Source organism: Callorhinus ursinus, unplaced genomic scaffold (genome assembly GCF_003265705.2).
Source record: "Callorhinus ursinus isolate GAN/ISIS: 27379988/994484 unplaced genomic scaffold, GSC_fseal_2.0 scaffold81, whole genome shotgun sequence".
Classification (NCBI taxonomy): domain Eukaryota; kingdom Metazoa; phylum Chordata; class Mammalia; order Carnivora; family Otariidae; genus Callorhinus; species Callorhinus ursinus.
Window position 1 is genome coordinate 3,165,344 of NW_027397143.1, and position 107,423 is coordinate 3,272,766.

Sequence of the window (107,423 nt, forward strand, 5' to 3'; positions counted from 1 at the left end):
GAAAGTAAAGGAGTAAAGGCCCTATGAGCCCCTAATACAAAGAAAATGGGGGTGTCCACAGCTAAAGTTTCCACAGAGGAATAGGGAGTGGGTGAATTGAGCTGCAGCAGTATCTCCTGGGGTCCCCAAGGCCACCCACCCCAGAGGGAGTTCGGTTGCCTAGGCCAGAAGCTGCCTTCTGCAACCCTGGTCTCCAGGGACAAAGTCAGCCCCGTGATGATGGCTGCCAGCCAGCAAGCCCTACCCCCCCCCCCCAATATCCTGGTTGCTTCTTCCCCTATATGTGAATGGAAGAACGAGAGCCACCTGACACTCGAGGAAAGCCAATATCCTGACAGGGAGAGATGGAGAGGCAGAAGCCTGCATGGATTCCTGGAGACACAGGGACAATTCTGGGAATGGGGGAGGGAACAGAAAGGAAAAATCTAGAATCCTGAGTAGTAACATTCAATAATGCATACTCTATCTTCACCTAAAAGATTGCTGCAACTTGCTTTTTCCTCTCAGCATAGTTTTTGAGATTTTTTTCATCATAAACAAATCAAGGAGTTACATTTTTCAAAGTTCCTTTGTATGCCTATCCTCCAATTTACTGAATGACACTTAGGTTGATTCTGTTCTGCTCTGTTTTGGTTTTTCAGTTACCACTAATGCCTAATTGCCCTGTGCCTTTGGAAAGTTACTCTGACCCTCTCTGGGCTTCAGTTTACAGATACTTTCTCGGTTTACAGATAGTTATCTATAAAGCGGGGAACAGTAGAACCTACCACATAGACTTGTGATGACAATTCAATGCATTCATAAAGGTGAACCAGCAGGGGATCTCAATCAAGGGCAATTTTGTTCCCCGGGGACATTTGGCCATGTCTGGAGACATTTTTGGTCATCGTAACTTGGGTAAGGAGGCCACGGTTATTACTGGCATCTGGTGGGTAGAGCCCAGGGGTGTTGCTAAACTTATCCTACACTGCTTCCCACACAAAGAATTAGCCTGGCCCAAAATATCAGTCGTGCCAAACTTGAAAAACCCTGGAATACTGCATGGCACAAAATAAGCACTAAGTAAATATTAGTTTTTTTTTTTAAAGAGTTGCAATGAAAATTCTTTTTCTTATCTTCTATAGACAAGTGTAAGAATCTCTCATAGAATGATAACTGCCTTCAAATACTCATGGAACATTTACCACACTTGTTTTATGCAGCCATAAAGAACACCTCAGGAAAATTCTAAAATGTAGAAATTATACAGAGAATTTTCTTACCATGAAGCAATAGCTGAGAAATTAACTACAAAAGGAGAGCTTTTTCTGCCTCACCCCTACCCCTCACACCTACCAGAATTCCGGAGCCATCCAGATTTTTTAAAATTTCATAAGTAACTGTTTTTTAAAGAAGAAACATAAAGTAAAATATTAATTTATAAAGTATTATCAATGGCAATATCGTATTTTAAGAGCCATCGCCTATGGCCCAAAGGAGAACTTATAGAAAAAAAGCATAGTCTTGGGTAACTTTATAAAATAAAAAAAAAAAGAAAGAAATGAGCTAAGCATTCACTTCTAGAAAGAATATAAATAATAAAACAAAATACCAACAGAGTAGGAGGAGGACATCAGTAAACTTAAAAAAGAAATTAATGAAATAAGAAAATAAGAGTAGCCTCAATATTTTCCGAATACCAATAAAATGGGCAAAACTCTGACAAGTATGTCTTCAAGAGGGAAAAACAAAAGCTAGAAACAGAAATAGGCAATATTAGGAATGAGCAAAAAGATAGCAAACATAGATATGTAGGAGATTAAACAGTGTAAGAAAGACTTGCATCTAGGATAGGGTGCTGACTACACCTGTCCGAGCTGCTCATTCCCACAAAACCCCACGAATGTTACAGTGACAGGCTGAGGACAGGTAAATAAGCCCACAGCACAAAAATGGGGAGGAGAAGGGCGCCTGGGTAGCTTGGTCGGTTAAGTGTCTGCCTTCGGCTCAGGTCATGATCCCAGGGTCCTGGGATCGAGTCCCACATCGGGCTCCTTGCTCAGCAGGGAGTCTACTTCTCCCTCGCCCTCTGCCCCTGCTCGCGTGCGCTCTTTCGCTCACTCTATTTCTCAAATAAATAAACAAAAATCTTTAAAACAACACCACCACCAAAAAAAAAAAAAAAAAAATGGGGCGGACAGAGAGAAGTAGCAATACAAATTTGGCCAGTAGAAAGCAGATATTGGAGTAGTAACTGACCTTGACTCCAGACAACAAAAACGAATCTAGCAGTGGGGAAAGCAGAAAAACTAGATTAAAACCTCAAAATCTAGCCTCTGCATTAACCACTCCCACTCTCACTCCAAACCAGGGCGCAGGCAACGGTGCCATCCACCTGAGGCTGCGAGGGCAGCACAAAGCCTCGGGGAGTTCTGGACCCCATCCCACAACCAGGGACTGGGGTGTCCCGTGCAATGGCACAGCAGAGAAGCTTTGTCTCCCCACCCAGCAGCATTAGGAGACATCAGGTCCAGTGGCTTCTGTTCACCCCCATGCCCTGCAAACAAGTCACCCAGAAACACCGGTCAAACCCAAGAAGTGCCTCCTGCCCTCGGAAAGCCTAGCTGGAACTGACTGAGCAGGGGCCCAGGAGCACCAGAAGAACAAAGCCAACCAGAATGGCACAGAAAGGGCTCAGAAAATGAAAACTGTCGTCAGAGCTAAAGCCTGCAAAAGTAGATACAACCTGCATACTAAGTTGGGTGACTGCCTGCTGACACAGAAGATTTAAGTGTGATTAAGAGTCCCTCACACGGGGCACCCAGGTGGCTCAGTTGGTTAAGCCTCTGCCTTAGGCTCAGGTCATGATCCCAGGGTCCTGGGTTGAGCCCCACGTTGGGCTCCCTGCTCAGCAGGAAGCCTGCTTCTCCCCTCTCCTCCCTGCTTGTGCTCTCTCTCACTATCTCTGTCACGATCTGTCTCTCTCTCAAATAAATAAATAAAATCTTAAAAAAAAAAGAGTCCCCTCACACAATAACCAAAATAAGAAGGGTACTGTAGAAAATCACCTGTCATTCCCAGAACAAGGAAAATCACAACCCATATGAGAGAAGACAATCGATGCAAGCCAATACTGAGATAAATCAGATTTATATACAATATCCAAAATAAAAACTCACTGGATGCACTTAGTAGAAGAGTGGAAATGAAAGCAGATAGAATCAGGGGCTCCTGGGTGGCTCAGTCAGTTAAGCAGCTGCCTTCGGCTCAGGTTGTGATCCCGGGGTCCTGGGATCGAGCCCCACATCAGGCGCCCTGCTCAGCGGGGACTCTGCTTCTCCCTTTCCCACTCCCCCTATTTGTGCTTTCTCTCACGCTGTGTCTCTCTCTGTCAGGTAAATAAATAAAATCTTTTAAAAAAAGAAAGCAGATAGAATCAGGGAGCTTGAACGCCAAAAGAGCTTACTCAGTCTAAGCAACAGAGACAAAAATAGATTGAAAAAAATAATGAACAGACCCTCAGGGACCTGTGGGTATAATAAAGGATTCAAGTCACAAAACTCCCAGAGGATAGGGAGAAAGTGTGTGCAACTGAAAAGGTGTTCATAGAAATAATGGCTGTGGTTTTTTCCAAAATTGGAGAAAGACATAGCCTACAGATTCAAGAACTGAAAAGAACCCCAAATATGAAAACCCAAAGAACTCCACATCAAGACACATCATAATTAAATTTTTGAAAACCAAAAACAGAGGAAAAAAATATTTTTAAAAGATTTTACTTATTTATTTGAGAGAGAGAGAGAGCACGAGTGGGGTGAGGGGCAGAGGAAGAAGCAGACTCCCCACCAAGCAGGGAGCCCAAGGCGGGGCTCGATCCCAAGAGTCCAGGATCATGACCCGAGCCGAAGGCAGACGCTGAACCTACTGAGCCACCGAGGCGCCCCCGGAGAAAAAAATCTTAAAAACAGCTGAAGAGAAATGATGCACTGCCCCATGAAGGAAAAGATATTCAACAAACAGTGGATTTCTCATATGAAAGAAAAACTGTCAACTCAGAAGGGTTACATCTGGTAAAATTGTCCCTCCGAAATGAAGGGGAAATAGAGACATTCTCAGATGAAGAAGAACTAAGAGAATCTGTTGCTAGCAGACCTACCCTTGAAGAATGGCTACGGGTGCCTGGCTGGCTCAGTCCGGATGAGTTCGAGCCCCACACTGGGTGTAGAGATTACTTAAAAAAAAAAAAAAAAAAAAAAAAAACTTAGAAAAAAAGAAAAGAAAAAGAATGGCTAGAGGAAGCTCCCCAGAAAAAAAAAAAAATGATGTCAGGGGTACCTGGGTGGCTCAGTCAGTTAAGTGTCTGCCTTCGGCTCAGGGTCCTGGGATTGAGACCCGCATCGGGCTCCCTGCTCAGCGGGAAGTCTGCTTCTCCTTCTCCCTCTGCCCCCCTGCCTCCCCCTGCCTGTGCTCTCTTTCTCTCTCTGTCAAATAAATAAATAAAATGTTTTTTAAAAAATTATGACAGAGGAAACCAGGGCCCTCAGAAAGGGGTGGAAAACAGTGGAATGAGTAAACAGAATAGAATGTTCCTCACCTCGTGAGTTTTCTTCATCATATCTTATGGTTGAGACAAAAGTTATAGCATAATCTGATGTGGTGCTCAATGGATATAGAGAAAATACTTCAGAATATTATATTTTATAAATTGGAAAGATCAAGGAACCTGAGTGGAGGTAAATTTTCTACATTTTGCTCAAAATGATAAAATGTTGACACTAGCAGGCTATGGTTAACTTACGTGTGTAAACACATATGATAACCCCTAGAGCAATTGACTGAGAAAATTATTCAGTGATACACTCAAAAACTTTATCAAGAAATCAAAATGAAACTCTAAAAGAATGTTCAGGGCACTGAAAGGAAGGCAAGAAAAAAGAAAACAGAGGACAGAGAAAGAGAGGGTGAATGTGCAGAAAACAACAAAGTGGCAGGTTTAAGCCCTAATGTATCAACAATTGCTTTAAATGTAAATAGTTTAAACATACCAAAGAAAAGATTTAAAGAGCGGCTTAAGAATAATAACCCACCTGTATATTGTGTATAAGAAATTCACTTCAGACATAATGACATAGGCAGGAGCAAAGTAAAAGAATGGGAAAAATAGTATCTCTAAGCCAGATAGTTTCACTGGAGTATTTTAACAGACATTCAAACAATTAACAACAATCTTATGCAATCTATTTCAGAAAACAGGAGGGAGGATACTTCAGAACTCATTTTCTGGGCCAGTATTACTCTAATAGAAAAACCAGACAAACATAACACACAGCAAGAAAACTACAGACCTATATCCCATGTGAACTTAGATGCAAAAATCCTCAAGAAAATTTTAGTGAATTAAATCCAAGAACTCATAAAAAGATTAATACACTACGACCAAGTAGGATTTATTTCAGATATGTGAGGTTGGTTCAATATTTGAAAATCATGAAAGAAAGACTGTATTTACACAGGATAAAGCATTTTCTTGAATTCAACCACCAAATTATGATAAAAATTCTCAGTACACCAAATAAAGAAGGATTTCCTTAACCTCGTAAAGAGCATCTACAAAGCCCATTGCTAACATCAAACTTAATGGTGAGGACTGCATGCTCTCCTTCTAGGATTGAGAACAAGGCAAGGATGTCTCTCCCCAGTCTTATTTGACATAGTATTAGAAGTTCTAATCACTGTGACAAGGCAAGAAAAAACAAAACCCAAAAGGCATACACATTGGAAGAAATGAAAATGTCTCTACTTGCAGCAACATGATTGTCTACGTAGAAAATTGCAAAGAATATACAAAAAAATCACCGGGAATTAATAGGTGAGTTCAGTAAGATGGCCCACTTGCACAAGAGTACAAAATTGCCATGCAAAAATCAATTACATTTCTATATACTGACTCTAAAAAAGTAGAAATCAAAATCAAAAATACCATTTAAAATTGCTTAAAGCAAAAAAAATAAAAATAAAAAAAATAAAATTGCTTAAAGCAACAAAATGCTTAGGTATAAATCTAGCAAAACATACACAAGATCTGTAGGATAAAATATAAAATGCTGATGAAGGAAATCGAGAGATTGGAGAGACATACCATGTTTAAGATCTGAAAGAGTCAGTACAGTAAAGATGTCAATTTTCCTGACTTGATCTATAGATTTACCTCAGTTCCTATCAAAATTTCAGCAAGGCTAATTTTATAGGTATAAAAAGGCTTATTATTTATAATAAGCTATTATATATATATTGGGGCTATTATGCATGAGGCTACTAGAACATTCACGTACAAGTGTCCGTGTGAAAATAAGGGAAAGCCTCTACAATGGCCCAAACTATTTTTTTAAGATTTTATTTATTTATTTGAGAGAGAGAGAGAGAGCACACGCACACAAGTGAGCGGAGGGACAGAGGGAAAGTGAGAAACCTACTCCCCGCTGAGCAGGGAGCCTGATGCGGGGCTCCATCCCAGGACCCTGAGATCATGACCCCTAGCTGGAGGTAGCCGCTTAACCAACTGAGCCACCCAGGCGCCCCTGGCCCAAACTATTTTTAAAAAGAAACATAAAGGGAGAGTAATAATTCTTCCGGATGTTAAGGCTTTACTGTTAGCTATAGTAATCAAAACAATGGTATCAGCAGAGGGATGGTCACATAGATCAATAGAACACATAGAGAATAAAAAAAAAATAGACCCACATAAAGATGCTCAATTAGTTTTTGACAAAGGAGCAAAAGCAATTCAATGAGAGAGGGACAAGCTCTTCAGTAAATAGTGCTGGAACAATTGGGCATCCATAGCCAAAACAAACAAAAAAATAAAACCCTTGAACTGAGCCTCCCATTTTATACAAATTTTAACTCAAAATGGATCGTGGACTTAAATGTAAGACTTTGTAAAGCTATAAAAGTTCTAGAAAAAAATAAGAGAAAATATTCTGTATTCTCTATTTCATATTCTGGCAAAATATCCTGGCGAAGAGTTCTTACATTTGATACCAAGAGCATGATCCATAAAAGGAATAATTCATTAATTGGACCTCATCAAACTTTAAAACTTTTGCTCAGCAGTAGACCCTGTTAAGAGTATGAAAACAAAAATTACAGACTGGGAGAAAATATTTGCAAGTCACATATTTGACAAGGGAGTTGTACCTAGAATATATCTAAAGAACCCTAAAAACCTGACATTAAAAAGACAAACAATCCAATTAGAAAATGGGCAAAAGACACACAGAAGCATTTTATCAAAGAAGACATATGGATGGCAGATAAGCAAATGGAAAGAGGTTCAACATCATTCACTGGTAGAAAAATGCCAATTAAATCCACAATGACACATACCTGTCAGGATGATCAAACTAAAAATGAGTAATAACACAAATGCTAATAAAGATGGGGAGAAACTAGATCACCCATACCTCGCTGGTGAGAATGTGACATAATATAGTGTAATATAATTTTTTAAAATGCAGTCTGGCTGGGGTGCCTGGGTCGCTCAGTCGTTAAGCGTCTGCCTTCAGCTCAGGTCATGATCCCAGGGTCCTGGGATCGAGCCCCGTATCGGGCTCCCTGCTCAGCGGGAAGCCTGCTTCTCCCTTTTCCACTCCCCCTGCTTGTGTTTCTTCTCTTGCTGTCTCTTTCTCCGTCAAATAAATAAATAAAATCTTTAAAAATAAATAAAATAAAATAAAATAAAATAAAATAAAATAAAATACTGTCTGGACAAAAAATGCTGGTTTGAGGCTAGTCAGTTCTGCGGCATCCAATTAGACCCACATCCCAGCCACCTCTTTTTTTTTTCCCCAGCCACCTCTTTATTGGGCTGTCCGTCTCCTGCCCACTATACACCTGCCCTCATCACCCCAGGGCCAGGTATCCGGCAACCAAGGACAGCCCCTATGCCCCAGAGCCCATTGAAATGATTCAAATCAGCCAGTCCAAAACTTGGTTACCCTGCCAAGCCCATTTTTTCCTGCAGAAATCACAACAAAGGTGCTTGCCCACAGTCGCCCCCTCTCTCTGCCTCCTGATCAATTCTGGTACTTCCCCATGTGGCCCGACATGGGGTGTTACATTCTCCCCACTGAACTTTGAGCAACAACACTATAAAATTCTTTGTTTTTTCTCTCTTGACCTGTGTCTGGCCTCCCCATACCTCACCCCAGGTAATATGGTTAAAACATACAGTCATTCTGGAAAATAGTTCGGCAGGTCCTTTTAAAACTAAAAATGTAGTTATCAGGTGCACCAGTTATGCCACTCTTGAGCCTTTATCATGGATAGTGAAAACTTATTTTTACACAGAAACTTGTATGTGAATGTTCTAGTAGCCTCATGCATGATAGCCCCAAACTAGAAATGACCTTAATGTCTTTCAACTGATGAATGGTTAAATAAACTATGGTATGTCCTTACCATGGAATACTACTCAGGGACAACAATGACAAAACTATTGCTACAAGAACTCAAATGAACCATGAGGAAGTTATGTGAAGCCATCTCCAAAGGATACATACTGCATAATTCCATCTATATAGCATTTGTGAAAGAACATAATTAGAGAGATGAGGGTAGCGGTTGATGCCCGCTAGGGATGGGTGGGGGAGGGGAGGATGCAGCTGCAAAAGGGCAGCACAGAGAGTCTTGAGGTGATGGTACAGTTAAGTATCTTGATTGTGGTGGTGGTTCCATGAAGCTACACATGTGACAAAATTACATAGAGCTACACACACACACACACACACACACACACACACACACACACACCTGCACATGCAAATGCATATAAACTGGTGAAATCTGAATATCAAACACAATGGTTTGTGCCTAGTGTCGGCTTTCTGGTTTTGATATTGTACCATAGCTATATGCAAGACATGAGCATCAGGGGAGGTTGGGTGAAGGGTGAATGGACCCCTTGGCACATTTCCTTGCAATCTCATGTGATTCTGTAATTAACTCAAAATGAAAAGTGGTTTTTTGTTTGTTTGTTTTTTAAGCGGGAAAGGAACTCCTATAAAGGAAAATAAGCAAAGCCAAACTTCAAAATCCTCAAAAGTCTCAGAAATTGGCATCAGCTACATCTTCAACTGAAAAAAAATATGCCTTTTTTTAAATTGTAAGGGAGGCTAAAACCAAGAACAGAAGAAAGCACTCAGAAGAAATTAGACCCCAGGTCCCCTGCCCCACTCTGCTCAGCCAGGTGTCTGCCCCTCTTCTACTCTGGGGTTTTTCTTCTCTGATGAGAGTAAAGCAGAGGATGTCTCAATATTTATTCCTACTCAGCTGTAAGGATGCTGGCAAGTGAAGGGATGTTGGAAAGTTGCATCTTTATTCCTGAAGAAGAATTATCCTGTGGTCCCAGGACAACATACCATTTTGGTCTCTGGAAAAAACTTTAAAAAGAGGAAAGTGGGAGGATGGTGGCTACTCACTGGTTCTTGCCCATCTGGTTTTCTAGGAACACTTCTCTGGAGGCAGAGTAAATTATTGGCCCACCCACCTGGCAGTCCTTTGCCCACTGGCCTCTACAGCTTTATCCCTACTGTCTGGAAGGTCTATTTTCTTTCGTGATCACATTTGACTTGGGAATTAGAGCGCCTGCTTCCTACTGGTGCAGGTTTGAGAAACTGGGTGTTGCTTTCAGGGTTAAATAATGATGGAGTTGTGGGCCATACTGGGGGTTCCTTTGGCAATATACTCCCCTCCAAAACCTACTAGGCTTCCAGTCTATTCACACTTTATTAATTCCATATGAAAGTACTCATAGCCAAAGATCTTGCCTGGACACGGTTTTAAAAATCTTAAGACTTGAGTCATTTCCTTGTTTGCTTTTGTGGTCTGCTCATCACCAAATGTCACAACCTAATGAAATTGGGGCTATTTTTTAAATAATCAACTTAGGGGCGCCTGGGTGGCTCAGTCGGTTAAGCGTCTGCCTTCAGCTCAGGTCATGATCCCGGGGTCCTGGGATCGAGCCCCGCGTCGGGCTCCTTGCTCAGCGGGGAGCCTGCCTCTCCCTCTCCCACTCCCCCTGCTTGTGTTCCCTCTCTCTCTGTGTCTCTCTCTGTCAAATAAATAAATAAAATCTTTAAAAAAAATAAATAATCAACTTAGTTTGAAAGGCAACACTCTCAATCTACTTTTCTGCCAGCAAGCTTTTGGTTTCTACATGACAGGGCATCAATCTTATCTCCTGCCAAATACATAGCTCGATTCTGGAGGAATTCAGCCTAGAGCTGGTATGGTGCCTCTCCTCCACAAAATGCTCAGAAACCAAGCTTCTTCCAGCTTCCATTTTTATTCTGACATCGTGGGCTCATTCCCATGGTCTAAGACGGCCGCTTCAAGTTCCAGGTAGCAGAACAGCAGAAGGGCTAAGGGAAGGAGGCAGCAGTAGATGGGGCCTTCCTTGGGGACAGGAAGAGGAGGTACCCTTTTTTGGAAGAGGTGTGCATGTGGATATCTGGTACACAGAGGGGTGACCGTGGCTGAGATGGTCGTTCAAGAAAATTCATGCTGTTCCTTCCTTTGCTAGATTCGTTGCTGAGAAGCAGTTGCTCAGACAGAATCAAGTAAGTTCTTTCTAAGCTTGTGAAATCTTTCCCAAGTCTTTTTTGCATTTGGTGGGATACGTGACTAGTTCTCGCCAGTGGAGTATGGGAAGGAGTGCTATGGGTGGCTTCAAGCTGAGCTCCATCTCTGCCATTTACCGGGTGGATAAAGAGGGCTCCAAAGCCTAGGGCAGGGATTCTTGACAAATTTTATGCCACGAGCCCTCTTGGTAGTCTGGTAAAGTCTACGGACCCCTGTACAGAACAATGTTTTTTTTTAAAAAGCATAAAATAAAATACAAAGGATTACAAAGGAAATCAGTTATACTGAAATACAGTTACCAAAATATTCTAAGTATTATGACATAATATTTATGCATTTGAATAGCATATCAAATAACAAGATCTACTGGAGGCTCTAATAGCTACCACATTTTCAGAGTAGTAGATGAATGAAAATGAATGACCATCTCAGCCACGGTCACCCCTCTGTGTACCAGATATCCACACGCACACCTCTTCCAACATTTTCTGTTAGGATATGACAATGTTTTCCAACTAGAGAGGGTTGCTCAACATTGTGAATGTACTCAATACCATTGAATTGTACACTTTAAAATGATTAATTTGAGGTGCCTGAGTGCCTCCGTGGGTTAAATATCTGCCTTCAGGTCAGGTCATGATCCCACGGTCCTGGGATCGAACCCGGCATCAGGCTTCCAGCTCTGCGGGGAGTCTGCTTCTCTCTCTCCCTCTACTTGACGCTCCCCCTGCTTGTGCTCTCTCACTGTCTCTCAAATAAAATTTTAAAAGAAAAAGGTTAATTTAAGTTATGTGAATTTGACCCTAGTCAAAAAAGAAAAAATTAATTGGGTCGTCTCCCCAATGACTATGATAGGATATTAAACTGTCAGGCTGGGGTTTCCACTGGTGATAGTTACAGGTACCATTCTCCTAGGATTGTTACCTAGATGCAAAATGGCAGGAAATGTGAAAATTGTCTCATCTGGGTTCACAGCATCCCACCTTGAAGTCTATACACAGATCCCATAGGAGTACATGCACACCCCCCCCATAAGAACTTTTGTCCTAGGGGATGACAAAGCCACAAGAGGAAGAAGCCCAGGTCCCCAGGCCTTTCTACATGGAAGAAAGTCATCTGCTGAAAGGGTTGTTACACAAGGAAGATATTTTGTATCTGTTTATTAAAGCAGCTAGCATTACCCCGAGGCAGTAAGTTCCTATTTCTGCTTGAATTATGAGTCAGGTTTCTATTCTAGAAACTGAATATATCCCAAATCCTAATAAATTCAGAAAGTGACCCACAAATCAAATTATACATAAAGAAACTTGAGACTCTGTCACCTCAGCCCCTCCCGAAGGAGCCCCAGGGCTCCAGCCATCTCTGGAGGGACCCACATTCAGTCTCCTGCCATCACTCCAACACTCCACATATCCCATACTAAGTAGCAAAGGAACAAAATATTTTTTGTCCAAGGTAGTATCAGTGATTAACCTGCCCACAGGCTTTAAATCAAATAACCCTAATGGCTGCCCTACATTTGGACTTTCAGTCTCAGAGTCACTAAGTACCTCAACCAGTAAGCATATTTGAAGGTGTTTGGGTGTGTTTGTTTGTTTTGTTTTGTTATTTAAGGCCAAAGCACTGTAATCAATTCAAATCTCTAGGGACTGTGGCTGGAGTAGGGCCAGAGATGAGACATCTAATTTCTTCTTCATCCCTTTCTGCTGTTTGGTTTTAATCATTTTTTTTAAAGATTTATTTATTATTTATTTTGAGAGAGTGAGAATGAGAGAGAGAGAGAGAGTACATGAGAGCGGGGAGGGTCAGAGGGAGAAGCAGACTCCCTGCTGAGCAGGGAGCCCGATGCGGGACTCGATCCCGGGACTCCAGGATCATGACCTGAGCTGAAGGCAGTTGCCTAACCAACTGAGCCACCCAGGCGCCCTGGTTTTAATCATTTTTTAAACGATGACCACAAATTACTTTTACAACAAGGATAAAGGGGGGTTGATCTTAGAAAAAAATAGTCATACACTTAAAAACAGAAATGGATTTGCAGCTTTTTCCTGTTCCCATTAATTCGCTACTGTGTCTTCAGGGAGAGCATCCAAGCTCTGAAACAGAAGAGCTGCACCCTGCCTCCCACATTCTGAGGCATGGAAGAACCTTCTCAGTCCGTACCGCGAGTGAGACCAGGACTAGAGGGGTTCCTGGAGGAGCACAGGCAGGGGGTCTGAGCGGGTGCAGCTGGAGCCCTGACACAGAGACCTTAGACCTCTGCTTCTTTCTGCCTTTCTGCACCATTCCTCTTTCTTCTGGCAAGAGCATCCTCAGTTTTTTTTGGAGGGGACCCCCCAATTCTTTCCACATGTGCTTTGAGTGAACTTGAAGACAATCCAGATCCAGAGTGGGCGTGTGACTTCTTCCTGGCTAGGGTAGGACATTGCCCTGAACATGGCATTTGGTTCAGGGATGAGAGTCAGACCCAGGATGTCTATTCATCTGTTGAGGGAAGCTCTCTCCCCCACTGGGCTTGAACCTGGTAGGAGCTGGCCTCCATTCCACTTCAGTGTGGCCCCTGATGATAAAATCAACGTGGAGGTGAGCAGAACTGAGAGTGGCATTAACCCCCAGATCAAGCCACACCTAAAGCTGGTGTATATTTCCTGGCCTTTTAAAGCTATTTGGGCCAGTGAACTCCTTTCTTATCTTAAGCTGTTTGAGTTGGGTTTTCAAACAATTGCAGGTTAACACAATGGACAAAGGACCTAGCTGAAGAAAAGCATGGCGTGGAGGCCTGGAGGCCTGGAGGCCAGAGAAGAAGAGACCGATGGCCAGGGTAGATTCATGTCTTTGGCACTGGGTGGGGATAAGGGATCTTGGTCATCAGTTCCGGTCCCTAGCCAACAAGTCTCCACCCCGAGAGAAGGCATAGACTGTCAAAGCTGAGTGGCCAGGGTCCATATTTCAGGCTCACCAAGCAAACTCTAGTATAACTTTGTGCTTCCTTATGGGCTGAAGAGGTGTGGATCTTCCAATGCAAACATTCTGGTCACACAGTGGTTGGCCTTGTCTTGCTTATAAACCTTGGAACCGACTTCATTTGACAGTCTCCTGTGAATTTTACTGTAGTCAGTCTGACCAACCCTGCCCATCTCTTGACAACTCTAGTTGCTGGACCCATAAACTTATTGTCCACATCCTACATTGACCCTGAGTTTGAATTCCAGTGCTCCAGCCATGTGTGAGAAATAGACACCAGAACAACATCTGTGATCATGGCCAGCATTCAGTTGTCTGTCTTTATTATTTATCCACTCACCCATTATCTAGTATATTTAGTGAGCATCAAATTAGAAGTATTTTGATCACAAGTGGCAGAAGCCCAACTCTTAAGCAAAAATCTGTCAGTCATGTACTTGGGATAGGTCACAGGCTAAAAGGAAACACTACCGAAACCCAGTACCAAGGCTTTTTGGCAACAAGACATTCTCTCTTCATCATCTGTCATCTCTCCACGTGGTGGGGAAGATGCACTGGTTGCCACCAATTCATACTGTCCTCCCTTAGCATCCCAGTGGAGCCAGGATTCTCTTCCTATGTCCATTAATCAATCCCAGATGGGTCCTGCTTGGGTCCCATGCCTACCTCTGCACCTGAGTGGCAAGGTTCTCATAATAGAGGAAGAAACTGGGAAAGCCTGCAGGTTGGAAAGCCTCAAAAGCAACCCCAGTTGGTGGCATGGAGGCAACAACATGAGTCAGACTTACATGTGTAGCACACAGCCAGGCAGGGGAGGTAAGAACATCAGCTGCTAGGTGCCCCCATGGAGGGAAAGACGGTGGGGAACCTGAGGAGACAGTGACCAACTCTTCCAGAGAAACCTTACCAGAGGGGTGAGGTGGAATCTGCTCCCATTCTCTGGCTGTCCTCAACTCTTCCTGAGGAACCCCTTCCCCACTCTCAATACATCTGGTTCACGTGGGGCTGACCTCACGCCTCCCTGCAGGGGTAGAGATGGGGCTTAGGCCAGGCCAATGAGAGCCTGTCCTGGGCTTTTTGCTGGAACAATGAGGAAAGAGGTACACCCTCTATCCACGTGGAGAAACTGGTAGACTCTGGTAGAAGCAGATGCTAGAGGCCATCTTCCCTGCCTGGTCACAAAGCATGTGTGAGGACGCTAGTGTGGACGAGCAGAGCAAAGCGTGGGGGAATGAGATCGATTCTTGATGACATCTTGAGATGCCTGAACTTTTCAGTTACAGGACACCTGAATTCATAAATGACCTCCTTCTGCATAAAGCCTATTTGAGGTGGGGTTTTATAACTTGCAGTGGGAGGTCCTGCCTAACACGAGGGGCTCTTTGATGTGGATCTGGAAAGGTGAGGCATTTGGTGGTTTCTCTTCAGAAAGAACAGGATGTGCTCAGGCAGGGCCACCACTGTGGTACCTAGCCTACCGAGATGGCCCCAAATAAGTCCATCCTCCCTGTATGTGCATGCAGCTCCTGCCTTGCTTATGTCTTCTCTTCCTGAATCCGGACTGGGCTTGTGCTTGCTTTGACCAGTGGAATACAGAGAACGTGATATTCCTCAGAAGGTCTGTCAGCTCCCTCGTGGAACCCTGGGTTGCCAGGTAGGACATCCAGGATAACCCACTGCGGGGAGAGGCCATAGAAAAGGAGGATGAGACATTACACAGAGATAGATGTCTCCTTGGGGGGCCCTAAGGTGGCAGACACTCAATCCCTAGCCACCATCTCCAGTATAGGCATGAGACACCCCCCCCCCCCCCCCGTGAGACGAGTAGAACTGTCTAGCTGGGCACCAGAATCATGAGATACAAAAAAGTTGTTGTTTTATGCACTAAGTTTTATGTTACGAACTCCCCTCTTGCGTACACACTATGCCAATTATAAAAAGTAGCTTCCTCTGGGCAGATGAGTTACAAAAAGGCACCTCTCTGTCCAGGCTAGAGCACAGGTTGCCAGGGCACAGTACTCAAGTGGAGGTAGAGACCCAGATGGATGTCAGCCCCTCAGCCAGGTGATACTGAATAGCAGGGGCTGCACAATGCCAGTACTAGGTGGTCTGGGGTTGGAGGATGTGGAGGGATGCCGAGAGGTCAGTCTGCACTTGTTTCATCAATCCCTCACCCCTGCCGGGCTTTGGTGCCCTGCCCTGTCCAGTGTCCTCAGGCACTTGAACACTGGGTTGTCACTTGATTTCTTGGAAGAATACAAGGACCACCCCCAGGCCATGCTGGAGAGAGGCAAGCACAGAACTCCAACAGCTTTGGTTCTTCCATCTTTTCCTTGCTCTTCCAGCTCTCCACTGCCCCAGCAGCAAGCAGCCACCCATTTCCCATATCCTTGTAGCCCAAGTCGGCCTTCAGGGAGGGGGTGTCTCACTTTGTTGCTGCTGTTCATTTCTGGAACGAATTTCACACCCACTTCTTCAGGGTGGATTTTTCAGGAAGGACCGCCGTGGCCCCTCCTGGTTTGCCCTGTAGGTGGGCAGGTGGCTATCCCTTTCCTTGGCATGAGTCTCTCTCTTCCCTAGACCATGAGCTTACTCAGGGCAGGGCGGGGCCTGATTCATCTCCACATTCTAGCTCCAGCACAGGGCCTCAACCACCAGTCAGCTAACACGCACCGAGGCACGCACCATCACCATCGATCTCTGCTCACCTCCAATCACCACCTGAACAGAACAGCTTGATTCCTGAAGGCAGCCGCGGACAATTACTCCGGCTAGGATCCCACCAGCATTACTGTCCCTTAACTTACTAGACTGAATGACCATTAATGGACCGAAACGGGCCACTAATTAACATTTTTTTCCTGCATATTAGAGGCAGGAAGCATCATGCGACTGTTCACGACTGAGAGTCTCATCTTTAGGCAGATGAAGACACTGGCTCAAGTCAAGTCTGAGAGCCGGTCCGCGTTTCCACGTGATTGACAGGGGAACGAAGGCGAAGGAGATCGAGGAAAAGGAGCGAAAACAGGAGACAAAAGTGAACAGCCTGAGACAAAAAAAAAAGGGGGGGATCGGGATAGGTGGGAAAAAGGAGGAGGGAGAAGAAGCTAAGGGACGGAGCAGGCAAGGAGCGGCGGAGAGCGCGAAGGCTGGCCCAGGAGCGCGCCGGGCCGGCCCACAGCCGCCGAGCGCGGGGGGTGCGCGAGGGGGCGGGGCTTGGGGAAAGGCCCACCCCGCCGGACACCGAATGGTCGCGCCCGGCGACGGCGGCCAATGGGCGGCCGGGATGTTGGAGCGGCGGCGGCGGTCGAGGTGCTCGCTGGCTGGGGGACGGCGGCCGCCGCCATGATGCTTGTTTGCTTTCAATGAAAACGAGGGGGGCGCGAAGGAGGAGGCGGCGGCGTCGGTGGCGGCGGCGTCGGCGGCGCGGAGGCGAAGGCGGCAGTGGGCGCAGCGAGGAGGGCGAGGCCGGGGGCCGAGAGGGCGGGAGGGCGTAGCGGCGGCCCGTCGGGGCGGCTGAGGCGGGCGGCTGACGCGGTGGCGCTCGGAGGGGTAACAAAGAGCGGCGGCTGAGGCGGCGGAGGAGCGGCGGCGGCGGCGCTGCAGCAGCGGGCGGGACTGGTATGGTGGTTCCACAGGTCAGACCCCGCTGCACTCACAGGGAGGAGGCGGCGGCAGCGGCGGAGGAAGGCGGCGCACCCCGAGAGGTGAGCGAGACGGGCCCGAGGCCCGGCCGGGCGCTGCTCCCCGCACTGGCCACGCACGGGCCCTCCGCTCCGTCGTGCCCCCCGGGACCGAGGCACGCGCTGGGCCATGGCGCGGGCAATTTGAGTTTTGTGGGTGGCGGAGCTGGCGGTTGTTGGGGGGCTTCTGGACGCGCCGCTGTGGCGATCCGGCCGGGTCCCAGGCCGCGCCCCCCGCGCCCAGCCCGGGGGCGGGGGGGCGTCGATTGAGGCGGGGGCGGGGGTGGGGCGCCCTGGCCCCGGGACCCCGGCTGCGGCCTCCCGGAGGCGGCGAGTGGGTGTCCGGGACTCTTGGCCAGGATGGGTCGCAACTTTGGCGGAGTGTCTGTGTGGGATTGCGTCGTGGAGTGTGGAACTTCGCAGTTACCGCAACGCGGGAAACCAACTGTTGACCCCCCCCACCCTAAAAGTATTTAAAATTCAATTTAACGCAGATTTCGGGGGAGGGGATGGGAGTGACAATGACCTGGTTAAAGAGGCACTTGGCACCAGATGAAGAGATTTCTAGTATTGCTCAGAACTCGGAGGTAGTCCTAATTACTTGAAGCAGTTTTTTCCCGTAACCCCAACCACATCTCTCCCTTCTTATTTCTAAACGCCAATCGTTGTTTTCTTTAGAAACTTTTTTTTCCTTGGACTTTTTCCTCCCTCCCCTTCCCCAGAGAGCCTGCTAACGAACACCTGTAGCCTTTTCTTTAACTGTTACTGCAGATGACATTGTGAATAGTCAGTCCTCTTGCTTGACCTTGGATTTACTGTGTTAAACTGACGTGGTTTCAATAATGTGCTTGAATTTGAGTTCCCATACTTACCTTTTTCTAGGTGGATCGTCCCATTAGTGCTAGTGCGGAATTTCTTGCATTCTTGTGTCTGGACATTTAATCTTGGAGAGGAAGAGAGGGAATGTGAACAAGTGAAAAATAAAACGGCGGTAATAGCACTTGGTGTTTTTCACAGCCCTCTAGGGTTTACCATTCCAAAACAGTTTTGTAGGCGTTTGGGGTGATATGGTCATGGGTCAAAAGGTTTTGAAGACTTTCTTTGTAATTGCTGTCAGAGCAGTTGTCACAGTCTTTTAGAATGAAAATTGCTTAATATTCTTAGACCAGTGATCTCGTCCAGTCAGTGTGCTTGAAACAAAATATTGGAAAAGCTACCAGTGTGGAAACTGAGACCCAGAAAGGTTAAAGTGACTTGCCCAAGGTACTTGAAGAAGGCACATGAGACTATGAGATACTTGCTGGAGATTAGTTCTTTTGGGAGGGCAGGGGTGTTTTAATGGGTAGAAGTTATTTGTGGCGGTTGTGTCTCTTCAGTTTGCAGGTGAACAAGATACTAAATGAAGTAGTCAAAAATAAGGATGGGATAGAAGACATTTTCTTGTGAGACTGAGAAGATTCATTCTGAAAGTTGATTCTTGCATAGTTTTGAAAATGTCTTGATCAGTGGTAATGTTGATGAAGAAGCCCTTTAGAATGCCTGTTTGGTTTGTAGGTGTTTTCAGGTTTCTTAAATCTTGGTGGCACATTAAAACTACAATTATTGGGAAATTTCAGACTATTTTCTCTTGACTAGAAATGAAGTTGGTTATAGAACTTGGTCCTGACTGCAAATAAAAAAAAAAAGGAATTGAAGGCATTTGCCTACTGTACTTGTAGTTTATAAATACGCATTTTGGTCATTGCTTAGGCATCCCACTATACGCATATTAACCTTCTTATATTCTTGGAAGTATAAGCTTTTTTCATATTGTAGTGCAATGGAAAGGGATAATGTATGTAAGGCATACTGGAATAAGTGGTCAGTGCTGCTCGCAGCTGTAGCCCTTGGGCCCTGAGGGGTGAGGGACCAATATCTTCACACTTGTAACTTTCCTAGAGGCAGGGTACACTGGTTGGGAAGCTCTACTTTTAAAATGTTTATCACTTTGGAAGAGTCCAGATAGCTTCAGCTAAGGACATGTATTTTAATGCAGAAAAGACTTGGATTTGTGGGTATGCAGTACTATTTACATTTTTTTTTGTTGTGAATGGGACTTTATGTTATTGTCTAGAAAAAAGTTCCAATTTCAGTTTTCAAATCCTTAGCTTCCACTTTTGACGTACTTTTTTGTTTAACCTTGCCTGCTACTCACTTTACGAAGGTAGCCATTTTGCAACAAAGTGTGGTTAAGAAAACACTGTGAGATTAGGAAATACCAAATAAATTAAACTGTAAACTTACTGTACACAGAGCTTGGTGCATTAGAGTACAATGGAATGCACCATATTTTCATATTTGAATAATTAAAGAGGAGAAAGTTATTTGCGTCCAGAATGGGGACTCATATACACTGCCTTAACCTTACCCTCTTCTGGCCTTTACCTCTCCCTCATCCGTTTGTATTTTCTTCATAACTTCATTTATGTGTCAAGGAATAGTATATGCTGGACACAGCGTTGGACCCTGAGAAATCAAAAATGAATTCTCCGTTTTTGGCTGTGTAGTCGTTAGGTGTTGTAGGCATACAAGTGCTATGAGAGAACAGAAGAAAGGATGAATAAATTTGTGGAAGGTGTGGGACCAGTTTACAGAAAATAACACGGAATAGGTGTTTGTCAAACTGGGGTGACGCGGTCATTTCAAACAGAAGGGAATGGTGGGTGCATGAGGTGCCAGAAGTTGGGGTATGGCCAGTGGTGAGGTGATACTGGGACAGGGAGAGTGACTGGAGATGAGCCTGCAAAGCTGTGTCCTAGATTTTGAAGAGCCACGCCTTACTCATCTAAAACTGAAGTTTGAATCTTTATTCTAAAAGGAGGGAGCCAAAATATTTTTATTAGGGGAACAAGGTGATTTATAGACTACTTTGGCATCAGTGTGGAAGATTGAGTGGAGGCCCTATATATAAAAAAGTCACTTCTGAGATAGTATGGAGTTAGTGACTCTCAATCTTTTTAACTTGGATATGGTGTCTGTTGTGTTCTGTAGTTCCTTTTATAATGGACTTGAGGGTTTGGCCAGTTGTTCTATGAAACAGGGTAATTTAAAATCAAAGTGTCAGGATGTTTTAGAAGAAGTTAAAAGCAGTCAAAAAACAGTAAAACCCATAACATGGTACACTTGAAAATTCAGGCACTGAGAACTTGTTTTTTGAGTTAGGCTTAGGCGGACTGTAGAGCTGGAGAAAACCACCCTCTGCTTACCAGAAATGAGAGGCACCAAGTTTAAAGGTTGTGAGTATCCTAATAGTCCATTGGGACATGGGCTGTATGTATATGAAACTTGTGGGAGGGCAGAGTTTTCTCTCCAGTGACTTACTGCGGTTGGAATATTGAAATTTTCTTAAAATCTAAGAGCTCATCATACAGCTGATAGTTTATGTAGTCCATTCTGCTGTAAAGCAGCATATAGGTTCCTGAAAGTTACCATGGTATGCTAAATTGTGCACTAAAAACTACAGGCTTGCAGGGAAAAATGAGATCAAAACACAACTGAGTGACTTATTGTTAAAAACGAATCTGATGAAAATGGTAACAGTTTTACACATGTGAAGTGGCTAAGGAATATATAAATACTATAATAAATGTGGCACTTTACCTTGAGAAAGACCTGGTTTGCTTGTGGAAATGAGCATGGAAAGGTTTGCTGCTTGTGAGTTCCTGTGAAATGGTAGAAGGCGGGTTACCTGAAATCAAATGGAATGTTACAGTAACATCAGATGTGGGTGGGTGGGTGTGGCTCATATCACACAGGGAGAACTGAGGGGTGGGTAGTGTTTGAGGTGTGTGTGTTTTGTGTGTTTCTGCACAGCTTAGTTCAGCTGGGTGCAGTTTTCTGCCTTCATCTAGTGTGGTAGATGCAAATGAAAAATGGTATGCAAATGAGAATTTTGCATTGTGCTCACATTCCCTGATAGATCAATCATGTTGGAACAAATTCACATTTCAGAACAAGCAATATAGCAGAACTAATTATACTTGAATACAGCATTTTAAAATAGTGCTAAAACTCAGTTCCAAAAATACTCAGACAGCCATATGTCAGGCGCCATGTATAAACTTGCTATCCTTGTGGGGCTTATGGTCTTTTGTCCCAAGTGGATTTATAGTGGGGTATAAAGACGAATGAACCAGTAAAGCACTCATCAGGTTATACAGTAATGAGGAATATACAAAGCATTTGGGGCTTGCTAAGGAAAGAACAGCTAATTCTGCTTGGGAAACTTGAGAGAGTCATCTCAGAGGTCTTTGAGCTGAGTTTTGAAGGGTGAATAGGCACTTGTCAGGCCGAGTAGGACTTTTCATGGAGGAGAAGCATGTGCAAAGTCAGGTCACATACAACTTGGGCTGTGAAACATAGGAGGCCAGGATGTGAGGGCCAGGAGGAGTGGCCAGAAACAGTTTGTGAATAGTCTTAGGCTTTTTCTTGAAGGGTTGGGACTTTAATGGGGATCCATTGAGAGGTTTAGTGCATAGGGGTGGGGAAATTGTGACACACTTTTTCAGGAGACACATCGTAAAAATGTGGAGGTTGGATGAAAGGGGTCCAGAAACTGGGGCGAGAGAGTTCATTTAAGTCCTTGTGAGAGGTCAAGGACATAATAGGAGCTGGAAAAGAATAGGATAAATTTTGAAAGATACCAGAATTAGGGACGGATAAGCGATGAGTTACTGGAATTAGGGACAGATAAGCGATGAGTTATAAAAAAATAAAAATTCAGAAGTTTTTTATCTTGGGTAACTTGGTATGATTTAACTTGGAAAGTAGTCAGGAAGAAGAGCAGATTTGGGCAAGGAAAGTGGAATAGCTTGCTTTTGATTCTAGGTTTCACATGGCCTGTTGGATATTTAGGTGGATATGTCTAATAGGTATCTGGACCAGAGAGTGGTTGGGGATATTATAGATTTGGTAAGTATATAGTTAGTATTGGAAGTTAGAAGATCACTTGGGAAGAGTGTATGAACAAATGCTTTTCACCTTTTTGGGGGAGGTGGGGTCCCCATTTGAGAATCAGTTGAGAATTATGGCCCCTGCTGAGGAGAATGAAAGTATGCGTACACTTAAGTGTGAAACTTACTCATGGAGCTCAGTTTAATATAGAACGGGAAGAGGAGAGGACCAAGGGAATCCTTAGGAGCAGCCAACATTACGTTTTGGACAGGACTGCAGTAAAATGGTTAATGAGGTAGGAGAATAGGAGCAAGCAAAATTTATAGATGCCAAGAGAGGTAGGAGTGCTGAGCAAGAGGGAATTTTCAGTGGTGACAAGCGATGGCCAGGTTTAGGGTAGGATGAGCTCTGAGAATGGTTTAATAGGATTTGGCAGTTACGTGAATATAAGCAGAGCAAATTTTTCTGGGACCGGGGAGGTAGAAGTCAAGACTGTAGGTTAGGTTTTAAGCGAATGGGAGGTTAAGAAAAGGTTACAGACTGCTGTTTGAAAAGTTTAAAGTGGAAAAAGGGGTAATAGTTTAAAGAAGAGACAGGGTTGAAAGAAAGAAGACACCTATAGTGGTTGCCAGCCTTATGTTTTCTTTAAGTCCAAAACAGGAAATAAATTTCTAATATATATGTTTATATTTCAGACTTTCTCCTGATATATTGGCTTAAATGATTGACTTTTTATTTGGTCACATAAAGTTACTTTCTTTGGAATTTTATGGGGTTTCAAAAACAGGAAAATTTTCCTCATGGGAGGTGGATCTGATGTAAAATCATAATGTTAGAACTTTCAGTCTTAAGTTACTGGAAGACTAAAATTTTCATACACCTTGCTAGGTTTGTATTTGTCCTGTGCTCCACAGTCCACAAAGTTGAGTTAAATGTTTTTTTTTTTAAATTTATTTATTTTTTAAAGATTTTTATTTTATTTTATTTATTTGTGAGAGAGAATGAGATAGAGAGAGCATGAGAGGGGGAGGGTCAGAGGGAGAAGCAGACTCCCTGTTGAGCAGGGAGCCCGATGCGGGACTCGATCCTGGGACTCCAGGATCATGACCTGAGCCGAAGGCAGTCGCTTAACCAACTGAGCCACTCAGGCCCCCTGAGTTAAATGTTTGATGCGCTTTTATTTTATTATTATTATTATTATTATTATTTTTTTTTTAGAGAGAGACGGTGTGCAAGTGGGAGAGCAGGGAGAGGCAGAGGGAGAGGAAGAGAGAATCCCAAGCAGACTTCCCACTGAGCATGGAACCGGGGGCCCTGCAGGGCTTGATCCCATAATCCCGAGATCATGACCTGAGCTGGCATCAAGAGTTGGTCCCTTAACCAACTGAGCCACCCGGCGCCCCTAAGTGTAGAGTAGTAGCAAAGAAGGAGTCGTCAGGCGTAGTAATTGTCTTTCAGAGTTGTTTGCTATAAATGTATACCTCACAAAATAAGCCTGTGGCGGTCTAACAAAACAGAAAATAGGCTGTGATCTTCGTATCCCAAAAGAGCATTAGAGGTGGTTCTTTGGATACATCTGGGTGTTGTATATAGATTTTTTAACTAGGCCGATTTTGAGTGGGAGAGGGGTGGTGGGATAGACGGAAAAGGCTGTTAGAGGAGTCCCTGCTAATTGAGGACCAAACAGAGATGAAGATTTAGTCGCATTAGGTCAGACATGTTATTTGCACTCAGCTTTTTGGGGGGCAACTTTTTCTTTCATAAGATTGTATGTAGTTGTATGCAAACACCACAGCATCATAAAGCAGGATCTGATGAAGCCAACTGCCATGTTTTGTGGAAGAATAGCTCTTCATGTATTTTCATCTAAAATTGTTGAAAGTGAAAACTGTACTTTGGGCCATCTAAAGAATTACCACTTGGTTTCTAATTTTAGGGAAACTAGAGAAATTCAGACTTAGGGATTTGTAGTCACAAAAAAAAATAGCTTTGTTGAATGCTAATATAATAGGCATTGTGCTTTAATGCGTTCATTCTTGTAACAAAATTGTGAGGTAGATACTGTTTTATAAATGAGGAAGCTTTAGCTTTAAAGATGAACGTAAACACATCTTTCTTGACATAGGTCTGTTTGACTCTAGTTTGTGTTCTTAATTTCACTGTACCTCCCCCCACTTCCATCCTAACATGTACTTGATGATGTGGCTTGGAATGGACCTTTGATACAGTTTTGATAATGCGGAGAGACCCAGTTGCTGCCCCAAACGTATAACCGTTTACATTGGTGGCTAATCATGTTGATGGAATAGAGCTACCTGGCAGATTCTTAATATTTGTGATTCTGTTTTAGGTTATGGATCAAGAACCGTGAAAGTCCACATAAGAATACTATTCATGCTGGTCAAAAATCCAGTTTTAAAGCATTTCACTGTTTTAGGAAAAGGCGGTCACATATGCGGTCAAAAAGCAGTGTATAGCAGAACTCCCATTTGAACAGAGTTGCTTTAGATTTCTTTCCAAATCTTCTGAAACATCACTCAGTAGCTTAGAGCAATAATTCTAGTGTTATTAAAGGCTTCTTGATGATTTGTAAGGTCAGCGTCTCATGAATAATTTTCTTTTAGGGGAAAAAAAAGGACTAATGGGTTGAAACTGATTGCTAGTACATTAAAACCCCCCAAATGATTGTATATATGAATTAGCAGCTGGAATAAATGTTGAGTGCCTCAAGAGACCAAATCTTCACTAAATAGTGGTAGTTAGGCTATTATGAGTCACTGTAAGAGAGGGAGAAGCAAATAGATTATGGAAAATCTGACAGAAGATAAGAAAGAAATGAAAAGACTTCTACTGGCATCCATCATTTGGTGCTGAAGCTTAAACCAGATGGTTGTTAATTATCTCATGTTAAGGAGCACATTTAGGATTGATGGCCTCGCTTGCTTTACCTTTTAATCTTGGTGAGGTTTTACCCCACAAATCATGGTTTTGACTTACTACCCTGCTTATTAGTGGGCACTCAGCTTTTGGTGTTTAGATGGCAGATTGTATTTGTCTTAGTATGTTTTCTGTACTTTATGTTTGACTTCAGATATAGAGAATAAAATCTAACCTGACAAATAATTTGTATTTGAGTTGAAATTTGTGGATGACCTCTACTTGGGATATCTTTATAATTGTATTTTGAGTTAATTTATTGGGTTGAATGTAATTGCTAGTATTTGAACCATTTTTGGCCTTTAAAATTAGTGGTTTCCTATGGTTGTTGCATAGGAAACTTCTCTCTGTGCTTCTCTGACTATATTTTATATTCACTCGTGTTATTGGGCACATGCACATGGTTAGAATTGCGTTTTAACAGCAGTATAGTTACAGGCTGTCTGTCACAGGCTGGGCACTGTGGATGCAGATGGGCATGCCAATCTTTTCCTTTTAGAGCCTGGTATTGACTACTATATCCTGCTGTTCAGCTGTATGTTTTGGAGGAATATTTTACCATAATTTCAAGATCTCTGTTTTCAAAGAGGTCTTATTGATTGGAAATTTTAGTTAAACCAGTTTGTACTGCAACTTATTTTTGTACTACTTGAGAAAGGATTTGAGGAAATTGTGTACAAGATTTTGGGGGCAGGAGGAGTTGGCTATAGAAACCTTAAGTTCTTAGAGATATTACTAAGATGTTATTTGTCTTTTTCATTCTTACTGTCTTACGAGTATACAGTGGAGTTTTCCAGAAGCTAAAAAAATGTGTGATATCTGATCAGATTGACTTCAGAGCAGATGTGTGAATCCAGCTGTCTTTTAGTATGTCATACATTAATGAGATTTGCAAGGATGTAAGACAATGTCCTCGCGATATTTTATTTTGTTTTTGAAAATAGTTACTTTTCATGAAAATGTTTATTAACATGTAGGTTTGGGATGCCTGGGTGGCTTAGTTGGTTAAGCATCTGCCTTTGGCTCAGGTCATGATCCCAGGATCCTGGGATCGAGTTCCACATGGGGCTCTTTGCTCAGCAGGAAGCCTGCTTCTCCTTCTGCCTGCCACTCGTCTTGCGTGCGTGCGTGCTGTCTCTCTCTCTGTGTGTGTGTGTGACAAACAAATAAAATCTTAAATAAATTGGTAGGTTTTACATTTAATGAGTTAACACATATTTTAAATTTTCTTCTAATTTCTAGAGTGGCAAATGTTGACAGGTATAATCCACATAAATGAAAGCTCTTTGAGGTTGCTTGTGAATTTTTAAGAGTGTGTAAGGATCTTGAGGTGATAGGGTTTGAGATCTGCTGTCTTAGAGTATTAGGCAGAGTTTGGGAGTAGAGAAGGCAGGTGTGGAGTAGCTCAGAGAGACGTCTGAGAAGAAAACTGGAGGGCTCATGATCTCAGCAATACAATATTTGGAGAAGGAACATGAGATCTTGGCTTTATTAGTGGCAGAATTCTAGACTTGTGCGAGGAGCTTTGTGGCTGGATTGTCTGAGGTTCAAACCCCAGCTCTACTACTTACCAAGTGTATGTGACCTTGGGCAAATTATTTAAACCCTGTGTCTTCATCTAAAATAAAATGAGGATAGCATCTACCTCATGGGTTGCTTTGAGAATTAAATTGAGGATAATACAGGTAAATGACTGCATAGTGGGTTGAGAGCACAGACTTGTGGATCAAACTTGGGTTAAAATCTTAGTTGTGCCACTGGTATCTCTGTGACCTCATGCAAGTTACTCATTCTCTGGACCTTCCCTGTGTTTGTAAGGAGAATAATAGTATTTACTTACAGGAGCCCTGAGGGTTAAATGAAATAATATATGTGAAAGGGCCGGGTAGGCCTGTCACACGGTGCATGCTCAAATAATGTTGGTTGTTACTGCCTAGTGCCTTGTGGCAGACAGGCATGCAGAAGTTTTGCCATTACTCCCTTCTCTTCAAGGTTTGCCCTTATTTTGCTAGAGCGTTTCACTGAGGTTACGTTTATACAGTTTAACCTTTTAAGTCTGTCCCCTTGATTCTTATCCTAGGCTATCCTAGAACCAGTATTCTCAGTTTTTGGTCCTTTCTGTCTGGTTTTTCTAGATTTTGCCTTCAAGATTAGAAGCCTAGATATTAGTTTTTCTTGTTGCTGGTAAAATGGACACTGCTTCTGTTAGTTCACTTGTCTCTTACAAAATGTTTGCTCTTTTTTTTTTTTTTAAACTATCACAGCTCTCCTTGAATTCTTACAATTATTCACCAGTTATTTAACTATTTGCCAGGCTCTGAAGAGACTAAAAGAGATTTAAAATATAAAGCCAAGGAGTTATATTAGAGTAGGTGAGTGAGACATAAAAAAAAAAAATAAGGTGGAGTTAAAGATACTATTTTAGAAATATCTTCAAGGTTTGGAATAGCTCAAAGCAGGGAATGATAAGCTCCTGTGTTTGGGAGGGATAGGGAAGAAGGACCTTTTTGAAGTTGGATATCTGATTTGGCATTTGAAGATGACTAGAGTCCCTAAGGTATCTGGAGGGGAGGGAAGAATGGCACTTCAGGCAGAAGCAATAGCATATGCTAAGGCATGGACGGTTGTGAGAGGTAAGTGGGAATTGATTGGCTAAGACTGGAGGACGGTCAAAAAACTTTGTTTTGTAAATGAGCCTGGGTCTCCTGTTTAGTTCAACTCATCTTTGAGCCTCCTTTGTGTCAGGTGCAGTGTTAGTCCATGGGTGGATGAAGGAGATGTGGTTTTAGGACCTTCAGGTAAGCACTTGTATTTTTAGGAAGTCAGTCTGGATAGTGTCTAGGCTGCATTTGAGTTGGGGGACAGCAGAAGAACATGGATCTGAGACTGTTGGATTAGTTCATATCTCAGGGAAGAGCCCAGGAAATGGAGGCAGAGTGGGCGAGAGGAAGATTTAGGAAGTTAAAATGGGCTGGAACTGGGGACTGGATGTGAAGGCTGGGGTTGGGTGGGAAAGAATTAAGGATAGTACTGCTATTTCTGGCTTGGAAAATGGGTGGGGGTCATAGAGGAAGGGCAGGTTAGAAGACCAAGAAGACAGTTTCACTTTTCAGTAAGGTCTTTTTTTTTTTTTTTAAACTAGCTTTTTATTCTGTCTCTCCTGTGCAATTCAGATACCTTTTCTAAGAGATTATCATGAGTTGTAAGATACCTGCAGTAGTATCATTGGTTATTTATGAGAGTAGCCCTTGAACTCTACAGATCCACAGTTAGGATTTAAGTTTGCTTTTTAGATAAGGATAGTCATCCTTTGCAGAGGTTTTTTTTTTCTGCTTGATTTGCCTGCCACAGGGAACTAATTAGCGATAGACCTGGTGATAGTTTTGCCACTAAGGACAGCTCCTGTATGAGGTTTATCGTCTGTGTAAACTTTTAATTGGCCCATCAGTCATGGTGGAAACTTGGATAGAAAAAGAAAACAAATTGTGATCACATTGAAAATCGAGATGATTGGGGTTTAAAGTGAGATGTAGCAGTGCCTTAACTGACTTGAGGCTCTAAGGAAGACTTAAGAATGTAGCCCAAGGGGGCTAGCTGGTTTTATTTACAGAGAGTCACATGTTTTTCATGTGTAGAATTCAACTAATACACCTGGAAAAAACAACGTAAGTAATTTACAGTAATTTAGGCTTGCCATCTCAGCCATAATTACTATCAACTTAAAATCTCAGAGTATTTTCATTTTTTAAAGTATCAAATTATTATGTTAGTATGACATTTTAAATATCTTACATGTCTTGGTAGGAACAAAATCCAGGTTAAATTAGTATTTATTGTTATGTACAATTTTTTAATGTACCTGTGAATAAATTATTGTTTGGATTGTATTCAAAGAGGGAGGGGGGTTTTTTGTTTGTTTGCTTTTTAAGTGGCATTCATGTAGTGGCTTGGTGTTTTTGTAATAATGGGGAGTAGAAAGAAGATAGTGGAGCATATTTGAAGGATGGCAATTGTCTGCCAGTTGTATCAAAAGAAACAAAAGTATTGGAATAAAGTCTGGGAACGTAGACCATTTTGAATTCTAAACTGAGAAGTTTGAATGTTTTCTAAGCAGCAGTTGAGGCAGTGATGGCAGAGAGGATGCCATAGAATCATAGTTTTAAAGCTGATACAGGACCAGAAATCATTCTAGATGATTTTCCAGTTCTTTACAAAGAATGGTTCTTTTTCCTGAATTTTGCAGTGTAATGAGAACTCGACTTTAGGAAGAATAATTTGAGAGTGATACGTAGGTTAGGTGTAATCTTAAAAGCATAAATACCAATAATAAGAGTCCATTATATTAGTTGAAAAAATGCAAATAAAGTCCTAACTTGGAGTGATGTTTGTAAAAGTAAGAAAAGGTTGTAGTGTGATTACATGGTTGTGAAACTTTTGTTTGCTCCCCCGGTAGATAAAGCTCCGTGATCATGTATTTCTTATTTTTATTCCTAGCACCTGGCATAGTACTTGGCACATAGAAGGTGATGAGTAAGTATTTGTTGAATGAATGATTCCATAAAGAAAACTCCCCAAGGAAGCATGGTTCAGATGTACTGAGCTGCTTTTGGATTTCTCTTTTAGGAAAACCTGATGCTGGGTCATGAAAGAAAGAATGTTTAGTCCAGTTCATTAGTCTCATGTGCTGGAGCTTACACAAGACGCTGGGAGATGCATACTGTGTGGGGTGATAGATGCTGGAGTAAATGTTTGGTGTGCAGAGGAGAGAGTAGACACCGTGTGCTTTTGTTGGGAAGGGCTTACAAAGGCTCCACCATGTGGCTTGAGCTCACTTGTCAGGTTTGCTTGAAGTTCGAGTAGGAGTTGAGGGGGAAGCTTGTCTGGTGAAGGAATTAGCACATATTGAAAGACTACGCCTTAGAAGTAGGTTTGCTTCAATCGATTTAGGACTTTATAGGGTGGCATGTGTGTACGTGGGTGAAGAGGAGTGAGAAAATAGTTGGCTAGGTCTAGATTGTAAAGGACTTTGAAGTTTGGACTTTAGGTAGTTAGGCAGATGGGCCATCTTGGGTTTTTAAGCAGGAGAGTGATATGAGCAGGCATCTATCTGGAAGGTGGATGTAGAGGAGATTGTTTAATACTTGAAGCTGAGAAATGAGGGTCTAAATTAACTTCAGTAGCAGTGAAAATGGAGAAAACAGATTTAGAAATCCTGAAGAGGTAAAAATCAGTTGGATTTAGTGAAAAATTCATTTGGAAGAAATAAATTGGTGCCGAGGTTAGTGTCACTACCTTTTTGAATGTAATGGACTCTTGAACAGAGTTTGACCTGCATGGGTCCATTTATGTGTGGATTTTTTACAGTATACTTCTGTAACTGTATTTTCTCTTCCTAATGATATTCTTAACATTTTTTTTTCTCTAGCTTACTTTATTTTAAGAATGCAGTATATACTACATACAGCATACAGAATATGTTATTGGTAAGGCTTGAGGTCGACAGTAGGCTGCTGGTCGTTTTTGGGGAGTCTGAAGTTACATTTGGATTTTCAGCTGTGTTGTTCAGGGGTCAACTGTATATTTTAACTCATAGCTCTAAGAGGAGCCTGATCTTAAAAGGGGCTTTCTGCACATGAGTTTATTTCTTCCTGGTTCCCTCCCTTCCTTCCCTCTGTCCCTCTTCTTTTTTTCTCCTTCATGTTTGGGAAGGAAGTAAAAGACAAAGAATGGAGAAGAAAATGTAAAAAGGAAAAGAAGAGTTAAATTTAGCATTTTATTTTATCAGTTGAGAATGGCTGTAACTCCCATTTCCTTGAAAAAGATCTGGCCAATATAATTAAAATAAATTATTTAACTTCAGAGTGCCTATTAACAGACATTTTTGTATATGGCCCAAATAACATGATCTCATAATTATTCATTAATATTTTAAATACAAACTAGGTATTAAATGTTTCTCCGCTGTCCACAAAATGTCTTTCATTGCTGATTTATGGATCCTATATAGGGACCATTGATTGCATCTAATTATATCCCTTAATTCTTTTCAAATCTAAAATAGTCTTGACACCAGGTTGTTGAAGGCAGCAGACCAGTTAGTTATCCTGCAAGAAAGTCCTGCATTCTCATTTTGTCTGATTGCTTCTTTGTTTTCATCTGGCCAGTTCCTCTAATTCTTAATCAAGGTAAACATTGTTGATGTGTACTTCATGTTCCGTCCTATCGTCATATTGAGAGACAAAGTCAGTATCTGGTTCTCCACCCATTAGTGTTGTGAAGATTGATGAAGAAGGTAACCTTTTATTCTTCCCTTATGATCAGAAAACAATTTGGGTGATGGTGTTACCTTAGCATTACACCAGTGCCAATGATTCATCTAATGGTTTAAACACAATTTATAATCCTTGCCTAAAGAAGGAATTATAAAATGAAGTTGCTTTTTGTTTATTTGTTTCATTCTTCATTTATTAGCTGTCATTCTTTTGTAAAGTAGGACTATTCAATTGGGGCTGTTTGGTCGACTCTGAAATGCGGTACCTGCTGAAAATATAAACACTTAAATCTTTCTCTTTAGTTACGAGTTTTCTTAGTTTAAAAGCTGCATCAGATGGTGGCTGACGTGCACCTAATGCCTTTCCTTTCCTCACCTCTCCCTTCCTGCTTTCTTCATGCCCTGGTGACTGCAGTAGTTACTTTCTGCTGCTAATCCCCCTCTACAGCACTGCCCGCTGTGTTTTCTGCAGCACCGATGATGATCCTGTTATCCACAAATTTTTGATTCCATTTCATTCCATTATAATCATGATTCTTTTTGCTCCAATTGCCACAGCTTTGGCCAGTGAGGACCCCTTTTAGCTGGCTCCTGTGTTATGTTGACTTAGGTTTTTGGCCCTAAAGGATGTCTCAGGCTTTACACATTTTATACATTTCTTGCCCCAGACTTGTAGTTGGTCATTTTACAAAGAACTTTTCTTTCTCAAAACTGAGGATTAGGGGTGTTGTTATTCCAGAGATAACATTGTTTCCAGATCATTTTACTGTGTAATTAAAAACAAATTTGAAATTTTGAGTGTAGGGGCACCTGGGTGGCACAGTTGATTAAGCATCCAACTCTTGATTTGCTCTGGTCATGACCTCGGGGTCCTGAGATCAAAGCCCCCTTCTGAGCTCAGTGTGCTTGACCCTCTCCCTTGTGCGGGCTCTCTCTCAAATAAATAAATAAAATCTTAAAAAATAAGATTGTGTATTTATATTGATATTCTCAAGTCAACTTTGGTGTTGTTTTCACTTAATTTCTTTGATTTATAAACCTTTTCTTACCCTGAAAAGCTTGGTTGCTAATATCTTTAACCTAAGTACTTATTTGCTTAATCCTAAACTATGAAGTGCATAATCCAGTATAATACCAAGAGTTCACATCATTCTTTTCACAGCTGCATGGTTTTCCATAGTATATGGCTGCACAGTAACTCATTTAACCATACATTCTTATTAATGGTCACTTAAGTTGTACTTTTTGTCATAAACAATGCTGTAATGAGTAATTCAGAAAAGTACATGGTGGTATGTTTTGTTAGTAATTGCTTGTCTGAAAATGTCCTTTTGTTTGTCTTCACACTTGACCAAGGGGTTGAGTACAGAATGTTTTTTAGTTAAGGTAAAATTTATATAAAGTGAAATGTATAGACCTTAAGTGTACAGTTTGGGTTTTGATAAATATATATGCCAATATAAATCACTCTCATTTAAGATACTGAATACTTTCATCAATTCCCATAAGGGCAGCCACTGTTACCACTGCAAATTCATGTAAATGGAATCTTTTGGGTCTTTTCGTTCAGTGTAATGTTTGAGATTCATCTATATATGTATATGTATCAGTACTTCATTCTTTTTTTTATTGCTGAGTAGTATTTGTATGGATATATCACAATTTGATTATCCTTTCATTGTTGATGGACATTTCAATTGTCTTCAGTTTTTGGCAACTATGAATAAAACTATTTTGCACATTTATATAAATGTATTTTTGTGGAAATACATTTTTATTTTTATTTGGTAAATACCAAAGGGTAGGTTTACTGAGTTACAGCTTATGTGATTCCTCTCTTAGATACTATGTTACCATCTCTTTTGTTTTTCCACAAAAAAGTATGTTTAATTTTTGCCAATGTTTGCCTTTTGTTTTAGTAAGAAGTATGTTTATGGTACACTGTGACTTTCCTTTTTTGCCCCAATCTTGTTTTAGAGATTCTAATATTCAAATACTTCTTCCCCTGCTAGATCTGCACTCTTACCTTTTTATCTCAGTTTGTGTTGTTCCACAGTTGACTTCTTTACTTATAGTTTTTGTTTGTGTTGTTCTCTTTAATTTCTTTAAGCACAAGAAACAATTTTTTGTGGAATATTTTTCTGTTTCTGTAGTCTGTCTGTCTTCCTTCCTTCCTTCCTTCCTTCCTTCCTTCCTTCCTTCCTTCCTTCCCCAGTGATTTTATATAGTCATTGTGCTGTGTGTGTTACACTTAACTTGTGTTTGACCACTCTATGTTGACTTGCTTTTTATTCAGGTATGGCATGGGTGGGTTCTTAGGCACTTCTGTTGGCTTCCCCTCAGATTGATTTTGAAGGTTAGTTATAGATGGGGAAGAGGCAGGCTCTTGGCACAGCTTTTGTCTGTGGGATGTTATGGTTAGTGGATTTCAGCCCCCAATTGGTGGTTTTTATAATTACATATTTTTTCCCATGGGGAGCATTCAGATATTTGATTGTCCCTGATTTTGACTGAGTATAAGTTTGATTCCTGGCAGAAAAATAGACCAGAGGCTCCTATCCCTTCCTTTATGTCCCTGCCTCCAGCAGCTGTTTTCTTTCCACTCTTAGTCAGAGGATGGTTAAAATAGATTTAATATAAAGGCTGTAATTAGGGAACTATGAATCTATTTGGGGCTATGGGGTGAGGTATAACTTTTTGCAAGGACCTTTGTGAATATATTCATTCTAGTCTGCTTCTGTAGTTCTTGTTTCTTTTCTCTCTGCCTTAGATTCTGATAAATCCCTCCCTATGGGTTTTTATAAAAACTCTCCCAATGATTCCTGTCCCATCCCCCTCACTGTACCTACACACACACACACACACACACACACACACACACACACACACACACACACTCATGCGTAGCATTTCTGGAATTGTAGAGAATATGTGGATTTCTAAATTTTTTTCCCTATCTAGATGGCAGTTTTTCTAAGTTTATGGTATGCAGTTAGGTTACCTTAGTTTAAATGCTCCAGGATAGTCTTATTAGTTGTGTTATGGTTTGTAACTCTGCTTTGCAACACTAACTTTCCCACGATGGCTATAGTTCTGTAGTTTTAAGCCATTCCTTACAAAATTATGAAAGCATATCTTTCTGTGTTGGTAAATAATGTCCTGTGTTTAAGGTAAATAATTCTTCTAAGATAATGAAAACTGTTTCTCTGAGATCTAGAGTGGGGACGGGCTTTATGCTGCCAGGATCAGTAGTGACGCCTGGCCCTGGGTTGGAGGAATAGGGGATTGACTAGTCAGGTGCTACATACCTGCTGACTTTGGCGTAGCTGTTTTTAAAAGTCTTTTGTAATCCTTGGCAGTTTTCAAGTCTGTTTTGGAAACCTTTTAGTCTTCTTAGATAAAAATACGGTATGTCACTGCAGGTTATTTAGAGGAGAGATCTGCTTGTTGATTTCAAAGTCTTGGGAAACGTCCTAAATTGTATGCATTCTTACATCCTTTTCTCCTCCAACACTATGTTTTGCCAGACTCCCCCAAAAATAGGGGAAGGGCGTTGCTCAGTGGGCAGATGTGCTCCTCTTGCTGCTCCTGGAAAGTTTGTCTAGTTTGCTACCTTTTTTTTTTTAATTTGACTATAGTTGACACACAGTGTTACATTAGTTTCAGGTGTACACTGTAGTGATTGGACAATTTATGTGCTACCATTTCTTTTATTCTGTCGTACTCTTTTTTTTTTCCCCCCTACTTCCAAATCCTTACTCTCAGGGATTTGGAAATAAAGATGGTCTCCTTGCTGCTTTCGAGTTTAATGAGCTGTCTCTTAAAATATTTTTTTTAAGATTTTATTACTTACTTGACAGAGAGCAAGAGCGCAAGCAGGGGGAGCAGCAGAAGGAGAGAGAGAAGCAGGCTCCCCACTGAGTGGGGAGCCCGATGTGGGACTCGATCCCAGGACCCTGAGATCATGACCTGAGCTGAAGGCAGATGTTTAACCGACTGAGCCACCCAGGCGCCCCTGGTTTTCAGACTTCTTAGCTCAGTAACACTTTTATCCATTCTCTGAAGTGTGATCAAACTCTGGACCTTGATTCAAAGTAACTAAGCTCACATGAGGTTGATAAATCAGACTTCTCAACTTCCACTAAGAAGTCAAATGATTAATAATAGGACCAAAATACTAACCTCACCTGGACAAAGCCAGTTTCTCACCATTGTTAAATTTTATTGGGAAATTTTATTGGGAAAAGTCAATATAGATCAGGTGGTTGGTTTTTGTTTTTGTTTTTGAAGTAGAATCTGGTTAGAATAATGGCATTTGGGTGATGGGCTGTACTCATCAAGCTCTGGTAGCCTGACACAACATTTTATATTTTCTAGGTTGTTACTGGAATATTCATATCATTCAAAAAGGGCACTTGCTTTGCCAGGTAATCCTCTAGAATGGGAACAGTTTCTGACTCTGTAGCTCTCTGTTAGGTATTTTGTATCATCAGTCTAAAAACTTTAGTCATTGTATTCTAGTCTCAAGAAGTTAACATGTAAGAGAACAGTTTGTTTTATCAATAATATTTAACAAAACAAAAAATAGATGTGCTGTTTTTTGTGCAGATGATTAGTCTCACCATTTATATTTTTTCAAGCAGCTTTTTAAGGATTATTTACCTCCTTTTCTGTTTTGACTACCCAGTCAGAGCCCATTTCTGTTTCAAAAATAGCTCTACTTCCCATCACTAGGGAGGCAGCATAGCATAATGAAAGTTGCTTTGACTTTTTTCCAGTCTTTTTTTTATTGTGGCAAATACACATAAAATTTACCGTCTTAACCATTTTTAAGTGTAGCAGTCAGTAGTATTATATACATTCATAATGTTGTGCAACCATTACCATCATCCATCTCCATAATTCTTCTTTTGTAAACTGAAACTCTACACATTTTCAGTAACTTCCCTTCCCCAGCCCTGACAACTACCATTCTACTTTCCGTCTCTCTTGAGTTTGACTACATTAGTACCTCAAGTAAATGAAATCATACAATTATTTGTCTTCTTGTGATTGGCTTATTTCACTTAGAAAGTAGCTTTAACTTTTTTTTTTTAAAGATTTTATTTGAGAGAGAGAGCACACGAGAGGGGGGAGGGTCAGAGGGCGAAGCCGACTCCCCACTGAGCAGGGAGCCGGATGATGCGGGACTTGATCCGGGGACCCCAGCATCATGACCTGAGCCGAAGGCAGTCGCTTAACCAACTGAGCCACCCAGGCGCCCGTGCCCGTAACTTTAACTTTGAATCAGACACAAAGCCTGACTCTGCTACTTCTCAGCCTTATAATACTGGTTAAATTGCTTAAACCGTTTTGGGCTTCGGGTTTCTGTTGGTAAAATGGAGTTAATTCTGACTGCAGGAAGAACTAGCAAAAGACTAAGTCTATTGAGATAAGAAGAAAACCAAGATAAAAGATACCTTGGAAGCCAAATAAATAAGTGTGTCTACAAGGGAGTGATCCTTTACATCAAATACTGATCATAGAACAAGCAAAAGGAGGTCTAAGAAACGACCATTGGCTATAACAATGTGAGGTCACTGGTTTTCTTCTTGGCAGTTTTTGGTGGAATGTTAAAAGCACATACTGACTTGAATGACTAACTGGGAAAGGAGGACTAGGAGACAGCACGTACGACTCCGGGGGATAATGTATTTTGTGAAGAGAATGAGAAAAAAGTAATGAGGGAGAAATGGGGTCAGGACTTTATTATATTTAAATAGAGGAAATAATACCATGTACGTGTATTTTGAAGGTAAAGATCTAGTATAGAGGCAAAAAGTGATGTATGAGAGAATTGCCAAGTAATGTCCTTGAATAGGCAAGATGATGGGGTGGGATTGAGTGTTCAGAGGGCAAGCAGTTTGTCCTACTAAAAGAGTGTAGATGGGTGGAGGTGCGAGTTCATAGAAAGGGCTCTTGTGTTTTCTGTTTCAGTGAGAAAATAGAAGTAAGAAAGGGAAGATGGAGGAGTAAATGTTAGAGGTTTGAAGGGAGAAGTCATGTAGAAGGGACTAGGAGAATTAACAGTATAATTTCCTGGTAGCACAAATAGTCCATTAGAGGTAAATGATTGCTGCTGACTGGCTCACTTTAAGTTCACATGGTGGTAGGTTCTTCTCCAGCTATATTTAGCCGAGTAGGTATCCAGAGAAGGTGGAGAGTTGGCTGAAGTGGGTTTGACCTCATCTAAGTGAATAAGGTGAAGTGAGACTCAGTCAAGGAGTTTGGAGGAATATGCAAAGGGCGTGAAACTTCATTTCACCTAAATATTTCGAAATGTATTGATAACAGAGGGTTAAGGAAATAACCACAAGCGAAATGAACAATAGTCCTTCAGTATCAATTTATATTTAGTACTTCAAATTGTCTGATTCTCAGAAATGGTTTTTACACTTGGTTTTTCCAAATATAGGTGTATATAGTATATTTAGTGCATTTGATTGCTGTGCCTTGTAAATTGTTTAATCCATGTCAATTTCTTCTTGTCTTATTTTCATGTCATTTGTTGAAGAAATTAGGTCTTTCTCATGTAGAACTCTGCATATTCTGCATCTGGCTAGCTGTATTTTTGTGAAGTTATTTAAGATTTTTAAAAATTTTTTAATTGTGGTTAAAATATAACAAAATTTATGCCTTAGCCATTTTTAAGTATATGGTTCAGTAGTGTTCAGTGTGTTCACGTTGTTGTGTCTTGTGTTATTTTTAACATAGTCCTCTATCTCCTTTATTTTGTTCAACTGGTGCCAGAAGTTAGAAGGGCTTGATAGGATTCACATTCAGTTGTTTTTTTTTTTTTTAAAGATTTTATTTATTTATTTGACAGAGACACAGCAAGAGAGGGAATACAAGCAGAGGGAGAGGGAGAGGGAGAGGGAGAAGCAGGCTTCCCGCTGAGCAGGGAGCCCGATGTGGGGCTCGATCCCAGGACCCTGGGATCATGACCTGAGCCAAAGGCAGACACTTAACCGCTGAGCCACCCAGGCGCCCCTCACCTAATGCTTTTATTAATCTTTGGTAATCATTGCCTAGATTCATTTTTTTTTCATTAGGGGTTGTGAAATAGTGATTTTGTAATTATGTGACTCTTTTGCATTTATTAGCTGGAATTCTGTTAAGAACATTCCCTTATCTAGTTTCAGCCAGAAATGCAGGATAAATGCTTGATTCTTTCCCTTTCCCACTTTTTAGGTGACTGAGATATATATATATTTTTAATTAAAGCTTTGAATTCATGCAGTATATAATGACTCAGAGCCATTCTTTTGATGTCCATGTCTTACCTGTGGCCACTGGTTGCTTCTCCAGGCTGTCTGCTGTGTCTTCCACAGCCACAGCATCTTTGTTAGCATCCAGCCCTGTTTTTTATTTTTCTGATCCTGGACCTGAAATCCTCCATTTCTCCAAGAAGCACCTAGTTCTTTTTCTTGGGAAATGGTATTTAGAGATCATAATATGGGTGTTTATTTTTAAAAAGACATCGTTGTTTTCAGTTATTTGGTTCTTCAGAATACTGATTGGATTTTTTTAATTCAACAGGCATGCCCAAAGAAAAATACGAGCCCCCTGATCCTAGGAGGATGTACACAATTATGTCCTCTGAGGAAGCAGCAAATGGAAAGAAATCACACTGGGCAGAGCTTGAAATAAGTGGTAAGACCTGCATACATAAATTTATGGTATGGAATCAAGATATGGTAGAAAATTAAGTTTTCTAATGACAGTACACAAAAGAGCCAATGCTGTATTTTGCCAGTGCTAAATTATCTTAGAGGTGGGTAGGTTCAGTGGAAGGAACGTGGTTTCAAAGTTCAAAACCCAGTCATTGCTTATTCTCTTAAGTATCAGTGTCCTTTTATGAAATGGGGGTAATAACAAGGATGAAATGAGAGTAACACATGTGAAATGCCTAGTGCGCAGAGGTTTGTTCTGATAACATAATTCTCTGATAAAGTAGGCTCGAGCTTTTATATTATCAAATAACAGATTTCCATTGGGGTGGGAAATACCTATCCTAGTATAGGTTATGTGATAGATTTCTTTCTCCTTATTTTCTTCATTTGTTTTTCAGTCTGAGTCTCCTTATTCAGAAACACAAAATCTTAAAGGACGGCCTTATTCAGAAACACAAAATCTTAAAAGAATTTAAAGCAGATCTCAAAGTTCCCTTCTACCTTAATGCAGTCTAGACATAGAGAAATAGATGAGCCTCCAGAGATAGATAGCCCCATAATCCCTGCCAGTGGGCATGCAGCCTTTTTTTTTTTTTAAGATTTTTTTTTTTTTTATTTACTTATTTGACAGAGAGAGACACAGTGAGAGAGGGAACACAAGCAGGGGGAGTGGGAGAGGGAGAAGCAGCCTTCCCGCTGAGCGAGGAGCCCGATGTGGGGGCCCGATCCCAGGACCCTGGGACCATGACCTGAGCCGAAGGCAGACGCTTAACGACTGAGCCACCTAGGCGACCCAGTGCAGCCTCTTTTTTAATACTTCAGAGGTGGTAAGGGGACATTGTTACCTCTCAAGGCAACTAGTGCTAAAGAAGTTTTGTGTTAATGTTGGCCTGATAGGCCTCCCCATACTTTTCTCCCAATCTGTCTTGATTTTTGCCTTCTGAAATAATGAAGAACAAGTTTTCTCTTCTTTTTCCTGACTGCCCTGGATTTTCTTTTTTTTTAATTTAATGCAGCAAACATAGTGAGTATATGCTATGTGTAAAACATTTTTGCTAGGTGCTGTAGCAGGAATAAGAAAGATAGACAGATGGAAAAAAAAAGTCTCTGTCATCCTGGAGCTTATGCATATTAGGAAGTGAGAAGAACAGAGTATACCAGTATAAGTAACTAATAGACAAAGTATAACTGCCAGTCTAGATAGAAAAGTATTTACAGGAAGCAAAAAAGTAGGTAATAATAGTAATATTCTTCCCTTGTCAGCTCAGAATTTCTGGTTAACCTATTCAGTACCTAAACATTCTCCCTGGGTACCCACATTAGTCTCTCCAGGTTTCCCTCTCTCGAGGTTTTTAGAGTGCTGGTGGTGGTAATTAAATTGAGTTCAGTTTCATAGAGTAGGTGTGGTAGAGTAAAAATTTTCTTTTTTCCCCTCTCTTTGTCAGATTTGACTTTCTGGGTCAGGGTAGCCCAAAGGGAAATATGCTCTCTGATTTACCAGTTACCTTCAAAGCTTAGGCAGTCACCCATTCCTGCTTTCCCCTTTGAATTTCTTCAGGATTGGTATTTGATTGTATTTTTCTCTTTTTTCAGCCTGTATTAGCAGTTTTTGAATTGTATGTCCTTGGCTTATAGGAAGTTTCCTTTTTCTTACAATGTCAGGATAAGCTTAGAAAGTACTCAGTGAGATTTTATCTCTGAGGTTAAGGGGATTTTTCTTTACTCTTTCCTCCCTCTACCTCATGTTGGGAACTCCTTGCAAATGAGCTTTGGGAAGAAATCTGTATACAAGATAGGAAGGAAGTATGTTAGTATCATTTAGAATAAACTATTAGTTGAAATAGGTCTATGGAACAGGGTCTAGTAATAAAGCCACAATCAGGAAGGTCACTTTATTGTCTTAGCCAGTCTTTAATACATAAGCTCCTATGTGTAGAAATTGTCAAGACTGACTTCAGTTCACGCGAAGGCAGTTCATATATATGCTTTAGCACCAGTTCCTTAAGATTCTGTGTTGCAAAGTTCTAGGGATCTGAGGTCATTGAATCCTAGACCCACAGTTGTCTCATGTACTCCTCTGGTTCCAGGGGAATGGGTGGGTGGTGAGTTCCTTTTGCCATTTGGAGGTAACCAGATAGTCAGATGACTACTGATCATTTACTTTTTAAAGAAAGCTTTTTTTTTTTTTTACTGTAAAATGAAACACATAAAACCACACAAAAAAATATATTAATGAATTATTATAAGGCCAAAAGCCTTGTAAAACCACTATCCAGGTCAAGAATTAGAACTTTTTCATCTACCCCGGCGTCCCTTCCATTTAGCTTTAATACCAACTTATGTATATCTAAGCATTATAGTTTAGTCCCCTACCCCCAGTTTTTATTTAGTATGTCTTAATTTACAGGTTCCCCCCTCTGTGTTGAACTTGGGTGGTTTGACTTGTTTCCCACAGTCTCTGTTTTGCTTACTGAGACTCATACAGTTCAACATGTTTTTCATCCTCTTCAAAGGGGCATCTGGATGCAGAGGCTCGGTCAGGCTCCTATTTATCCCCTGGGCAGGGCTCAAGGTAGTGCTGTGCTTTTTCTTCAGACCACACATAAAGTCTGAAGGTCTTCTTTTCTACTGATGTTCAGTGCCTAGAGCCATTAATTCCTTTGGGTGCAAAATAGTGATATTCTAATTCTGTAATTTTTTTTTTCCCATTAAGTGAGCTGCATCTATAAAGAGATGCTTTTCCTTACTTACAGATTGATTACCCAGTGTACAGTTTATATAGGAAAGGCAGAAAAGAAAGTTTCTTTCCTTTTATTTACTAGTTTTCAATATAAACTATCATCCTTTGAGGGTGACTAATTAGGTTTTTTAAAGTGTCATTATTACTATGTCTAAACATTTGGGTTTCAGATGTACGTCATGAATTGTAATTATTACTTTTATTGTGATGCTTAAATTGTCCTGTTGTTGACTAATGGGAGAGCTTCTTAAATGGTTTCTGAGTTTTTGATACAACCCTGATTGTCTTTGGTAGTTTCCTTGCTGTCTGGTATAGCAAGATTTTCTTGACTCATCTTGTGTATTTATGCCTCCAACCTGGAATGGATAATTTTTTCCAAGAAATCTGGTTTTTTGTTTTTTTTTTTGTTTTTTTTTTAGTTAGAAATGATATTTCAAGACCAAAATATCCATTGCTAGGGATGCTTGTTGCTATTGGGTTCGTCATTGTTTCTAGGTCTTTCCACTGGATGGAGCTAGGAAATAGGACTATACATATCATATCTTTTTGTCATATATATATATAGAGAGAGAAAGAGAGTCACACATATTTACAATGGAAAGATAGATGATAATATTTACATGCTTCATATAAAATATTTTTAAATATATAAAATACATTTGTATATTTACAGTTAAGATACCTTGTTAAACTATACTGATACTTTTGATTCAGATTTAGAATAACAGGGATTTTTAGTTAACCTTTTGTATAATTACCTGTGTGTCTCCTTTAATACTGAGTGTCCTAGTTCTCAGGGACATGGGATGATGGAATTTGAATATCCTGTAATTACTTATTTGGTTTATCCCATATTACATTGCAGTCTCAGAATAACGGTATGAAAAATACTACCACCAATATGAGACCTGAAAGCAGGTAGAACTGACAGGAATATCATTCCCATTCCCCACCCTACTCCCATTAAATAGTTGTACTCTATATTGTGAGAGTATGTTTTCATTACATACTGTGAGGCTTCCCATTTAACCTGCATACAGTCTCCATTTGGACTTTGTTTTCTAAGTAAGTATATATTCAGTGCCTCCCACTAGTTCATTTATCTCTAATCATTTTGGTTTTCTGGAATCTTATTCTCTAGATGTTTCCTTAGGAAGGGCTCATGGGAGCAATATTCCCTGAGTTTTTGCATGTTGATAACAGTTTGTGTCCTTTATATTTGAATGTCAGTTTGGCTGAATGTAAAATCAGTGGCTCATGTTCTTTCCTGAAATACCTTGAATATGTTGCTTCAGTTTTGCAGTAGACTTTGATGACAGTCTAATTTTCTTTCACCTACTAATTAGTTGCTCTTTTTGCCTAGATGCCCAAGTGATTTTTTTTTGTAAATCAGTAATTTTACTGGAATATATCTTGGTGTTGGTTTTGTTCTAAGTTGATATTCATAGGTACAGTGTATTAAGAAAAATGTGTACATGTGTAATATGAATTTTTTTTCTTTTAATTTCAGGACAGTTTGGATAAGAACTTTCAGTATTCTGATTCCTTTGTGTTTTTTCAGAGATTTATTCTCTGAATTTGCATATTTGTCTCTTGAATCATTTTTAAAACTTAAAAAAATTAAGGTATAATTTACAGGAAAATAAAAATAAAATGCAGTAAAACTCACCCTTTATTGTTGTATAGTTCTTTTATAAGTACAAACAGTTGTATAACTACCACCACAGATACAGTGTGAGTTTCATCACCCCCAAAAGACTTCCTCATGCACCTTTTTTTAAGATTTTATTTATACGAGAGAGAAAGAGCATGAGCGGGGTGGGGAAAAGCAGAGGGAGTGGGAAAAGGACATTCCCTTCTGAGCATGGAGCCTGTTGCGGGGCTCCATCCCAGGACCCTGAGATTATGACCTCTTGAACTGAGGTCAAGAATGGGACGCTTAACTGACTGAGCCACCCAGGAGTCCCTAAGATAGACTTTATTTTTTAGAGCCATTTTAGGTTCACAGCAAATGTGACACAGTATTGTGCATGATTCCCCCCCATCAGCATCCTCTACCAAATGGTGTATTTGTTACAGTTGATGAACCTACACTGACTGACACATTATCATCCAAAGTCCATACTTTACATTATAGGGTTCACTCTTCAGTGTTGTACATTTTACGGGTCTGGACAAATACATAATGACATATATCCACCATTATAAATCATAGTATTTTCACTGCCCTAAAAGTCTTCTGTGCTCTGCCATTTCATCCTCCTTCCCCCTCCCTGAACCCCTGGCAACCAGTGATCTTTTTACTGCCTCCATGGTTTTGCCTTTTCCAGAATGTCACATATATGTATGTAGCCTTATAGATTGACTTCTTTCACTTAGTAATGTGCATTTAAGTTCCTCCATGTCTTTTCATGGCTTGATAGTTCATTTCTTTTTAGTGCTAAATAATATTCCATTGTATGGATGTACTGCAGTCTATTTATCCATTCATCTACTGAAGGATGTCTTTGTTGCTTCCGTGTTTTGGCAGTTAAGAGTAGAACTGCTATAAACATCCATGTGCACATTTTTGTGTGGATGTAAGTTTTCAGTTCCTTTGGGTAAATGCTAGGGAGTGCGATTGCTAGATCATATGGTAAGAATATGTTTAGTTTTGTAAGAAACTGCTAAACTCTTCCAAAATGTCTCTTATTATTTTGCATTTCCACTAGCAGTGAATGCGACTTCTTGTTGCTCCACATCCTTTCCAGCATTTGATGTTGTCGCTGTTTGGGATTTTGACCATTCTAAATAGTATATGTAGTGGTATCTCATTGTTTTTTTAATTTTCATTTCCCTGATGACATATGATTAAGAGCATCTCTTCATATGCTTATTATATACTTATCTGCATATTTACTTTGGTGTGGTATCACATCTTTTGCCCATTTTTAGATTGGATTATTTTCTTATTGTTAAGTTTTAAGAGTTCTTTGTATATTTTGGATGACAGTCCTTCACCAGATAGGTCTTTGCAAATGTTTTCTCCCAGTCTGTGGCCTGTCGTCTTGATTCTCTTGACAGTATCTTTCACAGAGCAGAAGTTATTCATTCTGAAGTCCAGCTTATTATTTCTTTCATGGGTTGTGCTTTTGTTATATCTAAAAAGTCATTGCAAACCTAAATCATAGTAGATTTTTTCTTCTGTGTTATCTTCTAGGATTTTTATGGTTTTGTGTTTTACATTTAGGTCTGTGACCCATTTTGAGTTAATTTTTATGAAGAGTGTAAGGTATCGATATTCTTTTTTTTTTTTGCTTGTGGGTGTCCAGTTATTCTAGGACCATCTGTTGGAAAAGTGTTTCTCCGTTGTATTGCCTTTGCTCTTTTGTCGAAGATCAGTTGACTGCCCAAAGATCTGGGCTCTCTGTTCTGTTGATCTGTTTGTCTATTCTTTTGCCAGTACTACACTGTCTCGATTACTGTAGCTTTATAGTAAGTCTTGGAGGCAGCTAACATCAGTTCTCCAGCTTTCTTCTTCTTCAGTTTTGTGTTGGCTATTCTGTGGTCTTTTGCCTCTGCATATAAACTTTAAAATTAGTTTTGTCAATATCCATAAAATAACTTCCTGGACGTTTAGTTGAGATTGCATTGAATCTATAGGTCAAGTTGGGAAGAGCTGACATCTTGATAATATTGAGTCTTCCTATCCATGAACATGGAATATATGTCCATTTATTTAGTTCTTTGATTTCTTTCATCAGAGTTTTAGTTTTCCTCATACAGATCATGTGTATATTTTGTTAGATATTTAATTCATTTTTGGGGTGCTAGTGGTTTTGTTTTTAATGTCAAATTCCATTTGTTCATTGCTGGTATATAAGAAAAGAATTGATTTTGAATCTGTAGTTCTTCATTTATTTGTGATTTTTAAAAATATCTTCCTTTTCTAAAAGCATTCTCTTTTTGTGGTTATTCATTATTAAGTTCTTGGTAGTTTAGTTTTCCTTTGTTGAGTTTTTCTAATTCTTATTTACGTTCTTTTATTGCTTTTATCATTTTCTTAACACCAAACTTTTAGCTCAGTTTGAAAGTGTAAGTAATAGTTTTTGGGGCGTGTTCATGGTATGCTTTCCTTGTCTATAGGAAATTATTCTGGTAACTTTTTTTTAAGATTTATTTATTTATTTTTAGAGAGAGAGAAAGAGAAAGCACACACACATGCGTTCGAGAGCACACAAGCGTGGGGGGAGGCAGGAGCAGAGAGGGAATCTCAAGCAGACTCCCCACTGAGTATAGAGCCCAGCTTGGGACTCCATCTCATGACCCTGAGGTCAAGGCCTGAGCCGAACACTTAACTGACTGAGCCACCCAGGTGCCCTATTTTGGTAACTTTTAAAAATACTTAATAACTTAATGAGATTTGAGCATATAAACTTTTCATTTTTATTTAAACGTAGTTTTTATGAAGTTCCCGGAGGTGTGATTCAGGATTGTTTTTTTTACTTCAGAGCTCCCTCTTCTGGTTTTTGCAGTGAAACTTTCTGATTCTGTTCCCTTCTCTCATTTTTATCTGGACCTCTTTCCCCCCCTTTATCTTTTTTATGCCTCTCTCACTAAATTTTAATTCTATTTTTGGAGGTTTTTTTCCTAAGGGGCCCTGGCTGGTCAGTTTGTGGAGTTCCTGGGGTCCAGACTGTTTTCAGACTTACTGTGGACGGTTTGCACTCATAATTGAATTACACTAAACTCCTGCCAGTTGCAATGATGTTCTCAGATGGGTGCTTCTAGTGGATACTAGTTGGTTTCTCTCTTTTTAGTTCTGGTAGTTGGGTTTAAATATATTGTCATGTGATTTATCTTCTCTTTTCCTGTTTTTTGTTGCCTTTTCTTTCCTTTTGAATTAACTAGGTAGTTTTGGTAAAATTGCATTTTATCTCCTTTGTTGACTAATAAGCTATCATTCTTTAAAAATGGTTGCTTTAGGGTTTATAATGTATAAAGTGTATCAAGAATATTTATATATTACTTTGTATTTGGTATAAGAGTCTTCTGTTTTTTTTTCTCCTGATGTTTGTGCCATTGCTGTCATATATTTTCCTTATACATGTTATAGTATCTCACATTAAATTGTTATTTTTCCTTTAAAGGGTGAAGTATTAGGAAAAGTTGTTTTTATTTACCCATGTACTCACTGTTTCCAGTGTTCTTCATTCCTTTTTGTATAGGCAAGTTTCTGTTATCCTTTTCCTTCCAATTGAAGGACTTCCCTTAATATTTCCTGTAATGGAGGTCTGTTGGTGATTTTTTAATTCAGGTTTCATGTTTGAAAACGTCTTTTACTTTGCCTTATTTTTTAGCAAGATTTTTTTTGGGTTATAGAGTTCTAGCTTGACAGTTTTCATCTTGCAGTACTTTAAAGATCCTCTTCCAGCATTTTCTTGCTTGCATTGTTTTTGATGAGAAGTTTGCTGTCGTTCTTACCCTGTTTTCTTTTATGTATGTCCTTTTTCTGTAGCTGCTTTAAGACTTTCTCTTTATTACTAATTTTAAGCAATGTGATTATGATGTACCTTGGTGTCTTTTTTTTTTCCTTGTGCTTAGGTTTCGTTGAACCTCTTCGATCTCTAGGTTTATAATGTTCATGAAATTTGAAGAAGTTTAGGTCACTCTTCAAATAATTTTTTATGTTTTCCTCTCCCCCACCCACCTTTTTTGGAATACAGTTACTTTTTCTTGAAGTTGTCCCACAGCTCACTAATTCTCTGTTTAATTTGTTCCATCCCTTCCCCCCCTTTGGACAGTTTTTATTGCTGTATCTTCAGTTTCATCAGTCTTTTCTTTTCAGTATCTAATTTGCTATTAATTGCATCTAGCAATAGTATATTTTTCATAACTGGAATTTAAAAGTATTTTTTTTAATCTTCCATGCCTTTACTTAATATTTTGCCTCTACCTTTTTGAGGGTATGTAATATAATAACTTTTAATGTCCTTATTTGCTAATTCTGTCTTTTTCATTTCTGAGTTGCTTTGATTCCTTTCCACCCCCCCCATACCCATTTCTTTTTTTTTCTTTTTGCATGCCTGGTAATTTTTTATTAGACACATTGCATTGTGAATTTTACTGTTTTGGGTGCTGGATATTTTTATACTCCTATAAATACTCCTGAGCTTTGTTTTGGGATGCAGTTAAATTATTTGGAAACCGTTTGATTCTCTCAAGGTTTGCTTTTAAAACCTCTCTAAATTCTCTGAGTTACGAAATATTCCATCTGGTGGAATGTATGATCCTAAGGATTGTTCCCTTTGCCCTTTTCAGTTTGTCCTCACTCCCCCATTTCTGGCCTCAGGTTTTCTTCACATGCATTTGCATATTACTACTCAGCTGAAGACTCAGGAGGGTCCTCAGATCTTTAGAGTGTTTTATCTGTGCGACTCTGTCTCCTCTTTGGCACTAAGCCCTGTGAACTCTAGCCATCTCGGCGTCTCTGGACTGCCAGCTTCATCTCAGTTCGCATAGACTGCCAGACTCCACCTGAGTTCCATCCCCCTGCGCTACTCTGAGGAAACTGTCCAGGCTGAATAGTCTCAAAGGCTCACATTGTTTGTTTCCCATCTGTCAATGGTTATTGTCTTGTGCTATGTGGTGTGTAGTGTCTGAAACTCAGTTTTTCATATATTTGTTTGGTTTTTAGTTGTTTTATGTGGGAGGGTAAATTCAGTCTGTGTCACTCTTCTTTAAAATGTAAGTCCATCATAGTTTTTTTTTTTAAAGATTGTGTTTGATAACGCTAGTATCCGAATCTCCTGGGAGTTTGTTTTGTTTTCTCTTTTTCTTTTGGTTTTCAATCCTTTGGTAAGTTTCACTGAATGCTGGAAATTATAGGAAATGGTGGAATAATTTGATTGTCTGTCTGGATGGTGTTTTCTTCCTTTGGAGTAGATTTGCTTTTGTCCTTGGCAGGCAGTCATGGTAGGAGCGGCTCCCCAGGAATCCATCTCATTTGAGTGTGGTGTTCAGTGGGTTGGCTTACTGCAGGTCACACTTATTCCATTAGTAGGTCCTAACTGGAATCTTGGTGGTTTAGTAGGGTCTTTTTCCTTGGTGCTTCCTGAATTCCTGTGTTGTTTCCCCAGTGGTGGAAAAGGGATTAAAGCTTTGCTTTTAGCTCCTCAGCGTCTCTGTTTTTGCCTCACCTACTTGCCTTTGCTGCTTGTGATTCTCCATATTTGCCAAAGGTAATGTGGGATCTGTCCTGACTACTACTGCTCTTTGCTCCTCTTCTGACTTCTTTGTCTCTTATTTCTTTGTTGTCTTTGTAGTTCTCCAGTGCTTTCAAATTTATTTTTGTGTTTTGTACCCTATTTTCATCTAGTTTTTCTTTCTCTCAGGAGGCTGATTGGTGAACAACAAATTATTCTGTTGTTACAGGAAACTGAAATTCAGATGCATACAAATTTTTAAATTCTGCCTAAAGAATCTGCAGATACCAAACAATTTTCATGTTTCTCTTGTTTCATTGTGTGGTGGCAGCCTTGTAATTGCCTGCTTTTGAGGTACACCTAGCCCAGAACAGCTACTTGTTCCAGGCCCTTGAGCTGGCAGTGGAGGGTAGGGAAAAACATAATAACCAGAGCCACACTCAGGAACCTTCCAGGGGAAAGGGGCTAGTCGTCGTCTTTTTTTTTTTTATTTTCCATTTTCAAGACTGTATATATTTGTCTCTAGAAGGTAGCCCTGAGCTGGCCTTTTTACTTTTCATACTTGGGGGAGCCTGTGACTCAGGGCTTCCACTTTTAGGAATCTATCCAGACTCCTGGTTGGGGAGATAACTGCAGTCGTAGACCTCATGCTCTGGCGACACGTGTACGCTGACTCGCTGCCGCCATCTGCCCTGGGCCTTTCCTCCCCATTCTTCAAGCCCACAGTACAGCTGGCCTGCTGGGTGATGTTTCTCAATAGATTTCTAGCCAAGGATGTATGTGGTTCAGAAGTATTGTTGTTGTAGTCCTGGTGATCTGGATTTTGTGTCTCAGAGTCTTTGGCTCCTCTGGAAACATCACTGAGAACTTGTATGTATTCAGTGGCACCTTGAAGGATATCAACTTTGCTAGGTTTCCTGCTTTGGGGAAGAAATGGCACAAGCGTCTTCAGCTTGGCAAAACCAAGGTTGAGTTTTTTTTATCTGCTCATGCTCCTTGGTGTTGGCCACGCACCGCTGTTCCAGCACCAGTTGGAGGTGTGTCCTTGGTAGAAGAGTAGCTGCCTGAGGGCAGCCACTTGAGCTGGCAGATGGCGACCAGCTCTTCTCACAGCCTGTCCTCCAGCACCTTGGCCTGCAGGGCACCCAGAAGAGCAGGCAGGCGCAGGTGATGCGTCCCTAGCAGACGGTGGCAGGCCTCCTCGGTAGTCTTTAAATGACACCGGAATCAGGTGCCTTAGCTATAGAGCCACACATTAGCCTTTTATAGTTTGTGACATTTTCTGACATTTTGAAGGCTTCGGTTGAGTTTGAGTTTAGTTTGAGTAAGTTCTATTCATGTTTTCCCATGGAAGAGTGGTAGACCATGTCTCAAATTCTGGATCACATTCTTCTGATTTTTTTTTTTAATATTTTATTTATTTATTTATTTGAGAGAGAGAATGAGTTAGAGAGAGTACATGAGAAGGGAAGGGGGAGGGTCAGAGGGAGAAGCAGACTCCCCGCTGAGCAGGGAGCCCAATGCGGGACTCGATCCCGGGACTCCAGGATCATGACCTGAGCCAAAGGCAGTTGCTTAACCAACTGAGCCACCCAGGCGCCCTCTTCTGATTTTTTTTAAAGAGAATATCACATTTAGCTCTTTTTGGTAAGTGTAACTTTTGTTAAGTGTCACTCCAGAGTCAAGCAGCTTTCAATATGGCATCAGCTTGTACAGCTGTCTGCCCTCTGGGTGACCGTGGTGTCTGCTTTGTGGAAGTTTAGAGTGGGGACAGGTAAACAGGAGAGGAGGGAAACTCACGTGGAGGCAGGACATCTGGAATAGGAGTTTTGAGGCCATCACTTACTGGAAATCACTTACATGGTATTCACTCATTGATTGTGAAACTTCTGATGTGGTAGGTGATGGAATGTAAGATTTCAGGAGTCTTGCAGGCTGTAGGAGAAGACTCCCACAAGAAGATAATTGTAAAACCATGATAAATACAGGACAAAAAGGCTGACCTATTATCTTTTCTTTCTTTTTTTTTTTTTTTAAAGATTTTATTTATTTATTTGACAGAGACACAGCTAGAGAGGGAACACAAGCAGAGGGGGAGTGGGAGAGGGAGAAGCAGGCTCCCCTCCGAGCAGGGAGCCTGATGCAGGGCTCAGTCCCAGCACCCTGGGATCATGACCTGAGCCGAAGGCAGACGCTCAACGACTGAGCCACCCAGGTGCCCCTATTATCTTTTCTTTTAAGACGGTCTTAGCCAGCCTGGCAGGATCAGGGAAAGCATCCTAGAATAGCTGACTACCGAGTTAATGATACTAGCCAGGGGAAAGTGGAGTTAAGGACATCTCAGGAAGAGGGGACGTGGAGAACCTAAAAAAGCATACAGTGGAGCTCTCCCTTTCACCCCCCTCCCCCATTACACTTCCCAGCATGCACACATGTATGCATTCACACACAGGGTTAGTAGGTTCTTCTGCATTCTTCTGGAGTCCTTCTGTGCATATACAAATACAGATTCTTAATCCACACCTAATTTTTAATTCAAAAGAATATGTACATATTTCTGCACTGTGCTTTTTTTTTCATGTAATATTGTATTGTGGAGAGATTTCTAAATAAGGATATAGACAGCTGCCTGTAACCATAATATTTCTGTCACTGTAATTTAAGTAGTACTATAGTGATGGGTCAGTCAATGACAAACAGAGCTGCAGTGAATAACCTTGTAGATTGGTTACATCTTATCCTGATTGGCTTCTCTGGCAACCAGCCCCCATTCATGGGGGCTTTAAAAAAGTCACCTCTTTTAACATTAAACTCTGGTGTCCTTGAAAGGGCACCTATGATAACAAAAGACACTTTACTGCTTAATCACTTAGGAAATTACGGGGGTTTTAGGAGCTCCATGCTGGAAACAGAGGTGAAGACCAAATGTATATTTCTTTCTTTTTTTTTTTTTTTAAGGATTTATGTATTTATTTGAGAGAGGGAGAGAAGAGAGTGTGGGCAAGTGGGGGGAGGGAGAGGGACAAGCAGACTCCGTGCTGAGCAGGGAGCCCAACATGGGGCTCAGTCTCAGGACCCTGAGATCATGACTTGAGCTGAAACCAAGAGTCAGATGCTTAACTGACTGAGCCACCCAGGTGGCTCAAATATGTATTTCTTGTTATAAATCAAAGTAGCACAGATTGTTTCTACTTTTTGGCTCTGAAGACTAATGCTGCTCTGAACAGTTGTGTACAAGTTTTTATGTGGGCATTTTCATTTCTCTCAGGCAGATACTTAGGAGTAGAATTACTGTATCATACGGTAAATGCTTAACTTTTTGAGTAACTGCCAGACTGTTTTCTAAAGTTTCTGCATCATTCTACATTCTAAACCAGCCTTGTAGGAGGGTTCTAATTTCTCCACTCCTTGGCAACAATTGTTACATCTGTCTTTTTGATTTAGCCGTCTTAGTGGGGGTAAAAGAAGTATTTCATTGTGGTTTTCATTAGCATTTCCCTGATGGCTTATGAAATGGAGCATCCTTGCTTGTGTTTACTGGCCATTTGTTTATCTTCCTTGGAGATGATATGAACTTTTGATAGTGAAAAAGTAGGTAATGAGTGGATGGGGGAAGTGTAAAAGGATCTATTTCCCTTTCATTGTAGGGAATCAAGTTTAAAAGCGAAACATGCAGTTAAAACTAAGGATTCTAACCTTTAATGTTTTTAGATTCTCTCTTAACCTTAGATCGGTGTTAGAAAATCTTTTATAGCAAAAAAAAGTTTGACGGTCTATCGTTCCATCATTTTTCCTTTTTTCTTTTTAAAAATCACATTAAAGAATCATGTATAGTTTGACTCACTTTGATTCCTGTTTATTTTTTTATATTAACATGAATGTGATGTAATGGTAGTTACACTAGGTGATGGAATTTTAGTATTTTTAAACAGTGCTGAACTATTTATTAAAAAGTAAATTTTTTAACTGGGCACCGGGCTGGCTTAGTCGATGGATCACGTGACTCTCGATCTTGGGGTTGTGAGTTCAAGCCCCTAAGTTGGGTGTGGAGATTACTTAAAAATAAAATCTTTAAAAAAATTAAGTTTTTTAGAAAAGCATGAGAGGCATAACTGGTTAGGTGTTAGTCACTGAGCTTTGCAACAAACATTTCCTTTTGCTCAGGTCAAACGGTAGAGCTCCTTGGCGGTAGAGCACAGACTGCAGCGGGAGTCCCCTGACGCGAGTGCGTCCCTGTGGTCATCTGCATCACACCGCAGCAGTCATTCTCTATCGAACCTGAGAGCCTCACCTTTCTCTCGCTTTCTGTTTCCTAATACTTGCCTCAGTCTTTCCATTCTCAGGTTCTAGGCTTTTTACCTTCCTGCCTAATCTTATTTTACTTAAGCTAGGTCTGTTAAATTTGAGCAAGCTGCATTCTTTCATTGCATTTAAGACTGGAACTCCTTTCCACCAAAGCTTAGTGAGTGTACCTTTACAGTTGTGTTTTCCTTCATGGATCGGAACTTCCATTTGTTAACTCACATGATTTGGTGTGTTAAGTATGTTTCCTTCCCCATCAACTTTACGGTGTTTAAATTAAGCACTATCAGCGTATTTGATCTGCCAACTGTTCTCCTTAGTGCCCTTCCTGTAATTCATGTAACTTAATTGGGGCCCTTTTCTCCCTTCTAATCCAGTTTGCCATTCTCACGACACAGTCTTTTTCCTTTTCTGAAGTTGCAGTTTACCTAGCTACGAGCCTGAAATCCTGGTCTTTTGACTTCATCAGGAGTTGTGAGTGGGGAAAATTTCAACTGGCCACCGTTTCCAATTAGAGTGGAGTCTTGTTACTCACAGTGGTTAAGTTCTATGTAGTCACCTGGAGCATGGCATTACCAGATACTTGGTCCCACAGGAGATACATGGTTAAGTTCCTATGAACCTCTGGCCACAACATTTTCATCAGCTGATCAATACGTAAGCTTGTATTAGGTTTATTTTTTTTTTTTTTAAAGATTTTATTTATTTGTCTGAGCACAAGCAGGAGAAGGGGCAGGCAGAGGGATAAGCAGGCTCCCCACTGAGCAAGGAGCCTGATGCAGGGCTCAATCCCAGGACCCTTGGATCACGACCTGAGCCGAAGGCAGACGCTTAACCAACTGAGCCACCCAGGCATCCCTTGTGTTAGGTTCGAAGACACCTTATTTAATGTATATCATCAGCTCCTTAACCTTAAACACGTGGACACTGTAACTGATGCCTGAAGGAAGCTTACCTAAAACACTGGGCACATCACAGCCTTGCACTTAGCATTTCAGCATCATGCTTGGGGGCCATGCAAACCCCCAAATCACCCGCAAAAAAGCCCACATGTGCAAAAACTGTGGCACTAAATAGTATATAAGGCACTTTTTCACTTTGTGAAAGGTGGAGCAAGAAGCCAGAGTGTTGCCTTGTTGGACCTCATCTCAGAACTGTTCTGGGTGACTACTGTTTCTGCTATTCTGCCTTTTTGTGATTGAGTGACAGAGCTACAGGAGTTGCTTTTGGGTTTACAAGTAGACTTGAGGGAGTGGAATTCACAAATACAGAGTCTCGGAATAATGGAGATCAACTGTTAATTGCTCTTCTAAAGTGTCAGTTTTAGAGATTCACCCAAGATTTTTTCTTTTTTTTTCTTTAAAGATTTTATTTATTTAATTGACAGAGAGAGACAGCGAGAGAGGCAACACAAGCAGGGGGAGTGGGAGAGGGAGACGCAGGCTTCCCGCCGAGCAGGGAGCCCGATGTGGGGCTCAATCCCAGGACCCTGAGATCATGACCTGAACCGAAGGCAGACGCTTAACGACTGAGCCACCCAGGTTTTTTTCTAAATCTACGTATGTGGAGGGTAGTAATTTGATTTCTTTGTAGGTATGTTAATTAACCTGGTCCCTTTAGTGTTTGCTGATCACCCCTCTGATTTTAGGGAACACTAGATTCACCCTGTCTCCTGGCATTTAACAATAAAGGATTCTGGACACTTTAGAATGGAATTACTTCTCAAAACACACCTCTTAATTTAGGTCAGGATAATCTCTGCATTTCTCAAGTCATAAAGCTGCTTAAAATGGAATGTAAATTTTTGGGTGCATATGAAAATGTACAATTTTATGGAGAAGTAAATAGATAACCTCAGAATTTCAAAAGGTGACTGTCTTTCGTTCATTGACCTCTCTCAAAAATTAGAGACCTTAACTTCTTGGATTACATAGTTCCACCAGTAGAGATTTATCTAATTGAGGAATTGTGGTGGGGCAAAGGATATTCACATTTAAACTTTTAGTAGGAAACCAATAGGATTGGTTTCAAAATATAGTGGTAGTTTCCCCATAATGAATGAGTGTATCTGTTAACCCTCTTAGCCTTGTGGATACTGGATACTAATCTTATTTTGCTATTTGTCTAAGTAGAAATGAATATTTTATTGTTTAAATTTGCATGTTTTATTACTGAAATCAACATTTTTTTTTATAACTGACCCTTTTGTTTGTTCTTGAGTAATTTACTTGTTCTTATCTGTTGTTCATTTTCCTATTTTTGTTTTACTCCTTTATTTTTCATCATGGACCTCACGTAAAAAATCCTGAGCTTAGGGACTTTGTATTTACCATTCTGTCCCCACACCAGCACAGCAGTCACTGAAAGTTTACTGAATAAATGAATGTTATCTCTTTGACTGCCATACATGGTGGCATCTCCACATTATAGAGGTTTTGAATTTAAATGAATTGTGTTTCCATTTTTGGGTTCTAGGATTTGAGCTATGTTTAGAAATATTGCCTTCCATTACTTTTCTGGTTTTTTGGCATTTAGAAATTTATTTCAGTTTTACTTCTCTGTATATGGTAGAGATCTGAGTCTTCCCTCTCCCTTCAGCCTTGTATGATTGATACATTTATACCTGACTCCTTATACTTGATTTCTGCCCCCCTTCCCCTCTTCACAGACTTCTTGGTTTCCTTTCTGGTTACCTTCTTGATGGAGAATTTTGTATCCTTCCTATTAAGTTCAAGTATAAAAATGCATTTCTTAAGTCCTTCTACCTTTTTTTGTTAAGTGGTGTCTTGAGGATGAAACCCATGCAAAACATGCACTCAATAGTTTGTGATGTTTTAAGTATTTATATTGAATATTAGCTGTGTGCCTTAGTTTTATGAACTGAAAAGTAAATAAGTTTGTTTTACAAATAGGCTATGCTGTAAATTCTAATTTTTACACAGTAAGGAAAGACACTTTCTCAGATCAAGATAGATTTTGTTACACAGCTGTATTGAGGTATAGTTGACATGTAATAATCTGCATGTATGCAAAGTGAATGATGTGATGCTGTATTTGGATCTATGTATACATCTTTGAAACCATCACCACATTCAAGGAACATATCCATCATTCCCCCAGATTTGTAATTCCTTTCCCCTACCTCCTTCATTTCTCCATCCCCTTCCCCAATCCCAGGCAACCACTGTTCTGCTTTTTTTAACCACAGGATTGGTTTACATTTTGTAGGATTTTTATATAATGGAAGTGATACAGTATGTCCTTTTTTTTTCTTTTTGGTCTAGCTTCTCTGCTTATTTGATATTCATCCACGCAGTTGAGTTTTTAATAGTTCATTCTTTTTATTACTATTCCATTATTTGGATATGCCAGCGTTAGTTTATCCATTTACTTGTTGAACATATTTGGATGATTTCTAGTATTTGGCTATTACAAATAAAGCTACATTTATGTACAGTTCTTTGTAGAGGGTGTAACTTATTTCTCTTAGGCAAATACATAAGAATGAAACTGATCGTAAGGAAGGTAAGGTTTTTTAAAAAACTCAAACTGTTTTTGCAAAGAGTTTTTCTTATTTTACATTCCTACTAGATATCTTTGATCCCTGTCCTCACCAACACTTGGCAAGGTGAGTCTTTTTAGTTTTAGCCATTCTTCTGGGTGCATAGTGGTATCTAATTGTGGTTTTAATTTGCATTTCCCTAACGATGCTGATGTTGAGCATTTTTTTCATGTGATTATTTGCTATCTTTATGTCATCTTTGGTGAAGTGTCTGTTCAAATATTTTACGTGTTTTGAAAATTGGGTTGTGGGTGCCTGGGTGGCTCAGGTCCTGATCCTGAGGGTCCTGGGATTGGGCTCCCTGCTCAGCAGGAAGTCTGCTTCTCCCTCTCCCTCTGCCCTTGCTCTTGCTCTTTCTCTCATGTGCTCTTTCTAATAAATAAATAAAATCTTGAATCTTTGAAAATTGGGTTGTTTTCTTCATTATTGAGTTTTGAGAGTTCTTTATATAATAATTTCTAAAATCAGGGGGCGCCCAGGTAGGGCTCAGTTGGTTAAGCAACTGCCTTCAGCTCAGGTCATGATCCCAGGGTTCTGGGATCGAGCCCCACATTGGGCTCTCTGCCCAGCGGGGAACCTGCTTCTCCCTCTCCCTCTGCTTCTCCCCCTGCTTGTGCGCTCTCTCTCTCTCTCTCTCTCTCACAAATAAAATATTAAAAAAAAAATTCTAAAATCAGGTAGTGTTAGTCTTCCAGCTTTCTTCTTTTTCAAAGTTGTTCTGAATTTTGTAAGGCCTTTGAATTTCCATGTGAATTTTAGAATTCACTTGCCAGTTTCAGACATGCTGGCATTTTGATTGTGACCATGTTGACTCTCTGTAAATCAGTTTGGGGAGATATAATATCTTAACGATATTGAATCTTCTGATCTGTGAACACTGTGTATCTCTTTACTTATTTAGGAATTCTTAGATTTCTTTCAGGGTGTTTTGTAGTTCTTAGTACACAGGTTCTGCACATTTTTTGGGGGTCAGATTTGCCTCTGTTTCATAATTTTCGTTCTGTTGTAAATGTTATTTTAAATACCAGTTTCTGATTGTGTGTTGCGATATATAAAAATACAGTAGATATTTTGTATATTGATACTTTATTCTACAACTTTGCTAGACTCACTTGTCAGTAGTATTTTTGGAGATTCTTAGGATTTTACATAGATGATTGTGCCATTTGCAGATAAACATGACTTCTGTCTTTCCACTTTTAAGTTTTTCTTGTCTTACTGCATAGGCTAAAACTTCCAGCATAATTTGAATGGGAGTGGTGATAGTGGAACATATCTTGCTTTGTTTCTGATCTTAGGAGGAAAACATTTATTCCCTTGCCACTAACCTTCTTATTGATGCCCTTTGTCAAGATTGAAGAAGTTCTGTTCTATTCTTAGCTTACTGAGAGAACTTTTTTTTTAAATTGAATTCATGATTTGATTAAGTGCTGATTTTAAATGTTGATTTTGTCAGATGCTTTTCTGTATCTACGTAGATGATTCTCTTTTCTAAGAAAAGTTTTTTGAATCATTTTTTTTCCCCAAACGTTTAACAAACCTTGGATTTCCTGGCACAAATCTTACTTGGTCATTGTCCTATTAATATATTGTTGGATTTGATTTGTATTTTTTTCTTATACTAGTTTTATTTGGTTTTGGTAAACAAGTGATGTTGGCCTCAGAATGAATTGGAAGGTATCTTTTTGTTTTCAGTTTTCTGGATCAATCTGTAGAATTGTTATTAGTTCTTCCTTAAATGTTTGGTTGTATTCACCAATGAGCCTCTCTGGTTCTTAAATCTTGTTTGTGGGAAGGTTTTTATCAAATACATTTACAATGTTGTGCTACCATCACTACAATCCATCCCCGTAGCTCTTTCATCTTGTAACTTGCCTTCATTTTTGAAAGATATTTTTGCTGGGTTGCTAGGTTTGTAGGATTTTTTTTCTTTCAATACATTAAAGATTTTGCTCTGCTGTCTTCTCTCTTGCATTGTTTACAAGTAGAAGTCTGCAGACCTTTTCATCTTTGTTTCCCTGTGTAATTATTTTTCCTCTGACAGCTCTTAAGATTTTCTCTTTATCATTTGTTTTAAGCCAGTGATGAAGATGTGCCTTCCTGTAGTTTTCTTTCTTGCTCTTCATGGAGTTTTCATGTACTTGGGGTTCATTGAGCTTTTTGTGTCTGGGTTTATACTTTTCATCAGAAGTGGAGAATTTTCTGCCTCTCTTCATCAACTTCTTTTTCTTTCTTTTTGGTAATAGCTTGAGATATAATTTACATAATTCACCCACTTAAAATGCACATTTAGTGGTTTTGTATATTCACAGAATTGTGCACCCATTACCACAATTTGGCATTTTCATTGTCCCCAAAAGAAACCCTGTACACATTAGCAGCCATTCCCCATTTCATCTCAACTAGCCAGCCCTTGGTAAGCATTAATCTTTTTTTCTGTCTCAGTGGATTTGTTACTATCCTGGACATTTCAGGTAAATGGAATCCTATAATATGTGGTCACCAGCTTTTTCCATTTAGCAAAATGTTTTTAAGATTTATGCATGTTTTAGCATGTATTAATATTTCATATATTGTTGAATGAATATACCACATTTTATTCATTAATCTGTTGATGGACATTTGAATTGTTTCTGCTTCATGACTCTTAAGAATAATTCTGCTATGAATACTCGTGTGTAAGGTTTTGTGTGGACTCACGTTTTCCTTTCTTTTGGGTATATATGTAGGAATGAATTGCTGGCTCATGTGGTAACTTGTGTTTAACCTTTTTGAGGAGCTGCCATACAATTTTCCAAAGTGGCTTCATTACTTTATGTTTCTACCAGCAGTGTATGAAGGTTCCAGTTTCTCTACTCCTTGCCAATACTTGTTATCATCTATGTCTTTTTTATTACAGTCCTCTTAGTGCGTATGAAGTAGTGTATCATTGTTCCTTTTGATTTGCTTTTCCGTGATGGCTGGCGATACTGAGCATCTTTTCATGTGCTTGTTGGCCACTTGTATACATCTTCTTTGGAGAAGTACCTGTTTGTTCTTTGCCCACTTTTAAATTGAATTATTTGTCTTTTTTTACTGAATTGTATGAGTTTTTTATATATTCTGGATACAAATGTCTTAGTAAATTTATGATTTTCAAATATTTTCTCCTATTCTGTGGATTGTCTTTTCACTTTGTTGATGGTGTTCTTTGAGGCACAAAAGGTTTTAATTTTGGTGAAGTACAATTTAACAATTTTTTGTTGTGCTATTTAGTGTCATATCTAATAAACCATTGCATAATATCAGGTCATGAAGATTAATGCCTCTGTTTTCTTCCAAGAGTTTTTGAGTTACTTTTTGTATATGGTGTGAGGTAAGGGTTTAACTTTATTCTTTTGCATGTGGATATATAGTTGTCTTTTGGGTTTATTTCTTAAGCTTTTTTTTTTTTCTGTCCCCAACTCATACCTGTTTTGGGGACTTCAATTACGAATATATTAGGTTGTTTAAAGTTTCGAAGAGTGCATGGATGTGAATTTTTTCAGTATTTCTCTCTCTCTCTGTTTCATTTTGGGTAATTTTGTTGCTGTATCTTCATTTTAGACATGGTGTTCAACTTTTTAGAAGTTCAGTTTGGTTGTCTATGCTATCTTGTATCTCTGGTTAACAAGTGTAGTCTTCTAGTTTTTGACCGTATAGAATACAGTTACAGTAGCTTCCAATAACTGTCTACTAATTTTATCATCATTCTCTCTTCTGAACTGGTTTTGATTGTTTTCTCTCTTCATTATTGCTGTTATTTTCCTTCTTTGCATGCCTGGTAATTTTTTATTGGGTGCCAGATATTGTGAATTTTGCCTTGTTGGGTGATGCATATTTTTGTATTCCTATAACCTGTATTGAGCTTTGTTTTGGGATACAGTTAGAATCAGTGTAATCCTTTTGAGGCTTGCTCTTTAACTTTCTTAGGTGAGACCAGAGTGGTCTCTAGTCTAGGGCTGATTTTCTAAGTCCAGCATCTTATGAGTTATGAGGTCTTTCCCTTTGGTAGTTGGGAACACCAGCTAGCCTCAGTTCTGTGTAATCCTGGGGATTGTTGTTTCTACTCCTTTTGGGTGTTCCTCTGGCTTAGGCAATTTCTCACATTTTTATACTGACCAATACTCAGCTGAAAACTTGAGGGGGGACCTTTTTCCCATCTCCAGACTTCTTTGTCTGTTCATCTCTCTCTGGTACTCTGCCTTTGTAAATTCTAGTCATCTTGGCTTCCCTGTCTCCAGAACTTGGGGGAGATCACTGTGCTGCCCCTGGGATCCCCTCCCTGTGCTGTTGTCCACAGGCTGAGACAGTTGTAGGGCCTGACTTGTTAGTGATCCTTGAGGGATCACTGTTATGCACTGGTTGGTGTCTGATCTCTGAAATTTGTTGATTCATGTACATTGTCTGGTATGGTAGTTGTTCAGGTAGGATAGTAAATTTGGTCCCTGTTACTCCATCTTGATTAGAAGTCTCAAGATTGCTTTTTTAGCCAAGAGAAAATTAGTTCGTAAAGACTAATGTATTTCCATTACATCTGTTTGTTTCATTCTGTCTCAGACTAGATCCTGGACCATTAAAGAAATTGGGGGAAAGTTCTTAGTTCTTAGATGGATTGTAGAAATGGTTGTCATCTTATCAAAATGTACCAAAGTACTGATTTAATGATGCATTGAAGGAAATTATTCTTTTCTTAGTTACTGAATCGTGTGTCGACTACTCTTTGATCATATATTTATGATTTCATATCTGTAATGTTTCTGGGCAAGTATTTTTACTTGTAATTATTCAGTACAGCTTTTTTTTTGTTACATGATTCTTGATGGAATTACCACTTGGGTACCCTGGTCTTAAAACTTCTCTAAGCTGTGAATATATTATTTACCTTTTGTTTTCAGGCAGAATTCTTGTTTTCTAGAGTATAGCTAGGAAAAGCTTCTGAGATACTGGATTTGATTTTTTGGGGGCATAATTTTAATTAATCATGTTAAAATACTGGATTTATCATCAGTATAAGTTAGTTGAACCGTTTCTTTCATGTCATAGTTGAGGCAGCCTTAAAGGATAAAGTCTTAACTTTTGTGCTCTTAAAAATGATGATGCAATCTAAACGTTGAGGTTTTTTTTTTAGTTTGCTAAGGAGAATTTATAACCTAGTCGTAACAGTGTATTGTCCTTAGAATAGGTAAGCTTTCTCCTGTTAAACCCTTCCTCACAATTTTTTAAATGATAAATTATTACTCATTGAAACACCTATTTAGATGTTAATCCAGGGACCAGATTGTAGAGACCACTATATAATCCTTTCCCCATTTTTTTTCTTCTCTTACAGGAAAAGTAAGAAGCTTAAGCTCATCTTTGTGGTCCCTCACTCACTTGACAGCTTTGCATCTGAGTGACAATTCTCTGTCCCGCATTCCTTCAGACATTGCCAAGCTCCACAATCTGGTATATCTGGACCTGTCCTCTAATAAAATCCGGAGTTTACCGGCAGAACTTGGAAACATGGTATCACTCAGGTGTGCAGATTCGACTTCCTATATGACTTTATACCCCCTAAAAACAAAATAGAGCATTTATTTGCCAGGAAACAGCACTACCAATTAAATGGTATTTGAACGAAAGCAAACATAACTATATCCTCTATGTAAAGTTTTCTGGGAAAATTGAATGTCAGCCAACAAATAATAAATCCAGTAGATTCATTGCCTAAAATTTGTTTTATTGCTATAATTTGTGTAATATACTTTATTCTTAAACAAGATTTTTGGACAAAGTGGGGGGGTCAACAAATAGAAGGCAGTTATGTTATTCCACATAATGACAGATGGTTGTGGTGCTTTTTCTTCTGAAATTCTGGGGCACCACACCATGGCTAACACAGAGTCCCGGAAACCATTGCTAATGGGCGAAAACTTTATGGCCATCCCTGGGCTTGTATGCATGATAGTAATAAAGTCTGGACTTGAAAGGAGCTAAAATTAGTCATTAGATTTGGGGGACTGTAGTGTGGGGTATAGGAGGTCGATAGGCTGTGAAGTCACACAGTTCAATTTGGAATCCTAACTGCCATTTGCAAGGTGTGTGAATTTGCAAGCTCCTTAACCTTGCTGAGCATTTTGTCCTGTATACAGTTACTGTATAGTAGTTACCTAGCCAGGGCTGAGATTAGATATATCTGAAATAATGAGTAAGATAGCTGCCTGACACATATTGTATTTAATAAATGGTAATTGCTTTTTATTTTATGATCTCTGTTTTGTAAGGTAGATGGAACCTACTCAAGTTGAATGCAAAGCTAATTTCTAGTTATTATGTTAGTCCTAATGAAAATCTTACCCCATTTCATGTTACCTGCCTTTTTTTCTGATTCCACTGGCTTTTATGTTGCCTTCTACCATTTGCTGCATAATAAAAAGGAATAAGGACCTTATGAGAGTTTCTTTATTGCTCCTAGTCCAGCTTTTTGACATTGTTTTAGGCTTAATTACTGAGTATATACTATGACCATTTTTAATCTCCTTAAAAGACCTCCTTTCCCATGTGTTATATGTGGAAATAAATGGGAACAACTTATTTAGTTGTTCTTGTTCAGTTTATGGCCTCGCCAACCTCTGGTTCACTAAGTAATAACCAAGCTTTATTTATTTATTTTTTAAAAGATTTTATTTATTTGACAGAGACATAGCAAGAGAGGGAACACAAGCAGGGGGAGTAGGAGAGGGAGAAGCAGGCCCCCCGCTGAGCAGGGAACCCAGTGCGGGGCTGGATCCCAGGACCCTGGGACCAAGGCCTGAGCCGGAGGCAGCCGCTTAACGACTGAGCCACCCAGGCGCCCCACCAAGGTTCATTTAAATTCCAAGAACCAGGGATTATGGAAGTAGTACTTACTCACATTTAAAAATTGATAGATAAAACTTAATTGGAGGAAATTTAAATGTCTCAATGTTGGGTCTTTTTTTCCTACTGGAGATTCCTTTGATAGTTATAGTTATCTTTACCAAAAAAATCATTAAAATAATCATTGGTAGTTAGTATAGCTGCCATTATTTCTAAAGTGAAATTTTAGTCAATTTGGAGAAATATTAACAATAGACAATTTTGCGGCTACATAAGCTATTTTCAGTTGGTGCTACACGATCATTTTAATTCTCCTTTAACAATTCACATGTTAGTTTGTTTTCTCATTTCCACTTTCTTAAAACCGTGTGGTAGACCCCACATGTGCTGGATCAGTGCTGCTCTCGGGGTGGTGCGTGGACTGTGCCGGTTTGCAGACTGTGTCAGCCTGCACTGACATATACGATGTGTGAGAGTAGGTTTGTACCTGTTAAATTTAATGCTCTTTAAAAATTAGGGCTTGTGTTTTGTTGGTCTTGTTTTTTTTTCTCATCTCATTTTTCTAATTTATTTTTTCCTTGTTTTAAAAATGTATTGGTCTGTGGCAGTTTGGGGTTACTTTGTTGTGTTTTGTTTTTTTTACCATCGATTGTTTGAGAAGCACTGTACACACACACTATAGTATATTCTAATGCATATACTATACAATTTTGTCATTCTTACAAGATTATATTCTTAGAAACTATATTGCTGATTTTAGCTATGAGTTAAAAGGTTACATATCTTCTGACATGGAACTTTTACATCCACAGGGAACTCCATTTAAATAACAACCTGTTACGAGTTCTGCCTTTTGAGCTGGGAAAACTGTTTCAGTTGCAGACTTTAGGCCTGAAAGGTATGACTTCCCCTATTTGTGTTGTGGTTTGTATGTATGTCTTTAAGTCTAGAGAAGCTGTAAAAGGGAATCCTTTTGCCAGGGATTTGCAGGCTCACTCTTCCCCAAACTTCATCAGTTCCTTAGATGTATCTCAGTGGTATTCTCTCTTCTCCACCTGTAGACTGTCTCTTAATCTTTGTATTCTTTTTCACTCCTAGCCCAGCTTTGCTCTCTGTCCTTTGTTTCGATCAGTTCTGTGTTCTGATGATGCATTCCTGAGGTCATACTTTATTTCATCATACTATAAACAGCTTTTTCCCCCCCTTTTATTCAAACCTCAAAAAATGGAGACTCACAAAGTGCAGAAATCAGTGAGTTAAAAAATTATTGAGCCATTTGGACCTGCTAATAACAATTTTTGATCATTTTTTAAAACTTGGTTTATGAGGACTTCATTACTCTATTAGAATTTGGGGACATAATTGATCCAGTGAGAACTATTGGGAAATATGTTTTTTAAAACAGCAAGATTGAAAGTCCTATTTTAATAATATGTCAGTACCTAGAATTTTTTTTATCACGTTAAGTGATTATTTGCCAATCTTGTATCCACCTTACTCTAGAATCAGTTCCTAAAAAAAGTCACATAATGAAGTCTTCAAGAATTGTACTGTTATTTCTTAAGAGTATGTAGGTTGTAAAATGAGGTTTTATTCTTATAAATCCATTTCATATCATAAAGGTTAACAGTAATTTCACAAAAACAAATGAAATAGAAAAATATAAATAATATATTTACAGATGTATGTAAAACCATACTCAACAAATATCAGCTTTATAAATGGTTCTTTGGAAAAATGTTTTTCTGTGTGGGATGGACTTGGCTGAGGCTTCTTAAAATAGAGGTCAGAGAAATGTGAGCTGTAGATCTTTCTGTCTCCCTTCTTTTTAAATTTTCTTGTTTTAACTTTGAAAAACAAAAATGTAAAATGTAACAACGTGTATCTGTATACTGACCATAAGAATTAACAATATTTTGTCACGTTTGTGTCCGTTTTCAAATGCAAAAGAAACAGGGCATTACAGAGTCTGAAAACCCTCTTTGTTCTTCTTCAGGTCCCTTTCTCATCCCAGAGGCAGCTACTATTTTTATGTCCTTTCAGTACTTTCAGGTTTTATAATCTTGCAGTATTTATTTTACAAACCTTTGACTGTACTCATTTCTCTAAGGATTCACAAACTTTATTTGAAATGACGGTCAGTGGTCGCGGATTTTCACATTGAGTTGATGTATAGGAAAGCCTTTGAAGTGTTTGGGGGAGGGGAAGGGCAGTCTTTGCGGCACATTAGTTTTTGAGGATCTGTTGCTCTTCCATTTCAGAAAGATCCTCTGATGTTTGACATCTAGGTTTTATGTTTGTTTCTTGGAAGGATAGTTTCACTAATTGTACCTTTTTTTTGGACAAATCCTCTCATTTTTCTGAGCTTGCCCCAGCTCAGTTGTTAACTTCAGACCACCACTGGTATGTTTTCCATTTCTATAGTTTTGGTATTGTATAAGTAGAATCATGCTGTATGTAACCTTCTGAGATCGGTTTTATTCCACTCAAGTTAATTCTTTGGTGAATCATGCAGGTTGTTCGTGTTTGCTCCTTTATGTTGATGAGCAGTGTTCCGTGGTGTGGATATATCATGGTTTGTTTAGCCAGTCACCTGTTGAAGAACATCTGGCCGGTTTCCAATATTTGGCTATTATGGATGAAGCAGCTGTGAGCTGCGTACAGGTTATTATGTGAACATAAGTCTTCATTTCTTTAGGATAAATGCCCAGGAATACAGTTGGCTCAGTCATACGTTAGTGTCATGTTTAGTTTTCTAGGAATCGGCCAAACTGTTCTCCAGAGTGGCTGTACTATCTGACATTTTCACCGGTGATAAATGAGTGATCCTCACCAGCTTGGTGTTGTCACTCTTGTTACTTTAGCCTTTCTGATAGATGTGTAGTGATATCTGATTGTGGTTTTAATGTTCATTTCCCTGTTAGCTGAAGATACTGCCCATCTTTGCATGTGCTTCCTTGTTATCTGTATGTCATCATCTGTGGTGTAGTCTTCGCGTCTTTGCCGCGTTCTGTCTGGCTGGACTGTTTTATACTGTTGCGTTTTGGGAGTCTGTTGTATTTCTAGATAATAGGCCTTTGTCAGAGATGTGATTTGCAAACATTGTTTTCCCAATATGTAGTCTTCTCATCCACTTAACATACCCAGTTCCAGCGCTGGGGGGCTTTCCCCCACACCAGCAAAGCCGTTCTAGGGCACCAGCTAGATGTCCTATAATTCAACTAAATTCTGACACTACATACCCAAAGATAGCATCAGATTCCACGGATAAGGGTTCAATCCTACACGATGGCTCCTTGCCTGTGCTTCTGACCAAGGTTCCCACAACCCCTTCTTGGTTCCATTAATTTGTTAAGAGTGGCTCACAGTAATCAGGAAACCCATTTACTCACTAGATTCCCAGTTTTTTATAAAAGGATATAACTCAGGAATAGCCAGATGGAAGAGATGCATAAGGCAAAGTATGGGGGAGAGGCATGGAGTTTCCATGCTCTCTCCAGGCACGCCATTCTCCCTGAATCTCCGTGTGTTCACCAACCTGGAGGCTCTTTGAACCCATGCTTTTGAGTTTTTAACAGAGGCTTCATAACATAGGCATGATTAAATCATTAGCCTTGATGATTGAGCCAACTTCCAGTCCCCTTTTCCTCTAGGGTGGGACTGTGAAAATTCCAGCTCTCTAGTCACATGGTTGGTTCCTCTGTCAAGCGGTCTCCAGTCCTTAGGCAGGGTCTGAAAGTTACTTCGTTAACAAGAGACACCTCTGCAACTTCTTCACACAGGAAATTTTAAGGGTTTTAGGAGCTTTAAGAAAGTGGGTGAAGACCAGATATATATATATATTTCTTATTATAAATCACAGTATCATACAGGGTCTCATATTTAGCAGAAGTTTTTAGTTTTGATGAAGTTGTTTATCATTTTTCCTTTTATGTGTCTTGGGTTTTGGTGTCAAGTCTGAGAATGCTCTGAATAGCTCTAGATCCCAGAGATTTTCTCCTGTGTTTTGTACTAGAGATTTCATGGTTTTGGGCGCCTGGGTGGCGCAGCAGTCAGTTGAGCGTCCGACTCTTGATTTCAGTTCAGGTCATAATCTCAGGGTCGTGAGATGGAGCCCCACATCAGGGCCTGTGCTTAGTGGGGAGTCTGCTTGAGATTCTTGCTCCCTCTCCCTCTGCCCCTCCCCCCTCTCTAAAATAAATAAATCTTTTTTAAAAAAAAGTTTCATGGTTTTATGTTTTACATTTAAGTCTGTGATCTGTTTGAAGTTAAAATTGAGCTAAAAGAAGCCAGGACTAGTTGAAGGTTCATGCTTTAGTGTATGAATGTCTAGTTGGTCTAGCAACATTTGTTGAAAAGTCTATCCTCCATTGAATTGCCTTTACACCTTTCCCAAGATCAGTTGGACATATCTGTGTGGATCTATTTCTGGATTCTCTCTTTTCCATTGATGTGTGTGTCTATCCCTTTGCCAGTAGTTACTTGAAAGTTGAAATAGGGTAATTAAGTCTTGAAATAGGATAGACTGATTCCTCTACTATGGTTGTCTTTTTCAAAACATTTTAAACTTAGTTCCTTTGCCTTTCCCTATACATTTAGAATAATCTTGTCTCTAGTTACAAGAAATATTGCTGGGATTTTGATCGGAATTGTGTGAAACCTAGAGATCAAACTGGGGAGAATTGAATCTTCTGATCCATGAACATGCCGTGTCTCTCCCTATATTTAGAGCTTTGATTTTTGTCATCAATATTTTGTAGTTTTTGGTATATAAGGCATGTAAATGTTTTGTTAGATTTATTTCTTTTTGTTTGTGGTGTTTTTTTTTTAGTGATTGTAACTGATAGTGTATTAAATTTTGCTCTCCATGTGTACATTCCTGAGCATATAGAAATACAGTGGGGATTTTTTTTTTCTTCACCTCTTTCATCCATCCTCCCATTCCCCCCTTCCCTTTGGCAGCCACCCGTTTGTTTTCTGTATTTAACAGTCAGATTTTTGTTTGTTTGCTTGTTCGTTTTGTTTTTTAGATTCTTTTAAGTGATACTGTGTCATATTTTTCTTTCTCTGTATGACTTATTTAACTTAGTATAATATCCTATAGGTCCATTCATGTAGCAAATGGCAAGATCTTTTTTTTAATGGCTGAGTAATACTCCATTGTACATATATACCACATTTTTTATCCATTCATCTATGGATGGATACTTGGGTTGATTCCATATCTTGGCTATTGTAAATAATGCTGCAGTAAACATAGGGGTACATATATCTTTTTGAATTGGATTTTTGTATTTTTTCTTGTATCCTCCACCCTGTTGAATTCACTTCTAGTTCTAGGAGTTGCCTTTTTTTTGTGTGTGTGTGCTCTTTTTGGTAAATTTTTTAATTGGGGGGGAATTTTCCATGTAGTAGAAAATTATGTCATCTACAAATAGGGATGATTTTATTTCTTGTTTACCAATATCTCTGCTTTTTCTTTCTTTTTCTTGCCTTATTGTGCTGACTAGAACTTCTAGCACTATGTTGAATAAGAGTTGTGAGAACAGATATCCCTCTTTTTCCTGATCTTTGAAAGTGTTCTGTCTTCACTGTTAAGTGTAATGTTAGCAGTAGGCATTTTGTGGATTGTCTTTTATCAGTTTGAGGAAGTTTCCCTCTATTTCTTTTTTTCTGGAGATTTTAATCATGAATGGGTTTTTAATTTTGTGAAATGCCTATTTTGCATCAGTTGATAGGATTATGTAATTTTGCTCCTTTAGCCTTATAATTGATTTTTGCATATTGAACCAGCCTTGTATTCCTAGAATAAATCCCACTTGGTCATGGTTCTCATTCTTTTTATTTATTGCTTACTTCTGTATGCTAATATTTTCTTAAGGATTTTTGACTCAATATTCATGAGGGGTATTTGTCTTTATTTTTATTTGTATGCTAACTGGTTTTGGTATTTAGGTAATACTAGCTTTATGAAATGAATTTGAAAGTGTTCCTTCATATTCTGTTTTCTTTTTTTAAAGATTTTATTTATTTATTTGTCAGAGAGAGACACAGCAAGAGAGGGAACACAAGCAGTGGGAGAAGGAGAAGCAGGCTTCCTGCTGAGCAGGGAGCCCGATGCAGGGCTCGATCCCAGGACCCTGAGATCATGACCTGAGCCGAAGGCAGACACTTAATGACTGAGACACCTAGGCGCCCCCTCCTCTTCTGTTTTCTGAGAGTCTGTAGAATTAGAATTCTTTAAGTGTTTAGTAGAATTTTCCTGCAAAGCAGTTTGGGTCTGGAGATTTCTTTTCTGTCAGTTTTTAAGATTTTATTTATTTATTTATTTGAGAGCATGTGTGAGCAGGGGTAGGGGCACAGGAAGGAGGGAGAGAGAATCTCAGGTGGACTCCATGCTGAGTATGGAGCCTGACTTGGGGCTTGATCCCACAACCCTGAGATCATGACCTGAGACAATCATGATCTGATGCTTAACTGACTGAGCCACCCAGGCGCCCCTCTTTCCCGGTATTTTTTAAATTATGAATTCATTTCCTTTAATAGGTATAGGGCTATTTAAATTATGTACAGAGTGAGTTCGGACAGTTAGTGTTTTTCAGGGAAATGGCCCATTCATATGAGTTGTTAAATTTATGTATGTAGAGTTGTTCATAGTATTCTCTTATCCTTTTGATTTCTGTAAGATTTGTAGTGATATCCCCTTTCACTTTTTATATTGGTAATTTTTGTCTTCATTTTCTTTGTCAGTCTTGGTAGAGGTTTACTAATTTTATTGAAAGAAACAGCTTTTTAAAAAATTCCTTTTTTCTGTTTTTAATTTCATTGATTCCTATTCTTTAGTATTTTTAATCCATCTTTTTGCTTTTTGTTCTTTCTAGGTTCTTAGGATCAGAGTTTAGATTATTGAATTGAGATTACTTTTCTAACGTATGCATTAGGTCCTATAAATTTCCCTCTTGGCTCTGTGTTAGCTGTGTCCAGCCACAAATTTTGATATGGTGTGTTTTCATTTTCACTAATTCAGTGCATTTTACTTTTTTTTTTTTTAAATTTTTTTTAAAGATTTTATTTATTTGACAGAGAGAGAGCACAAGTAGGGGGAACAGTAGAGAGAGAGAGAGAAGCAGGCTCCCCACTGAGCAGGGAGCCCGATGTGGGGCTTGATCCCAGGACCCTGGGATCATGACCCGAGCCGAAGGTAGACGCTTAACCATCTGAGCCACCCAGGTGCCCCTAATTCAGTGCATTTTAAAATTTTCCTTAAAACTTCCTCTTTGATCCATGGATTGTTTAGAATTTTCCCAAGTGTTTCCAGATTTCCCTTTTGTCTTTTCAGTACTAGTTTTTAGTGTGATTCCCTGTGGTTGAAGAATTCTGTATGATTTGAGTTCTTTCAAATTTGTTGACGTTTGGTGGTTTATGGCCCAGGGTTTGGTCTTTACTAGTTTAATGCCCCTTGGGCATGCACAAGAATATGTATTGTGCTGTTATTGGGTAGAATGTTCTATAAATCTCAACTGGATCCTATATATTAACGTAGTTAGTGTCAGATTGATGGTGTTGGAACTTTTTTGTCTGGTTCTGTCAGTTGTTGAGAGAGGATTGTTAGTTTCCCAGCATAATTGGAGATTTCTCTATTGTCCTTTCAGTTCTGTTTTTGCTTAAAATATTTTTCAGTTCTGTCATTTTGTGGATGCGTGTTTAGAATTGCTATGTGTTCTGCTTTACATTATGTAATGTCACTTTGTGTCTCTAGTAAATTTATCTTCTCTGATACCAACTTTATCTGATACTAATTAGTCACTACTGCTTTCCTTTGTTTTCATGACATCTTTTTCCATCCTTTTCCTTTCAACCTGCTTATAGTGTTACATTTGAAGTGAGTTTCTTGTGGACAACATACAGAACTTACAAAGTCTATTAGTGCTATCATTTTGCCATTTTGAGTGAAATATATAATCCCTAACTCTCTTGATGACTTTTTATTTGCTCCCTGTTTATAGTATCGTCTTAAATATTTTCTCTACGTTTATTTAGAACCAAACCAGTGTTACGAAAATATTTTAACGGCTGAAGACGAGTTAGAAAGCTTAAGCAAAGGAAAGCCTATTATTATATTTGCCCCCTTTTGAAGATCATATTCTTTTTTTCTTTATAATGTTCCAAGGTTCCTTCTTTTATCATTTCCTTTGTATTTAGAGAACTTCTGATTCTTTTTGGATAGATCTGCTGGCAATAGATTCTCTTAGTTTTCTGTCCTCTGTGAATGTCTTTATTTCTCCTTCCTTTCTAAAGGTTGTTTTCACTGGATATTGGTTCTGGGTTGCCAGTTCTTTTTTTCCAGCACTAAAAATCTTGTGCCACTTCCCTGTGACCACCGTGGCTTGTGATGAGAAGTCTGCTGTTATTCAGAGTGTGTTCCCCCTAGAGGTAAGGTGTTTTTCTCTGGCTGCCTTCAAGATTTTTTCTTTGTCTTTAGTTTTCAGAAGTTTAATTATGGTGTGGCTTGCTGTGGATTCATTTAAGTGTGTCCTGTTTGGGTTTTATCAGACTTTTGAATCTGCAGGTTTGTTTTTCTCTCCAAATTTGGGGAGTTTTTCAGCCATTATTTCTTTGAGTACTGTTTCAGCTCAGTGATTCTTGTTCTCTGCTTCCACAACTCTGAGGACATGAACTTTAGAATTTTGTTATGGTCCCAGAGGTCCCTAAGGCTCTGTTCATTTTTTTCGGTTTCCTTTCTATTATTGTTCAGATTAGGTAATTCTTACTGTTCTGTCTTCAGTTCACTATGTTGCTGTTGAACCCATCCACTAAACTTTTTATTTCATTGATTCTGTTATTCAGTTTTAATATTTCCATTTTCAAAAACATGTTTTGTTCATTTGCCAAAACTTTGTTTTTCTTTGCTGAGTCTTCCTGTTTTTTCATTTATTTCAAACATGTTTTTGCTATTTTTCATTTAAGCATTTTTTGTCATGCCTGCTGTATTTAGATCAGATCATTCTAATGTTTTTGTCATCTTGGTGTTGGAATCTTGTTTATCTTTCTTCATTTAGTTTGAAATCTTTGGTATGATGAGTGATTTTCACTTGAAACTGGACATAGTCATATTACATTATGAAACTCTGAATCTTACTCAACCTTCTGTTTTTGCTGACTTTCTCTTAACACTTCTCTGGCAGAGAAAGTGAGGGGGGCAACATCCTTTGAAAATCTTTTTTCATTTGGTATGTTTAAGATCTTATAATCACTTTATAATGATTTATAAATCGTTTGTCTTCTTCAGTCTATGACATTTATTAGTCTTTCTTAAAGTGGGGCTGTGGCATCCAGAACAATATATATACCCCTTGTGTGGTGTGGGTAGGAACTTCACTGTTCAAGCAGTTCATTGTACTGTTAATTTTCATAAGCACATAAGAAATCCTTCTGCGAGGATTTGAGACTCTTGTAGATACATGTAAATCATTCCGCTTGCTTTCATTTTTGGCACTTAGGAAAGAGCTACTGAATTTATGGATGGCTCACAGCCCTGGGGTTTTCCCCTTTCCTTAGTGACTTAATCATAAACCAAATCTGTCTCATCTTGTTATTACTTTATTTAGTAGAATTTTTAAAAATCTAAGTGCAGACTATGTTTGTCATTAGGATATCTTGTTAGCTTTGTTGCATTCTTAAGTTTTGATTCTCTGATTCATTACAGTGGCTGCCCTCTTTCCCTGGTCTGACCCTCCTTCCCACTCTTCCCCTTCTACTTTCACTTGGGTTTGATTGTCGTAAAAGTGTTGTTGAGGCAGGGCCAGATACAGAGCACTGTTAGATCTCTTTTAGATTGACATCAGTCCACAATCATCATTTTCTGCCTACTTCTGTAGAACATGGTATGAATCATTTTTATTCTTATCAAAAACTGGAAAAATATTTTCTCTGGTTTGGTATATTACTAGTAACTATATACATTGTTATAGATGATCTGATAATTTCGGTATGTTTTTTACTTTTGAAATATTTTGTTACCTTTCTTGGTTTCATTTTACCTATTTAAAAAATATTTCCAGGAAATCCACTTACCCAGGATATATTGAACCTCTATCTGGAACCAGATGGAACAAGAAGGCTACTGAACTATTTGCTTGATAATTTGGCAGGTACTGCAAAAAGAAGTAAGTGGTCATTTGTTCAAACAATTTTTTTAGGAAGATGTGTAAGAATATTGCTTAATTTTGTTTTATATTCATCTAGTTTCAACAGAACAGCCACCTCCAAGATCTTGGATTATGTTGCAAGAACCAGACAGAACAAGGCCAACTGGTTGGTGGTAGCCTTATATTTTTTTTAACTTATTTTTACTTGGTATTATAAATCTAACAGTGTGTTGGCATGGGTTAGATTATGGGCTGTGTTATAGTTGAATGCTTAAGATTGATTTGGTTTGAGAGAGAATAATAAAGACTTAATTGTTGCTTAGCTGGTCTTCCTACTATGCCATAGGTATGCTGTAGAGCAGTGCTTCTCAACCAGAGGCATTTTCATCCCCCAAGGGACATTTAGCAATGTCCGGAGACATTTTTTTGATTGTCAAAACCGGGGGAAGTGCTCTTGACAGCCCATGGTTAGAAATCAGAGATGCTGCTAAGCATGCTACATTGCACAGCACAGCGCCTCCCCCCAGCCCCCAGCAAAGAATTTACCCACCCATAATGTCAGTAGTGCCACTGTTGAGAAGAAGCTCCGCTGTAAAGTATTGACCAAACTCATTTATTATAATAAAGACACCAAAATCTTTATATTGGAAGTTTCCAAACCATAGTGTGTTCCAAATGAATTTGATACTACAGAATTGTAAGACAGCCAAAACACTTACTTGAGAGAGAAATTGAACTAATGGCCTCTGACTTCTTTTTTTTTTTTTAAAGATTTTATTTATTTATTTGACAGAGAGAGACACAGCGAGAGAGGGAACACAAGCAAGGGGAGTGGGAGAGGGAGAAGCAGTCTTCCCACGGAGCAGGGAGCCCGATGCGGGGCTTGATCCCAGGACCCCCCTCTGATTTCTTTTTAACTTAACTTGTATGAAAATAGTTTGGGAATTACATGATGTGTGTAACAGGATTTGGTCTATGATACCTCTTTTCTTTCACATGGATTAATAATAGTTGCTCTATAGAAGAAAGTTAGCCATGCCTATTAGGAAAACTGTCAAGTTTTCCACATTATGGATTAGCAGTTAGCAGAGTGGTGGAGGGAGTACAGATGTGATGAGCCCTGGTCTTAGGGACAGAGAGGCTTGAGATCTTAGTCTTTTAGCTTCAAACCTTCTGTGGGTATCTCTATAGCAGATAACACATCGTATCATTATTTGTTCAGCTGTCTTTCCTTCCTTATTCAACTTTACTTTTATCCATTATGTCTGGCATATAGTAGCTTTTCAGTGAATATATATTGAATGAAATAAAGTCAAACTTAGCATTTAAGTAAAAATTATTGAAATTAATTATTTTTATTTTTCTGCCACGTGTGTGAATAAGTAAAGTTATCTTTCCTACAGCCTTGTTTTCTGTCATGTGCTATAATGTTCTTTGTGATAAATATGCGACCCGGCAGTTATACGGCTACTGTCCATCTTGGGCACTAAATTGGGACTACAGGAAAAAGGCCATTATTCAAGAAATTTTGAGCTGCAATGCTGATATCATAAGTCTTCAGGTAAGTCATGAAAAGAGTGTTTGTGTAAATTGCACAAATGCCTCGGTGTTGATAAGCAAGGGACAGACTGGGAACACATTACCCTAACACATTTGAAGTTCCAGCTCAGCAATTCTTAAAATATTGGCTCTGTTTTTAGCAAATCTTGGGAGCATTCACTACCTGCTTTGTTTTGCAGCACTGTGCTGCCAAATGAAGCAAATGGGTTAATTTGGGTTTTAGGCATTTGCTATGACAGTTAAATATTCATCTTTCTCTCCCAGATGCCCTGGCACTATTTTTTAATGGGGTGGCGGTGTTACTGAAATTATGGCATTGTCAAGGTATAGTTTTACTTTACCATCAGCAGTAATAGAATAATTAGGGCATAGTGGAAAGCGCATTGAACCTGATACACAGTAACTTTGGGGTCTCAGTCCTACTGTCATAATAATTTACACGACCTTGGGCAAGTCACTTTCTACCTGTGGTCTTCAATTAGAATCTGCGAAGTTCCTCCTCTCTCTCTGATTCTTATTCCCCATCAGTTCTAAAATATAAGAAAATACACACACACCGAGGTGTATGTACGTTGAAAGATGTTAGTTCCTTATTCTGCAGATTAGTCCTTTGAAATTATTTCAACCCCTCAAACTGTACATGTAAAGTTAATGCATGGGACTGATTTTTGTCTTATGAATAACTTTGCCATTTGCAATTTTTCAGGAGGTTGAAACAGAACAGTATTACAGTTTTTTTCTGGTAGAACTGAAAGAACGTGGCTATAATGGATTCTTTAGTCCTAAATCTAGAGCTCGGACAATGTCAGAACAAGAGAGAAAACATGTCGATGGCTGTGCAGTATTCTTCAAGACAGAAAAGTAAGTCATCTTATGTTTAAAAAAGAAAATTTTCTCAGTATTTGCAGGGAGTCAGGGGTGTGGAAATTAGTTGGCAAATCGGAGACTGAAGTGTTGTATTCTTAGTGTTGAAGGGTTTGGTTCTGAAGCATCAGAAGTGATCTTGTTTGGGAGACTTGTTGAAAGTGCTGCTGTTTCTTCAGGTGTTCACTAGGGTTTAACTCCAATTGGTAATTGAAACACCTCTGAATTATCATTCCCTCTAAGATGGTAGAGGGATTCTTAAACCTGTAGTTTGGAAAAGAATTATTTAAAAATTACAAGATGGAATATTCCAACACGAAACTTAAAACAGAAGATGACTACATTGTCTTAAGTTGTAAAAGTATTTCAAGATGTTGTTTTTATCAGTAACAGACTGAGAACAACTTGAAACGGATGTGGGAAGCTTGGTGTGAAGTTGGAGGATTTTCCATAATGTGATTTACATGCCATCATATTTGTTAAGAAAGTTTGGGAAAATTGCATTTCCCACAAAGCTAATACCTTGGTATTCCCAATTCTATGTTTGTGTGTGTGTTTTTGTTTGTGTTTTAGATTTACTTTGGTTCAGAAACACACTGTTGAATTTAATCAGCTAGCAATGGCAAATTCAGAAGGGTCTGAAGCTATGCTGAACAGAGTCATGACAAAAGATAACATTGGAGTTGCAGTACTGCTAGAACTTCGAAAGGAATTGATTGAAATGTCATGTGAGTGACCTTTTCACTTCCTGTAAAATTGACCTCCAAAATTTAATAGAAAGCAGAAAATTTGTTCTGTATTAATAGTCTTCTCTAACACCTGAAGAAACTCAGTGAGAATTTAAGTCATTTCTAAAATACCATATCCCTTTTTCTCTACCACAAAGCTTAAGATGAGAACGCAGTGCCCAGAAAAGTATTTCAAACTTTGAAAGGCATAAAGCCAAAGAAAAAAATGGGTTTTTTTGCTCCCAATAATATTTTACGTAAAAGAAATGTTGAAATAAATATTAGCTAAAATAACTGCTCAGAGAGAAGAACTCCATACCCTTATATAATTTCGTGGCAGCAAGGATACTCTGTAAGCTAACTTCTCTTCCTGCCCTACTTGTAATCATTATTTTAAATGTTTTGAGTTTTGGATAAAGGGACCACTTATTTCAAATTAAAAGTACATTTGGAGTGACCATCATGCCGAGAACTGAAACTTGTGTCACTTGAGGAACAGTTGGGACTAGAGATGTTTAACCTGAAGGAGAGAAAATAAAGATGGAACTTAGTGCCTGTATTAAATATATCTAAGAAAAAGGATGTAGATTTAATTTTGTGAGACTCAATTTAGGACATCTGAATGAAGCCAGAAGTTTTAAGGAGACAACTGTTTAAAAATAAAGCTGTCCCAAATAGAATGGGCTGTGTGTGTTCAAGTACTGAATGCCCTACCTCAAACCATTCAACCAGAGCATAGAGGACTGTTTTTCAGGTTTGTGCTACCGTAGATTTAGTCATCAGGTGGGCGGTTGTTAGGTAAATTTTAGGGTCCTTTTTTGTTCCTGAGACTCTGAGATATATTACTTGCTTTCAGATCCTGTAAGAATATATGGGCTGATGGGCGGGTTTTGTCTGTCTCTTTGTTTTCTTTTTATCTAATATAGCTGGAAAGCCACATCTTGGAACAGAAAAACAACTTATTCTTGTGGCTAATGCTCATATGCATTGGGACCCTGAATACTCTGATGTGAAATTGGTTCAAACTATGATGTTCCTCTCAGAAGTGAAGAACATTATTGATAAAGCCTCACGAAACCTCCAGTCCAGTGTAGTGGGAGAATTTGGAACTATTCCACTAGTGTTATGTGCAGATCTTAATTCTTTGCCGGATTCTGGTAAGAAAAGATATTTTATGTAGAATGCTTTTTTTTTTTTTTTTTGACTGAATTGTTTTTGTAATATATTGTTTTTGGTAATTCCAAATTTGGTCAAAATGAAAATTCAGCTTATAGCAGCAACTGTGAATCAGATTTAGCATTTTTTGTGTGTGTAGTTAGGGAGACTATTTTGAAAATGAGATGATGCTATGAACACCTAAGGAGGAAGGACATTAATCATCTTCGATAAACATGTAGTTGATAACTTGAAATAACTTGTTAAAGAACATATGATTATATTTCATTATCCCCAAGTCACATATAATCTAAACTCTGAGAAGGTTATTTAAGATAGCTTCTCTGGGATTCCAGCATGGAGTAATAGGATGCAGTGTAAATGGCTATTTATAGGATCTTAATATTGGTGGGCTTGATACCAATACACCTTGGGTGGAAATTGAGATCCCTTATTTACACAGATCAGGCTAGTGCTTTGAACAAAATAGAACAGGGATCTTGATTTTTATTACAATGTAGAAGAATACAGAAAGGCTTATTCTTGAATACTTTTCCATTGGATAGTACAGTGAACAAAACCATAGTTCTTGTAATGTCAGACTAAGTATTCCTTTTTGTATTTCAACTCTTTGTTTGTACTCTGTCATTCGCACAAAGTACTTTTCCTTGCCCTTGTACATGTGCCTGAAGCATGTAAGTATAAACACATTTGGAGTGGTTCAGTTCACTTGCAGTTCATTGCCGTCATGATGGATGAGAGCCAGGAAGAAAATAAAAAACTGTTAAAATTTGTTTTCAGGGCAGGTGAAGGTATCTGAGATCCATAATTCTTCGGCCCATCTCTTAGAGCTCTCTGGGATCACTGCTGCTGAAGCAGTGGGGGATTGTTCTCTGGCAGTTTCTCTACATGTGTCCTGCCTTCTGTTTAACTACAGAGTATCTAAGGGGATGAAGAGAGACTAGTCAAATAATACATATTAAGCCTCATTTCAGTGTTAAAAAAATACAGTATTTTAATAGCAAACACATGGGAAAATGTCCAACTTTACTCATTAAATGAAAAGTAAAATAACTATTTGTGGAGCCCGTCTAGCTGGTGGCATTCTCTTCCATGGTTGACAGTATGTATAGTGGCACATTTAATCCTAATCTTGGCATTTTATACCAAGTAAATAAGTCAACATAGGCAGAAACCTAGATACTAAGATGTTGATTATGGAATTAACTCTTTTTAAAAAGTAAAAACAAGGGATGCCTGGGGTGGCTCAGTCGGTTAAGCATCTGCCTTCCGCTCAAGTCATAAACTCAGGGTCCTGGGATCCAGCCTCGCTTTGGGCTCCCTGCTCAGTGGAGAGTCAACTTCTCCCTCTAACCTTCTCCCTCCCTCTGCTCATGCTCTCTCTCTAATAAATTAAATAAATAAACTCTTTAAAAAAGCAAAAACAAGCTGAATTTTTTTAAGAAATAAGGAACTAGTTTAACAAATATGAAACACCAGCACAGCAAAATATAAAATATTCAATATACTAGGATCAAAACCATGTAAAAATGGACTTAGATAAGTTCTGGGAAATGTAAAAAAAAAAATAAAACAATAACAAACATTTTAGAAAGGGGGACTGTCTGTTTTAAAGTAGTTACTATTACATTTTTTCAGTTTTGTACACTGCATATTATACTGGACAATGAACAAAGTACCTGTATCTTCATTATAGGTGTTGTAGAGTATTTAAGCACTGGTGGAGTAGAAACAAATCATAAAGACTTTAAGGAACTGAGATATAATGAAAGTCTTACAAACTTCAGCTGTAATGGAAAGAACGGGACAACCAATGGAAGAATCACGCATGGTTTCAAGTTAAAGAGTGCCTATGAGAGTGGCCTGATGCCTTATACAAATTACACGTTCGATTTCAAGGTGACTTTTTTTTTTTGTAATTTTATTTTATTATATTATGTTAGTCACCATACAATACATCGTTAGTTTTTGATGTGTAACGTGTTCCATGCTTCACTGTTTGCGTATAACACCCAGCGCTCCATGCAGTACCTGCCCTCCTTAATATCCATCACCGGGCTAACCCATCCCCCCACCCCCCTCCCCTCTAGACCCCTCAGTTTGTTTCTCAGAGTCCATAGTCTCTCATGGTTCCTCTCCCCCTCCGATTCCCCCGCCCCTTCATTTTTCCCTTCCTACTATCTTCTTCTTCTTTTTTTTTTTTTTTAACATATAATGTATTATTTGTTTCAGAGGTACAGGTCTGTGATTCATCAGTCTTACACAATTCACAGGGCTCACCATAGCACATACCTTCCTCAATGTCCATCACCCAGCCACCCCATCCCTTCCACCCCCCACCACTCCAGCAGCCCTCACTTTGTTTTCTGAGATTAAGAATTCCTCATATCAGTGAGATCATATGATACTTGTCTTTCTCTGATCGACTTATTTCGCTTAGTATAATACCCTCTAGTTCCATGCAGGTCGTTGCAAATGACAAGATTTCATGGTTTTTTTTTTTTTTTTTTTTTTAATGGCTGCATAATATTCCATTGTGTGTGTATATGTACATATATATGTATATATATATATTACACCCACCTATACCACATCTTCTTTATCCATTCTTCTGTCGATGGACATTTGATTTCAAGGTGACTTTTGAGATTGAGAAACTTTGTAAACCTCCATTTTTTGGGAGAGTCTTGTAATTTTATTATATCTTTGAAATGTGGATGTGTGTTGAGACCGGAAGTAAGCCATCTTGAATTAGTTGACAGCAGTATTCTCTTATTACTCTTCTGTGATTTGTGTCCCGTTCCTACTTGATAGTTACCTCTTAGAGTCGTTTCCAGGGTAAGAAATCAGATGAAATAATGATAGTAAATCCTGAGTTTTACTGTCACTGTTTTGGGGCAATTATGTTTCTCATATGCTCATTGCTAACAGCTGTTCAGAAGGTACCATAGTATTTAATTTGGTGTCCGTTGGATTGACATGTTTCATCTCTCATATTTTAACTGAAACTGTACTCCTTGAGCCAAAATGTGGTTTATATTAGCCATTTGAAAATATATGTTCTATTTTATATTCATTCAGACACAGTTAGTGGCTTACAATATGGAGCTTCTCATTTTTAATATCAGTGGTTGTTTAGGACTTGCATTCATCTGTTCTTTTTAACTATCTTTTGCATTTCTGCTCTTGAATCTTAGTTTCTAACCTCCTGGAAAAAGAATCATTCAGGTTAGATTGTGTGTTAGAGTGTTAAATACTAGTAATAACTGGATCTTAATTTTGGACGGGAGGGCTGTTTGTTAGTCTTCTTTGAGAAACTTGAAAAACTTGAAATTTTTTAAATTTGAGTTTGGAGGGGCCGCAGTGCTGTAGATAATGATTTAACTCTGGGAACAGATGAGTGTGTGGAGATGAAGAGAGGCTGGAGTAGACTCTGGGGAAAAGGAACGTGTAAGTGACAGAAGAGTGGCCAGAGAGAGGAGGTAAACCAGGACAGTGTAGGAGCCCAACTGCCAAGGCAGGAAGGCCTTTCTGGGGAAAAGAAGCATGCTTTCAGCTTCCAAAAACTGTTGGTGAGAGATGCTTCACTGGTGAGCTAGGCACCGAGACTAGAATGTGGAGAGTTAAAGAATATTGCTGGGCAAGGAGGTAGTAAAAACCAACGTTGAGATTCTTACTTGAAGCAGATTGATTGAAGAGGAGGTGAGGGTGATAACGAAAAGGTAGGAGAGATTAGGGATTCTTTTTTCTTTCTGTTCCTGTTGCTGATACAGAGATAAGAGGAAGACACTTGAATGTGCTTAAGTATTTTTGGCTGAAAGCATGTGGAGGAGAGGCTGAAGTTACAGGGAGGAGAGGGGCAAACTGAGAGGTGTTTACCTGGGTGCCCAGTGCTGGGCCTGGGTGCTGCTGGCGGTGTGCAGGGCAGAGATGTCCCGGCCCTCGTGGAGCTCGCAGTCCTGTGGGAGAGAGCGGTCTCTCCCACACAAATGAGTGTGTAGTTACACCTCAGGGGTGCGCATAAACAAGAGAAGAGACTTGGAGGTGGTAGCAGGTAGTAAGTGGGTGGGGGCAAGATTCAGGAAGGACTTGGGAAGGTGAATGAACTTGACGTGAAGATTGAGAAGAAATTAGCCAAATGACACATAGAAGAAAGTGCTCCAGGCAGAGGGGAGAGCGTGTGTGGAGGCCCTGGGGCAGGAAGGAGCTTGGCACCTACAAGGGATTTCCTTCTCCCCTCCCAACACCACCCCTCCTCAAAAAAAAGGACCAGTATGGTAATAGAGTAGTCAGCGTGGGAAAATAATAAAAAATCAAGTTAGGAAAGAGAAGCTGAGGCCATACCATGAAGGATCTTGTAGGTCTCATTAAAGATTGTGAAAAGGTCCAGAAATGAGGAAGAATGAATGATTATCATCCCTAAACTATTTTCATTCTGCTAGATTTGACATGTGGGGGACCATTTGGTTTATGTAGTACTGCCTCTTCCCATGTTTACCAAACATGACTGTGAGGGTACGTCTTGAAAGCTCTCAGTGTTTCAGTGTTAGCTTATGTGAGGCCTCATCTTTTTTTCCTTCTGTTTTTCAGGGTATCATTGACTACATCTTCTATTCGAAACCTCAGCTGAACACTTTAGGCATCCTGGGACCTCTGGACCACCATTGGCTAGTTGAGAATAATATCAGTGGCTGCCCACACCCGCTCATCCCCTCCGACCACTTCTCACTTTTTGCACAACTGGAGCTCTTACTGCCTTTCCTGCCCCAAGTTAACGGCATTCACCTTCCTGGCAGGAGGTAGTCAAGTACCTTCAGAGGACGACCTCAGTTTCACTTGTAAACTCATAAAATCTGATTATAGGGGAGTGAGGTATGGCCACCAGGGTTTGTTTTTTTGTTTTGTTTTGTTTTTTCTTTTTTTTCCTTTTTCTTGATGATTTGAATTTTCAATCTTGATTATTTGATAAGGATATAGTATGAAAGCCAGGTGCTAGCAACAAATTCTGAGCCCAATATGCTTTATATACTGTTAGACAGGGATTGGTGTGTTTACACCTCTCTTTAATTTGTTACAAGTAATTTTCCTGTTTCTTCTATCCAATATAATATTTTCATGCCTTGAAATAGGAAAATGTTTGAACAGCATATTCTCTTTGCACAGAAATCTGTAGCACTACTTTTTTGAGGCCAGTAATAACATCCAGAGACCATTCTTCCATACTTTACTCCCTCCCTTTTCAGACTTGTTTGTAAAATAGAGACTTTGAATTTAGCCTTTATGATTGTATATGATCCACAGAAGACCTGATTTATGAAATTTTGTACTAAAAAAAATCAGATTTGGAAATGATTGTATTGTAAACTAAGGCTAAGTTTTTTTTTACTGTTTCATGTGTTATAAAGGCCAGCTTGTAAAAGAAGTTGCAACAGACTTTCTCTGCTGATGATTTGCACTGTTAGGGTTTTGTTGGCCCTTTTGTACTACTTTATTTTTAAACTGAGAACATTGCTCTTTAAATCTAAATCTGCTTAAAGCTTTGGACATTTTCTCAGACCAGAGGCAACTTATCCATGAATTCCTGGGTTTTTACAAAAGCTATCTACCAGGACAGATAAGCTGAGCAGTGAATGATCTGTAGGCATTTATGGACTGAATGTAATGGTTGATATATGTACATTCTGATATTTTTAAATCTTTAACTTTTTTAAGTTAAAAAATTACAGCTGCTTGGATGCAGCTTCTTAACTCCTTTTTGAGACACTTCCTGTCCTATCTCCACTGTGCCTGCCTAAATTTGTTCTCACCAAGCACTGCCTGTGCATGCAGAGAGAATCTGTGCAGCCTCTTTTATATTTTTTAAATACTGTTTAACATTTGTGAGAATTTTATGAAAACGCTTTTGTATAAGCTGTGGCTTTTTTTTCCATTGTGAAGCATTGAATATCACATTTTGGAACATGTTCATAGGTGGGTCCCTGGGTCTTTGCTCACCAGACCCAAGCATTGCTTCTTGGTGTCCTTGCACAATGCTGTCCGTCACCCGGAATACTACTATCATGTGAATTCTTTGTTTTCCACGTATTCCTTTGTCTCCGTGTTTTTTAAAAAATCATTCCCTTTTTTTTTTTTTAAATAATTTTCCATTTATGAAGCAGTGTAAATGAGATGTATTTTCAAAACAGGTCCCTAAGACAATTCTTCAGATCATTTATAAAGTGACTAAGTCATTTTAATAGGTCAACCAAGGTAAAAATTCTGTTGCACCCTGTATTTTGCGCGTAGCATCAGTAGTAGATGAGAGATTAAAGCTAGCTTTTAACTTTGCAAAGTTAACTTGTATGTATTCTGTTCTCATTCATTCTTCTCTCAAAAATCAAATGAATTCAGAGGGAACTTGGTCTAACTGCTTTTGTTTCAACTGCAGGCAGGGGAGCAAAAGGACATGTGAGCAGTAAGAAAAATGTTGAAATGTTATTAACAATTTTTATACAGAAAATGAGTCATTTTGAATAATGACTTAAAATTTTATGAAAAATACTCAGCACTTAAATGTGCTTATTCTGTTTTTAAGAGAAAATAAAATTACCTCCTGTTTAAATAAATGATTTTTTTTCTTTTTAAAGAATTTTCCAAAAGGTTTTGATCTTGAATCTTTGTCTGGGACCTGGTTTTTCCTTTGAGGTTTTTTTAAGATTTTGTTGTGATGGCTTTTTATTTTTTGCTTTTTCGTTTAAGTTGTGCTGACACCAAACACGTCCAGTTTATAATCAGTACATTGGAAAGCTGGTTTTATTGATGTAGAACCAATGCAGAACTCTTTATGGGGTTTTTGTTTTTATTTTATTTTATTTTATTATTTTATTTTTTTTTTATATTTTATTTTATTTTATTTTATTTTTATTGTAAGGTGTGAATAAAAGGTGTGTTTACTCATTTTTCCTAAACACTGTGTTGGTAATGTGCATCCTGACAATTTCCAGCGAAGGTGAGCTGGAGCTGATTGGACTGATGAGGCAAGGAGACCGCTTTTCCTATGGGATCTGTATTATGTGATAACAGGTCCAGAGAGCTTTATGGAGAGGGAGGGGAGAAGCACTTACCCATTTGTATTTGTTAATGGAGGATGTATTCTTTTCATAGATGCTGGAACTAGAGTGCACTTGTTAGATGCTAAAGGTTTGAGCTTTACACAAAAATGTTTTCATCTGTATTTGTTATTGTCTGCAATATATTTGAATTTGGGGGCAGCATAGTAAGATATAAGGGCCTGTTAATGTCTTGAGACTATTTGTTCTTGCCTCTTCTGGGCACACTGCATTCTGTGGGTCAGTTTGAACAGCCTCTCCGTCTTATTTAGATAGTGATATATTGAACCAAGAGTGTAGTCTTAACAACTGTAACCTTCAAAAGAGGAAGAAATATTTTGGGTCTGTAGGGAATAAAGAGTCACACCAAAATAGATTGATACTTTTGTTAAGCAAGGTTTTGTGTTCTAAATATCTTCTGTGTCCTGGATAATTTCCAATAATCCATACTCTTTAAAATGCAATAAAAACTAGTATGTTTTCTCAGTATAGATTTTTTTTTTTCAAATTCTGTAACAGATCTATTTAATGTGGTGTTGCCATAATGTAATTTCAGTGTTTTTGCTGGATAAATCCATTTTATGAATGTTTTACAGAAAATTTGGGTATGTTTTCTGTTTTTACTGATCAGAAATTTGGAGGCACACAATTCCTTGTTGTAAATCTCTTGAAGTACATTTTACCGTGTTATTGGTAATTATTTATGCATTGAGAATTTAAATATTCGTCAAAATTAATTTATGGCATAATTTAAACTAAAGTTGTAGAAATAAATTGTTGATTGCAACTTTATTAGTCCTAGAAGACAGTCAAGGAACATCTCCAAGAAATGTGTTTTTATTCTTGATTTGGTGACAGCCAGGAGAGTTAGCACTTTGAAACCTAAGGACATTATTAAATTGGGTGGGATGCACTTCTAAATGTTGAAATTAACAGTTCAGAGCTCTTCTAAGATTCAGGTTTTCAGTAATAAATTCCAATTGTATTATTCCGTTTTTTTTTTTTTTTTTTTTTTTTACTATTTAAATTCATGGAATTAGTTTCCATAGTGACTTAAGGTTTTGGGGTCATGTCATATATAAGACAAAAGCCAACCTAGGCAGAATAGTTACAGCAGTTTGTTCTTTTGATGAACCAATCAGAATTTTCAGTACAAATACTGCAGATAATTCAAAGAACACCTTTAGCAAGTGTTTCTCCCCTACTCATAAACAGTATTTTAAGATGTTCACTTTGCTCTTCTTTTTGGTTACATAAAATTTAATAACCGATATGTTGAAGTAGTGTCTAAAATAGAGTATCTAGTCTTTATTCACAGTACATTATATTGTGTAATGCACTGGACTAGTTTTTGTTTACCATTCATGTAACAAAACCCAGCACATTATCTGCACTAAGCTCAAAGAATGTCGCATTTGCCTAGGCAGCTCTTTGATAAGGGTAATGGGAAACCGAATATGTACCTATGGACTGGTGGTAACAAGGGCTTTTACTGTTCTTTTCAGTGGAACCTTCTTGGTCAAATTGTAACTAGCTAGTATTATATTTATATACAGGGTCTCTTTTCTTTACTGATGTATTTTCCTACTCATAGCCAACCAATAAATTCAATATCTGTTTCAAATATTTTAAAAGTGTAATTTGTTATAGCTGTAGTACTGAGGTTTGAGAAAAATAAATGTTAGCAGACCACATAATTAAAATTCTGAGTCATCTGGGGCAGGGTTATAACTCACCTTTTGAAAGCGGGAAGGGTGAATGGGGGACGAGGGCCATGATATGGGGAGATGGTGCATTGGCTGTGTTGTTCTGTATAATACTTATACCTTTGCCAAAGTTCATTTTTATATTTAGGCAACTGATGGTCCATATGCATTTAGGAATTTTGTCACTGTTACCATATACCTCGTTAATACAAGAAATGGGCTCATGTCTTCCGTCTTTTGGAAGGAGTTTGACATATTTTAAATAAATGCTTTTAAATATGGTGACAAACATTGTGTTGGTGGGGTTATACTAATTGATTAGATGTTTTACTTTTCACATGTATATTTTATTGTATATATAAACTTTAAAAATGTGACTTCCCAACTCTTCAGAAAAAGTATTTGTATTTTAGAAACTGCTTTCTATGACAAATGTGAATTTTAAATGTAGATGCTAGAAAAAAATCATTTAAAATCAGATGACAGTGAATGTTTGCCAAGATGTCCACTTTTTTAAAAATTTTTTTATTTTTAAAGATTTTATTTATTTGTCAGAGAGCACACAAGCAGGGGGAGCGGCAGGCAGAGGGAGAAGCAGGCTCCTCCCCGAGCAGGGAGCCCGACGTGGGACTCAATCCCAGGACTCTGGGATCATGACCTGAGCTGAAGGCAGACGCTTAACTGACTGAGCCACCCAGGAGTCCCAAGATGTCCACTTTTTAAAGTAGGCATTTTCTACCTAATCCTTAATATATTAATTTTACCTCTGTAACAGAAGTCTTGTTCCTCTTTATAATTGTCAAAAAGTAAGTGTATAAAATAAATGAAGTATTATGCCCTTGTTATTTTATAAATTCTAGTTTATGTTCTTGAGAGGAACCAGGTACCTAAGGGAACACAAAAGTGAAATATATTCACAATAATGCTTTTGTGTTCTACGTAATGTTATATATACTGAGAATTCCCATTTTGGAGTATTATTTAGGTGTTCAAATTTAAATTGATTTTTAAGTTTCATAAGTACTATAAAGACAATTTTAATAAACAGATTATGTATTAGAACACTCTTACAGAAGATAGTGTTTACTAGAATTTTACAAGAGTTTGAGAAATAATCTAAGTTAATTTCCTCCAAATAGTGAAACATAAAATGTTCTGAGTGCTCCCCAGATGACTCTAACCAACCAGTCTATAGGAATTGGGAAAACTGCTGGATGACGTGGTGGCCTGTGAACCAGTTTCTGTGGTTTCTTTAGCTACATTAACATTTTTAATCAAATAAATAAGGAGATGGCAGTTTTTAAAGTTGGCAAACTTCGAATCACTCTAATGCATTAAAAAGCTGTTAAATTATTTTGGGCCTGTCCTAAGAAATTTTGCTTACTACACCAGTGTGCCCAGAGGCGGGCAGGCTCAAGAGTTCTTACTGCCAGATATTGTCAACCTTCCTAGCACAGTGAGTAAGCTGCGGGCCCCAAGGAGCCCGTCAGCACAACGGTGTCTTAGTTAATGCCTCATCCACCAGCCCTACAGCCCAGCGAGTTCAGTATCTCCCCTGCGCGGCACACCTACTAACTTGTACTGTTCCCCAACTTTATGTAATTCTTGAAAACCTGGTCTGTTAAGGACACTGAGGAGGAATGATGGTGTGACCAAAACCAGGTAGAAGTCTGCAGGATGCAGGGTTTGCTTCCCATTTAATATTCACCCTGGTGCCGGTGGCTGGTTCTCAGGGCAGTGACGTAGGTGTGAGGGCATGTGCTCAACATTGGGAGCTTTGTGAGTTACCAGAACCTTTTTCCTCTCCTCCCTGACATGATGCTTGCTAGTGGTAACTTTGAACAGCCCCGATGGTGTGGGTGCTGTGTGTAGTTTCCATTTTGGTGATCAGAGTTCTTAATGTACTTTTCTTGGTCACCATACTGATCCATACTTATTTGCAATTTCTTCTTGTCAGACACTGTGCTAAGATTGGAAATGTATACCAGGTATGGGGGGAGCAAATCTCTGCATGAGCCTTTACAATTTTCCAGAGGTGACCTTAGAGCTAGTTTTGAAGGACTAAGAACTTGTTTACCAGATGAATAATAGCAAATTATTCATCCCAGACGAATATAGTAAAACCCTTTGTGAAATCCTGCGTAGTTACGAATTTTGGACAGGAGGGGGTCTTCAGTGGGAAGCACATTAGTGGAGTGTCTGGACAAACAGTGGATGCCTTTGGAACCTTGAGCGACATGCTTAAAGTTTGAACTTAATCCTGCAGGTGGTGATAAAGAGCCAGATAAGGGTTTTAAATAGGAGCAACATTACCAGGTTTATGTGTTAAGAAAGGTTGCTAGAGCAGTGCTTTGGAGGGTGGATTAGAACGGGAAAACTAGTTAACTGGCTTCTGGCATGGTCCAGTTGACAGGATAAGCTGAGGATGGCATGCCAGGAAGTAAGAGAAAAAAGGAAGGAGAATTTGAGATGTTCAGGAAATAGAATCAGTAAGAATCTTGATTTGTCCCTCATCACTTGTGGGTGAAAAGACAGGTAAGTGAGTTTTGTTCAGTCACTCATTACTTTCATTAGGCAAACCCTGACTTACCATCCCTTATGGTGTTTGCTGCCAAGGCCCTCCTTTCTCCTTTACTGACCTCACAAAAACATTTAGGCAAAGAACTTTGTTTCTCAAGCTATAAATTTTGCTTTATTTTTCATTCAGAGTTTAGTCTGCAAAGGAGATCCAGTATGTCCCTAACTGAATAGTTAAGTAATTAATAGGCATTACAAGATACTTTAATAGAGCAACCCATTACAAATGGAAGGAATCCGAGAATTCTAAGTTTCCCGTCTTGCAGAGGATTAGCCTCTGCCTCTAAGCCTAGGCTCTAGCCACATGTGCCTTTTGAGCTCTTGAAATATGCCTAGTGGGACTGGAACTGTTAAGATGTTTTTCGGTTTTGGTGAAACTGTATTGTTGTCCTAGGACCAAATTTCCCTTTATCTGATACATTGTGTAAGATGTGAAACCAATGTATTGCTTGTGTTACACATCTCCAGTTGATGTCAAAGAAATGATTCCATCCTAACAATATTTTACTAACCAAAGTAACCATAATATGTTTGAGTACTTTCTGCCAGCAGCATGACTTACTGTGCCTGTGTAAATCATTAGTAATTGGGATGCCTTTGTTCATTTTAATATAAATTAATTTTCTGGTTTAAAAAAAGTATGGGCAAATTATTAAATTTAAAATCAGTGCCGATTCAGAACTGAGCTAGTCCCACAACTGAACAATTAAAGATGAATTTCATGATGAATGACGATTGCAATTTGTTGCACCAGAGGAAAAGGAAAAACCAGTGTAAAAAAGGTAGTGAAGTGAGCAACAGTAGGATACATTTTCTTCAAATATTTACTGAATTTAATGTTTCCTGTCAACAGTCAAAAAAGATGAAATTAATCACCTGAAATAAGAATTAGAGGTCCAACAGATTTTTTTTTTAACTATAACAGGATATGAGCTTGTGGATTTGGCCAACTATACAAGGGCTTGTATTCTTCCACAGGGGGGAAAAATTAATAGAGATACAGTATAAAAAATATATTTCTATTAGGGAAATTTTGTTAGAAAATGAAGACAGTATTTTACAAAAATGAAATATTTTCAGTTATAACAGCAGTTACCTATATAAGACCTCCCTAATACTCTTAAAGATTGTTCAAAATGTAAAAGTTTAAAGTACTTACTAGCCTTAGATGAGTTGTGTGATATAAAAGACACCAGTTAATACTTTGTGTATGCTTCTTCTTAAAGGACTTCCAAATTTACAAAGAAATGTGAACTCTCAGCCTAAAATCAGACTTACGACATTGATATTTTTGCATCTTTTATATCTGCCAAAGAATTTCTTCTAGATATGAAGAAAGATTGTTTCTGTCACTACAGATAGTGCTCCAGCTATGTTAGGTCAAAAATCTGGGTTTATTAGAATTTTAATGAACCTGGATTTCCTTTATTGTTTCACCTTATGATGCTTATTGAAAATAGTTGCACTTACTTTTCTGAAACAGACTGAAAAGTGTCATAGTTGTTAAAATTAAGTTTATATAATTTCAAATCAAGAAACCATCACCAATTTGTGAAGACTGTTCAGAGGGATAGAAGGCAATTTAATAATCTTGTCTTCTTTACTGATGCTCATTGGTTGAATTATGAAGGAACTTTAGCGATGGTTCACTGTTCGTTTAATACCAGTTTAAGATTATCTTGAAACAAAAGAAATGCTTGCTAAATATTCAGTAATCAAAAGCAAACCATGTCTGTATGATACACATTTTCTTACCAGTATCAATCTGCATATGGGTGAGCCAAAATTGAAGCTCCAAGGAGAGGAAAGAGTATTTGTGACCTTCACAGGCAGGTCCAAGAATTTGTTGAACTTCATGATACAAACCAAGAACACGGATTTTTGTATATTTTCTAACAAATTTTAACTGTCACCACATTTTGTAAATTGGCTGCTAAAACTACAAGAAAAATTTGAAGAACGCTTTGTTGATACCTTGGTAAGTTAGAGTTGCTTTCAAATTATGCAAATTTGAATTTGATGTTACTCTAGAGCGGACATAAGAATTAATGAGTACTGGAATGAAAATGTTCTTGGAGAGAAGTTGATAAGCTTTTGCTACAAAGTTAAATAGATTATAAAAGAATAAACCGGTTTTGTTGATGTGGTTTCAAAAAAAATTTTAATGACTTTTGATGATTCACTTGTGGGAAAACATGTATTTGGGATGATTTGGATATATGAATCTACTTTTTCAGTTATGTTTTATGTAATTGTTAAAATCATTAAAATATTACCCTAGAAAATATTAATGCAAAAAGTAGTAAAGGAGGAATAGATGATAAAAGCATGAGACTGAAAAAAAATGGCAGGCATAAATCCAATAATATTAAATGTGAATAGATGAAGCAAGATCAGACTGGATAAAAATAATCTAACCATATGCTAACTAGAGGAGATACACTTTAGATTCAGAGACACAAACAGGTTGAAATAAAAGGATGGAAGAAGGTATGCAAACAAAGTTGGTGTGGCTATACTAATAAGACAAAATATACTTGAAAACAAAAAACATAAAGAGGAACTTTTTATAATCATGAGCAATGCTAAACGATAACCACAGACTCCATGAAGCAAAACTAACAGAATAAAAGGGATAGACGATCAACATGAATAGTTGTCCAGTACCCCACTCCCAATGGATAGAACAACTAGGCAGAAGATCAACAAGGAAATAGGATACTTGAACAACACTATAAACCAAGCAGACTTAACCAGACATGTATAGAACATTCTACCTAATCATACCAGAATACATATTCTCAAGTGCACATGGACCATTCCCCAGTAGACCATAGGCCACGCCATAAAACAAACCAAGAAGTTTAAAGAATTGAAATTGTACCAAGTATATTCTCTGATCATAATGAAGGGAAGCTAGGAAGGAAGTTGGGAAATTTGGAAATATGTAGAAGTTAAACTACACTCCTAAATAACAATGGGCCAAAGGAAAAAAAAAATCTGAAGAGAAATCAGAAAATACTTTGAAATAAATGAAAAGACCTAACACACCAAAACTTAGATGATGCAGTGAAAGCAGTACTTAAAGGGAAATTGTAGCTGTAAATACCTACATTTTAAAAGATCTCAATAACCTGATCTTCCACTTCAAAACACTAGAAAACAAAGAGCAAGGTAAACCCAAAGCAAGCAGAAGAAGGGACATAATAAGGACTGGAGCAGAAAATAATGAAATAGAGAATAGAAAAACAGTAGAGAAATCAACAGATATAAAAGTTGATTCTTTGGAAAGATCAGCAAAATTGATGAGCCTTATTTATACTGAGAAGGAAATAAATGGGACATTACTACCAATCTTACAGAATAAGGAGGGTTATTATGGAGTACTATGGACAGTTTTTGTCTAATGACAGATTGTGTAGATGAAATAGACAAATTCTTAAGACAAATTACCAAAACTGACAAGAAATAGAAAATCTAAATAAATGTATAACAAGAAATTGAATTAAAAATGAAAACTATATAGAAAGAAAAGCCCAGGTCCAGATGGTTTCACTGGTGACTCTTCCAGGTACTTAAGAATAAATAATTCTTCACAATCCCTTCCAAAAATTAGAAGAAGGAACACGTGGCTCATTCTGTGAGGCCAATGTTACCTCTGATATCAAAGCCAAAGATGTCACAGGGAAAGAAAACTACATGCTAATGCTGCTTGTGAATAAAGCTAGGAAAATCTTCAGCAAAATACCAGAAAACTGAATCCAGCAATATGTAAAATGATGTAATTATACACTATGGCCAAATGGGATTTATCTAAAAAAAGAGGTTGGCTTAATATCCCCACTTAATATAATACACTCTATCAGTAGTATGAAGGGCGATACCACAGGATCATTTCATTAGGCACAGAAAATGTATTGACAAAATTCTATAACCTTTCATTTAAGAACAACAATGAAACACCAAACTAGGAATGGAGGAGAACTTCCACAGCCTGATAAAAGGCTTTTACAAAGAACCTACAAATGACATCCTACTTAATGGTGAAAGAGTGAAGGCTTTCCCTCTAAGATCAGAAAAAAGACAAGATGTTCACTCATCACTTCTCTTCAACATTGTACCAGAAGTTCTAGCAAGGGAAATAAGGCTTGAAAATGAAATAAAAAGATCAGAGAGGAATAAGTAAAACTATATTTGCAGATGACATGATCTTGTACATAGAAAACCCCAAGTAATCCACACACCAAAAACCTATTAGAAGTAATAAATGAATTCAGTAAAGTTATTAGAAACAAGATCAATATACAAAAATCATTGTATTTCTATTCATTAGCTAAGAACAAATAAAAAAGCAATTGCATTACAATAATAATAGAGTAAATACTTAAGAAATTTAATGAAAGAAGTGGAAGACTTGTACACTGAAAATTATAAAACACTGAAAGAAGACCTAAGTAAGTGTTAAAACTTTTCATGTTCATGGTCTGAAACACCTAATACTATTAAGATGGTGGTACTCCCCAAATTGATCTATAGATTCAACTGTAGTCCTATCATAGTTCCAGCTGGCTTTTTGTTTGTTGGAGAAATTGACAAGCGGATCTTAAAATTCATAGAAATCCAAGGAACTCCAAAGAGTGAAACAATATCAAAAAAGAACAAAGTTGGAAGACTCAAACTTCCTGGGTTCAAAATGTATTACAAAGCTTCAGTAATCAAGAAGTGTGGTATTGGCCTAAGGATAGCATAGATAGATCAATGGAATTGAATCGAGAGACCAGAAATAAACCCTTACATTTATGGTCAGTTGATCTGAGACAAAGGTAACCAAGACACCTTATTAGGGGAAGGAATAGTGTCTTCAACAAGTGGGGCTGGACAGCTGAATACCCACAAGCAAAAGAAAGAAGTTGGACTTAAGTCTCACACTATGTACAATAAGTAAATGGAATAAAAAAAAAATCTAAATGTAAGAGCTAAAACTAAAATCCCTTAGGAAAAAAAATCGGTATAAATCTTCATGACCTTGGGTTGAGTAATAGTTTCTTAGATAAGACATCTTAAAGTGCAAGCAACCAAAGGGAGGAAAAGAGATAAAGTAGATTTCATCAGAATTAAAAACTTTTGTGCATCAAAGGAAAAGAAAGTGGAACCACAGCCCACAGAATGGGAGAAAATATTTGTAAACCATGTATCTGATGAGTCTAGTCTCCAGAATATATAAAGAACTATTACAACTCAACAATGAAAAAACAGCCCAATTTAAAAATGGGTAAAGAATTTGAATAGACGTTCTCCAAAGAAGACCTGAGTTTCTCTTTGGAGTGATAAAAATGTTATGAAATTGGATAGTAGGGATGGTTGCACAGCATTGTGAATATTCTAAAAACCCTCTAAATTAATGTACTTTAAAAGGGTAAATTTTATAGTATATAAATTATCTCAAAAAAACATAAATGATATCATTTTGTATGATTTCTTCTGGGACTTGAATTACTTGAGATTCACTCATGTTAATGCATGTAGTTGTAAGCTGCATTGTGATATTGCATTGTATGAACATTCCAAACTCTACCCTTCTCTGCAAGTATATATATATTTTTAAAGATTTTATTTATTTATTTGAGTGAGAGAGAGAGAGAGAATGAGAGATACAGAGCACGAGAAGGAAGAAGGTCAGAGGGAGAAGCAGACTCCCCGCTGAGTGGGGAGCCCGATGCGGGACTCGATCCCGGGACTCCAGGATCATGACCTGAGCCAAAGACAGTCGCTTAACCAACTGAGCCACCCAGGCGCCCTCTGCAAGTATCTTTGAGTCGTTTCTTGTTTTCTTTCTCCTTCCCCCAGCCCTTACAAACCATTCTGCTCTGAACATTCTGGTAGGTGCCACTGTCTGTGAGCTTCTCTGGAGTATAATCTTGAGGGTTGGAATTGCTAGGTGTTGGGGCACGCGTGTGTTTGACTTTACTAGATATGCTTACTGCTGCCCAAAATATTTCTGCTTACTGTCCCACCAGAAGTTTTTAAGATTTTGCCATTGTTCCCCAACTTTGCCAATGCTTGTTTTTGTCTGACTTAGTTTTTGGCAATCTGATGGGTATAATGGTAACCCCATCGTGATTTCTGTTTGTATTTCCCTTATTAATGGCATATTTTTTTTGCTATTTCAAGTTCCTTTTATGATTTTATGTCTGTTGAGGATTTTTCCTTTTCTGGTTAATTCATGATTCTTTATGTACTCAGAGTACTTACCCTTTATTAGTTAATGTGTATTGTGTATCTTTCCTCAGCTGTCTTTTAATTTTTGAATATTTTTAACTTTGCACTTTGAAATATTTTTCAGTTTTCAAAATAATGATTTTTAAAAGATTTTATTTATTTATTTGACAGAGAGAGAGCACAAGCAGGGGGAGTGGCAGGCAGAGGGAGAGGGAGAAGCAGGCTCCCCCCTGAGCAGGGAGCCTGATGTGGGACTGGGATCATGACCTGAACCAAAGGCAGACACTTAACCAACTGAGCCACCCAGGTGCCCCAGTTTTCAGAATAATGAATTGATTTTCTTGTGTCTTCCAAAGGTTACCAGTCTATTTTTTCCCTCTGTATCGAAAACTTACAGAATAAGCATATTTGATGAGTGTCATCCATACTCCACTTACTACCATTACTGATGATCAGATTACCTCATCCTTGGCCAGAGACTTATTCAGACTGGTCCCTGTGTCTTTTTGGCACAATCCTGGTAGTCTTTAGCAGCTTCTATTCTGGTATAAAAGGATGTTCTAGGTTCATCTTTTATATTTCCTGCTCCGTATCTGGAACCAGCCATTTCTCCAAAGCCTCCTGGTTCCTTCAGTGAGAAATGGTATCTGGAGGCCACAATCTGGGTACAATGATTCTCATTGCTCCTGGATTGGTCAGTTTCTAGAAACTTTCAGGGGACGGAGATAAGAGAGTTTTTTCCCTTTACAGATAAAATACACCAATTATAATTGTACTTTTTGTTAGAATTTTGAGTTCTAAAGTTTTTATGAAACCTTAATCTTATATCAGCATCTCCTTTCTACTTTGCCAGGCATCTCAGGTTTCAATGACACTGATGTAATTACTCATTTGAGTTTGGCCATCTGACGGGTATAATGGATTTACATGGAAATATTCTGCAGAATATACAGAGAACGGCTTCAGTGTGGCAACACCACCACCAAGAAAAGTTTGATGGTTTTTACAGTTCTTCTCATCCTTGGGATGTTACCCACCCCTCCCAGAATATAGAGTTAAGTTACTATATTTTCATGTTATTTGGAATAGTTACTTTTTTTTTTAAGTCTATTTTTTTTTTCTTTTACTAATCTCCACCTTCACTGTGGGACTTGAACTCACGACCCTGAGATCAGGAGTCGCACGCTCTTCCAACTGAGCCAGCCAGGTGCCCTGGAAGAGTTACTCTTTGGGGATTCTACCACTACTGGAAACAAAGTTAGGTTCGTTTCTCATTTTTTATTATCTCAATTTTTAGAAGTTTTTTTAAAAAAAAATTCGGTCTTTTAGAATCATGTAAAATATTTACATAGTTACCAAGTCAAATGGGCAAAATAAGATATTTAAGGAAATCTAGCTTTCCACCATATTCCCTCTTTACCTGGGGAATGATGGTCTTTTCGCAGGAATCTACAGGAGGGAGGAAATCATTGGAGTTAGCCTCAGGGCTTCAAATGTTACTCACGGTCTCCCTCTTCTACTAAGTGCTGTGATTTCCCCTCCAGTGTTTGCTTCGGAAGGCTCCAGAGGCAGGAGGCAGCAGGGCCATCTCAGGACAGGGTCCTTGGCCGAGCTCCCCAAGCCCACCGTCAGTTCCAACAAGCTCCTGTGGCAGAGTGTTCTTCCAGTGATCCCCTTGAACATTTGAATCCGGTGCATTAACTGAGGAACGTACGTCATGTGGTTGTTTCAGGTCAGGTCATGTCCCCACTGCTTTCTTCACCAGAGATGCATGGTGATCCATCTCATTATTGGTTCATTTTTGTCCAGACCAGAGCCTTACGCAAAGATTCAGAACCCTTGAGAATCTCGGGGGGCAGTGGTGCTGATGAGAGATTTAAATTTAATATCCTAGTGAGCTACCTGTTCTAGGTTGACCTAGAACTTGTCAAAATGCACCCTCCCCCATTTAAATCCCTGGATGTCCTTGTCAAAAGTAGGAACAGAAAAAAACCACACCCATGTTTTCATATAAAACAGATAACAAATGGAGTCAGATTGTCCACGGTGGGTTGGTTGATAGTCAAGCCAGGGAGAGCCCTTCCCAGGAAACATGAAGCCGAGTTTTGCTTTTCCCTGAGTTGTAATTTATCACTAAAAAGGAGTTTACTGGGAAGTTTCTCCTGAGACAGATGTCAGTATCCCGCTCTGGGCACCTTCCCATCAATACTGAGGATCAGTCCAGAAATGCTTCTGGTAGAAGCAAAGCCACTAATTATTTCAATGAAACTACCACAAACCACAGGGAAAACCAAACCCAAAACAGACTTCCTGCAGCCTTCAGTCCTGCCCCATTCCAGGGAAGAAATCTAAGTAGAGGGAAGAAAACAAAACCTTCAAATTTTAGCCACAAATGGCTTTGTTGGGAGGGTTAGGCAGAGTGTAACAGGTGGAGAAAAAAAAATCCCAGTTTTAACTAATGCTTGCCTGATGCCCAACACCTTTAGTTGCTGGCTCTGTGTCACCTGCCACATGTGAGTAGTGTCCCTCACACATACGCACACACCCCCACATAATCTGGGGCACAGTGCTCCTCCTGGGGTGTAGGCACCATCCCACCGCCAGCCCACTCTTTCTTCAGCACCATCGCTCCTAGCAGGGGGAGGAACGGGGATTGGTATCAAGGCAAGAAGAAATCAGCCCCAAAGCTGCTGTTATCCATGTTTATTGGGAGAGTAGGTGAAGAGCTTGGATGATCAGGTCTGGGTGGCAGGTCCCCAGCCTGCAGATGGCAGCATCTTGTCCCCGGGCAGGGATACTCCAGCCTCCGCTCAGGCAAAGTACATCAGGGCCCCCTGTAAAGGAGAAGCCAGGTTTGTGCTCTCCAGCTCACTGCCACTGAGCACCTGAGGGAACTCAGGGCAGAGTTCCTGGAGGGGTCACATCTTACCCCCAGGGGCCCTCTGCAGCCTCCCTGCCTTTCACATAGGGTCAACCCGGCTCCCACCCAAGGCCAACCTGCCTCTCCTGGGGATAGGCCATGAGGTTTCCCTGACATGGGGCCGGGATGCCTTCGTAGCATTTAGAGGAGTGGGGTGTTTCCATTCTGTGGGGGGCTGGGGAGGGCCGCCCTCACAGGGAGTGCCCAGGGTGCCCACATTACCAGCAGTGCCTTCATGGCCCCCATGGCCTCCCCGGCCTCAGGGCCCAGCTGGGCCACACACTTCCTGGAACCCTCCACCAGATGCTCTGCCGGGATCCCCACCATGCTCAGCATAAACTTCAGGAGGTTGAAGCCTCCGAGGAAGGAGTGGACCCTGGCCCCCGCCCCGGCCATGGCCCCTGCCCCAGCCTCTGCAGCAGGGTTGAGGGCGTTCGAAGCGGAGGCCACAGGCTTGGCCGTGGAGTTCACAAAGCGGCAGCTGCAAACACAAGTAGCCATCGGGACTGGTGCTCTGTGGAGACCTGCCAAGGGCCTGGATCCTCCAGGAGGTGCCGTGCACCCCTTACCCCCCACCCCCTCTTTCACCCACAGCTGCCCAGTTTGAGCTGGGGCGTCCCAGCTGGTTGGGAGAGGCAGCCACGTCAACAGATCGCTGTGGCTCAGCAAGCAGGTGGCTGGACAGAGACACACACAAGGCGGCCCCAGCATGGAGGGAGGAGAGGAAAGCCCTTGAGCGGTGGCCCAGGCAGGCTTCTTGGAGGAGGGGACACCTGGGCTGTGCCTTGAAGAATGAGGCAGAGAGAGGTTGTTCTAGACGGGTCAGCCCTGACACTAGCCCACCCTGGAGTTGGGTGAAAAGGAGAAACCAGGGCCAGTAGGGACATGAGAGGAAGCCTGAGGGCCCCGGGCAGGGCAGCCCCCAGAGGGCCTTGAAGGCCCCAGGAAGGAGCCGGACTTCCTGCCCAGAGGGACGGGGAGCCCTAGGGGGTAGTAAGCAGAGGAGTGGCCTGGTGCCCAAGGCAGAGGCGATGGGGTCAGGACCGGCCACCTTTGGGGCCAGGGGTCGAGCAGAGACACCACCAGGGCCCCGTGGCGAGGAGCTGGGAACTGAGGCCTGCAGGCACTCACCGGGGTGGCTGAGCAGAGCCACACAGAGTGCCAGGAAGGCAACTGTGAGCTTCACGGTGGACCGGCTCCATGGCTGCTCCTGGGAACAGAGACAGGCTCTGCTGTGGGCGTCATATACCCTGGACTCTCCCCTGTCCCAGGCTGGGGCCTCACCCACCACATCCTCCTGACAAATGTGCTGTTTGCTCAGCCAGTAGAGCCCTGGCCAACTTCCTGTTCGGGCTGGTGGGTGCTGGGAAGCCTGTACCCCCCTACCCCGCCCGGGTCTCAGGGACTTCCTGTTGGCCAGGCCCCCTGGGTGCGAGGGCTGGGCTCTTCAGCGAGAGCCGGAATGCAGGCTGCGCTCTGTGGGCACGAGGCTCACCCAGGCCTTTGCCTTTGCAGAGAGTTCTCTGTTCTCACCCCATCTGGCCCTCCGGCTGTGCTGCGGGCCTGGCTGAGGAAGGGGCAGATGTGTGACCATGGAAATGGCATGCAGTGGGGGTCCTCCTGGCTTCCCGGACTGTGGAGAGGCAGAGAAACTCCAGGTAGCAGCCCTCTCCCCCCAGATTAGGCCTTACTCCTGGTCACCTCTCTGGTGGGGCCACAGGCAGCTACCAGTGAGAACAGAGGACCCGGCACATGATTCCATCTTTGCATTTAGTCTCCATGCCAAAAGTTTCTTTAAAAGTCCTTATACATCCGTCACTACAGAGTATGACAGTGGAAGATAAGAAAACATATTAATCCTGTGACATTTAGGCTCATCAGTGGGAAGATCTGAGTTTTCATGGAGTGTCCCGGAATACCCCCACTTTGGTTATGAGGGGGTCTTGACCTTTGCAGCCCTGTGGGTGTCCAGCCACTCCTGAGCTCCCCACGGCCTGACTCAACCTGTGCAGGGGCTTTGCACCCTCCCGCCTGCAGACAGCACGGGGCTTAGTAGTAACCGTGACCAGTGCGTGCACATTCGTGTGGCCTTCACGCAATTCTTACACTTTCCCTTGACTGTTTGGCGGGGAGCGGGGGGGTCTTTTGCATTTTGCCTTGTAAATGTATGTTCTGTTGATCATTGTGTAAGTAATTTCAATAGGAAATGCATTTTGACATGTAAAACTTCACCCTCAAGGGCTTTTTTCCGAAGGGATGCTGGGACGAGACCTGACGAGAGCAGGATGGGGTTAAAGGAGCAGCAGGGTGAGAAGGGCAGCTCACCCCGGGCCATGCCCACAGTGCCCTGAGCCTCGTCCTCTCCAGGGGACATTCACCAAAGGGACACTTCCTCTGGCCAGCCGCCTCCCTGCAAAGCCTGGGCGGGCAGGTGGGATTACCTCCTCCCACCACAGGCCTAGGGAGCTGGGGCCAGGGGGAAGGCTGGAAGGGTTTGTTTCTCTGTGAGATTGTGCACTTGAGGGAGGACACATACTTTGAGGAGAAGCTGAGGCAGCTGAGGATTGTGTGTGTGTCGGGGTAGGGTGGGTGGTGCTGCTGGAATGTTCTCAGAGGCCTCTTGTTCCTTTGAGACCTGGACACGTGGATCTCGAAAGAACAGGTGTGGCTCCTCCCAGCTTGGGGTTGGGAGGAAGCCTGCAGGGTCCCACGGTCGCCCAACCGCTCAGGTGTAGCCTCAGCCAAAGGACCCCGGACCCACCAGAGCCTTGGGGGTGGACGTGGGGAATCTCAGCGGGAGAGCCACGAGGAGAGATGGAGGAGGGCTGGGGTCAGGCTCCATTCTCCTTGGGGACTTGAGCCGTGACTTTAAAGTAACATTTGGTTTTGGGAAAGGCGGACGGGGCTGCTCTCCTGTCGGTCAAACTCTGCAAGTGGTGGTGGTGTTGGCTTCACCCAGACCCCATGGCTGTTGGCAGCCAGAGCGCACCCCTGTCTCCACAGCTTGAACAACGCAGTGGAACATAGTTTCAGATCACAACTGGGAGAGGGCAGGATGCTGGGGGAGTGGTCCTCAGAGTCGACTTCATTACTCACCCATTTCACAGTTCTGGGGGCTGTTTGTTGGTAGCAGTCCTCAGGATGCCGGGGAGCACTGCACCTGTCATTGACAGCAGGGCTCAGGAGGTCCGGAGGCTCTCCACACCTGGTCACCCACGCTTTTAGCTGTTAGTGTGCGTTTACAGAAGAAAGAACGGGATGGACCACATTTCCTCGAGGCCTCTGCTTGCCCCCAGCCCACCGCTGCCCCCAGCAACAATGGCTTCAGCCAGCTGGTTCACGCCCTGCATGGTTGAGGGGTCTGCTCATTGGTGAGCCCACTGCTCTTCCTCTTTTGTCCAAGTGGCTGTGGGTCAGCCGGTGCTGGTCCTCTCTGCCCCTTGGCTCTCCTCTAGCACGGGGACGGGCCAGGGAAGCATCTGGCCCAGCCTTCAGGCCTCCATGGTTCAGGGCCCAAAGTACTCTGATGTCTTGTTCTCTGCCATTACTCCCTTGGGGGTCCCAAAGGGATGGCGGAAGCAAGGCAGAATTCCTTGGGCTCTTGGCCAAGACCTCTCTAATGGCACTGCAGTCATTTAACACTGGGGGACAGGGACAGATGGCTTTTCTTTGAGCTTGACCTCAAATGCACTCAAGGACAACCAGGGCCCAACCAGAGAAGATGGTTAAAAGAGTTGACCCAGAATCACGATGGAGCCTGGCTACATGGGATCTGAACCTTCTTGACCTTCTTGGCCAGAGCCAAGCCACGGTCACTGTCCCCAGGTGGGCTCTCATCTTTGCTTCTGCTGCCCATGGCAAGTGCCCCCACAAATATTCATTACATCTGAGATAAGAGAGAGCAATAAAAGTAGTTCATGAGGTCACATTTAACGTTTATTTTTGTAATTTTTTATTCCTGATAATCAAACACAAGTGCCTCATACTTTTATTTGCTAAGTTTTTTCCACTGCTTTTGCTGATTCTTCCCAAATTTTCCAATAGAAGGCATCACTACGATCCTCTTTGGGATGTGGACATTTACAGAGACACCCTTGACAAGTCCTCTGTCCTCCTGCTCCATTCTCGCGAGGGGGCCCCAGCGGCTGCCCCATCCTGAGAATTCTGTCCTGGAAATGACCTCCTCCGGGGTTGTGTGTTTCCCTGGAGGATCAAGGTCAACTTCAGCCTCCAGCCAGGATGGGGCTGGGGTGGTCACTGGCTGTGTGGGGTTGGTGGGGGTCCTGGGCTTCAGCTGCTCTGCTCATAAGACTGTCAGCCAGACAGCCCATTTCCATCCCTTGCCCAGCCTCCCCATTCTGAGCCCTCCATGGGACAGTGCCCACATAGACTGTGGGGTTCCCCTTCCTTGGCACTGCCAATCCCACCACCTATCACACCACCCCCGGAAATGATTGTTCTATTGTTTGATAAAGTTAAAAAAAATGAGATGAGATTCACATAACATAAAATTAACCATTTCAAGGTGAACAATGTTGTGCAACCATAACCATCTAGTTCCAAGACATTTTCATCACCCCAAAAGGAAACCCCATACCCATTAAACAGTCCCTCCACATTCCTGCCTCCTCCCCGGCTCCTGCCAAAGCCTCAATCCGTGGTCTGTCTCTATGAATTTGCTTATTCTGGTTGTCTCATATAAATGTAATCATACCACACATGACTTTTTGTGTCTGGCTTCTTTCACTGAGCATATTTTGAGGTTCATCCCTGTTGTGGCAGGAGTTGATTCCTTCTCATGGCCGACTATTCTGTTGTATATACAGACTACCACCTGCTTACCCACTTATCCACTGATGGGAGCTGTTTCCACCTTTTGGTTATTGTGAATAGTGCTGTCATGAACATGTGTATACAAGTAATTATTTGAGTACCTGCTTTCACTTCTGGCAGATACCCAGGAATGGAATTGTTGGATCATGTGGTTATTCTATGTTTAACCTATTGAGGGAACCCTAAACGGTTTCTACTATTTTATATGAGGTTTTCATTTTTTCCACATCCTCGCCAACACGCTTTCTGGGTTTTTTTTTCCCCTGTTCTAGCCATCCTAGTGCGTGTGAAATTGTACCTTAATTAGGTTTTTGCTCTGCATTTCCCTAATGACTGATGGTATTTCTACTCAAGTCCTTTGCCCATTTTTAAGTTGGGTTCCTCGTTTTCGTTGTGAGTTATAAGAGTTCTTTATATATTCTGCATACTAGACCCTTATCAAACAAATGGTTTGCAAACATTTTCTCCCATTCTGTAGGTTCTTTTTTCCCACTTTCTTGATAGTGTTCTTTGATGCACAAATGTTTTTAATTTGGTGAAGTCCAATTTACCTATGTTTTCTTTTCTTGCTTGTACTTTTGTTGCCGTATCTAAAAATCCATTGCCAAAGCCAAGATTTGGTCGTGAAGATTTACCCTGATATTTTCTTCTAGGAGTTTTATGTTTTTTGCTATTATAGTTGGGTTATTGATCAATTTTGAGTTAGTTGTCTATGGTGTGAGGTAGGGGTTCAACTGCATTCTTTTGCATGTGGGTATCCAGTTTACCCACTTTTTATCATTTAAGAATTTTTTTGGCTTGTTTTATCATTGTTGTTTTCTGGCCAGTTTTCTTTGCCTTTGTGGGTTCACAACTTGAAACAATTATTATTAGTCCATTTTTAGTAGAAACTTGAGAGAGAGCAAAGTCAATGCATGTGCTTAATGGGAAATCACAAGGTTTACGTCTGAAAAGATCTCTGGTGTCTTCCTACCAGCTTTGTTCTCCTGGTCTTTCACTGATGGGCATTAACCTTCTCATTTTTAATGACCATTGTCAAGGCAAGCACGCAGAAAGCAAGCCCCGTGTGTTCTCAAACAAGGAATGACTAAAATTGTTTTGAAAAGTTTAGTGGTTTATTGATAGAAGATGAGAGAATACTTCGGTGTATGGGGGGGAATTGCCAGGGTTTACGAAGTTCTGTAGACAACAGAAATCCCTCATGGGGTTTGAGAGGCCTCAGGGGTCAAGCCCTCATCTCGTTAATCTCCCTGTGTGCAAATCTAATTCTAGAAGTTAATCCTACAGACGTAACCAGCCAACAAAAATGCCTGTGATAATGTCCATGACGATTACTTCTAAGAGGAGGCAGGCCTGCAGTGGGCCTTTTGTGGGGCCCTCAGTACTTTTGCCTTGGAGGGTGGATGTCTTCTTCCATAAATTTAAAAAATATATATATATATTTCATGACTGCATTGTTGAATTCAGGCTGGATCCATTATTATACATATTCATTATCATCATATTACATTTTTTTATTTAAAGAGACACTAAAATGAAAACCTTTTCGAGTGCCTCACCAGCCCTTGGCTCTGGGCCTCCTGCACCTGGCGCAGAAGCCATTGGCCTTTAATGGAAGTAACTGGAGACAATTTAGTGCAGGGTCATGGAAACCGTGAGCCCTCTTCATAATGTCACTGCCAAAAATGATGCAGGAAAACATTGCTCATCTGGACTGGGGTGGGGCGTGCAGGGGATCACCTACTGCTCTGCACCCCACCCTCGCAGTGAAGCTGCCCATGCACCCCAGCATTGCCTGAGCCCATGTAGCCTGTGTGCAGTGGGCAAGCACTGGGGCCCAGCTCTGCGCCCAGCTCTGCCCCTGACACTCGCTCCAGGTTCCAGGGTGTTGATCAAGTCCAACCCATGCTCCCTGCTTCACTGCCAGGGTGGGGTGCCGAGGGGCCAGGTGATCCCCGGACCCCTGCCAACACCCCAAGCCCAGTGCAGATGAGGGACATCTTCCTGTGTCGTTTTTGACCATGGCATCATGAAAAGGGCCACACAGAGGGGAGGCTGACCGAAGAGGGGAGGGTCCTGTTCTTCGTGTGGGGAGAGCTGAGAATGGTCAGCTGGTCATGTTTGCTTTGCTGGCCTGTCTGCCCCTCAGTCAGCCTCCGCACCAAGACAGCTACCCTGTTTCGACGAGGGGGCTGAGCCCAGCCCCAGCTGACTGGAGAGAATCTCACCGACCCAGGTGGGGACCCCTGTGAGCCAGGGCCCCAGCCAGGATTCTGCACTGGAGTCCCCGAGGTGCTGGCCTTGACCCGAGTGATCAGCGTGCGCAGACCTTGGGACCTGAGCTGGGGACGCCTTCCGCCATGCAGACAGAAAGCTGACAGCCTGGAAAGACCAGAGTGAAGCCAGAGGAGGGGGAGGCAGGCAATCCACAGGTTCCTGGCAGCCCTGGCTTCCTGGCGGTGTCCCCTTCCTGCACTTCTTTACCTTTAAAGTACCCACCCCCTCCTGCGTGCCCCCTTCTGGCCCGTGGTTGTCGTGGTTGTAGGAGTAGACCTGTTCCTGGTTTCCCATGAGCCTGCCCGGTTGCTCCTAGAGCCAGCTCTCCTGGCCCTGTTGAACCTTTTTCTTCTCTCTTCTGGGCTTCGGCACCTTCCCAAGCCTGAGGAAGCCGGGAAGACCCTCGGATGTGGGTCTGGGTCTGTGTTCCGTCCTGCCCCTATCCTCCAGGCCTGCCCCTGGGCCTCAGGCAATGGGGGTGCCAGCAGGTCTGGGCACCTACTTTTGTAGAAGTTCACAGAGGAAAGTTTTTTTTTTTTTTCCCCCTGCATATACAACCTGGATAAGGACCCAGCTCACAGCTGAGATCCTCTCTGCTCCTGTGTCTCCCAGAGCCGCCATCTTCTCCTGCTCAGAGACCACCCTGGGGCAGCCCAGCCTCTCCCCACCCATGCCTTGCCCTGCTCCCGGAGGGCCAACTCTGCTCCTTCAAGAACCTAAATGTAAGTCAGAGCATATCACCCCTTCCTCAAAACTTTCCTCTGGCCTTAAAATAAGAAACCGCCTCCTAATTTTGGGCTCCCAGGCCTGATGGGATGGGGCCTTTCCTCCTCACCTCCCCACCCCGCCGGCCCCTCCTTCCTTCCGACCTGAGGCATGTGAATTCGGTGAGGACTGGGACTCTGCTGTGTCCCATGGCCTAGGATGATGTGTGGCTCCGCGGTGTGGGCCCCTTGGCCTCCAGGATGATTCCATTCCTCAGGATGGAATCAATAGCATCAAGCGACACTCCAGTGTGCCCTTGACCTGATGCCCCTCAGAGAAGGTATATGGGCCTGGAGCTGGGGCAGAGGGGGAGGTGGGCCGAGGGACCCCTTGCTGGCTGAGTTCCCATTCACACCTGAAGACCTTGGTGCTCTGGGGAGTGACGCAGGGCTGGGACCTTGGGACAGTGAGTGCGGCCGTGGGTGTCCAGCCCAGGTAGGACCAGAGGAGCCCAGAAGTGTGAGCACAGCCCTGCCTGGAACCGTGTGTGGCCGTGCTTTGGGCTGGGCAACCGGGCGGGCAGCCTAATGGCTGACACCTGGGTTGGGGTATCTATCCAGGGAAAGTGGCTACATCCAACCGATAAAATTGTAGAGTTAAAATGTCCAAACCGAAAGGGGGTGTGTGTCTTTTCTGTATTCACATTTAGATTTATTATAGAAGTAAAAACAACAAGCCCATCATTGCCAGCTGCCTTGGTGGGGAGGGGCTCTTCCCACTGGAGTCGAAAATGAGGCCAGGACAGCGGGCATCACAGCCCGAGGAGGGGGCCCAGCCTGGGAGAGGCCTGGACATAG

At 40.2% G+C, this 107,423-nt stretch overlaps 1 protein-coding gene and 1 pseudogene across 5 annotated transcripts; one reads left to right on the top strand and one right to left on the bottom strand.

Moving 5' to 3' along the window:
* The first annotated feature begins 16,895 nt into the window (after positions 1-16,895).
* On the top strand, positions 16,896-91,572 carry CNOT6 (CCR4-NOT transcription complex subunit 6). Of its 5 annotated transcripts, XR_003206155.2 has the most exons (14): positions 16,897-17,291; positions 38,986-39,099; positions 62,258-62,444; positions 64,578-64,663; positions 73,827-73,931; positions 74,011-74,079; positions 75,317-75,474; positions 76,180-76,334; positions 76,911-77,065; positions 77,992-78,222; positions 79,938-80,140; positions 82,832-83,113; positions 87,595-87,759; positions 91,371-91,572. XR_003206155.2 is itself a non-coding variant. In XM_025862677.2 (12 exons), the coding sequence occupies exons 2-12, from the start codon at positions 38,988-38,990 to the stop codon at positions 83,042-83,044; spliced, it is 1,674 nt and encodes a 557-aa protein (XP_025718462.1). In that variant the 5' UTR covers positions 16,897-17,291; positions 38,986-38,987; the 3' UTR covers positions 83,045-84,368. The 5 variants fall into 5 exon arrangements, 3 of the variants coding, with proteins under 3 accessions (XP_073743664.1, XP_025718462.1, XP_025718463.1); XR_003206154.2 differs by lacking the exons at positions 87,595-87,759; positions 91,371-91,572 and adding an exon at positions 87,573-87,589; XM_025862677.2 differs by lacking the exons at positions 87,595-87,759; positions 91,371-91,572 and having other exon boundaries at positions 82,832-84,368.
* Positions 49,600-50,882, bottom strand: LOC112816236 (factor in the germline alpha pseudogene; annotated as a pseudogene).
* Positions 91,573-107,423: the final 15,851 nt, after the last annotated feature.

Bases quoted from the DNA above. Each gene is read 5' to 3' on its own strand.
- CNOT6 (XM_025862677.2), top strand. From the start codon at position 38,988: ATGCCCAAAGAAAAATACGAGCCCCCTGATCCTAGGAGGATGTACACA. The intron at 75,475-76,179 runs GTAAGTCATGAA...GCAATTTTTCAG, and splicing joins CTGATATCATAAGTCTTCAG to GAGGTTGAAACAGAACAGTA. The intron at 76,335-76,910 runs GTAAGTCATCTT...TTTGTGTTTTAG, and splicing joins GTATTCTTCAAGACAGAAAA to ATTTACTTTGGTTCAGAAAC.